This window comes from Lynx canadensis, chromosome E1 (genome assembly GCF_007474595.2).
Source record: "Lynx canadensis isolate LIC74 chromosome E1, mLynCan4.pri.v2, whole genome shotgun sequence".
Lineage (NCBI taxonomy): Eukaryota > Metazoa > Chordata > Mammalia > Carnivora > Felidae > Lynx > Lynx canadensis.
Genome location: NC_044316.2, coordinates 40,957,720 through 41,068,645, shown reverse-complemented (window position 1 = coordinate 41,068,645; position 110,926 = coordinate 40,957,720). Strand labels below are relative to the sequence as shown.

General features: G+C 50.2%; 1 protein-coding gene, 2 long non-coding RNA genes and 6 other non-coding genes across 12 annotated transcripts; 5 read left to right on the top strand and 4 right to left on the bottom strand.

The window, feature by feature from the left end:
* Nucleotides 1–49,678: 49,678 nt before the first annotated feature.
* Nucleotides 49,679–51,657, bottom strand: ARL4D (ADP ribosylation factor like GTPase 4D). Its single transcript, XM_030295887.2, has 2 exons — nt 51,556–51,657; nt 49,679–50,974 (listed from the first exon to the last, which is right to left on the bottom strand). Exon 2 carries the CDS (start codon nt 50,878–50,880, stop codon nt 50,275–50,277), a length of 606 nt encoding a protein of 201 aa, XP_030151747.1. The 5' UTR covers nt 50,881–50,974; nt 51,556–51,657; the 3' UTR covers nt 49,679–50,274.
* A 12,037-nt stretch (nt 51,658–63,694) lies between these two features.
* LOC115501924 lies at nt 63,695–63,885 on the top strand. The gene has a single exon (XR_003964974.1). It is a non-coding gene; the product is annotated as a U2 spliceosomal RNA (small nuclear RNA).
* An 8,132-nt stretch (nt 63,886–72,017) lies between these two features.
* Nucleotides 72,018–72,208, top strand: LOC115501930. Its single transcript, XR_003964980.1, has one exon. It is a non-coding gene; the product is annotated as a U2 spliceosomal RNA (small nuclear RNA).
* A 6,650-nt stretch (nt 72,209–78,858) lies between these two features.
* LOC115500610 lies at nt 78,859–92,189 on the top strand. 3 transcript variants are annotated; one of them, XR_003964579.1, is made up of 3 exons: nt 78,859–79,132; nt 87,835–87,957; nt 91,133–92,189. It is a non-coding gene; the product is annotated as an uncharacterized LOC115500610 (long non-coding RNA). The 3 variants fall into 3 exon arrangements; XR_003964580.1 differs by lacking the exon at nt 78,859–79,132 and adding an exon at nt 79,758–79,895; XR_003964581.2 differs by lacking the exon at nt 78,859–79,132 and adding an exon at nt 86,457–87,025.
* Nucleotides 86,175–86,365, top strand: LOC115501927. The gene has a single exon (XR_003964977.1). It is a non-coding gene; the product is annotated as a U2 spliceosomal RNA (small nuclear RNA).
* Nucleotides 92,003–92,193, top strand: LOC115501925. Its single transcript, XR_003964975.1, has one exon. It is a non-coding gene; the product is annotated as a U2 spliceosomal RNA (small nuclear RNA).
* Nucleotides 92,194–93,072: 879 nt separating this feature from the next.
* Nucleotides 93,073–93,263, bottom strand: LOC115501928. The gene has a single exon (XR_003964978.1). It is a non-coding gene; the product is annotated as a U2 spliceosomal RNA (small nuclear RNA).
* Nucleotides 93,107–99,108, bottom strand: LOC115500609. 2 transcript variants are annotated; one of them, XR_004342886.1, is made up of 4 exons: nt 98,225–99,108; nt 97,295–97,417; nt 95,229–95,431; nt 93,107–94,137 (listed from the first exon to the last, which is right to left on the bottom strand). It is a non-coding gene; the product is annotated as an uncharacterized LOC115500609 (long non-coding RNA). The 2 variants fall into 2 exon arrangements; XR_004342885.1 differs by lacking the exon at nt 95,229–95,431 and having other exon boundaries at nt 98,225–99,099.
* LOC115501926 lies at nt 98,885–99,075 on the bottom strand. Its single transcript, XR_003964976.1, has one exon. It is a non-coding gene; the product is annotated as a U2 spliceosomal RNA (small nuclear RNA).
* Nucleotides 99,109–110,926: the final 11,818 nt, after the last annotated feature.

The window sequence follows — 110,926 nt, the reverse complement described above, 5'->3', positions numbered from 1 at the left end:
TGTTTGTGATCATCACAACCCTAGGAGGTAAGTAGGAACCGCAAAATACAGGAAAGTGGGGAGACAGGCAGCAGGGCCATTTGGCTAGCCCTCAAATGATGGGGCCTCCAATTTTCACGGCTTTTCAGAAGCAGATCTGAGCACAGCTGGTTTAAGCCTTGAACTATATCCTCCAACTCTTTCTAAAAGCCATTTGCCCCCAGTTGCCTTGGCCTGGACTAGTCATTCACAGCTATGTGTAAATTCCAGCTGAGTTGGTGATCAAGAAACTATCCCCTTGGGGCGCCTGGGTGGCGCAGTCGGTTAAGCGTCCGACTTCAGCCAGGTCACGATCTCGCGGTCCGGGAGTTCGAGCCCCGCGTCGGGCTCTGGGCTGATGGCTCAGAGCCTGTTTCCGATTCTGTGTCTCCCTCTCTCTCTGCCCCTCCCCCGTTCATGCTCTGTCTCTCTCTGTCCCAAAAATAAATAAAAAACGTTGAAAAAAAATTAAAAAAAAAAAAAAAAAGAAACTATCCCCTTGGCCACTTAGGAGAGAGTGTTCGTGCTATTATCACTCTGGTTCACAAAGAGACCTTTCTTCCTCCAGAGCACAAGGAAATACGCTCTCTGGGTATCTTCTAACTATTTCTATGAATATAAAAGAAAGACTGGTATTCATACTCTTGTATATTGCAAATTACATATATAATAATACATGTTATTGATATATTTGTTTATTATAATTTTAAATTTCTGATTCATTAAAAAATATTTCTTATAATTTTCTATAAATTTCTTATAATGATCATTCCTGTATTCGTTTTATTTCTTTTTTAATGTTTATTAATTTTTGAGAGAGAGAGAAAGCAAGGAGGGAAGGAGCAGAAAGAAAGGGGGACAGAAGGTCTCAAGCAGGCTCCGTGCTGACAGCAGAGAGCCTGATGTGGGGCTCAAACCCACGAACCGCAGGATCATGACCTGAGCTGAAGTAGGACACTTAACCAACTGAGCCATCCAGGCGCCCCTCCCTTTATTTGTTTTTTTTTAAATTTGTTTTAAATGTTTATTTACTTTTGAGAGAGAGAAAGACACACACACACAGACACACACACACACACACACACACACACACACACACACACACAGGTACGAGTGGGGGATGGGCAGAGAGCGAGCGAGACACAGAATCCGAAGCAGGCTCCAAGCTCCAAGCTGTCAGCACAGAGCCCAACCGAGGCTTGAACTCACAGACCGCGAGATCATGACCTGAGCCAAAGTCGGGCACTTAACCAACTGGGTCACTCAGGTGCCCCCCTTTCTTTGTCTTAAACCTGGTTTACATAAAACAGAAAGATTTCACATTCAATTATGTTCGTTTATGCGTATACCAATGCTTTTTATCTCTCTGTCCATTCTGTAATAATAGACTTCATATCAGTTTGCATTTTTTTAATACTCACAGAGTCACATTTACCATTTTTAAAAATATTGTTGTTTTCTTTTTTTTAATTTTATTTATTTATTTTGGGGAGAGAGAGAGACAGAGCATGAGCAAGGGAGGGGCAGAGAGGGAGACAGAGAATCTGAAGCAGGCTCCAGGCTCTGAGCTGTCAGCACAGAAGCCAATGCAGGGCTTGAACCCACGAACCGTGAGATCATGACCTGAACAGACGTTGGATGCTTAATCAAAGCCACCCAGGGCTTTGTTTGTTGTTTAATGAGACATGGAATTATTGTTGTTTAATGAGACACGGAATTCCAAAATTTAGGTCTTGCCCAGGAAATAATTTGTTTAAAAGTAACTGCTTTGGGGCACCTGGGTGGCTCAGTCGCTTGAGAGTCTGACTCTTAATCTCAGCTCAGGTCTTGAACTCAGGGTCTTGAGTTCAAGCCCCACATTGGGCAGAAGTAAAAGTAACTACCTTGCATACTTTTGGTATGTGAAAGTAAATATTGCGTGTCACCAAGTTTCTTTGTATTAACACGTTAAAGATTTTCTGACTTGTCTCATTATTTTTCAGTCCCCAGGTCTTGCTAGGTGTCAGTACAAGACGGAAGTGTCCAAATGTGAGGGCTGTATACCTCACTATGGCTTTGGATGGTGTTATTAGTCTCATATTACAAATGAGAAACTGAGTCTCAGAGGTGAAGTGCCTGTATCAGTGGGTTCTCCGCCAGGCTCACTGTGAGTTTCCCAGATCTCTGGAAATGGTTTCGTCTCCACTGCATGACACCCTCCCTCCCCAACCTTGCCACATTTGACTGGTCTATGACCAGACACCTGACCCACACCAGGCAGTCCAACTTCTTTTCTAGGATATTTGAAAATGGAATTGAGGAAAGAGACCAAGCCTTCTCTCATGGTAAAGTTAGGATCCATGAGACACAAGAACTACCAAAAACCTTGATGCCCTCTCTGGAGAGAAAACCAAATTGAAAGAATAAAGCCAAACGCGTGAGAGAGAGAAAAAAATTCCAGGGGAGAGAGTGTCCTGGAGGCATTTAAGTCCCTGACTTCAGTTATCCCTGATTCTAGATGTTCTCGGAACCTTCCACTAAATCCGCCTTTCTGCCTAAGCTGAGTCAAGTCGCTTTTATGCAACTGGTAACTGGCAAGTAAAGAGGCCAGTCCGGGGAGCTGACTCCCGAGCCCATGCTCTGTTTGCCACAGTAGATCAACGTCACCTGGCTGCTCAGATCTTGTCCCTGGCAATGTGGGAATGAGCAGTACAAAGGCACCAAACCCAGCCCATCAACTTCACTTGATCCACACATATATTCAGCTTCAATCCCCCACAGCGTGTGGGAAGCTGATGTTCCCACTGATGTTGTACATTTAGAAATGACACGTGCACCTAAGGGCATGGGCTTGGAAGGGAATGTTACACTCCTAGCTATGTTTCTGCGTGGGACTTGAGGAACACGGTGAATAATCAGCCCTATGAAGCCACACCCAGACAGCCTTGGAAGAATGGGAAGGGAAAATAGAAGAAGTAGAAAAATCTGAATTAAAGGCAAAGATAATAGGCCTCTATGTGGTTATATGCCTTGCTGCTTTCCGAAGTTCTTTCTCATGCATTACCTTGGTTTGGATCCTATGGCAACTCAAGAGGGATAGAAAGCAGGTGCAGTATTAACCTACACTTTACGGAGAAGGAGACTAAAAAGATACCTACCGCAGTGTCAGGAGCATAGTAGGTGCTCAGTAAACTCATCCATTCATTTCCTGCACTACTGACATTCAGTAACCATCTGATGAATGAAAAATGTGGCGCGAGGACGTGATGTGACTTGTCCAATGTGACACAGCTACTCAAGGGCAGAGCGAGGCAACTGCCTCTCTCTGCCCTTGACTAAGGAGGAAGTGCGCATTTCTAACCCCTTCGTGAATTCATGTACTGCAAGTTCAGAGAGCTTAAGTCTCCACTGCACGAGAGAGGCAGTGGGCTTTACTGTGTCTCAGGCTTGCCAGCCCTGCAGAAAGTTCTTTGAATAAATGCTGCCTGGCTGCAGATATTATTATGCCTTCTAGCATTGAAAGGTCTTGCTTCTCAAGCAAGCACTCTCTGAAACCTAGGGTTCCAGCACAAAAATGCTCAAGAAAAAAAAAAAGTGATTACTGCATGGAGCTAATGAGTGATTTATGGGTCAAACGTACAGTCCCAATTCCTTTCTGCTACTCTCAATGGCATGTGAAGCTAATTCAAGGAGGCAGAAAGGACATTCCATGGCCCAAGTTCTGTAAAAGGGAGGTGAAAACCCCACCCTTCTATAGAGGCAATCCCAGTGGCAGAAAATGTGATCTCTCCTGCCGAGCACATGAAGATGATTGAGGCCTGTCATTGCTTTATTCCCTTGTCACCAGAAGAATATCGGTGCAGAAATCACGTGCAGAAATTAGATCAAAATTTAAATGGGGCTGAAGGCGTTGCTGTCACTTGGGGAATCTCCCCCTGGTGAAGTTACAGAAGCTCTTCCTGTACCCCCTGGGAGCCATCTGTCACTGACTCCCCCGCCCTCCCCGTACCTGACAGATGCTTCTGTTCCCTGGGCAGGCAGAATCAGCTGGGTGTGAATCTCCAACTCAAATCTGTCTTGGACAATGGGAGTTCCTGGCTAGATTCCAAGCAGACCCAATCCTGAGGAAATAAATAGAATAAGTCCCAGCAGAAGAGGATTTGCTCCTTAGGGCAGACTTTTTGGGGTCAGCCACAATCAACCTGGCATCCCCCCAAGCTTTGGAGATAATGAACATGCAGATTTATCCCGGGTCTCAGGGTGGCTCTGGGAATTTGGTAATTCAAGCCAGCAATGCAGCAAAGCAACTGAGCAGTGCACGATACGGGCTTTAGCAGTGCGGCTACACTTTGGTCAACCACCTCAAACCTCCAGTGGAGGAAGGAGATCGTAAGTTGCACTGGTCCACCTAGGTTGGCCAGCAGTATCCAAAGAATTTATGACTACTCACCCAAGTCACCAAGAGACTGACTTAATCAGGCCGCATCGACCGTTTACAATGAACGTGAACCTCCCCAGTGCTAGGAGTCTTCCAGTCTGAAATTATGCAGGTGCCAGGACCACATGGCACTTCCATCAGCTGGATGGTCCTAACTGAATTATTGCATGAGGATCTCTCATGTTTAGAGTCACCAGGCCCTGAGTAAGCTTCTCAAGAGGTTAGCGGTTGTCTTAAAATTTGTATGTTTCCATACTTGGCAATATCCATCTAATTTTTAACTCTTGTTTCTAGGAATGTATCCTACGGACATGTGCACAGCAGCATGTAAGACTACACGTCCAAAAGAACAAAGATGTTCATTGCCCCACTGCTTACAACAGCGAAAACCTGGGGCGCCAGGGTGGCTCATTCGGTTAAGTGTTCGTAAGTGTTCGTTCGACTCAGGCCATGATCTCATGGCAGTGAGATTGAGCCCACCTGGGGCTCTGCACGGGGCATGGAACCTGCTTAGGGCATGGAGCCTGCTTAAGATTCTCTTTCTCCCTCTCCCTCTGCCCTTCCCCCACTCTCACGCTCCCTTAAAAAAATAAAAAAAATTTTAAAAAGTGAAAAACTACAAATAACTCTAGTGCCCATCAGCAGGGAAACGGTTAAATGAATTGCAGCACGACTGTATGGTGAGCGGCTGTGAACTGGCAGAGTGGTGTGGTGCCATCATTTTTTTCTTTCTTAAAGAATAGATGGTACAGATGGATACAAACACACTTAGAATCATAGGTTTTCATACGTATCTAATCTAGAAAAAAGCACAAGAAACAAGGGAACTAAGAAAGGACAATTAATTTAACTATTTTTTTTAATTCTATTTGATCTACCTCATCTTTTATTAGAATTAAATCTACTTGATCTTTTATCAGAATGATGTCAGCCCAGCATCTGTCCTGCGTGACCATTGTCTGGACCATCAATTACTCAGTGAGCTTGCCATTGAACTTGATAGGTTTCCGTGAGTTGTGACTCCAAGGTCCCTTCCCTGCCCACAGCTGTAAAAGGAAAAGGTTCAATCATTTGACCCCATTATAGGTGAGTGATTCATGTGGTTGTACAATCATTTCTTCCTAGAAACAGTGATAAGCAGAGACCTGGGTCAGTTAAGGGGGACAAATCCACATTGTTAATGCTCCTTCCACCATCTTAAAACATACTGTCAAAAGAAAGGGTGAGGGCAGGATGGGGAGTTATTGTTTAATGGGTGGAGAGTTTCAGTTTTGCAAGATGAAAGAGTTTTGTGGACGGATGGTAGTGGTTGCACAATGAATGGACTCAATGCCACTGAACTCTACACTTGAAAATGGTTAACATGGTAAATTTTATGTGCATTTTGCCGCAGTGTACTAACTGTGGCTTCACACAGCCATTAAATCAGGGTTTACTTTTAGTTTTTTCTTTTTAAGTTTATTTATTTATTTTGAGAGAGAGAGCAGAGAGAGGGAGCAGGGGAGGGGCACAGAGAGGGAGGGAGAGAGAGAGAGAGAGAGAGAGAAAATCCCAAGCAGGCTACGCACTGTCAGCGCAGAGCCTGATGCAGGGGCCTGAATCCACAAACTGTGAGATCATGACCTGAGTCAAAACCAAGAATCGGACGCTTAACCAACTAAGCCACCCAGGCACCCCTAGGTTTTTTTTTTAACGTTTATTTATTTTTGAGAGAGATCGAAAATACAAGCAGGGGAGGGCAGAGAAAGAGAGAGGGGAACAGAAGATCCAAAGCAGGCTCCATGCTGACAGCAGAGAGCTGATGTAGGGCTCGAACTCGCGAACCTCAAGATCATGACTTGAGCTGAAGTTGGATGCTTAACCGATGACTGAGCCACCCAGGCGCCCCAGGATTTTTTAAATGTTAGCAAGAAAATAAAACAAAAGCAAATGCCCTACCCCCCCCCTTTTTTTAATGTTTATCTTTTTTGAGAGAGACAGACAGAGTGCAAGCAGGGGAGGGGGAGAGAGAGGGAGACACAGAATCCGAAGCAGGCTCCAGGCTCCGAGCTGTCAGCACCCGAGCTCGATGCAGGACTCAACCCCACTAACTGTGAGATCATGACCTGAGCCGAAGTCGGCCACTCAACCAACTACGCCACCCAGGAGCCCCTACGTCCCCCCTTTTTAATGCATTCTATCTGAAAGCAGAATCAATGACAGCCATTAGAATCTTGGCAAATTAAGCCAACTCGCTCCTCAAAACAACACAAAAAGCCCTTCATATATTATCTAGCTCTAAACAGATCTATTCTCTCTGTGGCAGGGTACTATCTGAAAAGGAAAGATTTTTGCAGGACACCAGGAAGGGGGCCATTTGTAACCTTCCTGTAAAGCACCAGGACAGATGAAAATTAATTGTGAGCCCTTGAGGGTGACAGACAAACAATGGAGCAAGGTGCGTGAAATGGAACAGTGTCCCCTCCAAAGAGAGGGGCCCAAGCAGAGACATCCCAGCAGCTCCTCCAGCAGGTAATTGTTTCCCTGCGTGCCCATCAGTCACTCATTAGCATCCAAATGCCTGGCCAAGTCACATGGGAAATGCCGGACTCTGGCCAACTCAGGAAAACCAAGGATGTGTGGCAAGTTCTGCTTATCAAAGTTTACTAACTGCAAGCTAGTAATATGTGGGGTGAGTGAAAGGAGAAGGCTGGCTCTCCATCCTTATCCTGATTTCCAGTTCTAATCCAGGCAGACTACAGATGGGGGGGGGGGGGATGTTTCTATCCTCAGAGATTCTAGAAAAATTATAAGTAGGAAACATTTGGAAAAATCTTTTGAGCCAAGAATAGGCATAGGTCTATATCCCCATTCCCACCCAGAGGCCGAGTGCTTCCTTTCCTGCTGCAAGTATTCTCTTAACTTCTTTGAGCCTCGATTTTGTCACCTGAGAAATGGGATAATTGTAGTGCCTATAGGCAACAAACAAGCAAACAGGATGATGTTAAATTAGTAAATTAGTAAACAGGATGATGTTTGATAGCAATAAAGGCTGTGGGAAATATAAAGCAGGGGGATTGATTCATTCAATGTTCATTTAAAAAAAATTTTTTTAATGTTTATTTTTGAGAGAGAGACAGAGAGAGATAGAGTGCGAGAGGGGGAGGGGCAGAGAGAGAGGGAGACACAGAATCCGAAACAGGCTCCAGGCTGTTAGAACAGCGCCTCGAACCCATGGACCGTGAGATCATGACCTGAGCCAAAGTTGGACGCTTAACTGACTGAGGCACCTAGGCACCCCATTCAATGATCATTTAAATAAGATGTAGGAGCATCTGGGATGGGCCAGGCTAAGTGCTGGAGATATGTCAGTGAGCAAAATCTGACAGAGATCCCTGCCCACTGGATCTTATTTATGTTCCAGCTCCTAGAGGCTAGAGAGTGTGGGGATAAACAGAAGCAGTGGGCAGGGGGAGCCTCTTTAAGGAAGAGACTTTTGATCTGAAAAGGAAGTCACTAGAGAACTGCACAGGAGAGCAGTAGATGCAAAGGCCCTGAGGCAGGGGGGAGGCTTCCAGGAACCGAAAGGAGGTCAGTGGGGGCTGAAAACAAAGCAGGAGGGAACTGACACTTTCTGAAAACTCCACAAGTTTCCAAACTTTGGCACTGTAGGTGGGCAGGGGAGTCCTTGGGACACTGGGCGTGGCAGTGGGTTTGGAGGATGGGAAGGTTTTCACTCCCTTCTCCCGCTTGCCCATTTTCCTCTGCCTGGAACAGAACCCAGAAAGGGACTCATCCAACTTGTTTGCTTGCTTGCTTGCTTTGGGCGGGGAGGGGGGTGTGGGTTGGGGGGTTCGTCCAGCTTTCTAATCTGAACTCCCAAGGAAGTAAGAGTTCAGGTGAGGAAATACTGCTGTGCCACCACCCACCGGGCTGGAGCCAGTCACCCTCTCCAAACTCGGGAGGTTCCCTCTGCCAGATGCATACCTCCCTTGCTGGAGGGAGTGGAGGCACCCAGGACAAGTGCCATAATGGTTATACTAGATTTTTCCAGCATCCAAGCGCCAGCCAGCCACTTCTCACTTGTCTGCTTTGTTAGAGTTCGGAGTCATTCGGCCCCCAGGTGCCGAACGTGAGATAAGCTGCACTTTGGTGTAGGGTTAGGTCTGTTTTCTCCACCCAGGAAATCCGCCCCCCACCCCACCCCCAGCAGCCTGGACAAACCCACTTTCATTCTTGTGGATTTCCCACCTCAGGTGTGAGGCTGTCAGGCCCGACAACTGCCAAAGGAAGGCGTCTCTCCAAGGACAGCCTCTCCTTGAAGCTGTGACATGATGTTGGGGTGTAATTTATACTGGAAGTAGATGTTGAAAGTCATTCTTAATTTGCAGCTCGCTGGCATTTCACACAACAACGTTACTGGTCCTCATGGTGAGGGGCTAGGTCAGTAATGCCTTTTGCATTTCTCTCTCTCTCTCTCTCTCTCTCTCTCTCACACACACACACACACTGGGATTTGCCACCTTTCCTTTCACTTCAGAGGGCAAAAAGGAGTTCAACCCAGAGCTGGCAGGCAGAGAGGGGTGGGTCAGGACTTCACGTCTTGGGATGGAAGAGTAAAGTGCCCTCCCTTGCCCCAGGGCTCAGCACTTCCTCAGCCATTTCTGGGAAGGCTCTCTATCCCAGAGCGCTGACAAATTGGCTTCGGGTTGGAACTGCAAGAGCGCCTGCCAGGAACTGAGAGGTGCCAACGTGGGAACTTGGAAGAAGCTCAATCTTAAATTAGGTTGGATGGCTGCCTCTTTGGAAATGGCAAGTTTCTAGAAGATGGCGGAGTCAATATTGTCTGTCCTGATGAACAAACTTGAGTCTTCTACATAAACAGGGAACCCAGAGGAGCAGACGCCCCAGTTTCCAGTCATGGGAGGAGACAACGGGGTCACCCCAGGGTGGCTCAGAGAGGCTTCACCCATACCCTGTTATCAGCCTGCCTTGCTCCCTGGTTTTGATGGGGAATATTGATCGATATTGACTATTTCCCAGTCTTTTCTTTTTTTTTTTTTAATGAAAAAAGTTGTTTAATGTTTATTGATTTTTGAGAGGGGGAAGGGGCAAACGGAGAGGGAGAGAAAATGAATCCCAATCAGGTGCCACACTGTCAGTCCAGAGCCCGACATGGGGCTTGAACCCATGAACCATGAGATCATGCCCTGAGTGGAAATCAAGAGTCCGATGCTCAAGCAGCTGAGCCACCCAGGCACCCCTCCCAGTCTTTTCTGAAATACAACCCCCCACTCCCACTTTCCATGTGGTTGCCCTCTAGGCCCTCTTGGATAGAAATTTCTGAAGCCACACTGGTAAAACGAAAAAAAAAAAAACCATAATAAAAATAATAATCACTCAAAACCACTCTGACCCTATGCCATCTACACTGTCAACCTCAAAATGTTGTATATTTATAGGATGTGTCACAATTTTCACTCCCCTTTCCCCGTAAATTATTGTGAATTTCACGACAAACCTTCAGGTAATAGGTAGGGGTTATTAGCCCCTTTTCACTGCAGAGGAAACGGATGCTCAGAGAGGTTTAGTAACTTGGCCAAGGTCACACAGCTAATCAGGAAGTGGTGAAATAGGGCCCAAGATCCAAGCATCTGGATTCCTAGTTCCAGAGTCTTAACACCATATGCCCTCTGCTCCATGTAACCTCGGATTCACCCAGATCTCGGTGGTTGGCAAACCGCATGTGCTTAGGGGGGGCCACGGAAGATAGGGAACGGGCTTTTTCACCAGATGTGGCCGTGCGTGCTCAGTGACAGCCTCGTTACAATGATTAAATCGTCCCGTGTTGGTGACAGATTAGAAGATTGGGAGGCAGGTGGACTATGAACCCAAGAGTGCCTCTGGGACAGCCAACCAAGGAGAGCCATCCATCACTAGGAGCTGGCAGGCCCGATGGGCACCTCCAGCGCCTCTGGGGACAAGAGAGCCCGGGGCCCCTGATGAGCCAGATGTTATCCACTGCCATTTGCATCTAAAATCCCTTATTTCTTGGCATAAATTGATGGAGGAAGCAAAAAGGGGGTGGTGTAATGAGGTTGGTACTTTCAGCTCCTTTCTGACCTCCATTTAGGGCAACCTCAAGGGGGAAGTTCTCCTAAGGTTAAATGGCTTTAGGTGTTGAGCAGGAATACAATCAGATCACTTGGCCAAGAAGTGTCAGAGGCCTGTGGAAGGCAATTTGGCAGAATCTATGAGACTTTTAAATGAATGAACTTATCCTACAAATATATTCTCTCCTGGGCCAAAGGAAGCATTCGCAAAGACGTTCATCATGGCATTTTGTATTGCCACAAATGTCTATCCATGTATTGAACATCTGTTAAGCCCTGTGGATACAGCCAGAACCAGGCCAAAGTAGCTATCCTCCAAAGCTTTGATTCTAGGAAACATTTATTCGAGGAAACATTTATTCATTACTAAATAAACCTTTACTGAGTCCCTCTGTGCCGGGCACTGTTCTAGGATAGAATTGCCAGATAAACTACAGGCTGCCCAGTTAAATTTTTTAAGTTTTTCTTTATTTATTCATTCAAGCAATCTCTACCCCCCTACCGAGATCCAGTCACGAACTCTTCCAACTGAGCCAGCCAGGTGCCCCCGCCCAGTTAAATTTGAATGTCAGATAAACACAATATTTTTGTTAGTATAATTATGTCCCAAATGTCCTACCTTCTTGGGACATAAATATGGGACATACTTATATTTTTAAAATATTCATTGTTTACCTGAAGTTCAAATTTAACTGAGAAAGCTGTGTTTTAATTTGCTAACTCTGACAACCCTTTTTCAAGGACGTTGTTGGTAGCCAAAGCTCAGACACAACCTAAGGGTCCACTGACGGGGGACTTAAGTAAATTGTGGAAATCCAAGCCATAGGAAATTATTACCAAAAAAATAATAGGGTAGATCTATATTATGATTTGGAATCATTTCCAAGATGCATAGTTAGGTGAAAAGAGGAAGGTTTGGAATAGTGGGATAATTTGCACACCTTCTGGTAAAGAAAGAGATAGAGATACATGCATATATGTTCATGGAAGGTGCTTGCTTCAGAAGAAGGAGAACAAGAAAACTGGGGAATAATTAAGGTGCCACAATGTATACCCTTCTGTACCTTTTGCATTTTGAAATCTATCCGTACATTACTTACTTTTAAACAAATTAGTTATCTGTGTGTCTGTGTTTTAAAATACTTTGGGGGCGCCTGGGTGGCTCAGTCGGTTGAGCAACCGACTTCGGCTCAGGTCATGATCTCACGGTTTGTGAGTTCGAGCCCCACGTAGGGCTCTGTGCTGACAGCTCGGGGCCTGAAGCCTACTTCTGATTCTGTGTCTCCCTCTCTCTCTGCCCCTCCCCCACTCATGCTCTGTCTCTCCCTGTCTCAGAAATAAATAAACATTAAAAAAATTAAAAAATAATAATAAAATAAAATAAAATACTTTGGCTGGTGGAGCGCCTGGGGGGCTCAGTTGTCAGTTAAGCTTACGACTTCGGCTTGGGTCATGATGTCACAGCTCGTGGGTGTGAGCCCTACATCGGGGTCTGTGCTGACAGCTTGGAGCCTGGAGTCTGCTTTAGATTCTGTGTCTCCCTCTCTCTCTACCCCTACCCCACGCATGCTCTGTCTCTCTCTCTCTGTCTCTCTCTCTCAAACATAAATAAACATTAAAAAAAAAAAATACCTTGACTGGTGAGGCTGTAAGATTCTTGGACAGGGTCTCCATAGCCTCCCTCAGTGTCTTCCACAGTCAGGATCTCAGGATGGTCCCAGAGGCAGGAGGTAAGACAGAATGACCTTAGAGGGTCACCTGAATTCAACATCAAGAACCATGGCACATAAGTAGGACCAGACACATAATTCTCAGGGCCCAGTACAAAATGTTGACTACTTATTCATAAATTGTTAAGATTTTCAAGAGGGGAGCCCAGTGGCTTCGTTGCTTGAGCGTCCGACTTCGGCTCAGGTCATGATCTCACGGTTCCTGAGTTTGAGCCCTGCGTCCCGGCTCACTGCTGTTAGCGTGGAGCCCACTTTGGATCCTCTGTCCCTCTCTCTCTGTCTCTGTCTCTTTCCCACTCACACTCTCTCTCTACAAAATAAATAAACCTTTAAAAAAAAAAAGGGGGGGGCGCCCGGATGGCTCAGTCGGTTAAGCGTCCGACTTCAGCTCAGGTCACTATCTCGCGGTCCGTGAGTTCGAGCCCCGCGTCGGGCTCTGGGCTGATGGCTCGGAGCCTGGAGCCTGTTTCCGATTCTGTGTCTCCCTCTCTCTCTGCCCCTCCCCCGTTCATGCTCTGTCTCTGTCTGTCCCAAAAATAAATTAAAAAAAAAAAAAAAAGTTGAAAAAAGAAAAAATAAATAAATAAATAAATAAACGTCAAAAAATAAAAATAAAAATAAAAAAATTTCCCAAGAGTCATAGTAGAACATTAAATCCAGCGTGGGGGCCTAGTCAACGCAGGGCTCTGCTCCTGTGCACGCGTCACCCACCCATGGGGCTGGCCCTGCACACACACAGTGGCCAGCGGGGCAGAAAGGGACAGTTTGGCCGCAAGACATCCAGCCCCACAAAGCAGGGAAAAACCCATGGCACCTGGTCGGTTTCCTCGAACAAGGACACCCGGGAACACATTTCCTTACAGAGTCATTTTCCACGCTCGCTGCTGCTGTGGTCACGAGCTTAGAAGAGAAACCAAAGCAATAAAATGGACATAAATCAAAGCCAATCATGTTAATGAAATGGATCCAAAGGGTCAGTGTGGCAGGTAGGACATTAGGATTCAGACAGCTTTAGTATCTTCCCGGAAAAATTACACACATTGCTGTCAGAGGTATCTCAAAGTTCACACAAAATATGTCTCCTGGCTCATTTAATTCCCATTTCCCCAGCAGTAAATTATTAACCGAACAAGCTTGAGCTGTGGTACAGCTGCTGTTCCAACATAAGCCTGACGTCCGCACAGAAACCTGCTCAATGATTTGTCCTGGAAGTGACCCGGCTCTGAATCCATCTGTCCTGGAGATGGCATCAGCACCTGGCTGTGGAGGAAGATGCCCCCGCACGGCGTCCAGCTTCCTTTTGGACCGGGGTGCACAGTCCCCATCAAGGGGCCTCGGGGCAGTGGTCCACAACCCGGTGATCAGCGACCTCATAAGGCCGAGGCCACCAGTGTGGGGAGAAGGAAAAGGGGGGAGGAAGGGAAAGGAAAGAGGGGAGGGGCTCGGCAGAGGAAGAGAGAAGAAATACAAGCTTTGGGACAAAGTACTTGGTTCCAAAGTGCAGCTTCTACACCTTTTCTGGAAGGAAACTTGAGTCCTTGAGGCTCAGCTCAGGAGGTATTTCCTCCAGGAAGCTTTCGCTGATTGCCACTGAACAATGTTGCTACAAAAAGAAACAAAAGCTAACATTGGTGGAGAGTTTCCCATATGCCACCTGCATCATCTTGTTTAGTCCCCCCAACCCCTCAAGGTGGGCGTTATTAGTGCCCCGATTTTGCATATGAAGAAACTGAGGTGCAGAAAGGTTTAGTAACCTACTCAAGGTCACACGGGGGGGGGGGGGGGGGACAAGTGTGCAGCTGGGACTGGTCCAACTCCAGAACCCTCACTTTGAACATTTCAGCACTGCTATTTCCTTCTCCTGCCTCACTGTGTGTCCTCAAGTGGCTCAGACATTTCTACTTGTAGTAGGGACGGTGGTGTCCCAGCTTCCTCTCCACCCCCACTCCTGAGAAAGCCCCCTTGAGCATATGACTCTGCCTTCCTTAGACTCCCCCTTTCCAGCAACCTAATACAATGTCTAGTACATAGTAGGTGCTCAGTAAGCATTAATGCCATTCCTTTCTCTCCTCAGACACATGTACACAAAGGACTGTGTCTCAGCTGCAGACAGAGAAGATATTTACAAATCACATACCCAACACAGGATTTGTATCCAGAATATATAACAAACTCTCAGGACAAATGGGAAAATAGACAACTCAATTAAAAAATGAGCAAAAGGCATGAGTGAATACTTTACCAAGGAGGATATAAGGATGGCCAATAAGCACATGAAAATGTTCTCAATATCATTAGTCATTAGGGAAATGCAGATTAAAACCATGACGAGGAGCGCCTGGGTGGCTCAGTCGGTTAAGCAAGCGTCTGACTCTTGATTTCATCTCAGGTCATGCATGGGATCGAGCCCCGGGTGGAGAAAGATTCTCTCTCTCTCTCCCTCGCTCACTGCCCCTTCCCCCATGCTCATGTTCTCTCTCTCTCTCTCTCTCTCTCTCTCTCTCTCTCTCTCTCAATATAAATAAACATTTAAAAGAAAAAGAAAAACACGATGAGACATCACTACACAACTATTCGAATGACTAAAATAAACACTACTGATAATGCCCAATTCGTCCATTGCTGGTAAGAACGCAAAATGGACCAGCCACTTTGGAAAACAGCTCAGCAGTTCCTTATGCGATTAAACACACATACATTTACCCTATGACCCAGTGTGCCCACTCCTGGGCATTTGTCCTGGAGAAATGAATATTTATGTCCACACAAAAACCTGTAAATGTATATTTATGGCATCTCTCTATATAATTGCCCCAAACTGGTAATATCCGAAATGTCTTTTTAGCGGTTGAACAGATAAAAGAAACTGTAGAACGTCCATTCGATGGAATCCTACTCGGCAATAAAAGGAACAAACTTTTGATACGAACGACTTGGATCAATGTCAAAGGCATTTATACTGAGTGAAAGAAGCAAGCATCAAAAGGTTACATGTTGTATGATACCATTCATACGCCGTTCTCACGTGATAAAACTATAGGGATGGGAAAAAGATCAGTGGCTGCCAAGCGTGAGGGGTGGGAGAGGGATGGCAATAAAGGGCTAACACAAGGGAGTTTTTTGGGGGTGATGGAACGATCCTGTACCCTGATTGTGGTGGTGGTTATAAAAACCTATATATGTGTCAAACTTATAGAACAACCCACTAGGATGGTTATAACCTAAAAGAAAGATCATTACAAGTATTGGTGAGGATATAGAGAAATTAGAACCCTGGGCGCCTAGGTGGCTCAGTTGGTTAAACGTCTGACTTTGGCTCAGGTCGTGATCTCACAGTTCGTGGGTTCAAGTCCCGCATCAGGCTCTGTGTTGACAGCTCAGAGCCTGGAACTTGCTTTGGATTCTGTGTCTCCCTCTCTCTCTGTCCCTCCTCGGCTCAAGCTCTGTCTCTCAAAAATAAATAAACCTTTAAAAAAAAAAAAGGAATGAAGTAGTGATACATGCTACAACATGGATGAATCCTGAAGACATGCTAAGTGAAATAAACCCAACACAAAGGCCACATATCGTGTAATTCCATTTATATGAAATGTCGAGAATAGACAAATCCATAGAAAGGGAAAGTGTTTAACAGAGGTTTGGGGAGAGGGATAAATGGGGAATAACTACTAATGAGTACAAAGTTTCTTTGGGGAATGATGTAAATGTCCTGGAATTAGTTGCGATGGTTGCACAACTTTGTAAATATACTAAAGCCACTGAATTGTGTACGTAAGGGTGAATTGGGGTGCCTGGCTGACTCAGTCAGCAGAGCATGCAACTCTTGATCTCAGGGTTGTGGGTTCAAGCCCCACATTGGGTGGAGAGATTACTTACAAATAAAATCTTTCAAAATAAAAAGTAGGGGGTGCCGGGATGGCTCAGTTGGTTAAGCGTCCAACTCTTGACATCTGCTCAGGTCATGATTTTGCAGTTCGTGGGTTCGAACCCTATGTCGGGCTCTACACTGACAGCTCAGAGTCTGCTTGGAATTCTCTCTCCCTCTCTCTCTTGCCCTGCCCCACTCGTGCTCACTCTCTCTCTCTCTCAAAATAAATAAACTTAAAAATTTTTTAAAGGTGAATTTTACGGTATGTGAATTATATGGACAAAAATATACATAGAACTGTACACCAACAGAAAAAAAAAGTTTCATTAAATTTAACAAAATTAACCATTGTGTCTGTTTTGTATCACCTAAGGTGTTACAAATGCTTAGGACAGTGTCCTAAATGCTTAGGACAGTGGTTCCCAAACAGCTACACTTTGGGACCACCTGAGGGTCTTTATAAACTTCTGATATCTGGCAACCACTCCCACACATTCTCATTTAATTGACCCGGGGTTCAAGCTGGAGACGGAGAGTTTTGAAAGCTTCCAGGATGATTCTAACATGCAGCAAAATTTGAGAACCACCGGCTTAGCAAATGGTTGATGAACAACCATTCCAGGCAGCCAAAAGTCAGCCCCCTCTCCCACTTCACTTTAGAGAAATCAGATCGGATTTATCCTTGGCAAAAAGAACAAATGTAATCGTTCCAGCCATACACCAAGCTGGACACAAACAAATTAGAACATTCTTTCCAAGTTCCTTAAGGGCCACCACTCTCTCTGTAGACTTGTGGTTGATGAGAACATTAACAACTCAAGGAGAAGATGTTCTGCAACGCTGTTGTGTTCCTGCTCAGGCTCTCTCACTGCCCCCATTGGTAGTTGGGGATGGGAACTTGAAGGAGGAGGGAGGGAGCCATTTAATAAACACATTCTTAGTAGATGTAGCAAGCGTTCTTCATTGCCCTTCCCAAGAACATTCACATTTTCAAAGAAGACCAAATACCAAACAAAGGCATGAATGGCTTAAGGATAGAATTTCAGATGTTAGTAGGGGTGGTTTTGGAGGAGAGTCTCTTTCCCTTGACTTTTCAGGTATGTGTCTGTACTGGTCCTGATCTTCTGGACCCTGTTTTCTTAGAACAGAGAATGATACCGTAGCTAGCAGCATTCCAATCGCTTAATGACGGTGGTTTGAATTGAAATTTCATTCAGTTATGATTAAATATTGGCTGTGGCATTTATGGACTTTATTGGGGAAGGAATCTCATGCTTAACTGAAAGTGCTTTTGTGTTATCCACTGTTGTTTGATACAGGTGATTCTTTTCTCCCTGTCTTAGTTATTAAGACTTTTGGCTGCAAATTATAAAAACCAACTCAAGCAGGTTTAAGCAACAAGGGAGTTTACAATAAGATTACAGGTGGAGCCAAGAAAAGCCTTGGGGGAGAGCAGGAATCCGGGAATATAAGGTCAAGATCAGGGAGTAGAAAACTGGGGCCCCACCCTAGTCGATGGGGAAGTTAGAGCTCAGAGAATAATAATCATCTAATATTAATTGGACATTTACCGTGTGCCAGGCACTGTTCTAAATCCTGCATGTTAATCCAATGAGGTTATTCTTATATTCTTATTCTTATTCTTATTCTTATTCTTATTATGAGGTACATTATTATTACTATCGCCATTTCACAAATGAGGAAATAAGATACATACAAAATAAGCAACATGTCCTAGGTCTTCCAACCTTTGAACCTGCCTGCATTTGAACTTAAGTGGTTTGGTTTCAGAATCCACATTTGTTTTCTTCTTTTTTATAATGTTTATTTATGTATTTTGAGAGAGAGAGAGGGCTCTCTGTCAGTGCAGAGCCCAACGCAGGGCTTGATCTCACAACTGCGAGATCACAACCTGAGCCAAAACCAAGAATCAGACACTCAATGGTCTGAACCACCCAGGTGCCCCAGAATCCATATATTTAACCACCATTGGAATGGCGCCTTCAAGATTTGTGTAGTGGGCAATCTGTATACCCGTACATAGCAGCCCTGACTATGGAGTAAGGACTAGATCAGTGTTTCTCAACAGGGGCACGGTGGGCATTGAGAGCCAGATAATTTATCGTGCAGGACTATCTCAACCCTATTTACTAAATGCCAGTAGCGATCATTCCAATCATTGTGACAATCAAAATGCTTCGAGGAGAGAGTACCAGCCCCAACAGAGAACCACTGGGATAGACAACCCCAAAAGGTGTCTACCTCTCTATTTGGTGAGCCCTTTGAGACCTAATATCCATGTGTCTTCTTTTCCTCCTCCCCTAGCGAATGGCCCAAGCGTGTGTACTCCACACGCACAAAACACACATTATGCCTAGAGCCTGAAGGTCCTACAGTCCTCACCCCCAGGATGTGGCTAAGCATCGAATGAATGGGGGTGTCTGGTCATAGCAACCTAAAATAATAGGGATGAAAATGAGTCACACATGTTAGATTCACCTTCAACGAGCTTTTCACAAACATACAACAAACAGTTTTCACAGTTTAGAGATTAGTCATTTCTATTATGAAAAAAAGTGCAATGGTAATTTTTTTTTTAATGGGGAGGAGGGGCAGAGGCAGAGAGAGAGAGAGAGACAGAGAGAGAGAGAGAGAGAGAGAGAGAGAGAGAGAGAGAGAGAGAGAGAATCCCAAGCAGGCTCCACACTCAGCATGGAGCCCAATGTGGGGCTCCATACCATGACCCCAGGATCTGAGCCAAAATCAAGTTGGACACTCAACACACTAAGCCACCCAGGCACCCTAGTAATGTTTTTTTTTTTAATTTTGGGAAAGAGAAAAGTACCTATAATCCTACTTTGTTTTATAACTATTCCGGTTTTTGTTTGTTTGTTTGTTTTTAGTTTTTATTTATTTTTGAGAGAGAGGGAGAAGAGAGCGAGCAGAGGAGGGGCAGAGAGGGAGAGAGCACGGAGGATCCCAAGTGGGCCCCGTGCTGACAGCAGAGAACCCAATGTGGGGCTTAAACTCACAAACCATGAGATCATGACCCAAGCTGAAGTCGGAGGCTTAACCGACTGAGCCACTCAGGAGCCCGGACTCTGTTTCTCGAATGTTACCTACATTCCACATCTACTACTGGCTCTCACTTTTACAGTATATACACACTGTTACAGTCAAAGAGCAACGATCTGGGCTTCTGCTATTTCCAGTTAACATTTATAAATGGTTTCCATGTTGCTACCTGGTCTTCTGCACGGGGTTTCATTACACTGATCTAGTTAAAAAAAAAAAAAAAAATTTTTTTTTTGGGGGGGGGCCCTTAGAAACATCTTTATTACAAGTGTTTTTGAAGGATCTACTTTAATTTTGAGCCAACGTCCAAGCGCTAGATGTTTAGCTAATTTCCAGGTGTGTTGTTTTTGGTGTTTTGCTTTATCAGGAACGCTGCAATACATAGTTTTAGGCATCTAGCGCTGCTTCCGTTTTAATTATTCAGATAATTCCCAGAAAAGGGATTATTGAGTCAATGGGTGGGGACTCTGGACTTTATGGCTCTGGAAACAAAGTTCCCTATCACTTTCCAAGAAATACATACCAATTTACACTGCTCCCCGGCAGTCTATGAGGGCACCCATTTAGCTACAACTTCAACATTAAGGACTCTTCATTGTAAAAAATAATTTGTCCACATACGTGAGGTGGTGGTATTTCAAAGTTGGCTTAAAGTTGCGTTTCTGTGATTTCATGTATTTTCCTGGTGCTGTTTATTATTGCATTTCTCCTTATATTAACAAATTGTACACAGGGTCTGAAATGCTCATTATTAACCTCATTTTACATGTTAAAACCCCACTAGAGAGGTTAGGTGAAGTTGCCCAAATTCATGGAGTTGGTCACATTTAGAAGGAGGGGCGCCTGGGTGGCTCAGTTAGTTCAGCTTCTAATTCTTGATTTTGACTCAGCTCATGATCTCACGGGTTCGTGAGATTGAGCCCAGCATCAGGCTCCGAGCTGACTGAGTGGAGCCAGCTTGGGGTTCTCTCCCCCCACCCCCACCCTCCCGGGCTCAAGTTTGCACTCTCGCTCTCTCTCAAAATAAAAAAATAAACACTTTTTTTTAAACTTAGAAGGAAAATTTTCTACCTGGTTAGTCCGGTGCTCTTTTCACCCCACCCCAGAGCCTCCCCTGGCTCAGATACCTTCAATGCTGAAATTAGCTCATAGGATGCTGTCCCCACCCAGGAGTAAATGAGACGCTGGTGCAGAGGGCCTCTGAGCTCTGGAGTTATCACCCACTTGGCCCAGGTCTAAAGGCAACCCCCAGAGGGGATCCTAGGGGCACCTCGGCCTCCTTCCCTGACTTTTTGCTCCACGTACTTCAGAATGAATGGAGGAGCTCCCAGTATCTCACCTCTGATGTACTCCTTAGACTTGGATTCCCAGACTTGGCTGTTTCCCCAAATCCCTTGGGAGAAACCTTCCCACTTTCCACACAGAATCCTGGCCTATGGAATCAGAATCTTCAGAGGCGCAGGCCTGAGCAGCTCCAGTTTTTCAACCCCTCCAGGTAATTCTGAGGCTCACCGAAGTTTAGAACCCACTACCTTAAGGTTCATAAGATTACCCAGGGGTGCTTATTAAAAATGCAGCTTCCCGCCTGCCTGGGGTCTGCTGTAGGCCATTGAATTTGCATTTCAACAAGCACGCTGTCCACAGACCACACAAGTGACCTTTAGGGACTGGGAAACGGCTTCCCAACCACGACTTTTGCAACTGAATCATAATGTAGATTAGCCTCAGAAACGGCTCTTCCTTCTTCCCAGAGGAACCGGCTAGACTTCCTGTAAATCCAGTTTTCTCAGCAAGATCCAAAGCATTAGCATATAAGCATTGGACAGTGGAGGAAAAGGAGAAGAGCTTTTCTGCCCAGGAGAAAACTCTCCCTCCCAAGCAGAAGGGGGGCTTCGGGGGCGGGGGTGGTGGGGAGGCAGCCAGTGTGGCAGGTGCTGTTTATCTGCAATCATGGGCTATTCACCAAACTCCCAAACCGCCTCTTAGATGCAAATTGTTCATCAGCACCATCATGTAGCCATTCATCCTGGGGCTAGATGGCAGCAATTTAAGTCGCCTTTTGTTCCCCCCTTTCCCAAATCAAAGTCTCAAAGAGTCAGCAGAGACTGGAAGCCACACAAAGACACCACTTCCTGTGTGAAAAGGACAGGACATCTACCCGGGGGTGGGTGGACAGCTCCTGGACTGAAAACACGGAGTCAGGTTTGTTTGCTTAAGCAAAATCACAAAGATGTTTTTATGTAAGTTCCAAAATATTTCCTCCCTTTACTGGAGGAGGGGAGAGAGGGTATTTCACTTCAGACTTCTAGCAATCTTCCTACCTTTACTCTTTACCAAAAATTTATCTGTGAGCAGGAATCTGGGGAATCTCAGCCCAGACCAAGTCATTTGTTTTATTAACTGTCCTCACTGCAGGTTTGCTGCGTGTCAAAAGCCAACAGCCTTGGAGACAAAGGACTGGTAAAACCAGTGTATCTCTACATCATGACCTGCAATCATTGGTTTTGAGGTGGGAAAAACCATTCAATGTAGACACAATGGAATTACAGTTGCAGTAAAAAATCTTTTAAGAAAAAAAAAACCTATCAAATTGGGCACCCGGGTGGCTCAGTCAGTTAAGCCTCCAGCTCTTGATTTCGGCTCAGGTCGTGATCTCACCACTTATGAGTTCGAGTCCTGCATCCAGCTTTGTGCTGACTGTGCGGAGCCTGCTTGAAATTCTTTCTCTCTCTGCCCTAACCACCCCCCCAATTAATTAATAAATATTTTTTAAAAATAAATAAAAATCGGGCGCCTGGGTGGCGCAGTCGGTTAAGCGCCCGACTTCAGCCAGGTCACGATCTCGCGGTCCGTGAGTTCGAGCCCCGCGTCGGGCTCTGGGCTGATGGCTCAGAGCCTGGAGCCTGTTTCCGATTCTGTGTCTCCCTCTCTCTCTGCCCCTCCCCCGTTCATGCTCTGTCTCTCTCTGTCCCAAAAATAAATAAACGTTGAAAAAAAAAATTTAATAAAAAAAAATAAATAAATAAAAATCTATGAAATTGACAAAGATTAAAAGGAATTCTAATACCGACATTAAAAGGAATTCTAATTTTTTAACATTGATTTATCATTGAGAGACAGAGACAGAGCATGAACATGGAAGGGGCAGAGAGAGGAGGAGACACAGAGCCTGACGCAGGGCTCAAACTCACAAACTGAGAGATCATGGCCTGAGCCGAAGTCGGAGGTTTAACTGACAGAGCCACCCAGGCGCACTGTTTTGTTTTGTTTTTTTTTTTAATGTTTATGTATATATTTATTTATTTTTGAGAAAGAGAAACAGCGCACAAGCAGGGGAGGGGCAGGGAGAGAGAGAGAGGAAGACACAGAATCCGAAGCAGACCCCAGGCTCTGAGCTGTCAGCAGAGAGCCCAATGAGGGGTTCAAACCCACAAACCACGAGATCATGACCTGAGCCGAGGTCGGATGCTTATCCAACTGAACTGAGCCATCCAGATGCTCCTCTAATATTCAGTGTTGACAAGAATGAAAGAAGTGGGCAGCCCTCTCGTCTGCTGTACTTCCTGGAGGACAGCTGGGCAGTTTATGTCACCAGCCCTAAAAATTGGGTAAATCCAATGCCATAGCAATCACACTTCTAGGAATTTATCCCCAAGGCAGGGCAGGGCGGGGGGGGGGGGGGCAGAAATCAAAGGTGTGCAGATATTGCTTGCAGTGATATTTGTAATATTTTTAAGTGTTCGGGGACAAGAGCGTAAAAATTGTGGAGTAGACATACAAAGGGATCTTGGTAAGCTCTTAAAAAACAATATCAGAGGACAGGAGTTAGCAAACCACACCCATGGGCCCAATAGACCTGTCTCCTGCTTTTGTAAATAAAGTTTTATTGGAACACAGCCACGCTCATTTGTCTATGTGTTCATGACGGCTTTCATGCAATAGTGCATGTAAATAGTAGTTGCAACAGACTGTATGGTCAGCAAAGCCTAAACTATTTACTACCTGGATCTTTGTAAAGAAAGTTTGCCAGGACACCTGGGTGGCTCAGTCGGTTAAGAGACTGATTTCGGCTCAGGTCGGGATCTCACAGTCGTGAGTTTGAGCCCTGCATCAGGCTCTGCACTGAGAGTACAGAGTCTGCTTGGAAGTCTCTCTCTGTCTCTGTCTCTCTCTCTCTCAAAATAAATAAACTTAAAAAAAGAAGAAAGTAAGTTTGCCAATCTCTGCTCTGGAAGACTATTTACTGACAAAAGAGAATGTTTACGATGTAATTCTAAGTGAAAATAAAAAATCAGGCCACCACATAATACCATTTTTGTTCTGCATAGAAATAAGACTGAAAAAAATTCAAATAACAATGGGTTTCTCTGGCAGGTGGGCTTATGGGTGGTGAGATGTGTCTGTATGTTTCTGACAGGCTTTTCAAGTTGTCCATACTGAACACGTACCACTTTTATGATTAGCAAGAGGGAGGAGGAAACAATAAAAGCAACTGGAAGATGTATCCTTCCTGGGTCTGGCATCAGGGCCAGTTTCCACTCTTCCATCCTGACCACCCCCCCATCGGAACCCCCAACTACAGCCTGATCCCCTTCCCAAGTACCTCCTTGTCCCAGCCCCCACCCCAGGCTTGTGTTGCTTTGCAAAATCCCTGCTCAAAGCGGGGGGTGGGGGGGAAGATAATAAAAGATATTTCCTCTTATTGCCGGGGCTACATCAGCATTTGTACCTGGGGACATGGGATGAGGGACAAGGGAGAGCGAAAGAAGTGAGTTTGTGTGTTTTTACTGGTTTTGCCTCTGGACTTAAAAAAACAAACTTTAATGACCTAGGTATTCAAGGCCTTAGCCCATTCTTCAAACCAAGAATTCCTCAGCACTGTCACAGTCTAGCATCCTGGTAAGCACCTGTGCCAAAGTCGAAAACCTAAGTACTGAGCAGCATTTCATTATTGTAAAGGGATCACCCTCATTCATGTACCCATTCAACAACTTTTTCCCAAGCACTCCCTGGTACCAAACATAGGCCTACCTCAAAAACTGCAGACAAGCTTGGAACCTTAAAATAGTAAGAACATATAGAATAGAATAGAATAGAATAGAATAGAATAGAATAGAATAGAAATAACAACCTCTTAATAAGAAACTTATACTTGCACGGCACATTACAGTTGTCAAATCTCTTGTACACATTGAAGTCATTCTATTCCTCCTTAGTCAAGGTAGAAACACTTTGGCATTATCGGGCACCTCCTCCGAATGTGACCCCCTGGGAAGTATAAAACAATATAAGCACACCAGCGCAGTGGCCCTCAGTCCAGTTGCACATCAGGATCACCTGGGGAGCTTTAAGAAGCTACAGATGTCAGAACCTGCCGGAAGTGCAGGCCAGGAATTTGATTTTTAAAGCTCCCCCAGAGAGCTCTCCCGCATGCAAGGCAATAGTCCATGTGATTTCAAGAGATGGTTCTGGAACTTGGCTGCACGATAGAGTCACCTGGAGAGTCTAAAGATCCCTGTGTCCAGTCTGGCACCCAGAACAATTAAGTCAGAATGTCCATGGGTGGCCCCAGGCATTCGTGTGTTCTAAAACTCCCTGGGTGACCCTAATGTGCAGTCAAGGTTGAGAACCACTGAACTGAAGGAATTCAGAGGTTATAAGAGGATAGACCAGAGTGGCCCAAGAATGTTTCTGCAGGAGATGGGATCCGAGCCATGGCTTCAAGAATGAGCAGAAAAGAGGAAAGGAGCTTGAGGCTGGAGAATAGCATAAGGACTCCTTTGGCTTAAGCAAAACATTTGTCATGAGAAAGAAGGCTGGGAGCATCGGGTGGGGCCAGATCTCAAGGGGCCCAGAATGCCAAGTAAGGGCTTTAACTTAAACCTAAGAGAGAGTCATAGAAGATCTTGAGCAAGGAGGTGACTGATTTAAGATTTGGGGGAAGATAAGTCTGGGAGTAGATAACAAGTTCATAGAGAAGCCAGCAGGGCCATACAGATGCCAGGGGAACCAAAGAAGAGATTATGAAAGATTGTTTTTTAAGTGATGATACGTAGTAATGGAGAGGGTACACAGAGACGCACATTCCCACATACTGCTGGGGGGTGTATAAATAAGTACAGCCTTTTTGGAAGGCAGGGCAGCCCTAGGGCCTTAGGGTGCCTTTGTGAGAATTGGAACAAGATGCCCCTACCTCCAAGTAGATACAACCCCATGCCACAGTGTGTGGCTCAGCAAACAGAGTTGAAGCTGGCTTTTCAACTCCATCTTGCTCCCCTTGACACTGACCCCCTCATGTGCAACAACCAGGCCTCACAATTCCCTGAAGCAGCCCTGCAACAGAGCAAGTGCACAAAGTCATAGGACTGCCCATAATCGGCCTCGGCTATGGGTCACTAAACATGGAACATTTAGGGACTATTACACTAGGGACAGGTTTGTCACAGAGATGCATATATCTTGGAAGTGCCCAAGAAAGCAGTGAGTGTTCTGGAAGAACTTGGACCAGGACAGAACACATCGGTGGCAAGCATCGTTGATCATCTGTCCAGCAGATACTCCCTCTTCTGCCTTGATTCAGAACCTGTGTTGGTCACACAGCCATGTCCCCCAGCACCAAGGGCGACTTGGGATTGGTCTAAGCCATTCCTGCTCGTTGCTGTTCCCTTTTTCAGCGATTGGCCCAAGCGAGCATACAAACAGTTGTAGCTCTCAACAAGAAAGGGATTTGCCTTGCCCAAAACAGAGAAATATGGGAAGCAGAAACCCTTTTCCTGCCACCAAGACCTGATGCCCGCATCGTTGTTTCCTGTTGGGAAGGCTGTTGCATGAGAATGTGATATTGGAGCTGTGGCAGCACCTTAAAACCATAAAGAATAGCAGATTCTCAGAGATCGTGAGCCCAGAGAATCTCCGAGGTTCTGACTCGGTGCCCTGACCTCGCTGAGCTGCTTAACTAATCCTGGAACCACTTACTTCCAGACTTCATGTTTTGAAATACCTTTACAATTTAAGCTACCATTCTTTAGGTATTGTATCCCTTACAGCTGAACACATCTGAACATTGGCAAATTAATGTGTTCAACAAGAACCTAAGGAGCTCCTACCTGATACTAGGGATTTAAAGATGGATGAGTTTCCAGACTTCTGGGAGCTTAAATTCCAGAGGCAAAGACAGCCAGTTAAAACCAATAAACCCATGAGATAAGTGCTCCAACAGAAGTAAGAATAAAGTATTAAGGATGACAGGAGGCAAATTGACCTGGTCTGAGAATAAAATACATAGATGGGGTTTTGTTTTAGACATTTGCTTTGAGGGATATCCAGGTGAAGACATCTGCGATGCTGTGGGCAAGAGGTCTGCATTAAACATAGGAACCTGGGAGGTATCAGGGGAAAGCTGATAGGTGAAGTCCTGGGAGATGTTGGCATCTCTCAGTATATCAGTCAGGAATGCTTTGGGCAGTTTAAAAATGATAATAGCAGGGGCGCCTGGGTGGCGCAGTCGGTTAAGCGTCCGACTTCAGCCAGGTCACGATCTCGCGGTCCGTGAGTTCGAGCCCCGCGTCAGGCTCTGGGCTGATGGCTTGGAGCCTGGAGCCTGTTTCTGATTCTGTGTCTCCCTCTCTCTCTGCCCCTCCCCCATTCATGCTCTGTCTCTCTCTGTCCCAAAAATAAATAAAAAACATTGAAAAAAATTTTAAAAAAAAATGATAATAGCAGGGCCAGGCCAGGACTCTGTGTTCATTGCCTTAAACTACACCAAAGCTCCAGGGTAGCATAGCTGTGATTGATCTTGTGGGTCTCTTCCCCAACCTCACAAGATGGATGCTGCAACTTCAGGTACTATACCCTCATATCTTGACTAAAGGCCCAAAGGGCTGCTTCTCCTTACACATTTGTCCCCTGAGATCCTTCCTATCCAAACTTCTATTCAGGGGCCATTGGTCAGAGCTATGTCACGTGTCCTCCCTTACACAAATCACGTGCAGAGACTAATTTTTTCCTGTGATTTTTTGGACCAATCATGATTCATCCCCTGGCAGAGAGGAGGGGGTCTTCCTCCCTGAACAAGAAGAAAAAGAGAACGATTGTCAAATGGGCAGCCAACAGTATCCACCACTCCCTGAAGGAACCAAGAGAGTGGACAAAGGCCAAAGACAGAGAACTGGGAACTTGTCAACATCTTAGGGGGTGCGGGTGGGGGGAGGTAGAAATGGAGAAGAAAAGATCTGAAAAGCAGGAGGAGGGAGTTCCAGGAGACAAGAAAAGAGAGTTCCCAGAAGGAGGAGGTGGCCAACAGCTTCAAACATTATAGGGAGGTCAAACAGATGAGGACAATCCTGGCGGTCATCAGTCTTGGTGAGGAGATCACTCTTGTAAGAAGAGTGTTGCTGAGAACATAAAAACATTGAAGGGGGTGAGTGGGAGGTAAAGAAGTGATGTGTGTAGGCGAAGGGAAGAAACAAAATATGCAGCCAGGGGGAGAAACCTTGGAGGCAAAAGCTATATTGAGCACAGAGTCAGCTAGAATCCTAAGCTATAGCCAGACCTGATTGGAGCTAAGCAGGAAGACTTGACCAGCTTCCTCTCCTACATATTCATCAGGGACCTTCTTGCCAGCTTGAGAGAGAAAGAGTGAGACAGTGGAGCTTCTTCCACCCCGGCTCCATGATTAATTCCCATTTCCCTTGGGGCGTGGCACAAAAGAAGGACGAAATCATGCTCTCCCACCATCTGGGCAATTATGGTCTCCCATCAGCTGGTACAAAATGAAGGGTTTGTGACACTTCGTGGCACCCCTGCCCCCATCACATCTGGGCCTTAATCTCTTGAATTAGCCAAATCAAGGGAAATTTGGGGATGTATTGTGATTCAAGTGATGGAATAAACAACCCCTTGGCCAGGCAGCACTCCAAGTCTCCCTGCCTTTGCGATGCTTAATCACAGAAGGCAAAAAAGGTGTGACTGGCTCTGCTCTCCGAAGGACGTCTTACAGGGAAACACAGGCATCTGGGCAGGAGGGTTACAGCAGGAATGTGCCCAGCGTGGGTTCCTTCTTATGGGACCTTCCTAGAGCTTCCTGGACCCATGAACTAGAGCAAAGGGCTACTTCGAGTTGGCTGGGGGAGGCCATGCTGGGTGACCCCCATCCATAACTAAGGAAGGACTGATAGGAAGATTCTGTGATCCTAGAACCCCCATGTGTCCCTCCGTCCTGGCACCAATCACACAGCATTGAAATCCTCCAGCTCTCTGTCCGTCCCATGGACGGTTTGCTGCTTGAGGACAAGGAGCAGGTCGGCCTTTTTCATACCACTCTCTACCCAGCCCAAGGGCTGTTGGCCATGTGAAGAAACAAACGAGTGAAGAAATGAGAGGGTGTGCAGAATATATTCTGACTGCAAAACACTCCTGAAAGCACATTTCTTCAGGGACCACCATGTGTCCATGGGTGGGGGAAAGGGTGGAGGGGACGACACTGTGTCACCGGGATCATGCCTTCTGACAGGAATCCCTATTGAAATAACAGGAATCCCTATTGAAATCCCTATTTTTCAGAGCTAGAACAAACAATTCTAAAATTTGTATGGAACCAGAAAAGACCCCAAATAGCCAAAGTAATGTTAAAAAGAAAACCAAAGCTGGAGGCATCACAATTCCAGACTTCAAGCTGAATTACAAAGCTGTAATCATCAAGACAGTATGGTACTGGCACAAAAACAGACACATAGACCAATGGAACAGAGTAGAGAACCCAGAAATGGAGCCACAAATGTATGGTCAACTAACCTTTGACAAAGCAGGGAATGCTTCGGTGGGAATGCAAACTGGTGCAGCCACTCTGGAAAATAGTAATGCGATTCCTCAAAAAGTTAAAAAATAGGGGCGCCTGGGTGGCGCAGTCGGTTAAGCGTCCGACTTCAGCCAGGTCACGATCTCGCGGTCCGTGAGTTCGAGCCCCGCGTCAGGCTCTGGGCTGATGGCTTGGAGCCTGGAGCCTGTTTCCGATTCTGTGTCTCCCTCTCTCTCTGCCCCTCCCCCATTCATGCTCTGTCTCTCTCTGTCCCAAAAATAAATAAAAAAGTTGAAAAAAAAATTAAAAAAAAAAAAAGTTAAAAAATAGACTACCCTACGACCCAGCAATTGCACTGTTAGTTATTTATCCAAATGATACAGGAGTGCTGGCTCGTAAAGGGCGCATGCACCCCAATGCTTACGGCAGCAGTATCTACAATAGCCGAAGAATGGAAAGAGCCCAAATGTCCATTAACTGATGAATGGATAAAGATGTTATATATAGGGGCGCCTGGGTGGCGCAGTCGGTTAAGCGTCCGACTTCAGGTCAGGTCACGATCTCCCGGTCCGTGGGTTCGAGCCCCGCGTCGGGCTCTGGGCTGATGGCTCAGAGCCGGGAGCCTGTTTCCGATTCTGTGTCTCCCTCTCTCTCTGCCCCTCCCCCGTTCATGCTCTGTCTCTCTCTGTCCCAAAAATAAATAAACGTTGAAAAAAAAAATTTAAAAAAAAAAAAAAGGCAGGGCGCCTGGCTGGCTCAGCTGGAAGAGCATGTGGCTCCATCTCAGAGTTGTGAGTTCGAGCCCAACATTGGGTACAGAGATGACTTTAAGTAAGTAAATAAAGTAAATAAATAAACTTAAGGGGTGCCTGGGTGGCTCAGTCGGTTAAGCGTCCCACTTTGGCTCAGGTCATGAGCTGATGCTTGGTAGGTTTGAGCCCCTCATCAGGCTCTGTGCTGACAGCTCGGAGCCTGGAGCCTGCTTCAGATTCTGTGTCTCCCTCTCTCTCGGCCTCTCCCCCACTCATGCTCTGTCTCTCTGTCTCTCTGTCTCTCTCTCTCTCTCTTAAAAATGAATAAACATTAAAAAAAAATAAGTGACTGTCTCAAAGTCCTACAGCTCTCTGTGTTGCAGAAAAGAAAATGGATAGGGACGCCTGGCTGGCTCAGTCAGTGGAGTGCGTGACTCTTGGTTTGAGGGTTTTGAGTTCGAGCCCCACGTTAAAATTAGATTAGTTAAAAATAAAAATTAAAATTAAATAAATAAATAGAAACTGGATTAACTAAATCAACCCAGCTTTAATGAGCATTTGCCTGCGTAGGGTGAGGGGAGAGATAAGAGAGAGGAACCAGGAGGAGGAATGGGGGGTAGTCATGTTAGAGGAGCAAAGGACCTTGATTTGGAGTCAGCAGCCCCCTGTTGAGCTACGCCCTGCCGTGTCTGGCTTTGTGACTTCTGGCAATTCACTTCAACGCTAGAAACTTCAGTCTCTACAGCCCCCAAATAGGGAAACCCTATAATAATAGCTAGTAGGGACTGAATGTTAGCGTCTCCTACGTCAGTTTCACCTGTTGAAATCGAATCCCCAATGTGAGGGTATTTGGAGGTAGGACCTTCAGGAGGTAATTAGGGGTAGATGAGGTCAGGAGGATGGGGCCTCCATGACCGGATTCAGGCCCTTCTAAAAAGGAAGACACAGGGGCGCCTGGGTGGCGCAGTCGGTTAAGCGTCCGACTTCAGCCAGGTCACGATCTCGCGGTCCGTGAGTTCGAGCCCCGCGTCAGGCTCTGGGCTGATGGCTCAGAGCCTGGAGCCTGTTTCCCATTCTGTGTCTCCCTCTCTCTCTGGCCCTCCCCCGTTCATGCTCTGTCTCTCTCTCTGTCCCAAAAATAAATAAACATTGAAAAAAAAATTTAAAAAGGAAGACACAGAGCTCTTTCTTTGCCACATGAGCGAGTACAGCAAGAAGGCGCCCCTCTGCAAAGTAGAAGAAGGATCTCACCAGGAACTAAATAAATCAGCCAGCGCATTGATCTTGGACTTGCCAGCCTTCGGCACGGTGAAGATACACTCCTGTGTGTAAGCCACCTCATCTGTGGTATTTTCGTTATAGCGGCCCGAACTGACTGCCATAGCTAACGCATAGGAGACATACTGTGAGCCTGGCTTGTTCCAAGCTGCTGCGTTCGTTCTGTAAGTATCTTTTGCAAACCTCTCTGTGTCCGGCACTGTCCTAAACACTCCAGACACTCACTCGGCAAACAAAACAAAGATCCCTTCTTTATAAAATTTGCAGTCTAATTTGGAGTGAGAGACAATAAACGAGGAAACTACTAATTGTGACAAAAACTGTGCAGAGTAAATGCTATCATGATCCGCATCTTTAATTTTTTTAAGAAATCTTTACACCCAACTCAGAGCTCCAACTCACAACCCCCAGATCCAGAGTTGCATGCTCCACCGGCTGAACCAGCCAGGCACCCCTCATGATCCCCGTTTTTATTTATTTTTCTAAGATTTTTAAAAAATTCTTTTTAACATTTATTCATTTTTGAGAGACAGAGCGTGAGCGGGGAGGAGGGGCAGAGAAAGAAGGAGACACAGAATCCAAAGCAGGCTCCAGATTCTGAACTATCAGCACAGAGCCTGATGCTGGGCTCAAACCCACAAACCGTGAGACCGTGACCTGAGCTGAAATTGGCCGCTTAGCTGACTGAGCCACCCGGGCCCTAAGTGTCCAACTCTTGATTTCAGCTCAGGTCATTATCTCGCAGTTCATGAGTTCGAGCCCTGCGGATCCTCTGTCTCCCTCTCTCTCTCTGCCCCTCCCTCGCTTTTGCAGTGCTCTGTCTCAAAAATAAATAAACACTAAAAAAAATAAAATCTTGGAGCACCTGGGTGGCTCAGTTGGTTAAGCGTCTGACCTCAGCTCAGGTCATGATCTCACGGTTCACGAGTTCGAGTCACGCATCGGGCTCTCTGCTGACAGCTCAGAATCTGGAGCCCGCTTCAGATTATGTGTTTCTCTCTCTCTGCCTCTCTCTCTCTCTCTCTCTCTCTCTCTCTCTCTCTAAGATAAAGAAAAACATTAAAAAAAAAAAAAGATTTGGGTGCTTAACTAACTGAGCCAACCAGGCACCCCCAAGACTGTTCTGTTTTTAAAGTTTTATTTATTTTGAGAGAGAGAGAGAGTGCACGCACATGTACAAGCAGGGGAGGGGCAGAGAGAGATTGAATCCCAAGCAGGTTCTGCCCCGATGCAGGGCTCCAACTCACAAACCATGAGATCCTGACCTGAACCAAAACCAAGAATCGGTCACTCAACCAAGTGAGCCACCCAGGCGCCCCAAAGATTTTATTTTTAAGTATTTTCTATATCCAACATGGAGCTCGAACTTATAACCCCAAGATCAAGAATCACATTCTCTACTAAGCCAGCCAGGTGCCCCAATGATCCCCCCCTTTTTTTTTAAACATTTATTCATTTTTGAGAGACAGAGAGAGACAGAGCATGAGCGGGGGAGGAGCAGAGAGAGAGACAGACAGACACAGAATCCAAAGCAGGCTCCAGGCTCTGAGCTGTCAGCACAGAGTCCGATGCGATGTGGGGCTCGAACTCACTGACAGTGAGATCATGACCCGAGCTGAAGTCAGACGCTTAACCAACTGAGCCACCCAGGCGCCCCGCAATGATCCCCATTTTTAAAATGAGGAATCTGAGGGGCGCCTGGGTGGCTCAGTCAGGTAAGCGTTGGACCCTTGATTTTGACTCAGATTGTGATCTCACAGTCATGAGATGAAGCCCCACATGGCATTGAGCTCCATGCTGGGTGTGGAGTCTGCTTTAAGACCCTCTGTCTCTCCCGCTGCCCCGCCCCCAAATAAATAAATAAAATATTTTTTAAAAAAGATTTTAAAAAAGAAGAAAAATAAAATGAGGAATCTGAGACATAGGAGGTTAAGGGGTTCACTCAGTCTCATAGCTGGAAAGCCGCAGACCCAGCTTCAAACGCAGCGGTTAACCCGAGACCACACACTGTACCTCTATGCTATTCTGGTCTCTCCAGTAAGAGCCTCACAGGTTCTTGTGGGAATCCAATGAGAGAAAGCGTGGGAAATCACTTTATAAACATTGGAGCTGATGGCGTGGCTGGCCAAGATCTGCTGAGACAATGACAGGCAGTGGGAAAGCGACCCGTGGTCTCCCACCCTCCATGAGGCCAGGGCCTCTTCCTCTGCCCTCCTTCAGCCCTGGGGTTCCCCTAGATGCCTCTGATGTGAGCAGCAGGGAAGCTAGGGGACAAGCAGAACAATGAATTCGGCTCCCTTCCTGGTGGCTCAGATGCCCCGCAGAGATGCAGCCTGGAATGCTACCTCACGCTCTGGCCACACTTTTATTCTGGGCCATCATCTGGTAGAAAGGGAAGTCCTGTAGGCAACGTGACTAAGGCTGGTGAGTCATGTCCCACGTCGGTCTCCCCTCTGCACCAGCATCTGTGGCTGAGGGAGAGACTGAAGAACATGCCCCTGCCTGCCTGCACCCAGGGGCGAGGGCTGGGGGCTGGGGAAGCTAGGACTTCCCCACAACAGATGGTTGTTGCTCGATGAAGGCAGGCTACAGTCGCTCACAGACCCTCACACACGAATACACACCCACGTGCACAGAACAGGCCCCTGTCTCGAGGAGGGGCTTGTCAGACCTTAGAGAGAGCGCTCAGTAGTTACTGGCTGACTGAATGCGTGAGTGGAAAAATAAATAATAGATCACATTTGCCAAGCACATTGCAGCTGACAAAGCATCGTCACTTCCATCGGTTCGTGTAATCCTCCAGAAAGAACGATGCGGTGGATGTCACAGTGTCTCAATTATATTCATGAAAAAACCGAAGCTCAGGGAATTAATGTCAATTTTTCAAGGTCTCGCAGGTAAGGGCCTTTACTGAATGAGTGAATGAATGAATGAATGAATGAATCAATGAATGAATGAATCAATGAATGAATCTGAAGGATGTTGTCCTTTCTGAATTCGGCACTGTTTCTACCATATGGGATACTACTGTCCTCAGCCAGAGTTTAACGGTCTCCTCTAAGGAGTTGAAGTTGGAGGCAGTTATGAGAACAAGACTGTGCAGAAATGTCACCACCTTGGCTGATGCCTTTCTGTGGACAGTGACCTGTCCTCCATTCCCACCAAGCCCTTGCTCTCACAGCCATCCCAGACCACACCAGGCTGTTGGGTTGTAACATATCTGCTTATGGGCCCATCCCCCCCTTAGCCTGTGAGCTCCAGGAGCACTGAGCCTTATGCATCCTGGGCCCCAGCATCTGGCATCAACCAGATAATGAGTGAATAAATGAATGAGCTCAGGGTGCCTGGGTGTCTCAGTCGGTTGTGTGTCCGACCTCGGCTCAGGTCCTGTTCTCACAGTTGGTGGATTGGAGCCCTGCATCAGGCTCTCTGCTCTCAGCATAGAGCTCGCTTTGGATCCTCTGTCCCCCTCTCTCTGCGCCTCCCCTGCTCTTGCTCTCTCAAAAATAAATAAACCTTTAAAAAATAAAATAAAATATGGGGCGCCTGGGTGGCTCAGTCGGTTGAGTGTTTGACTTCGGCTCAGGTCATGATCTCACGGTCCGTGAGTTCGAGCCCCGCGTTGGGCTCTGTGCCGACAGCTTGGAGCCTGGAGCCTGCTTCCAATTCTGTGTCTCCCTCTCTCTCTGCTCCTCCCCCACTCGCACTTTCTCTCTCTCTCTCTCTCTCTCTCTCTCTCTCAAGAATAGATAAACATCAAAAAAAATTTTTTTGTTAATAAAATAAAATAAATGAATGAGGTATGTGGCAGGCTTTCTTCCCCTATGTTCTTCAAAACAAGGAACTAGCATAGCCTGACCCCCAAGATTCTGTCCAGTGGTTTGGTAGCAAGGGAACGTGCAGGGCTGGTTCTGAAAATCCATAATCCCTGTCTTTCTCTCCCTCTCCCCTTTTTCTCTCCTTCTCTCCTCCCTCCCTTAGAAAGCCCACCAACATTCAGAAGGCTAAATATCAACAGGGCAATTTCAGCTCCCAGAGAGCAACAGGGACAAGGGCATCCCAAGTGCTCCACCCCAAGCAGCCCCAAAGAGTGAAATTTTCTTTCTCCCTCCAAAGGGCCCAATCGCCTGCTTCCACCCACGCCTTGGCTCTCCCGCACTCCCTCTTCTGCCTCCCCGCAGACAGCCGATGCTGCCACCCTCCCACCCAGCCCTCTGCTATCAGAGCTCTGAACACCCAAAAAGGAAAAGTGATTGTGCTGAGCGAAGACAGCGCCAGGGAGGAAGGGAAGGGCTGTGTGCTGCCGGCTGACGTTCCGCAGACTGAGCTGCCTGTGTCCGTGCCAAGGGTGTGGCCGCCAGCAAAATCTGAGAGCCAAGGGAGGGAAAGAAAAATGTACTGATTTCTATGGCACATCCTGAGTCCTGTCTTCAAGTCTTATCTTACACTGAACTGAATTGGCCTCCCCAAGAGAGAGGATGAGATCAAAAGCCCAAAGATGACGGAGAGCTACGGGAGGTCACACATTCATTCCGCAAACATTTACTGGACACATGACGTGCCAAGCAACACACTCAGCACAAGGAATGCAGATGTGAAAGACAGCATACCTGTTCCTGGGAAATCTCACATTGAAGTGGGAGGGACAGACGTGTAAACAGGCAACCATATTGCAGTGCAATCGTGCTGAGTCATGAAGAAGAGGAGGAATTAGATCGGTGAACACAGGAGGAGAGGCATTCTGAGGCAGCAGGAATAGCTCACAGCTCGTGCAAAGGCACGGAGGTGACAGAACCCTGCCGGCAAAAACCTAGATTTGGTGAAGCCAAGTGAAGGGTGGAGAGGAGGGATGGTCAGAGTATGGGAGCTTTGGTCACAAATGCAAAGGAGTTCAGATATAATTTTTTTAGCTTTATGTATTTATTTTGAGAGAGACAGCATGCAAAAGGGGGAGAGGGGCAGAAGGAGAGAGAGAGAGAGAGTGACAGAGAGAGAGAGAGAGAGAGAGAGAGAGAGAGAGAGAATCCCAAGCAGACTCCATGCTCAGCACTCAGCCCGACGCCGGACTCGATCTCATGAGCTGTGAGATTGCCACCTGAGCTAAAATCAAGAGTCAGACACTTAACTCAGTGAGCCACCCAGGCACCCCAAGTTTGAATGTTATTTTAAAGACAGTTGGGCTTTCCTCAAAAGGTTTTAGGAGGAGGGGACCGATCAGATTTGAATTTTGGCAAAATGAATCTGGCAAGTGGAGAATGGGTCCCCAGGACACAAGACAGGCAAGTAGGAGACCACTGAGGAAGGCAGAGTGGTAACCCAGTGGCAAATGGTGACCTAAACTTAGGGCCATTCCCATGGGAAGAAGAGGAAGATACAGATCTGTGAGGTATGTAGTAAGTAGAATTACTGGACATGGTGACCTGCCTGGAGGGGACAGAGTGAGGGACAGAGAGAAGAGGTCAATGATGCCCAGGCTCTGACTTGGGTATTGAGTGGGTCAGACGAATGGGGATGGGGAATCTGGGCAGAGGAGCACGTTTAGACAGGAAGCAGATGAGTTCAGGATGGGGTCTCTCGAGTTTCAGGCACTTGCTGACATCCAGGAGGAGACATTGGGCAGTGCAGTGGAGGTAAGGTACAGGGCTCAGGAAGGGGTCTGGACTAGAGATGAACACTTGGGAGTCAGCGTAGCTGCTGTGGTTAAAACCGTGGATGTGGATGCGATGGCCCAAGGAGAAAATGCACATCTGAGCATGTGTAGATGCCATCTTCTTGCCCACAGGCACAATGGACTGAGATAACATAGTCTGATACGTGGGTCCGAATGGATGCTCAGGAAATTGTAGTTGAATAAATACCAGGTCCAGAAAAAATCGTGGATAGTTATTTAACCTAATGTTTTGTTCCCAAACATGATCAACACCATTCCTCTTTCTTTCTTTCAAAACTTTCTATCCTATCGTCTCTTGATCTTGATAATTGGGAAGTCCTTCTAATGCCCACCCCGAATCCTTCCTTCCTATCAGCCTTCTAGCCTTTCCAGTGCTGAGTGCTGATTGTCTTGCTTGCTATATTCACCAGCTGCTCATCCTCTCTCTCTGCCTCCTACATGCTCCCTTGTCTGATATTTTTAAACTGTTTTATTTTCAGACAGTATTCGTCACTGCCATCAGCTGCCTATTTGAGGTATTTTCATCAAATATTGTATTGATGTAATTAAAACATAACTTTCTGTGGAGGAAAACAATAGCACAAGTAATCCAAAAATGATCACTTTAAATGATTGCTAATTGGGAAGCTACGTTGGTCCTTGCATCCGGATATAGGTATGTTAGATATTCCAAAAATCAAATTCAAGCAAAATGGCCATCTAAGGGGAATTGATGTAAGGGGAAGTTGCCTAGAAACTGCCCAACTGTTTCATCCCTAGGGCATCAACACAGCACTCAGCTTTCTATCCATCCGTCTTTATATCCACTAATTCATTCCATCTATCCGTCTTCCAAGTCATCCATTCATCCATCTATCTCTTGACACATCTGCCTATCTATCTGTCTACCTAAAAACATTCTTTTGAATGCCTGCTATATTCCAGACACTGTACTAGTCACTGAGGGATTTGAAATAAATAAGACATGGGATCAAGAATCTTCAAGTCCAGGGGCGCCTGGGTGGCGCAGTCGGTTAAGCGTCCGACTTCAGCCAGGTCACGATCTCGCGGTCCGTGAGTTCGAGCCCCGCGTCGGGCTCTGGGCTGATGGCTCAGAGCCTGGAGCCCGTTTCCGATTCTGTGTCTCCCTCTCTCTCTGCCCCTCCCCCGTTCATGCTCTGTCTCTCTCTGTCCCAAAAATAAATTTAAAAAAACGTTGAAAAAAAAAATTAAAAAAAAAGAATCTTCAAGTCCGAATGAGGAGAAAGACCCAAAGTAAGAAATGACTACCTTATAAGTGCTCTGAAAGAAGAATTAGAAGAGAGGACATAACTCTTCTAGAGGAATCAGGGAAGGCTTCACAAGAAAGGGTCTTGAAAGAGAAGGGAGATTGGAAGGTGGGCAGTCTTACCTCTCACAGAGACATAGGCTATACCTCCTAAGCTATAGGCTTCTCCTGGGCATGGGGAATCTACCCATGAGACTTTAAACCACATCACCTCTCTTGGCCTCATGTGTTTAATAGATCAAAGGATCGTATTAGTGGTTTTCTAACTCCGTTCCATTGAATGTAGGGCAACCAACTGCCCCAGTCTGCCCATGTTTAGGAGAGTTCTTGGGATGTGCGACTTTCTAAAGTCAGGAGGCAGGAAGGGGGGGTGGGGAGTGGGGACAGGACTTGGAAAGAAGGACAGTCCAGGGGGCTCAGAGCCCCCATTTGCACTCTAACTGAATCAGCCATGACTTGTCCTACATACTGAGCTTCTATGTTAGATTTTGTTTGAAGAAATGTTCTCGTTGCCTTTTTTTTTTTTAAGTCTGAAAAACACTGGACTAAATGATCTCTAGTGGTCATGCAGTCTTTTAAAATTAAAATTATATATCTGTGTGGAGCCGATTTTTTTTTTAACTCTCTCTCTTTTCCATGATTCTGACTTGGCTTTTTTCCTTTGTCTGGAAAGTACTTTGGCTCAAACACCTTCCTTCTTTTGAGGACTTCTAGAAGCTCTAGAATAAATGAGAAAAGACTAAACTTAAACATGGTTGAGGTTTGGTTTTTGTTTTTTTTAATGTTTATTTATTTTTGAGAGAGAGAGAGAGAGAGAGAGAGAGCACAAGAGCAGGGGAGGGGCAGAGAGAGAGAGGGAGACAGGATCCAATGCAGGAATGCAGGGCTCGAGCCCATAAACCATGAGATCATGACCTGAGCCTAAGTTGGACACTTAACCAACTGAACCACCCAGGCACCCCAAACATGGTTGAGTTTTAACATCCATAGCATCTCAGACCAACCTGCAGGAAGGCATCCCTCATTTTATGCCTTTCTCCCTCTCAACTCCCATACCAGTCATTCTGAAGTTAAATCTCTGGCAGTAAATTCAGGAGACAGTGGAGGGTGATAATATATTGGCCTAAAGAACCCCCTCTTGTTTTAGGGTGGAACAGAGAGCTGAGAGGGGACCAGGAGAAGCTGTTGGAAACAACCCAGCTCCTCCTCACCCCAGATGCTTCTGGCAGCTCTAATTGAGGCCTGCCACAGGGAGAGAAGCCAGCTGCAAATTGCATTCATCAACGAATTACGGCAATTACAGCCCCAGCCCCAGCGTAATGGGGGCAACATGTCCAGCCAGGCAGTTCCTTGCCCTGATTCAGAGATGCCAAATGCTTTGGGCTGCCAGGGTCATTTTCCCCAGTCCAGGCCCCACACTTTATCCTAGCCCCATACCCTGCCTTCAGCTGATATACCAAAGGATGGTTATATCCCATGAACTTCTCCAGGTGCTTCCCCCAACCCCTCACTGAAGTTCACCCAGCAATCTAGGTCCGGTTCCCGTTGCTGTTCTTTTTATTTTTTTTAATGTGTATTTTTTTTTGAGAGTGAGAGAGACAGAGCACAAGCAGGGGAGGGGCAGAGAGAGGGGGACAGAAGCCGAAACAGGCTCCAGGCTCTGAGCTGTCAGCACAGACAGAGCCCAACAGGGGGCTCGAACTCACAAACTGTGAGATCTTGACCTGAGCTGAAGTCAGCCGCCCAACCAAATGAGCCACCCAGGCACCCCCCCACCCCCACCCCCACCCCGTTGCTGTTCTTTAAGCTGAATTTCCTTCAGATTTGGTTCCTGGGGGAACTGATTTGCTGACATTTCAAGAGGCCTGTTAAGGATGCTCTCCTTGTTGGCATCGGACCAGCTCAGTTCATCTGTCCCTCCTGCCCACCCTGACAACACAAAGCCAAGGCTAGGGTGAGGTTCGGATGAAACCTGTGGAGGTGTAGTGGAAGTGTCACCTCCCAGAAGGAGAGGTATGCGGCCACCCACACCTGTCCACAACTGCTTCCTCACTCCCTTCCCTGGAGCCAGCAGCTCTGGTTTCAACAACATGAGGGTGTGTGTGTGTGTGTGTGTGTGTGTGTGTGTGTGCGTGCGTGTGTGTGTGGTGACATGCCACAGGAGGACGTGAAGGACATAACACTGGACCCTCTCTTTGTCATTTTGGGTGTAAAAGTGCAGCTAAATGCCCTCAAAGAATGCCCTTTTCCTCTCTCTCTTGCTTTTTGCCTCAGAATCCTGGCACCTCTACAAACCAGGCTGTGCCAGAGAAGAAGTTTCAGAAATCAGGCCATCCGTCTCCCAGTTTGGGCAGAAACAATCATCTCTTCCTCTCCGTCAGTCTCTGTGTGACTTTGGGAGGGGGTCAGAGAAAGGAGGCGTCTCTTCTGTTCTGAAGTCTCTAAGGAAGCCAGCCCTGATCCCACCCTTCCCTTCCAGGGAATGTATCCTGTGATGTTTAAGTAGGAGCCAAGCCCGGAGAATGAATTTCTCCTGAACTGTCCTTTCTGCTGGAGAGGTGAGGATGCACACACCCAGGAAAGGGAGGGGCCCAAGAGGAGGGGTGCAGTTCAAAAGTGCCCTGGCGCACCAGGGCTTTCTGCCTAGGGGAGCAGTGGGGCTCAATTGACCCGATGGAAAGGAAAGAGGTCAAAAGGATGACTCAGTAGCCCCAGCTTCCTGTAGGCTCTCGAAGAAACTCAGCATTTTATCTTGAGTTTCAGATAAATCTCCAGAAGGGAGAGGGCAGCATCAGAGGCAGGAACAAAGGGCTGGTGTCAGGATTGAGTTGGGGGGTGAGGGGGGAGAGACAAAGAACCAGACCAAGGGCAGATAAGGGCTGAGGCTGAGGCCAAGAGTAGAAAGAGAACTGGGTTGCCAAACAAGGACAGCAGTCAGGACTCAGGCTTGCCCAGGGCAGCTCGCCCTTTTCGGTCTCCGCCCTGAGTGGATGCCCTTGACGCCTCGCCCAGATTCCCTCCACTGACTCCGACTATTGGTCCCAAAGTCTCCCGGTTGCTCCTTCTCTAGAGACTTGAGCAAGCAGCAGCCAATTAGCTGACTGAAGGGGTCTAAAAGGCTAGGCTCTCTGCCTCTGGGGGGGGATCCTTTCTGAGGTGAATTTCTCCAACCAGAGCTTCCCCACAGCATCAAGCTGACATTAGACTCCAACTGTGAGAGTACATCCTTGTGTAGCCCCTCCCCTGTTCCCTCCTGCTTCCCTCCCTCCCTTTCCCCGACAAAAATTTGCCTTCAGTAAACCATGTGCCCACTGAATCCCTGTCTCAGGCTCTGCATCCAGGAAACCAGACCCAGGACACCTTCCTTGTGTACAAATCACACCTTAGCTCCCGTGCCTAGGATGGTATGGCTGTGCACAATAATGCTATTATATTGTATATGGTTGTTTGAAAGGAGTGATTGGAGCACGTGGGTGGCTCAGTCGGTTAAGTGTCTGACTCAATCTCATTTCAAGTCATGATCTCACGGTTTGAGGGATTGAGCCCCGAGTTGGGCTCTGCCCTGATAGTGCACAACCTGCTTGGGATTCTCTCTCTCTTCTTCTCTCTCTGCCTCTGCTGTCTCTCTCTCTCTCTCTCTGTCTCAAAATTAAAAAATAAACTTAAAACTAAAAACGGAGTGATTGACTGGATGAATGCTCAGGATGGGAGATAAATGGGTAGGGGTTTTATTGTAGGACTGTCCTCCCCCCACCACACACACACACACAGTGTCACACACAAGGTGTTAACCTGATCCCCTTGGCTCATCCCAGTACATCTTGTCTGCATCTAGGCCACCTGCTTATGTATGTGCAAACTCAGGGGCAGATAATCCAGTTTGTGGATTACCCAGACCCCTAGCTGGCATCTTCCCATTGCTTGCCTGAGCCCCTCTCTTTGTTCCAGGATTTTTGTGCAGGGGAGCACGTGGGAGGTGGGGGCTGGGGGGGAAGGGGGCGTGTAGGGTTGGGCAGAAGAAGGCAGAGGGAGGGCAAGATGATGAAAGCTCAGTCAACACTGCTGCTACTGTCACAGCCATCTGGTGAGAGATCAGAAACTACTAGATAAAATCACATCAGGATTTTTGTGTGGATTCCAGGTATCTGGGCTCCACACGAAATAGATATTTAAAGGGCTTTAATAGGGGCGGGGCACCTGGGTGTCTCAGTCGGTTGAGCAGTTGAGCGTCTGACTTCGGCTCAGGTCATGATCTCGTGGTTCGTGGGTTCAAGCCCCTCCTCAGGCTCTGTGCTGACAGCTCAGAGCCTGGAGCCTGCTTCGGATTCCGTGTCTCCTTCTCTCTCTCTCTGCCCCTTCCCTGCTCACATTCTCTCTCTCTCTCAAAAATAAACATTAGAAAAAAATTTTTTTTTCAACGTTTATTTATTTTTGGGACAGAGAGAGACAGAGCATGAACGGGGGAGGGGCAGAGAGAGAGGGAGACACAGAATCGGAAACAGGCTCCAGGCTCCGAGCCGTCAGCCCAGAGCCCGACGCGGGGCTCGAACTCCCGGACCGCGAGATCGTGACCTGGCTGAAGTCGGACGCTTAACCGACTGCGCCACCCAGGCGCCCCAAAAATTTTTAAATAAATAAAGAGCTTCTATGGGGCGCCTGGCTGGCTCAGTTGGTGGAACATGAGACTCTTGATCTTGGGGCTGTGAGTTTGAGCCCCATGTTGGGTGTAAAAGTTACTTAAAAAATAAATATAAATAAATAAATAAATACATACATAAATAAATAAATAGCTGTTTATAGAGTGAAAACACCCTGAAAGAAGCTAGGGAAATCACCTGCTAATAACTAGGTTGGCATCATTGAGAGTCACAGTTTGAGAAGATGTTTTAAGATAACTCAAGATATGCAAAGTCTTCACCTATCCTAAAAGCTCTTCTGATTTCAGAAGAAAAGAAGAACTGTGGATCTCCCATTCTTTTCCCCATACTGTTCCTTCCCCCAAATATTTGGACCTGCATTGTCAGTAGAAGTTGAATACGAACCATATCTGTAATTATAGAATTTCTGGTAGCCATATTTTTTAAAGGTAAACAAAAACAGGTGAAACTAATCTTAGTGAAATATTTTCTTTTTCTTTTTTCTTTTTTTTTGATGTTTATTTTTGAGAGACAGAGCATGAGCAGGGGAGGGGCAGAGAGAGAGGGGGAGACACAGATTCCGAAGCAGGCTCCAGGCTCTGAGCTATCAGCACAGAGCCCGAGGTGGGGCTTGAACCCACAAACCACGAGATCATGACCTGAGCCAAAGTTGGACACTTAACCGACTGAGCCACCTAGGCACCCTTATTTCCTTTTTTATTTTTTTTAAACAAAGTATTTTATTTAACCCAATTAACCAAAAATTATCATTTCAACATATACTCTACATAAAAAGTATTAATGAGAGGGGCGCCTGGGTGGCGCAGTCGGTTAAGCGTCCGACTTCAGCCAGGTCACGATCTCGTGGTCCGTGAGTTCGAGCCCCGCGTCAGGCTCTGGGCTGATGGCTCAGAGCCTGGAGCCTGTTTCTGATTCTGTGTCTCCCTCTCTCTCTGCCCCTCCCCCGTTCATGCTCTGTCTCTCTCTGTCCCAAAAAAAATAAATAAACGTTGAAAAAAAAAAAGTATTAATGAGATATTTTGCATTATTTTCTCTAACTCTTCAAAATCTGTTGTATTTCACACTTAGAGCATATCTCAGTTCAGTTCAGCCGCATTTCCAGTGCTTGGTCACCACGTGTGGCTGGTGGCTACCATATTGGACAATGCAGGTCTAGAGTTCCTTGGGGGGGGGGGTCCCTTTTCTGTCACCAGCCCCACACTCAGCTCCTCTGGGGTGGAAGAACGGGAGTCTAGTTTGACTATCCTGGGGTGACCTTGGGAGGAGCCGAAGTAGGAGAGTGGTAAACAGACTCTGGGGAGCGTCCTAGGTCAGGAAACTAATTACTGGGAAGGGAGGAACAAAACTATGTCCATTAAACTTCAGACTCAAGTCTTTTCTCCTGAGTTCTCTCCTAGAGCCAAGAAAGTGCTCCAAAGCCCATGGTCCTCCAAGTCCCTTGTTAATCCAAATATTTAACTTGGATTCCAAATCTGCTTCTTTTCCTCACCTCTTCCAGGAAGGCTTCCCAGATAAACTCTCCCACTTTGCTTGATAACTTTTCTCCTGGTTGCTGTCAGTATTTATAGAGTAAAATCACTTCTTCACTGAGGTGATACCCTAATCCTCCAACCCTTGAATGGACACCCCACATTCCACAGATATGAGATGAGCCCCTACAGTGTGCCCACCACTGTCCTAAGGATGCAGTAGTGAACAAAATGAATCAGGGCTGTCCTCCCAGAATGAATGGCCTGGAGATGAGGGCACACAGCCAACAAACTTAAAAAAACAAACAAACGAATAAGGTACTTTCAGAAAGTGATAAAATGAAGGCAGAAAGATCATGAAGGAGTTCCCCAGCCCACCGTGTACTGAGAATCATAGAAAGTGAACCAGAGGGGCGCCTGAGTGGCTCAGTCGCTTAAGCATCCACGTCTTGGTTTAAACTCAGGTCATGATCTCACAGTTTGTGAGTTCAAGCCCCGCATCAGGCTCTGCACTGACAGCGTGGAGCCTGTTTGGGATTTTGTCTCCCTGTCTCTCTGTCACTCCCCTGCTCTCTCTCTCCCTCTCTCTCAATCTCTAAAAAATAAGTAAATAAATGTTTAAAAAAAAAAAAAAAGAAGCAGAAGAAAAAGAAAAAGAAGAAAAGAAAAAAAGGGGCACCTGGGTGGCTCAGTCAATTGAGTGTCCAACTTCGGCTCAGGTCATGGTCTCATGGTTCACGAGTTCAAGCCCCGCGTCCTGGCTCTGTGCTGACAGCTCAGAGCCTGGGGCCTGCTTCGGATACTGTGTCTCCTTTTCTCTGCCACTCCCCTGCTTGTGCTCTGTCTCCCTCTCTCTCTCTCTCTCAAAAATAAATAAACATTTATAAAAAGAAAAAAAAAAGTGAACCAGAAAAGATCCAATACTGTCTACGCAACCCCCTCACTTTACAGATAGGTAGACTGAGGCCAACGGTGGGGTACTTTCTGAGGTGCTGTCTGGTCAGACTGGTGGCTCTGTTCCTCCCCCCTCAGCCTGGAAGAGTTCCAGAGAGTGAGTAAGCAGTTCTGCCTTCTCACTCCCTAAGGACAAGAGTCAGCATCTGGAATGGAAGGCAATGGATAATCTTGCAAAAACAAACACAGTCAAAAGCACAAAACCTTACTCTCAGCAATCTTTAAAACCCAGCTGTCATCCCTGGGCAACTCCACCAAAGTGCTCTCCAGATTTCATAGGAGGGGGTGGGAGGAGCTCAAGAGATAAGCCCTCCTGCCTTCCCCACCCCATTCTGCAGGGGCACCGACTGAAGATTAGCCCAGGCGCCTGAATGGACAGAGAAGTGGTGTCCCAAACAGCCCAGAGTGGTCAACGTATCTAATACTTGAGGCTTCTGTTCCAGGAGTCCATACTCTAAAGCAGCTGGTGGGGGTCCCCACCAGAAGAGTAAGGGTCACCCTGGGGGAGGCCCAGGGTCTCAGTGACCCTTCTGCCAACTGAAGAGCTCCTCTCCATGCTCCCTTTAGAGCATTCACTTCTTGTCTCAGCCCGACTCCCTCCCTGACTCGCCAGGATTTATTTCAGGAGATGTTTCGCCCACTCTGCCTGACGTCTGTGAGAAGCTGGGTGCTGAGGGAGTCCTCACCATCTGCCCCCCTCCGCCATCAGCCAGGCAGCCCCCTTGGGGCTCAGTTCCCAGACCAGGAAAGTCAGCCCAAGCTCACTCCCACGCCTGCAAATTCTCTGCCAGGTGGCTGGTGGTTTTATTTCTTATCTCCCCAAAAGCAAGGGCATTATAATGTCCACCCCCATACACACCCCCCTCCTCAGCTTGAAGAGTCCTTGAAATCTGGGGACGGAGGATGACGGGGCTGGATTAAAGTTCCTTACCCCCAGACCCCCTCTACATACACATTTTAGCAGTGCCTATGAAAATCTGAGCTACATAGACCCTTTGATACAACGATTACATGTCTAGGGATTTATCTTACAAGAAATAGGTGCAAGGGGGCGCCTGGGTGACTCAGCATTGGTTAAGCATCCGACTTCAGCTCATGTTATGATCTCATGGTTTGTGGGTTTGAGCCCCGTGTCAGGCTCTGCGCTGAAAGTGTACAACCTGCTTGAGATTCTCCCTCGCGCGCGCACTCTCTCTCTGCCCCTCCCTGACTTGTGCTTTCTATCTCTCTCAAAATAAATAAACTTAAAAAAAAAAATATGTGCAAGGTGGTCCATTGCTATGGACACACTATGAACGTAACAAAAGGATTTAATTAAGAAATGATGGTACATTCATACAGCGGGATCTTGTGTAGTCATTAAAAAGATGAGAAAAATCTGTATGTCCCAACATTGAATGATGCCCAAGATATAAATGAGAAAAGTGAAACTGTACTACATATGCCTTCTGTAATTCCCCGTGTGGTTGTATAGAAATACATACCTCTTTTGTATATGTAGAGAAAAAAAATATCTGCAAGATTATGTATAAAAACCTGTCCCTGACATTCAGCTGACTCTGAAATTTAGATTATGGTGTTCCTCATTTTCTTAAGTTTCTTTCACAAAAAGATCTATTATTTTTGTAATCAGGCAGAGGAGGGGAAGAACAGTAAAAAATTTTTAAAAAAAAATTTTTTTTTAAGGAAGGAAGAACAAATCCTCTCCTCTGGTTTAGCCAGGGGAGGAGGTCTCATGATTTCCACCCACAAATGCCCCAGCTGATGGCCTTGTAAGTGATGTGCGGCTACAGACTACCCACCCTTTACAGCCCAGTGCTGGCCTGGGTCTCCCTTACTGCCTTCACTCCCTCCCTTCCCACTGGCCTCCATTCAAAGCAGGCTTGTGTTCTCCTGTTGGAGAACACACTGTCCTGTGTACCCCGGATGCCTCAGTGGAATCTGTGCCTCCCAATCCTTGCTGGAGATGTCCATCTCAAGGAAGACTTAGGGTGATACACGGTCAGCATGAAAGGAGGGTGGGGACTTCTGGCCAGATTTGAGGCCAGAGTTCTGCTGGGCTTCAGAGATAAAGCTTCTAAACTCCTCAGGAAAGGGACGGGGAACGGAAAGCTGGCCCTTAAACTAATCAGGGAGGGGACCGAGGGAGGGAAGAAGGGAGGGAAGGGGAGGTCGGAGTTCTAAGTTGCTAGACTTTTGCTTATCTCCTATCTGTCTGGCCCTGGGAGGACGAAGAACCAGCCTGAGAAGAAGGATCTGGATGTGCCACCAAGTAGCTGTGTGTCCTTGGGCAAGTTGCTGCCCCCTCTGGGTCTTAGAGATTTCTTTCCTTCCTCTTTGTTTTTTCTCTTCCTGGAGCACATGCAGCATAGCAGGACTGGAGAGGGTTTGGGAAGATGAGGGACCACTGCTATCTTCGCTTGGGGATGGGCAACGCACCAGGCAAAGTGCTCAGCTGAATTTTACCATCCAGCTTGTGTGGGGAGAGGAGGTGGCTGGTGGGGGGGAGGGTAGCCCAAACTCTGGGCCCATTGGCTTCTTTCGACTCCACCCATAGCCCTCCAGCCCCCAAACACCACTCCGGGCCCCCTGAGACCCTCTACCCTCAGCATCTCCTCAACATCCATCTCAGAGCCTCAAAGAAATTCTACTTGATAAAGAAGCTAGGACAAGGAAACTACAGCCTACCCTCAACCCTGATCCCACCCCCATTCCAACCCTGTGGCCCAGATCTCAAAGCGTACAGAATCCCTGGGGCAGGATGGACCAAGACAGGAGGCTGATTCCAAAACTCCTGACCTTCCACCCAACCAGAATGGAGCTTTCTAACCAGAATCTTCCAGTGCTCCCCTCTCCCCACAATCCCTTCAAAGCAGCCGGCTTCTCCATCTCACTCTCTCTGCTAATACCTCTTCTTCCACTCCCATCGGCTGGTCAGGCCAGAGGGATGTGGGGAAGAGGGGGGGACATCCGCAGGTCTGCTGTGGACCATGGCCCTTGCCTGGGGCTGGAGCTTGGGTGAGCAGACGACAGTTCTCATCAGATAGGGAGGTCAGGTGGTTGGCGGAGCCAGAACCAGGGGTTGGCCCCATGGAGGCCCCTCTGCTGGGGGAGGGGGGGAGGCATGTGTAGGTTCTTCCAGATCTGGAGACCTCAGTCCCTTAGGTGACCAGAAATGGAGAAAAGATATCCTTTTGAGACAAAAGACCATTATTGGGGTGGATTGGGGAGAGAAGATCTCCTACCAAGACAGGCCCCTCTAACCAGGTCCTCTCTAGTCTGTTCCTGGGCTGCAAGAGAGGACTCTGCCCTGAGGACTGAGTGAGATGAGTCACAAGCGTGTGCAGAGAGGGGCCAGGTAGCACGTGTGCCCGGCAGAACCAGCCCAGCAGCTCTGTCGAGCAGGCCCCACACTGACGCACACTTGGGCACCCTTCCGGATCGATGCATACCCACCCGCATCCTGCCAGCCGTGAAGGGGAGACAAATCTGAACTGGCCCAGATTCCACAGCAAAACTCAGCTTCTGCTGGCCCTCGCTAGGAAAAAGCAAGTTCCTTTGGAAGTCTTCCCACAGGACAGGATTGCCAGCACCTTCTCGTCCTCCCTAGGTTGTTTATGTGATTCTGGAGTGGGGACTCAAACCCGCTCTGGGGATCCCATGTTTGCACAAAGGGTAAGGCTGAGGAACTGAGGGGCTGAGGACTGGAAAGAATTGTGCTTGGTATTTATTCACTACTCCCACCCCGGCTTAAGAGGGTCTGATTGTTCATCATCTCAGATTCAGCTGGCCCTGGGTTTGGTGGAGGGGACGGATTTGAAAGTCTGGGCAGAGGCCCTCGGCCTCTAAAACATTAGCATTTTATTCTTATCACTGCTGTTGGTGGCCTACACCTTCCCCCTCCTCCCCGGGGGGTGGGGGGTGGGAGTCTAGCAGTCCACATTCCCACCAGGCACAAACACCCACTGCTACTACAGCCCCTCTGGTGGGAACAGCTACCATTCCCAGAGCTGGGCAACTCACGGCTTAGTCACCAGGGCCAGGCTGGCTCAATCCAGCCCAGGCCTCCCCAGCACCAGCCGCTGCCACTGCCGCCACTGGTGAGTTGCAGTCAGCAGGACTGAGCACACAGAGATGGCTTAAAGCCAGGAAGGAATTACTTTCCATTCTCACAGGATCCCCAAGGTGGAAAAAAAAATCAGATCAGCCTGATCTGGGAATGGGGGAGAGGGGGGGGAGGAGGGGAGGGATTTGCTGGGGAGTGGGGGAGGATGAGAACAGAATGGCTCCTTGAGGATTTACCTATATAGACCTAGAAGTGTCCCCAAGGACCAGCTGGTATGAGGGGCAAGTAAGAGCCAGAGGAGGAGGGGAGGGGAGGAAAGCAGGAGAAAGAAGGGGTACCCCCAAAACTGCAGAAATCAGGTAATAGCTTGGGAGGTGGGAGGGCGTTTCAACTCCATCTACAATTTCCACCAGCCATCCCATAAACACACAATCTAATTTTTAGAGGAGTGTTTCCTTTGCAAGTTCAGCTTCAAGATAAGCTCCCCTCCCCATTCCTCCCACCCACATAGAAATCCAGGACTACTCCTGGGGCTAGGGAAGGAGAGAGGAAAATGCCAGACCAAGGTCAGAGCTACAGCATCATCAGTCTTTAATAACTTATATGCAAATGCTAAAAAATAGTTAATAATAATACAGAGGACACACACAGCTTATAAAAACAGTTGTGGATCTACAAATGTGGAGGGGTTCTTGGCACATTCACACAGACACAAAAATAAAGACTATTGTGACTAGCATCCCTAGAAAAGCAGCCTGCAGAGACACCCCAGTTTGGGGGGGGGGGGTGGTCAGGGGAGGGATAACCCTCTTTCATCCCAGATGCATTCTCCAAACAACCTTCTTTTGCCCCAAAACATATCTAATCGAAAAGCCAGAGAAGAAAAAGAAGAAATGGGGTCGAGGTAGAGTCACAGTTTACATTTAAGCCTCCCCAGTCCTGCAGCCCCCATTTCTCCGGAGGTGAGGATGCGGGAAGGACATGAGACCTCCCCTCTCCCATCCCCTCCCCAGTGCTGCACCAAAACAGGACCCCCAATGTGCTCCTTGGTCCTTCACTGAGGTGGACAGGTCCCGCACCCCAGAGCTGAGTGACGGGCCACAGGCTCCGCCTGGCTGTCCAAGTGTGGAGACCCCTACTGCTGAGGAGGGGACAGCCTCGGGTCACCGTCTCTTCTTGCCTACCCGGGCTGCCTTCTTCCTCTTGAGGATCATCTCATACAGGCGTTCAAGGCCCGGCTGCAAGCCCAGCCCATCCACAGCGCTGCAGCCTTGCACGTGGGTGAGCGTGGCTGCCGCAAGCTCTCGCACTGCAAGCCTCTTCTCAACCTCTGCTGCGCTCAGTGCCCCAGGCTGATCCTGCTTGTTGGCCAGCACCAGCACAGGCACACCCTGGTTGTCCGAAGCCCGGCTGATTCGGTGCAGCTCCACCTTGGCCTCCTCCAGGCGCTCAGCCTCGGTGGCATCCACCACAAACACCAGCCCATCTGTCCGACGTGTGTAGGAGCGCCACAGGGGCCGCAGCTTCTCTTGCCCCCCAACATCCCACACTTGGAAGGTGATGCTGCGGGACCCTCCCAGGGGCACCCGGATCTTCTCTGTGTTGAAGCCTTTGGTGGGGACGCTCTGGACAAACTCCTTGAACTTGAGGCGGTAAAGGAGCGAGGTCTTTCCAGCAGAGTCCAACCCAATGACCACGACATGCAGGGCCTGGAAGTGGGGCAAGAAAGAGGAGGCAGTGGGCGCCATCTCTGTCAAGTGGTTCCCCATGGTGAGCTGCAGCTAAGGTGCAGGTCTTGGGGCACACGGTAGAAGCAAGGACGTGGCTTCGATCTGCAGGCTCTGGAGACCACAGCTGGGTGATCTGAACAAGGAAAGGTCATGGGAGAAAAAGGGGGACATTTAACAATAAACACGAAATTTGCAACTTCTAGATCCTTTCCTAAATCTGCCGCCCGTCCTTCCTTTTTAAAATTCCATGTTTTGTTTTGTTCTGTTTTGTTTTTTAAGCATAAGCAGCTACAAGTGTAACAGAGGTGCTCCCCTCTCTCAGGGGCGATGAGACCTAGAGAAACCCCCGGGTCCTGGACACGGTGGGGGGGGGGGGGGGTGAGACCTCGACGGTTGGCTTCCCAAGCCTCTTCCCCGAGCTCTCGTGGCGCGGTAGCAGGCGCAGAGACCCTTATTCCCCAGGCGAGAATCTTCGCAGGAATGGGCAGGTCGGGCAGAGCTCCCAAATTAAGAGTTAGGGTACGGGCGCTGAGAACAGAGAGTAAGGCCCGTTCCCACCAGCCCTCCACGTCCCCAGGCAGTTGACACGCCTCTCCTTACACCACGACCCCCTGCCCACCGTCCCGTAACACTTCGCCTGGCTCGGATCGCCGACTCCAGCTCCCCAGGTCCCGCACCAGGGCCACCTCAGCACCGCCAGAACAGCCCCTTTACCTTCCGTCAGCCGCACTCTCCCCGCGTCTCTCCGGACTAGCCACCCGACTCCAAGCGAACCACCCCGGCGGCCGCCGCCTGCGCGCCGCCACCGCCGCCACTGCGGAGCGGTCCTGGGACTCGTCCTTAAAAACCCCTTTGACGTCACGCAGCCTGGGCCAATCAGCAGTCCCGCGGCAGCGGGGAAGGGCGGGGAGGGGCGGGGCAGGGAGATACGTGCACTGCAACCCAGACGACACATGGATGGACGTCTGGTCAATTGGTGACCGTTTTATTTGATCTCTTCTACCATATTCTAATATTTGGAGGTAAGCTCGGGATGGAAAATGGGAGAGACAACTGTGGCAGCGTTTAACTAGGAAAGAGAGTCAAAGAGCTTAGTACTCTATACCACGGCATACTCCTCCCCCAGAGAGAGAGAGAGAGAGAGCCACTCCACATGTACACTCCCGCCGCCAGGGTCTACTGGAGACGCTGACGAATCTTACTTCTTTATCTTTCCTAAGTCAGTGTTCAAACCTGTGTAAACCTGGAACCTCATAAGACAGCTTAAGCCTAAACCCATTACCACTATTTATCCTCACAGCAGCCCGTGAGGTGGGGACTGGTGCTGTCTGCATTCTACGGGGAAAGAAAATTGCGAAGGGTTCAGTGACTTGTCTTAGGTTGCCTAGTCAGGAAGTGGCTAACCTAGGAACTGAGTCTGGTCTGAGCCCCTGATGGCATAGCTATCCGTTCTCTCTCATTAAGGAGGCTATAGGTTAGGCATCCTCAGCTTAAATCCTTCAGGTGCTGGTTAGAGTGCTGACCGGAAGCAGATACCCCAAGGGCCCCCGTGTTCAAATAGTTAAAGAGAGAATTCTTCACTCCATAGGACTTTATTGACCTCATTCATACTGTGTGCTCTGCCAGAGAGACTGTGGGAATATAGTCTGGCCTCATAGGGCTCACACTCTAGTGAAAAAAAAAACAAACAAAACAAAATAAGACTGGCCACTGCAAGGAACGCTGGACCTTTGTAAATCTGAGATATGTCCTTGTAGGACTTCAGAGGAGGGACAAACAGTGTGAACTGGAAGCTTTTGGAAAGGTTTCTGTAAGTTAATGAGTCCTGTGTGGGATTGGTGAGGAAGGGACAGGATTGAGTGGCATCCCCCCAGCCATTTCAGCCTGATACACTCCGGGCAGCCCTTAAAAGGAGATGTCACCAGGGGACAGTGTGACCAAAAGGATATCAGTGATGACCCTCAGGGAGGTAGGTTAAACTGAAGGAGGGGAGGAAGATCAAGGGAGAATAAGATTGTGACTTGAATATTTCCATTTTTGCCAGGAGGCTGGATTCTTACATTTATTATGTGATTCAATATTAAGCTATTTTAAAGGTTATATTTTAGGGGGATCAGAAAAAGAATGGCGGAGGGAGTACCTGGGTGGCTCAGTCAGTTAAGCGTCTGACTTCAGCCCTGGTCATGATCTCACGGTTTGCGGATTCGAGCCCTGAGTTGGGCTTTATACTGACAGTGAGAAGCCTGCTTGGGATTCTGTGTCCCTCTCTCTAGGCCCCTTCCCCTTGCGTGCACTCTCTCAGGCTCGCGCACTCTCTCCCTCAAAATAAATAAACATTTAAAAATGTTTAAAAAGGAAGGAAGGAAGGAAGGAAGGAAGGAAGGAAGGAAGGAAGGAAGGAAGAAAGTAGGGGAAGTCACAGCTAGACAGGAGGACCTAGCCCTTTCCTGCCTGCTAACCTCCCATCTGTTTAGCACCAGACTGCCTTGTGACCTCCTTCTTCCCCTCCCTCCTACAGACCCGGCCACCTGATATCCCGGCAATGCAGGGAGCCTCCCTGAATCCCTGAAAACATCAAGACCTTAGGAAATTAGCGTCACATTCCATGTTAGTGCGTGGCAGATTGCCACTGGAGCTAAAACACAGAGGTGGCCTCTGTTAGGAAAGGGGAAGACAAAGCAGTCCACGAAGTTGGAAACCAGTACCGTGTTGAGTGGCCACTGCATGCCAGGCTCTGGTCTGAGAATTCTGCGTACTTTTCCTTTTCAATTTTCTTAAAGTTTTCATTTTATTTTTTTTTAAGTAGGCTCTACACCCAACCTGGGGCCTGAACTCACGACCCTGAGATCAAGAGCCCCATGTTCCGCCAACTGAGCCAGCCCCATACTTTTCCTTTTTTAATACACAACTCAACCCAAGAAGTAAGTATGGTTACTCCAAAAAGAAGAAACAGAAACACTGAAAGGTTAGGTAATTTGTCCAAGGTCACCCTGCTAGAAATTGGCCAAACTTGGCTCTGAGCAAATGTTGCAATGGCTGTGAAACTGAAAACATACAGAAGCAAAAAACACACAGATCACCTTATGTTTCTTCTGCAACCTTTGAAACTTGTTGAACATTTCTCCTGTATCTCCTGGGCCTCACAGCCACCATGGAAATTGTCACCTGATTATCTCATAAAAGCAATGAAGCTGGCAATCCCAGCCCACCTTCATCTTTCTTGTTTGCCAGAGGTGTTGATGAACAAATGGGAAGGAGGAGGTGGGGCAGGGAGAGGTGAAGGAAGGGGCCCAGCTTGTCAGGGCAGCACTGAGCCATTGGCCTACCCCAATTTGTCCCCTTTAAATAGGAGCTCCAGTTCCCTCCCCCCACCCCCCTCCACCCTGGAAGCCTTCTTCCATTAATGACCATCTTCCTTCCTGGCAGTCTCACCTCTGCAGCCCTTTCTCTCCACAAGATCACAGCCCAAGACCTACTGTATTGGGGTATTCACTACAGAGAACATTTGAACATTCGTCCATTGAACAATCATATATGGAGGGCCTGTTAGATTCAGAGCATACAGCCCAGGATAAGGACCTGCCTGCATGGAATGTACATTATAGTGGGGAGTGAGGAGAGACAGGCAACGAATAAGCATATAATTGCAGGGGTGCCTGGGTGGCTGTCAGCTAAGCGTCCCACTTCAGCTCAGGTCATGATCTCATAATTCACGAGTTCAAGCCCCATGTCGGGCTCTGTGCTGACAGCTCAGAACCTGGAGCCTGCTTCAGATTATGTCTACCTCTCTCTGCCCCTCCCCTGCTCCCCTTCCTGGATGAAATTCCAGCGGCTATGTCATTGTTCTTCCTCAGAGCTGTCACACCAGACTAAGCCTTGAGCCCAGGAGCTGGTTCTTGTCATCTATAGCTCTCAGGTGCCCAGCACTGTGCCTGGCACACAAGAGGCATTCAGGAAACCTTGTGGGAATTCATGAATGCATGACAGAATGATTGATGTACTGAGGGGTGTCCCTGAGTATGGGAACCGAGCATCCACCCTTAGCCTGGGAGTTTCCTGGTCTGGGGTTCCTGAGCCCTTGGGGGTTCTGTTGATAGTGGGTTAGCCAGGAATGCCCATAAAACCCTGCATTTCTGGGCAAAGTCTGGGTAGTGTCGAACTCTCAGGTCTTTTTTTTTTTTTTTTAACGTTTATTTATTTTTGAGACAGAGAGAGACAGAGCATGAACGGGGGAGGGTCAGAGAGAGAGGGAGACACAGAATCCGAAACAGGCTCCAGGCTCTGAGCAGTCAGCACAGAGCCCGACACGGGGCTTGAACTCACGGACCGCGAGATCACAACCTGAGCCGAAGTCGGATGCTTAACTGACTGAGCCACCCAGGCGCCCCAGAACTCTCAGGTCTTAATTGAGGATGAGGGTCTTCTGAGAGGAGGAAAAACAGAGGCCAGGGGTGCAGATGACACTGGAGAGAGAAGACCCCCTCAGCCTGGCATGCTGAAACCCTGGGCTGAGAGTCATGGGGAGTCCTGTCCCTCAGCAGTAGACTGGCTTAGAAAAGTCTTACCCCCCATCAGGAGCCTAGGTTTCCTCAGCATGTAACAAGGGGGTATGGTGATTCCAGGTCCCTACCCCACCGATAACCCATACTCAGGAATAGCAGATGATAGGGAATGAAGGAGCTCCTTGAGGAAATGGCTGAAGACATCCTTTTCCCCACAGCACCCTAACCTGTCTCAGGGCACAAATGAAGGGAGGAGAGGAGTCTGCAGGAGTGAAGAAGACGGAAGCCCAAGAAGCAGCTGGCAGCTTGGGAATCACAAAGACGCATGCTTCATTGTTTGTTTCTTTTTCTTTAAATCAACTCTACTCCCAGCGTGGTACTGGAATTCCCAACCCTGAGATCAAGAGTGGCGTGCTCTACCCACTGAGCCAGCCAGTCACCCCACAAAGACCCATTTTTCAAATCCCAGCTTTGTTTCCTCAAGAACAAAAGGGAGAAAACACACCCTACCTCTTAGAATGAATGTGGGGGGGGGGGGGAATGTGTGTTTAAGGGCCCCATAGGCACCCTTCTCCCCTACAGGCTGCGCTTTCAGATTCAAGACTCCCCAAACCCAGTCCCAGTCCCAGGGCCCAGACTCAGGGTTAGAAAGCAGTAGATGCTGCCCCCTGGTGGATATGCTTGTCACTGCCTGATCCCTGAAGAAAAGTGGAGGAGTGGGGGGGTTAAACACACAGGTTCCTCTACCTCCTTCTGAAGTCTTCCTTCGAGATAGGGCCTTTCTTACAGTTCGAGGTTGGGAATGAAAAACCCACCCTCTTCAAGTTTTTCTGTGGAGGTGGACCAGATGTAAATGAACATTACTTGAGCAGGAAATCTAATTTCAATTACATTTGCCATACTGTGACTGAGGCCCTAATGACAGGTGCAGAGAAGGCTGAGGCAGGAGGAAGGCTGGGGAACTTATGAAGTTGTAGCCATTTTTCAGTGTCTGTGGGGACAGATCCACGTGGGGTGGATGTGCAGTGTCCATTTGCACAGGAGTCTGGCACTCAGGGGAGGCCTTGGCTGGGGGAGGGGCTTTGGGTGGTCAGCAAGAAACAGGAGCGGGAGCCCCAGGAGAGTGATAATGTCCTGGAAACAAGGAACAACCAAACTTAGAAAGGCAGAGAAGAGGAGCAAAGGGAGAAAGCCGGGTCCATGCTCCAGAGGGAACAGGGTGACAGCTCAGTTATCCAAGCCAGGTGGGCTGCTTGGAGCATTCACAACAGGGGCCAATCCCCAGTGACCTCATATGTTTGATTCGGTCTTTCTCATCTGATGGGAGGTTTCTCTGCCAAGCCCTCCATGTTGTCTTGCATACACTGAGAGGGAGTGTGGCTTCAAAAAGTGGTTCTCAAGTTTAAGAGTATATCAGAATCATCTAGAGGATTTAATAAAACACAGATTGCTAAGTCCCACCTCCAGAATTTCTGATTCGGTCGGTGTCAGGCTCACAGGCCCCAAAATGTACATTTAGGAGCACCTGGCTGGCTCAGTCAATAGAGCATCCGACTCTTAATCCCGGGGTTGTGAGTTCAAGTCTCGTGTTGGGCATGGAGACAATTTTTTTTTTTTTTTAACAACGTGCATTTAGGGGCACCTGGGTGGCTCATTCAGTTAAGCAGTCGACTCGACTTCGGTTCGGGTCATGATCTCATGGTTCATGAGTTCGAGCCCCAAGTCCGCCTCTGTGCTCCCAGCATGGAGCCTGCTTCAGATCCTCTGTCTCCCTCTCTCTGCCCCTCCCCCACTCGCCCTTGCATGCTCTCTCTCTCAAATAAAATAAATGTTAAAAAAATGTTTTAAAACATGCATTTTAAAAAATGTTCATTTATAGCAAGTTCTCAGGTACTATTGATGGTACTGGTCTGGGGGCCACACTATGAGGACCACTGGCTTGGAAGATGAGTTCCAACCCTGACTTTAACATTTTCCGGTGAGTCCTTGGGCAAATTATTTATCTTTCCAACCTTAACCTCTTCATCTGCCAAATGAGCTAATACTTAACTCACATGGTTGTTATGAGAAGTAAATAAGGTTAAATGTGTGAACATTCACCAAAGCACTCATACAAAGACCTCAATACTTGGCAGCTAGTATGAAAATGATATTAAATTAGTTTATCTCAACCAATAACAACAAAGAAATTGACCCAGGAAGCCAGTTGGATACGAAATATCTTCCTCAGATAACACACAAAGTGACACGTACAAATTGGTCATTGACTGCCATTTCTTTTCCAAAGTATGTGACTTAGAGCATCACTTTTCAGTATTTCATGTACATATGAATCTCCAGTTCATGCAGATTCTGTTTCAGTAGGTGCTATAGACTGAATTGTGCCCCGCTCTGTTTATATATTGAAGCCCTACCTCCCAATGTGATGGTATTTTGAACTGAGGCCTTTGGGGGTGGTAATTAGGTTAGATACGGTCATGAGAACGGGGCCTTTGTGATGGGATTAGTTCCCTTATAAGAGGCACCAGAGCATGTTGTGTGTTTGCCATGTAGAGAAGGTGGCCATCTCTGAGGCAAGAGGGCCCTAACCAGAGCCCTACCAGGCTGGATGCTGAACTGGGACTTCTAGCCTCCTCAACTGTGAGAAAAGACACTTCTGTTATTTAAGCACCTGATCTATGGAACTTTGTCATGGCAGCCATAGCAAACTAAGACAGTAAGTAGGTCTGATGTGGTACCCAACATTCTGATTTCTAACCAGCTCCCAGGTGGTGCAGATACTGTTGCTCACAGACCACACTTTGAGTAGCACGGGTCTGAGAGAGTTACTGTAAAGGCTGTATATTTTCCCTGATGAGGAGTGTTTTAAATGTTCTGCAAAACTACAACAGAGATCTGCTATAATCCCAAGCCTCTAATGGGCCCAGCACATCATAGGCACTCAGCAAATTATTGTTAGATAAAGGAATGAATGAGCTAAGGGTTTTGTCTGACAGCTGGCTGCCTGGCCTAGTGGGAAGAACTTTGGACTTGGAAGACCTTTGGAAGTATCCAGGGTAAGTCAGGTAGCTTCTGTGAGCTGGATTTCTTCTCTGAGACATGGGAATGATAACACTGCCCAAGAGTATGGTAAAGATTAAATGAGGGGTTCCTGGTTGGCCCACTCTGTAGAGCACGTGACTCTTGATCTCAGAGTTGTGAGTTCAAGCCCTATCTTGGGGGTAAAGTTTACCTTTTAAAAAAATTTTTGTTTAATGTTTATTTATTTTTGAGACAGACAAGAGACAGAGCATGAACAGGGGAGGGTCAGAGAGAGGGAGACACAGAATCTGAAACAGGCTCCAGGCTCTGAGCTGTCAGCACAGTGCCCGATGCGGGGCTTGAACTCACGGACCGCGAGATCATGACCTGAGCCGAAGTCGGCCGCCCAACCGACTGAGCCACCCAGGCGCCCCAAGTTTACCTTTTTTAAAAAATGTGGTTTTTTGGGGCGCCTGGGTGGCGCAGTCGGTTAATTGTCCGACTTCAGCCAGGTCACGATCTCGCGGTCCGGGAGTTCGAGCCCCGCGTCGGGCTCTGGGCTGATGGCTCAGAGCCTGGAGCCTGTTTCCGACTCTGTGTCTCCCTCTCTCTCTGCCCCTCCCCCGTTCATGCTGTCTCTCTCTGTCCCAAAAATAAATAAACGTTGAAAAAAAAATGTTTTTTAAGATTAAGTAAGATTGTAACCAGGAATGTGTCATAACCAGCACCTGACTCACACACAGGGACACTAAAAAAAAAAAAAAAAGTCACAGGGTAAGCTGAGCCCCATGAACAAGTTTCTTGGCTTCTGAATTGGAACTCCTTGATCCAAGGCTCATATTGGCCTCCTGCACCTGGAGGTTGGCCAGACTTTCCTGGTCAGGGTAGCCAGTAGGGTTTGCAGCAAGCCCAGCTGGGAGGATAAGGGAATGGCAGGACAGGAAGGGCAAGGGATGGAAAAAAATATATCTTGCTGTAGTTTTTATTTAATTTTTTATGTCAGCTTAAGAACCACTTTTTGGAGGTATCTGGGTGGCTCAGTTGAGTAAGTGTCCAACTCTTGATTTTGGCTCAGGTCATGATCTCACAGTTTCTGAGTTAGACCCCCACATCAGGCTCCACACTGACAGTACGGAGCCTGCTTAGGATTCTCTTCTTCTCCTTTTCTTTCTGCCCCCCCCCCAACTTGTACACAAGTGCTCTGTCTCTCTCTCTCAAAATAAATAAACTAAACAGAAAAAAAGAAAAAAAACCCACTTTTTGTTTTCTGTGAATTGTCTGTGCCTGGCCTTTGCCCATTTTTTTTTTCACTATATGGTTTGTCTGTTATAATTATTTGCAGGAGCTCTTTATATTTTAGAAAAAAAGTACTTTTTCTATGGTCTGGGTTGCATATATTTATTTTATTTTATTTTTAATTAAATTAATTTTAATTTCATTTCATTTAATTATTCATTGTTTAACTTACATCCAAGTTAGTAGCATGTACTGCAAAATGATTTCACGAGTAGATTCCTTAATGCCCCTTACACATTTAGCCCATCCTCCCCCCACAACCCCTCCGGTAACCCTCTGTTTGTTCTCCATATTTATGAGTCTCTTATGCTTTGTCCCCCACCCTGTTTTTATATTATTTTTGCTTCCCTTCCCTTATGCTCATGTGGTTTGTATCTTAAAGTCCTCATATGAGTGAAGTCATACGATATTTGTCTTTCCTTGACAGACTAATTTTGCTTAGCATAATACCCTCTAGTTCTATCCACATACTTGCAAATGACAAGATTTCATTCTTTTTAATTGCCGAGTAATACTCTATTGTATATATATATATATATATGTATATATACATATATATGTATATATGTACATATACATATACATATATATATATCATATATATGTGTCATATATATGTCATATATATGTCATATATATACCACATCTTCTTTATCCATCATCCATTGATGGACATCTGGGCTCTTTCCATACTTTGGCTGTTGTCGATCGCGTTGCTATAAACATTGGGGTGCACGTGCCCCTTCGAAACAACACACCTGCATCCCTTGGGTAAATACCTAGTAGTGCAACTGTTGGGTCATAGGGTCATAGGGTATTTCTATCGTTAATATTTTTGAGGAAACTCCATTCTGTTTTCCAGAGTGGCTGCACCAGTTTGCGTTCCCAGTAGCAGTGAGAAAGAGATACTCTTTCTCCACATCCTCGCCGACATCTATCATCGTCTGAGTTATTAACGTTAGCCATTCTGACAGGTGTGAGGTGGTAACTCACGGTGGTTTTGATTTGTATTTCCCTGACGATGAATGTTGTTGAGCATTTTTTCACGTGTCGATTGGCCATCTGGATGTCTTCTTTGGAGAAGTGTCTATTCATGTCTTTTGCCCGTATCTTCACTGGATTATTTGTTTTTGGGTGTGGAGTTTGATAAGTTCTTTATAGATTTTGGAGACGAACCCTTTATCTGATATGTCATTTGGACATATCTTCTCCCATTCAATCAGTTGCTTTCAGTTTTGCTGATTGTTTCCTTTGCAGTACAGAAGGTCCCAGTAGTTCATTTTGCTTTTGTTTCCCTTGCCTCCGGGGACCTGTTGAGTAAGAAGTGCTACAGCCGAAGTCAAAGAGGTTTTTGCCTTTTTCTCCTCTAAGATTCTGATGGTTTTCTATCTGACATTAAGGTGTTTCATCCATTTCGAGTTTATTTTTGTGTGTGGTATAAGAAAGTGGTCCAAGTCCATTTTTTCTGCATGTTGCTGTCCAGTCTTCCCAGCACTGTCTGCTGAAGAGACTGTCTTTTTTTTTTTTTTTTAATTTTTTTTTTTCAACGTTTATTTATTTTTGGGACAGAGAGAGACAGAGCATGAACGGGGGAGGGGCAGAGAGAGAGGGAGACACAGAATCGGAAACAGGCTCCAGGCTCTGAGCCGTCAGCCCAGAGCCCGACGCGGGGCTCGAACTCACGGACCGCGAGATCGTGACCTGGCTGAAGTCGGACGCTTAACCGACTGCGCCACCCAGGCGCCCCTGAAGAGACTGTCTTTATTCCATTGGATACTCTTTCCTGCTTTGTCAAAGATTAGTTGGCCATATGTTTGCGGATCCATTTCTGGGTTCTCTATCCCGTGCCATTGATCTCAGTGTCTGTTTTTGCAAGAGTACCATACTGTCCAGATGATTACAGCTTTGCAATACATCTTTTTTAATTTTTTTTTAACGTTTATTTATTTATTTTTGAGACAGAGAGAGACAGCTCATGAACGGGGGAGGGTCAGCGAGAGGGAGACACAGAATCTGAAACAGGCTCCGGGCTCTGAGCTGTCAGCACAGGGGCCCGATGCGGGGCTCGAACTCACGGACCGCGAGATTGTGACCTGAGCCGAAGTCGGCGCTCAACCGACTGAGCCACCCAGGCGCCCCAGCTTTGCAATACATCTTGAAGTCTGGGAGTGTGATGCCTCAGCTTCAGTTGTCTTTTTCAAGATTGCATTGGCTATTTGGGGTCTTTTCTGGTTCCATACAAACTTTGGGACTGTCTCTTCTAGCTCTATTGAAGAATGCTGGCGTTATTTTGACAGGGATTGCACCAATATTCATTAAGTGATTTGTCCTTAATCTCCTGTAACGTGATGTGACACACCTGGGCAGGTGCTGGAAGCAGAGACCGGACAGACCCCGCTCCTGCCCTGGGGGGGTGCATCCAGCTGCAGACGGGGACTGAGACCCTTGCCCGGATGGCCAGAATACCAGGCAGAACAGGAAAGCCAAAGAGAGATGAACAATTGCTTGGGGCGTTCAGATGTTGGCAACCCCCCTCTCAGCAAAACCCAATGAGCGAGTATAAGATGGTCTGTCTGATACAGGGGCCCCCGGATGGCTCAGTCGCTTGAGTGTCCAACTTGGGCTCAGGTCCTGAACTCGCGGTTCCCGGGTTCAAGCCCCGCCTCGGGCTCTGTGCTGACTCTCACAGTCAGGAGCCTGCTTCAGATTCTGTGTCTCCGTCTCCCCGTCTCCCTCTGCCCGTCCCCTGTTCATTCTCTGTCTCTCAAAAATAAATAAACGTTAAAAAAAATTAAAAAAAAAAAAAAAGGATGGTCTGATACACGCATATCTGAACACAGATCCGGGAGTAGGAGGCGCAAAGAGTCCTATGTCGTCAGGTCAGGTGCAAGCGAAGCCCATTATGTATCGTTTCATGTGCACTTCATTCATTCATTCACCAAATTTCTTTTTTTTCTTAGTTTCTATTTAAGTTTATTTATTTATTTTGAGAAAGAGGGGGGGGGAGAGAGAGAGAGAGACAGAGAGAGAGAGAATCCCAAGCAGGCTCTGTGCTGTCAGCGAAGAACCCGATGCAGGGCTCCATCTCACAAATCGTGAGGTCACGACCTGAGCCAAAGTCAAGAGTCGGACCCTTAACCCACCGAGCCACCCAGGCGCCCGAAATTTCTTTTTTTCAACAAATATTTCTCTGGTGCCACATGTGTGCTGAGCACTGTCCAGTAGCTAGGGGCTAAAAAAGCTATTGATAGGATTCATTCACAGAAAGAAGCAGGAATAGACGCAAGGGCTGGAGCTGGGAGGGATGGGGGGGGGGGGGGGGGGGAATCCCTCCAGCGGCCCAGCCCCGCCTCCCGAGATGTGGCAGGCCTCCTCCCTGCCCTACACTTTCTACCACCTGCCTTCCGCCTTGCAGGGAGGCTACCACCGGCTCCGGGAAGCCCGTCCCGCAGACCTGCCGCTCCCCTGACTCAGAAGGAGCTGCTCGACCGACAGATACCAAGGTCGTCTTTGCGCCGGCGTGCGACCAATTTAATACGGTACGGTAAGGTCTCGGAGTTTCTAGGGAAAGGGTCTTGCGACTTTGCCTTTCCTCAAGAAGACCCTCCGCCAAGAGGTCCCTTCCACAGGCCCCTCTTGACGGCACCCCCGATCCTCTCTGGTCCCGTCTCTAGTCTCCGTTATGTACAAAAGCGGAGACCGACCGCCCGGCGCGGCTTCGACTCTCGGCGCGCGGAAGCGATCCCGGGGTCCAGTGGGCCCGCTTTAGCCACGCCTCCGCGGGCGGGAAAAGGCGGGGAATTCAAATTAGGAACGGCGTTGGGTGAGAGCGACGAAGCGTCGACAGGAACACAGTTTCTCTTTTAAAAGGTAGAGGATTTAAAAATCTGCACAGGAGCCTACTGCCTAGTGTGGCTCCCATACCAAAGTCCGAGAAGCGAGGGAAGGGAGACCTCGAAGGAGGGTGACCTGGCTCACCGTGAGTGCAATGTGGATGGCGGCAGGGCGGTGGCGGGGAGGCGGACGTGGCCGGCATCGCTTCTCGGCCTTTTGGCTAAGATCAAGTGTAGTATCTGTTCTTATCAGTTTAATATCTGATACGTCCTCTATCCGAGGACAATATATTAAATGGATTTTTGGAGCTGGGAGATGGAATAGGAGCTTGCTCCGTCCACTCCACGCATCGACCTGGTATTGCAGTACTTCCAGGAACGGTGCACCCCCGCTCGGGGGACAACGTCTATGGTACCTAAAGTCAGGTTCTGTGTCTTTCTCATGTTTATCCCTGTAAGTACTTGCTTGCGTTGTGTCTTTTTCTGGAAGGCTTTCTGCCTGTAGGCTGCGATGATTGGTGTTTCACCTTCTGCGGAAACTTTTCTGCTACCCATGGTAAGTAGCTTGGGAGAAGACGCGCGTGTATTTTTAGTGGTTGCTTCTTGGTTCCACGCAGTACGGGGGAGGGGTGCTCACTCCCGTGACAAGATCCACACGTCTATCTCTGCTACTCTGTTTTTCGTGCTTCTGTGTAGGGCGTGTGGAAACTTAACAGCTGACGTCTTTAAAGGTAGTTCTTTCTTCGATGGAAGGCTGCTACGAGGTCCATCGCGGGAAGCCCATACCCCCCACGTGGCGTATCTCCTGAACCGCGCTTCTTTTTACCTTCTGCCCCGGTAAGACGTTTTCGTAACCTCCTCATCGTTCGTGGTACGAGACGGACGTCGCCACGTAGTGAAAAGCCTAGGCTTCACGGCCCCGGAAGGTCTGTGACATCTCTTTCTTTTACAACCCCTTAAAAGTGTCCGTTGTTGACGCACACCTTCCAAGAGTGGACCGGGCCAAATGTGGGTGCGGGCTGTAGTCTGCCAACCCCTGATATAAAACACCTTTGTGTCTTGTCACGGAGATGCCTCCCTTCAGGCTTCTTGACAGTCCGCTGCCACAACTAGAGACAGGCCTATACATTTACAAGTGGCTGTGGCTCGTGACCAAAGTGGAAACGGAGAGTTCCTGCTCACTTGTGTCTCCCGGGTTTTCCATCCATGTTAATTAAGTACGTTTGTTGAGCACGCACACTGTACACTCTTCCTTAAATACCTTTGTGTTGGCGGACGTTTCCAGGGTTTCTTCCTTAAACGCGTGGTTCCTGCAGTTTCCCTCCACCTGTCATCACCAGGACTTTTTATGTTTTAGGGCAGATCAGGATTAAAATCTCTGCCAGCGCTCAAGAGGACTCATGATTAGAACAACTGAATGAATCTAGGGGCGCCTGGGTGGCTCAGTCAGTTAAGCATCCAACTCCTGGTCTCGGCTAGGTCATGAACCCTCGGTTGGTGAGTTTGAGCCCCACCTCGGGCTTTGGGCTGACAGCGCGGAGCCTGCCTGGGTTTCTCATTCTCCTCTTTCTCTGCCCCTCCCCGACTCACGTTCTCTCTCTCTCTCTCTCTCTCTCTCTCTCTCTCTCTCTCTTTCTCTCTCAAAATAAACAAATAAGTAAATATTTTAAAAATTAGAAGAGAAAAGAAAGAAGAATGCTGAAAACTTTCCGAATTCTGGAGGGATCATGTAGGGAGAAAAAGTAAATGTTTCATCTTTGTTTACAAAGGTATAATTTGCCAAATTGTCGATAGATAGCTTAAGAGAAAAGATAAAAAAAGGTTTCAAAAAAAATCTGGAAACACAAAACATTAAAGAACAAGCAATGAGGGGCGCCTGGGTGGCGCAGTCGGTTAAGCGTCCGACTTCAGCCAGGTCACGATCTCACGGTCTGGGAGTTCGAGCCCCACGTCAGGCTCTGGGCTGATGGCCCGGAGCCTGGATCCTGTTTCCGATTCTGTGTCTCCCTCTCTCTCTGCCCCTCCCCCGTTCATGCTCTGTCTCTCTCTGTTCCAAAAATAAATAAAAACGTTGAAAAAAAATTTAAAAAAAAAAAAAAAAAAAAAAAGAACAAGCAATGAAGTCATAAAAATGATCCTCCTCCTCAACTCATTCAGTCTCATGTAATTAATATTTATTCTACTTGAGTCCAGTTTTTCCATTAGTTGTGGAAATTTTTACCCAGTTCTGTTTTGTGATCTTAGACTTATCAAAACCTTGGACCTGCCGGGGCGCCTGGGTGGTTCAGTTGTTTAGGTGCCGGGCTCTTGAGTGCAGCTCAGGTCAGCATCTCACGGTTTGTGGGATCGAGCCCTGGCGTGGGGCTCTGTGCTGACAGCACGGAGTCTGCTTGGGATTCTCTTCCCCCCCCCCCGCTCCCCCCCCCGGCCCTCCCACACTTTCTCTCTCTCCCTCCCTCCCTCCCTCCCTCTCGAAATAAATAAACTTAAGGGAAAGAAAGAAAGAAAGAAAGAAAGAAAGAAAGAAAGAAAGAAAGAAATTGTGCTTGTCAAAATACAAGGGATGGATGAAATCGGTCCCCAGCATGGAGTGTTACCCTCTGAGGGGGTCTCAACAGGAAGCCTGGGCTTACACACCCTCTTGTGTCTGACACCTGGATGACCTTGAGCCTTCCGGTCTCAGGACCTTGGTTTTCTTGTCACCAAAGTTAAGCACAGGATGGATGACTCCCAAGGTGCTGGGAGGTCCTGACGCACAGGGGCCGGCGGGGTGTGGGTGTGTGTGTGGGGGGGGGGGGGTCCGTCCCTTAGCTGCTCCCTGCTTCCCCCTGCTGCCCCCAAAGAGACAAAGAAAATCGGTTCATCGGCTGAGATGATGACTCAGCCCTAGAGGCGGTGCAGTGCAGGTAAAGGAGCCGGCTGCCTGGCAACCCACTTTGGATCTTAAACACCTGGCCAGGCACCCAACGTTCTGCCCTCAGCAGCCAGGTGTCCGGCTCCTTGAATCCGCCCCCCGCACATCTGAGTCTGTCTCCCAAGTCCGGTTAGCTTGAAATCTCTTTCTGAAAGTGTGCTTTTCTCATCTGTTAAGTGGGGGTCGTGAACGCTGATTGATCCACTTTCCTCAGAAAGTGGATGGGAACGAGAGGACCCGTCAATCGCAAAGACGCAAAACCAACCAGCCAAGAGGAAGGGTCCCCTTAATTCTGTGGGAGGAAGCAGAGCAAGACAGCTGAGGATGTTGGGAGGTGGGGCCTGGGCAGCCTGGATCTCTTTGGATGTAAAATACGATAAGTAACACCTTCTCTTTGGGATTGTTGGAAGACCAAAAGGACAATGTGGGGATTTGCCGACCCGGCCCACGGTGGGTGCCCAAGGTGGGTGCCCAAGGATGGCAGGCAAGTTTTGAAGCCCGGTTCTTGGGGGAGTCTAACTAGTTTTATGGATCCAGTCTAGCTGGGCATGAAACTTGCTGTCCAGCACACAAACCCTGATATTCTTTCTAGCCCCGGGATCCCGAACGCAGTCGGGGCGGGAGGTTGGGGGGGGGGGGGGGGAGGTACTCTGCTGGCCCTTGCAACTGCCTTGATCACGTGTAACTATCCAGGGTTTTCAGGCTGGCTTGGGGTAACACCGCCCGGCCCCGTCAAAGAAATGCAGCGTGAACAATCCCACACCTCTTGGCTCCTGTCTCTCAAGGAACATGAAAGTGAATCTAATTAATGACCTTCAGTATCTTCTGTGCTTTTTTATTATCCCATCCACAGTTCCTGGAGCCTTCCGGTCACTTACAATTCAAACAAAAGAAACACCAAAAAGTTAGCTCGTGTGTCATGGGCTCCTTTTCTCTGTCTCGGCACCAGAAGGTTCTAGAAACCGTTTGCAGACTCTCCTCAGGGACTCAGAAGGTCAGGGTGAGAGAAAGGGTGGAGAGAAATTGGTTTGCGTATATCGGTAGTGAGAGTGGAGATCCTGAGGAATATACCTGCTGCTTCTGCCGGTCTCTCTCCCTCAGTCATCAAGTGCCGTCGCTGAGCACTTCTCATACGGTCCCGTACGCGCGCGCGCGCGCACACACACACACGCACACACACGCGCGCGCGCACACACACGCCAGGAGAGTCTTGTTAAGAAGCCCGTGGTCCAGGGAGGCGCCTGGGTGGCGCAGTCGGTTAAGCGTCCGACTTCAGCCAGGTCACGATCTCACAGTCCGGGAGTTCGAGCCCCCCGTCGGGCTCTGGGCTGATGGCTCAGAGCCTGGAGCCCGTTTCCGATTCTGTGTCTCCCTCTCTCTCTGCCCCTCCCCCGTTCATGCTCTGTCTCTCTCTGTCCCAAAAATAAATAAACGTTGAAAAAAAAATTAAAAAAAAAAAAGAAGCCCGTGGTCCTGCGTTTCCAGCATGCTCACGGGACCCTAATGCTGCTGATCTGGAGACCTCGCTTTGAGCAGCGAGACTGCGGCAAAATGTCCCACCTCGGGTCTTTTGTATTTTTTTTTTTAAGTTTATTTACTTATTTGTGTGTGTGTGTGTGTGTGTGTGTGTGTGTGTGCGCGCGCGCGTGAGAGAGAGAGAGAGAGAGAATGGGGGGGGAGGGGCAGAGAAAGAAGAGAGAAAGAAGTCCGAGCAGGCTGTGCGCTGTCAGCGCAAAGACCGCCATGGGGTTCAAACCCATGAACCGTGAGATCACGATCTGAAGCTGAAATCAGGAGTCGGACGCTCAGCTGACCGAGCCACCCAGACGCCCCCGGAGTCATTTTTAAAACAGGGTATATGTGACCCTAACGTGGCCAGCCGTTGCTAGAAAAAACAATCTCCCTTGCCCACTGCCAAGTCAGACAGACGGACCGGGTTCTGATGGGAGTCACAGAAGCAAAAGCTTTTGTGTGTAACTGGAGAAAAAGGAGAGGGGAGAAGAATTGAGAGCGGAGGGGAGGGGAGGGGAAGTCAGACAAAACAAAATGGCATGTCTCTCCGACCGGGTCTCTTCAAGTAGTTGTGAAAGCTGAGCTGAGGGGACAAAAAAGAACCCGCTGGAGGGGCGCCTGCGTGGCTCAGTCGGTTGAGTGTCCGATTTCGGCTCAGGAGCAAGAGGACAGGGTAGACGTGGAGATGAAGGCAGGGCTGCCGCAGGGCCAGGTAAAAAAAAACACAGACGCGGTGGGGATTGGCCTTGAGGACGCTGTCCTCCTGGGCTGGCAGGGACCCAACAGCCCTGCCAAGCCTGAGGGGGGAACGCTCAGGAGCGCCTGGAGCTGGAGTTGGTGTCCTTGGCAGCGGGCGGGAGGGGGGCAGGCACCCTCCTGCTGTGCGTGGGCATCCCCAAGGCTCTGTGGCGGTGTGATGGTGGCTGAATGGCAGCAGAAGAGGACTGGAAGAGCTTGGCAGATGCCCCTTGCCGACCCAGGGCCCACAGGTGCCAGTCACGGAGTAGGTGTGATACTGGAGAATCAGTTGAATCAAAAATTTTAAGTTTGCTTATTTATGCATATGTTTGTGTTTTGAGTCAGAGAGACAGAGAGAGAGAGAGAGAGAGAGAGAGAGAGAGAGAGAGAATCCCAAGTAGTCTCCGCACTGCCCATTGAGGGGCTCGAACTCACAAACTGTGAGATGGTGACCTGAGCCGAAATCAGGAGCCGATGGTTGCTGAACCAGCTGAGCCGTCCAGGCGCGCCTGCATCAAAAATGGTAAAAACAGGTTATCAGAAGAATTTTTAATAGAAAAATCCAGGGGTGCCTGGTGGGCCAGTGGGTAGAGCATGTGATTCCTGATCTTGGAGTTGTTGTGAGTTCGAGCCCCACGTTGGGTGTAGAGATTACTTAAAACTAAAATCTTTTTAAAACGAGAGAGAGAGAGAGAAGAAAAATCCGGAAATATGTCTAAATACGTATGAGGACTTTTTTTTTTTTTTTACATGATCAGGGTGGCGTCTGAACCCGACGGTCCGTGGGCTATTATTCCGTATAGGATGCCGGGACGGCTGGGTAGCCATCCAGAAAAAGTAACGTCAGACTTATACTCCCAATTCCTATACTAGGACGGATAGGAAGAAGTGTGCTCTGTGCTCCAGGTGGAAATGCAAAATGATGAACAATTTAAAGGACAACGGGCAAAGAATAGAGACACTCAGTAACTTGACCAAACTCACAAGAAGCCGGTGCGTGAACCGGAATGAGAAACCATTAATTTGCAATGGGAAATACTCCTTTGCGATGACAGAACACGCATGTCTGTCTGCCATCCCAGGCACCTCACTGCACAGATCAAGATGCCCGTGACGTTCCGTGAGGGAGCCCGGTGGGGCGCCTGGCTGGCTCCGTCAGAAGAGCATGGGACTCTCGATGATCTCAGGGTCGTGAGTCAGACCCCATGTTGGGCATGGAGCCTACTTTAAATAAATAAATAAATAAATAAATAAATAAATAGATAAATAAATAAATAAATAAATAAATAAATAAATAAGCAAGCGAGCACGCACGCACAAGATGACCAGATAAACGTGGAAGCGAGCAGAAAGTTGGGAGACCGCAGTGAGGGTCATAATTACCACAAGCCAGGAGGTCTGCCGGTCACCTTCCATATGTAGAGATCACATTATATAATATTCATTCATTCATTTATTCGACCAAATATACGAAGTGTCCAGCGTATGCCAGGTACTGTCCTAAGCACAGGAAATATAACTGTGGACTATGGAATAAAGAACAAAAACAAACAACAAACAAACAAACAAAAAACAGGTAAGGGAGAACAGGGGCCCTGAGTGGAGGAGGGAAGATTAAGATTATATGCCTGCTGTTAGTACTCTCGCTTTCCAGATGAGGAGCTACAGAGAAGTGAATGGCCTGAGGTGTTTCCCTGTGCTTGGTTCTCACGGATATGCTACGTACCAAACATGTCTTGTTATTCCCTCTTTTTAAAAAAATGTTTGTTTCTTTGTTTGTTTATTGAGAGAGAGAGAGAGGGCGAGCGCGCGCATGAGCGCACGATCGAGGGAGGGGCGGAGAGAGAGGGAGACCGAGGATCCGAAGCAGGTTCCGTGCTGTCGGCGCAGAGCCGGATGAGGGGCTCCATCCAACTCACCGACCTTGAAGATCAGGACCAAAGCCAAAGTGGGGCGCTTAACCGACTGAGCCACCCAGGCACCCCACGTGTCGTTATTCCTAATAATTCTGTCTAATGATTTCTCATCTCATCATCTCTTAGTTTACAGGACAATGGGCAAATGGTTTATTGAAGGCGAGGGTGAAGCGAGGAGGACAAGGTCCACGCTAGGTCACACTAGGCAAACTGGGTTTAGACGGCTTCCGTCCTGTCCGCCCCCGCACACCTACCTGTGTGTCAGGCTCAGCAACGCTTAGTCTCCTCCTGGGCTGGGCACACAAGAATAAGTTTTCTCTTTCTTTTCTTTTCTTTCTTTCTTTCTTTCTTTCTTTCTTTCTTTTTCTTGCTTTTTTTTTTTTTTTTTTTTTTCCCCGTGCTCTTTCCAGGCCCTGGGCTCTTGGCTTCCTAGACTTTACCCAGCCTCTTCCACCAACTAAGCTGTGTGGTCTTGGACAAATTGCTTAACCTCTCTGTCTCAACTGTTCCATCTGTAGGTAAACTTTGCAAGTTTGACCCGAAAAGAAAGCACTGGGCACAAGTCGGACCCAAACAACCAGTGTGTCCTATTGTATTGTGTACTGCCGCTCCGTTGTTTCAGTGTCACAATCGATGGCCCCTTCGCTGGTACCTCGTGGGACCCAGGACCCATATTCTAGACGGCTTAAACTGAGGTCACCTCATTAGCTACGTTTCGTGCTCCCTCGACCCCATTTAGGAAGGCACGAAGGTTTCCCCCTCTCGACCCGGGACACTGAGGCTCGACCGGGGTCGGGTCAAGTAGTTTGCCCAAGAGCCCTGCTGACCAAGGCAGGGTAGCAGCCCTGTTAGGGCCCAGTCTCGGGTCCCAACTTCTCTCTGGAGCCCTTTCCAGGAGACCTCAGCCGGGCGCTTCTCGGTTCCCAGCACCCTGAAGACAGCAAGCCCCGTAGGGTCCTACAGTGATGACGGGACGGGACGACGTTCTTCAAACTCGGACCACTCTGCTCCAGCCCCCTTCCACACACTCCCCAGTTCCCAGACCCCCATCCCCACCTCCCCCTTGGTCCTGCCTTTACGCAGGCAAAAGCTTTAAACCAACTGAGAGCTTGGCCTCAACCTAGGTTCTGCTCCAGCCCACAAAGCCCTTCAAGAGAACTGGGAAATGGTGGGCGCGGTTACACCTCGCCGCGCGGAAGGGGCGGGGCATTCAAATGAGAAATGGCCTCTGGGTGAGCGCGACGAAGCAACGACAGAGAACACAATTTCTCTTTTAAAAGGCAGAGATTTAAAAATCTGCACAAGAGCCTGCTGCCTAGTGTGGCTCCCATACCAAAGTCCGAGAAGCGAGGGAAGGGAGACCTCGAAGGAGGGTGACCTGGCTCACCGTGAGTGCAATGTGGATGACGGCAGGGCGGTGGCGGGGAGGCGGCCTACAGGTGGTATCGCTTCTCGGCCTTTTGGCTAAGATCAAGTGTAGTATCTGTTCTTATCAGTTTAATATCTGATACGTTCTCTACCCGAGGACCGTGTATTAAATGGGTTTTTGGAACCGGGAGAGGGAATAGGAGCTTGCTCCGTCCACTCCACGCATTGACCTGGTATCGCAGTACTTCCAGGGACGGTGCCCTCCTCCCTGTGGGGGGAGGTAGTACTTGTGGTGCTCAAGATCAGGTGCGGTTATAAACGTGTTTCGGGTCTTGCTCGTGTGGGTGTTGGGGGGTACGCCTGGCGTTGCCAGTTCGTTTTCTACTCCTAGGGGCTGGCGGGCACGACGACGGGCGCCTGTAAGATAACGCGGAGCCTTGCTTTTTCCGAAGCTGTTGTTCTCAGCTGCGTCTTCTGGGCAGTAGCAACTAGGAGCTAGTTCGCAACGACACCTGCTGTGAGGGCGTAAGTTTCCAAACCCTTGCTCCCAGATTGGACGGGTACTACTTCCGTCTCCTGGTCGTGCTCCTGAGTGGGGTCTATGGCATGTAAGTGAATACTGTAAGCAGGTGGTTTGTTTGTTTTGTCTTAATTTTAGTGTTTACTTGTTTTTCAAAGAGACAGAGTGTGAGCGGAAGAGGGGCAGAGAGAGAGAGAGACCCCCCCGCCCTGACACGGGCCGGCACCCACGAACTGCGAGATCATGATCTGAGAGCCGAAGTCGGAGGCCCAACCAGACTGAGCCACCCAGGCGCCCCAAGTCGGTGGTCATTTTTTAAGCGGAAGGTTATCATCGTAGGAGGTCCATACCTACAAAGTGACATACCTTCTCAACCGTGCTCCCTTTTGCCTTCTGCACAAAGGTGAAATGTTTTCTTAACCTCACCGTTGGTGGTAGGAGAGGGGAGAGGGGAGAGGGGAGAGGGGAGAGGGGAGAGGGGGGCGGGGGCATGCTTTCTCTCTAAAGGGCCAGCCACATCGTAGAAAGTTGAGGCTCCACGGGCCCCCAAAGGTCTCTGTGACATATTCTTTCTTTTACAACCCTTTAAAAATGTACGATCCGTTGTTAACGTGCACCTTACAAGAGCGGACCGGGCCAAATAGGGGGTACCGGCTGTAGTCGGCCAACGCCTGGTATAAAGTACCCACTTTCTGTCTTGTCAGGGAGATGCTTCCCCTTCAGGCTTCTTGACAGTCCGCTGCCACAACTAGAGAAAGGCCTTACATTTACAAGTGGCTGTGGCTCGTGCCCACAGTGGAAACGGAGAGTTCCTGCTCACTCACGTGTCTCTCCCAGGTTTTCCATTCACGGGAAATACATTTGTGGAGCACCCACGATGTACACACCTTTTTTTTTTTTTTTTTTTAAGGTTTTTAAATTGTGTTTGTTTGGAGAGAGGCAGAGAGCACAAGCAGGGGAGGGGCAGAGAGAGAAGAGGGGAACAGAAGATCCAAAACAGGCTCTGTGCTCACAGCGGAAAGCCTGATGCGGGGCCGGAACTCAGGAACCATGAGATAGATGATCATGACCTGAGTGAGCCCTAGTCAGGCACTTCACCGACTGAGCCGCCCAGGCGCCCCCACAACGTACACTCTTGATTAAAAAAATACCTTTGTGTTGGCGGACATTTCCAGGGTTTCCCTGCAGTTTCTGTCCACCTGTAATCATCGGGTCTTTTTTATACTCCTATATTGTTTTAGGGCAGATCTGGATTAAAATCTCTGCTAGCGCTGAGGGGGACCCATGATGATAAAAAAAAAAAAAAAGGAATCTAGGGGTGCCTGGATGGCTCCGTCGGTTAGGCGTCCGACGTTTGGTTTCGGCTCAGGTCATGATCTCACCACGTTGGTGAGTTTGAGCCCCACGTGAGGCCCTGCTCTGACAGGGCGGATCTTGCTTGGGATTCTCTCGCTCTCCCCCTCCCCTGCTCGGTCGCGCTCTCTCGAAATAAATAAACGTAAAATGTTTTAAAGTGAATAATAACAATAAACAAAAATGAATCTAGCTAACAACAGTATCCCTCCACCCAATCCATACACCTCCTTCTACAAAACTGTGTCCTACGTGAGGAAAAATATGTGACACTCTCTACTTAAAAAGAGACTTCTTTTCCTCTCATAGGCTGACACAGAAAGAAGGAAAGAAAGAAGAGACACCCAAATCTAGAACACCGACCACGTAATTTCTTCTCGTGTTCCTAGTCTGTTGCCCTGTGTCGTTATGTGCCCTTTTATGGGTCCCCTCGGGTCCCGACAGAAATAGCAAGATGTCATCTCTCCATGCCTCCTTAGCCTCATGAGACTCCGGACCTCCCCTTTCCCACTCATTTCTTTTCCTTCTCCCCAAGTGCTAGCAAGTTTGAGCACGTTTGGGACTGGATGGTTGGAGTATTAAGTTAGGCTCCTGGGGTGCTGACAGAAGGCAGGGGGAACCAACGGGCGAGTGTTACCAATTGGGGTTTATGCGTTCAGGCAACATGTCTTGAATGACTGCTATGTGCTAAGACCGAGAGACAGATGCCTAGGTATGAAAGAGGCAGACGGGCCTCCCTGCCCCGAGAAACCTTACAGTCCCCGACAGAGAAAGCGGAGCAAGCAATCATGGTGGGATCCGGGATCGTCTCCTGAACTGAAATTTCTAAAACCCCGGCAGAGGATTTCTTCTCATGGGTTGGGCACACCCCGTTGCCAGCAAAGCACACCCTGGGCTAACTGATGCCAGGCGTCCGTTTCTGAGTTCCTGGGAATGGATACCCTACAGTTGAACAGGCAACAGAAAACGGGCAAAGGATAGACAGTCGGCCGGCGGGTTGCGGGGGTGGGGGGTGGGGAGAAAAGCACAGTTACTCAGTTATAGGCTGACATCTGCCCCCCCACCCTGGGGCAACGTCACCCCTTCTGTGCCCCCGAGTCTCCGAGGGGCCGAGGGGCCTGGGCCACCCGCTCATCCCAGAGACCCCAGTATCGGATCTATCCCCTCTGTGGCATCACACCGACGGGACAGGATGAGCTGGGCGGCTGGCGCACCAGAGGCCATCAAGAGATACAGGCACTCCGGTGCCCCGCAGTCAGAGAGGGAGGGAACCCCTACAGTGAAAGACACAGGGCAGCACAGCGTTTAAGGACTCCCATTGTGGGACATCCCCTCCAAAGTCCCGAAAAACTGCTTCCTCTTTATACACCCGCCGCCGCCGCCTACTGAAAGAGAAGGAAACCCAGGGCCCGGTGGGCCTCTGCGGGTTCTGGAAGCAACCCATTCCACACGTAGACACCCTGCTTGGGCTCACGCATCGCGGGACGTCGGAGACCCTCACCTTGGGAGGCGGGTGCGGAGCAGAGAGAGAAGGGCTCTGAAGGCCTGCGAGGTGCAGAGGGGCAGCCCTGCTGTTGGGGCCACAGCATCCGGCGGACCCCACCGTGTTGGCGGCCGCGGGCGGGTCTGTGAAGGAAGTTTATGGCAAAACCACCACGGGGGCGAAGGGTCACATGGTGGGGGCCGGGGGAAGGGGGGGGGGTGGCTCCCCTCCCTTCGGGTTCTGGAGCCAGGCCTCCTCCAGGCAGGCCCCGAACGCCAGAGACCTCTCCGCCTTCTGAAAAGCAGCTCCTGGCATGCTGCTGGACCTTTGTAGAGACGGATGCTTACCATGGGACCGTCAGAGACCAGGGCCCCGGACTGTCCATCAGTCCTAAGATGAACGTAGGGTGTCAGGGTCGAGCCCGAGCAGGAATAAGAGCCACTGGACAGCCAACAGAGGAAATGGCCCCGCCGGCCCTTTCTTGGCCACCCCGGACCCGGCACGACGGCATGTGAACAGCGGGGGCTACAGTGGTGGCCGCGGAGGTCGCACACGGGGTCGGCACTGCTTCTCTCGGGGGCCCTCAGTGGGGGAGGGGGGGGGGGTACAGGGCTCCATGGGGTACTGGGGCCCGACCATATCTACTGGCCATTTCTACTGGGTTTTCACATGCGGGGCTCCTCTAGCCGGCTATCTTTGTTTCCAGAGGCCTCCCGTTGACTGGCCAAGCCTTTGTCAGGTTGCTCAGAGCTCTGAGGCCCTCCTTGCCCACACCGGCCTCCTCCCTCTATCTTACTAACCCTCCACCCCCCCCCCCCGCACCCCCAATCAACCTCCTGCACGCCTCACTCAGTCCCAGCAGCTTCTTTCCAGAGGACCCAGTGCCGCCTAGGACTCAGACTCCGGTAGTCCAACTTTTACAAAACATTGGTCAATGTGAATATGTAACGTTCATGTCTGTACAGTTTAAAAAAAATGTTTTAATGTTTATTTATTTTTGAGAGAGACAGAGAGTGAGCGGGGGAGGGGCAGAGAGAGGGGGAGACACAGAATCCTTTTTTTTTTTTTTAATTTTTTAATGTTTATTTTGAGAGAGAGAGAGAGAGAGAGAGCGAGCGAGCGGGGGAACGGCTGAGAGAGAGAGAGAGAGAGAGGGAGACACAGAAACCGAAGCAGGCTCCAGGCTCTGAGCTCTGAGCTGTCAGCACAGAGCCTGATGCGGGGCTGGCACTCACAAGGTGTGAGATCATGACCTGAGCCGAAGTCGGAGGCTTAACCGACTGAGCCACCCAGGCGCCCCGGGGAGACACAGAATCTGAAGCAGGTTCCAGGCTCCGAGATGTCAGCGCAGAGCCTCAGGCGGGGTTCCAACTCAGGGACCTTGAGATCATGGGTTCATGACCAGAGCAGAAGTCGGATGGTTAACCGACTGAGCCACCCAGGCACCCCTCATGTCTGTACAATGTTTTTAAAAGGGGGCGCCTGGCGGGCTCGGTGTGTAGAGCATGCCGCTCGCAATCTCAGGGCCTCACGTTCAAGCCCCACGTGGGGCATGGAGTCTACTTTAAAAAAAACAAAACAACAACAATCCAGAAACAAAACAACAACAACAAAAACGGAAAGGGGAATAAATATTTGCCAGTCAAAACCACAGGCAGGGTTTTTTCTCCAAATTATATAGGAGATGCCAGAATGGGATCAGAAAAAAAACAAAAAAACAAAAAAAACAAAAAAGAGGGGCACCTGGGCACCTGGGTGGTTCAGTGGGTTAAGCACTAACTTCAGCTCAGGTCATGATCTCGAGGCTTGTTCCGAGTTCGCGTCCCGCACTGTGCTGACAGCTCGGCGCCTGGAGCCTGCTTCCAATGCCCTGTCTCCCTCTCTCTCCGCCCCTCCCCCGCTCGTGCTGTCTCTCTGTCTCTGTCTGGTCGGTCTCTCTCCAAAATTAAAATAATAATAATAATCATCAACATTAAAGACAAAAAGGAGGGGCGCCTGGGTGGCGCAGTCGATTGAGCATCCGACTTCGGCCAGGTCACGGTCTCGCGGTCCGTGAGTTCGAGCCCCGCGTCGGGCTCTGGGCTGATGGCTCAGAGCCTGGAGCCCGTTTCCGATTCTGTGTCTCCCTCTCTCTCTCTGCCCCTCCCCCGTTCATGCTCTGTCTCTCTCTGTCCCAAAAATAAATAAACGTTGAAAAAAAAAATTTTTTTTTAAAAAAAGACAAAAAGGAAAAAGAAAAAACGACTTGATGAAACGTGGGCAAAGTCACGCACTTCGGGGGAAAGATGACAAACGTGGGTTTTCACATACAGAGGTGCAAAGATGAACAAAGAGGTACCGTAAAGAGAGAAATGCGCATCTAGAACGGTACTGAGAGAGAGTTTACAACCTGAGCGCTTGGTAAAAATCCGAGAGTCTGACGAGCTACTGGGTTTGCCAGGCTGCAGACACAGACGCTGCTTGAGAACTCTCAGGGTGCTCTTAGAGTCCCCATCCCCGTCCCTGACCCGTGGCTGGAGAGGCTTTCGGGGCGACGGCGCCAGGGACCAGGAGGGTGCAACAGCTGGGTGGAGGTACGTGGCTCTTGGGTGAGGCTGGTGCCAGCCGTAGCTTTTCAGGCGCCACCGCCCGTGTGTGTCGGTTTGTGCGGGCCACGGGGGGCACGGCGGGGCAGGGGTACTGACTCCAGCTACCCGGCAGTCAGTTAACTCCCAAGAGGCTGATCAGTGCCCTCGGTTCCTCGGGAGACGGTCCTTTGCCAGGAATGGGAGTGTCTTGAGGGTCAAAACAGCTGGGAAACCATAAAGTGGCTAGTAACTGAAGAAGAACGTGGAACCAAGCAGAGAGGTCTTGTGTTGGAGAGGCCCCAAGAGCCATCAGGATGACCGTTGGGCCACTGGCTGGGTGAGCTTGCTTGGTCGATAGATCACCTCGTTGAATCCATATCCATTCGCTCATCCATTCAACAAATATTTAGGTGCTGGGCACGGGGCTAAGTGCACGGGCCGCCAGAGAGGTGGAAAGAGGGGTCCAGGTGGGATCTTCCCAGTCGTCCGGAGCTGGGGTATCGAGGGGGCGGGGCAGGGTGTGGGAAGGGAGGCAGGGTACAGACCAGGACATACTCCCGTACCGTACCGGACGGTATCATAGTGGGGCTGATGGGAGTGGGGAGGGAAAAGTGCTCAAAACAGGCCCCGGCGTTAGGTTAGGTTCTATCAGGACGTGGTCTTCAGCGAGGAGACGAAGCTTCCAGAGAAGTGACTGGCAAAAACGCTGTTTGCTACTCAAGCAGCGGACTCCTGCCGGGCATTTCCACACAGGGCCTCAGAGGCTAACCAGTCACGAAGGTAACTTGCTTAGGGTCCCGCGCAACCCCGCGCTTCCGGGAGAACGCGTGACGGAGAGATCATCCCCGCCCCCACCCCCACGGGACAGAGGGTAAACTCAGGGCGGGAGACAGTCACAGAGCCAAGAGCTAAGGCGGGGTCGGGCAGGGCCGTGACCGCAGATCAGATGTCACCATCGTGTTACCGGCCTCTCTCGTGCCGGTCCGTGTGTGTGTGTGTGTGTGTGTGTGTGTGTGTGTGTGTACGCGCGCGCGCGCGCGCGTGCCCAGCAGTCCTTCCCTGCTCCAAGGTCCACGTCCAGAGGCAGGCGGTGTCTTGGGTCAGGGTGAGGCCCACAGGTCGGCTGCCTACAGTCTGCGTCCCACTGGACAAGTTTCTCAACCTCTCTGATGTCGGTTATCACAGCCGTGAAGTGACGGTGGTAACCACTTCAACTCGCTCCAGGGTCCTGAGGATCCAAACGGATGGGAAAGACCGCACGCAGGGCAGTGAGTCTGGCGCGCGGCAGTGCTGCGATCGATCGGGATGGTTTCCCCGCAGGGATGACGGAACCGAGGACTCAATCAGATCGAGGGGCGATCGTGCTGGTCTCACGGTCCTTACAGCTAGCTAACCGCAGACTTCGAGAAGAACTAACCCAGGAAAGAAACCGACGCCCGCCGGGGCGAGGGCGGGGACGGGGACGGGGACGGGGACGGGGGACGGGGGGCGGGGGACAGGGGGCGAGGCGGGATGTCTCCGTCACCGGAGGCTGGCGAGGAGGTGAGTAGGACGGAGGCCGCTCACAGTCACGCTCGCAGGTTCCTGCCCCGGCCGCAGTTCGCTGCCCGCCCAAGGTCGGGGCCCCGCCTGGGGCCCCCGGGCGGCCGCTCCCCTCCCCGACGCACAGCGTTCTACCCCGCGGCTTTGTCGGGAGCACGCGGACCGCTCCGGTCCCACGGCTCCCTCCCGCAGCCCGTCTCCCCTGCCCTGGGCCCGCGGCGGGAAGGGTTCCGGGGACCCGGCGGGCCGGGCCAGGGGCGGAGCGGGACCGTTGTGGCACGCCCCCCCCCCACCCCCCGACCCCCGCCCGGGGCAGGGTGGGGCGGGACACGCAAATTAGCGAGTCCTCCGCTAGGGAAGGACGGGAGGGAGCGGAAAGGGACGCGAAAATTCACCAGGAATGCGGGGGGCAACCGCAACTGCACCGCGTGTGGCGCGTACCACGGGATAGTGAGCCAAGAATGTGGACTGAGCGTGACCTGGCTCACCGTGAGTGCAATATGGATGGCCGCAGGGCGGTAGCGGGGAGGAGGCAGCGACCCGTAACGCTTCTCGGTCTTTTCGCCAAGATCAAGCGTAGGAGCAGTCCTTTTTGTGCGCGGTATCTGATACGTTCTCTAGTCGAGAACGGCATCCCAAACGGGTTTGCCGGGGCTGGGTAAGTGGGGTCAGGGGTTCGCTCCGTCTGTCTTGTTCACTCGCCGGCCTGGCGTTGCAGTATTTCTAGAAACTGTGCGCGCTTCCCACCGCTCTCCGGGCGCAGGGAGGACTGTGGAGTTGCGACCTACAGGTGGAGTCTTAGTGCTTGTTCTTCGTCGGCTCGTGCGTTGCGCTGCTCTCTTTCTTTCTTTCTTTCTTTTCCCCCCCCCCCCCCCCCCCCCCTGTGCTGTTTCTTCTTCCCCGCCCCGCGTTTTGGTTCCTGAAGTTGTAGCCTTGCAGTTTCCCCGCTTGTGGGAACGGTCGGAGACCGTATGGTCTTATTATTCCTAGCCGGGGGGAAGAAGCCCGGAGGCTGGGCTCTAGTGCCCCTGGCACAGGCGCGTGCCGCCGCTCGGCGTCCGCCGCCTGGGGCCAGCCCCCCTCCACGCCTCCGGTCATCGGGCTCTGCGGCCGAGTCGCGTTCCCCTTTCGTGCCTCTGGCTTCTTCTCTGGGTCACACGCGCCGACCCCCTTTCTCCACCTCTTCGCCGCCCCCGGTCTCCTGAAACTTTCTTACTTCTCTGCTCAAGACCGTGCCTGTTTGCTGCCTCTGAAGTGCTTTTTTTCTTCGTATGCCCCGTCCCTGGGCGTGAGCCCAGGCCCACGGCCTGGTGACCCACACTTTTGGGGAGAAATACTTCACGCCCACGCCCATGTGGCTCGACTTCCAATGTAGGGGACTGAAACCCGGGGCCTTCAAGAAGCTCTCAACTCGCTCTGCCGGACCCCTTAGCTGTCCCAGAACAAATTACAGGCAAATGCGACCATACGTACAAATAAATGTCTTCCCTGGTACGGAAGGAAAATTCCTGCTTCCAGATCGATCTATGGGGAGCCGCTTATCCACCCTGGTTGGCACGTCAGAATCTCCTGGGGTTTTCCTTTAAATCATACTCCTGTCCCACCACTGCCATACGGCAATCGGCAATCGAATTGGAGTCCCTGGGGCGGTGGCCCGAAGTTGGTGGTACCTCCACTAGCCCGCCAGGCGTTTCCGTTGCACCGTGTGCCTCCAGAAGCACTCCTTCGAGCATCTGGGAGGATGCCCCCGGTCAGCTTACTCTGAAACGGTGAATTCCCCAGGACAATGGAAGCGTTCCATGCACCCCTGCAAATCCAGGCACCAGTCGCTTTACGACAGTCCCAGACTGGCTTCGCCTTCAGCACACCATAGGCACTCAGTAAACAGTGTACCCAACGGGGAAATAACGGATCCCCTGGTCTTGGCACAGACAGACAGGAGGCCATCCAGTCTGGTGGGGAGGCCTTTGGACCCACATTGGAATATGTTGAGAGCAAGTGCCGGTCGGACGACGTCGTAGCTTCTTCGTTGTGCCTGCCACTCTGCGGAACCAGATGGACCGTCTCTTCACCGCCCCCCCCCCCCCCCTTTCCTTTTAGATGTGGAGACTGATGACACTACCCACGAGGGTATGAAGAGGTTTACAGCTCACATAATGAAGCTTTCCAGGGAGAGCAGGGTGGCTCCCGGGCAGATTCAAAAATGGCTTGAGAGCAAAGGAAGGAGCCTGGGTTGGTGTGTTTGATTATGGTGGTGAATGGAGGGTCTGGGGTAAGGCTTTTTGTCAGATCGACCGGAGGGAGGGCAGGAAGAGAGGAGGGAGTGGTGAGACTTAAAAGCTGTCTGCAGTCAAAGATCCAAAGGAAGTCAGACTCTCTATTACCTGCTGCAAGCTGTTTTCCCCTCTGTGAAATGGGGGTGGGCAGCCGCCTTCTGCGGGCACGGTGCCCATGAAACGGTGCCTTCCACGGTGGATACTCAACAAACATCCCTTGGATCAGAGTCTGATGGCCGTCTTGATCTGATGTGATAAGGAGGGTTCCAGCCTGAGCAAGGGCAGGGGCGGGGGGTGGGAGGTGAGGGGTGGGGGGTGGGGGGGGTGGAGTGGGGGCAGGGCCAGGCCGGCCGGTGGGGACAAGGTGGAGGAAGAAAGGGAAGGGGAAGGGGTACGGGCAGGTTCCTGTGAGAAGCTGAACCTGCTGGCTGACTTTGAGATATGAATGAGTCTGTGAAGGATGGGGACATGGGGGTGGGGGCATGATGATAGGGAGGAGCCCACCAGAAGCAAGGGTCCCCAGTTTTGGGGCCCAGATCATAACTTCAAGGTGGCTGGGCAGGTCAGTGGGATACAAACCGGTCCCCTCATTCCCCAGTCGCTCCCCTGCCCCCGCTCTTGGTCAGACTGCAATGCCCGGGTTCCCTCCTCATGTGCCCTGAAATTCTGACTTGCATGGGCATTCTGACTTGTTCTTTAGGCCCCCCCCACCCCCCCCCCACCCCCCCCCGCCAAGACGTCAGGCAGGCCTTCCTGATTGAGCTGGCTTTGTGTTCCATCCCACCTTCTCCTTTATTGAATATGTATCGCGTGCTTCCCATAGGGACGCAGAGCCAAACGGGAGAGGCCTCGGGCCTCAAGGGAGTCACACAGCCAGGTGGGGGCCACAACCATGTGTTCATCTCTGACAGTCCCCTCCGCATCGAACCTGGTGTTGTGGCCATTTGGGCAGGTGTCTTATCCTGGTCCTGGCCCGGATGCTCCCTGGTTGGGGCAGCGAGGAGGCAGGAACGGTGTCTGGTTTCTCTCTACTTCCCAGGACCAAGCACCGCCCCGGTGGGTCGTGGAGTTGAAGGTGATTAATGACTATTCCTTAAGTTGGAACCGCTGGTGATGGCAGGAGGCCCAGAGTGCTGGTGGTTTTGTCCTCCTGGGCAGATCCATTTCCCCAGGGTAAAAAGACAAGAGCTTTATCACTGGGCCTCCTGCTCTGTCCGAGGGTCCGTCCACTCTGTAGTGCCTGTCGCTTTCCGGACGGGGCATCCATTTTCTTGAGGAGGATTCTCCATACAAGTGACCACGCACCCCCTCACCCCCACCATGAATGCCTAGGGGGCAGGAATAGGATCACAGTCACGTCCCGGAGTTGGGCTCTGTCTGATGGGCGCCCAACCATCATCCACATGGAAAGGATGGGTCAATCCCGTGGACGCAAAGAATCAAACGTGGTTAGGTCAATGTGTTCCGCTACTTTATTTTTTAAGTAAGTTCTATGTCCCCTGCAGGGCTTGAACTCATGGCCTTGAGATCAAGAGTCTCATGCTCTACCGACTGAGCTGTCCAGGCACCCCTGTTCTGCTACTTTTTAAAGAAAAATCTCGAAGGCGGGGTGGGGTGGGGCGGTGGTGCGGCCTGGCTGGCTCAGTCGGTAGAGCATGGAAGAGATTACTCAACGATAACGTCTTTAAAAAGGGGGGAGGGGGCACATGGGTGGCCCAGTTGGTTGAGAGGGGGACTTCGCAGCTCAGGTCATGATCTCATGGTTGGTGAGTTGGAGCCCCGCATCGGGCTCGCTGCTGTCAGCACAGAGCCTGCTTCGGGGCCTCTGCCCCCCCCCCCCCCCCCCACCTGCCCTTCCCCCGCTGGCGCTCTCTCAAAAATAAACATTTAGAAAAAGAAGAAGGAAAGAGAGAGAGAGAGAGGAAGAAAGATCCAGGAGTGTTACAAAAATGTACACGCGGTACAGTTTAGGATCCAAGGTGGCATCTCAAAGTTGTGAAGGAAAAATACATTCCTTTGCACTGTACTGCAGAGTAGATACCAAATGGCTCAAAGATTTAGCTGTGGAGAAAGAAGAAAAAGACCTAAGGGAAGATTTAGGAAATTATTTTGTAACCTCATCTGAAAACCATCTGAAAGCTATTTTTTTCATGATGAATAGGATGATAGAAAAAATAACTTTTTAAAGGTTGTTTGTTAATGTAATGGGTTTTTATTTTTTATTTTATTTTATTTATTAAAAAAAATTTTTTTTTCAACGTTTATTTATTTTTTTTTGGGACAGAGAGAGAGACAGAGCATGAACGGGGGAGGGGCAGAGAGAGAGGGAGACACAGAATCGGAAACAGGCTCCAGGCTCTGAGCCATCAGCCCAGAGCCTGACACGGGGCTCGGACTCACGGACCGCGAGATCGTGACCTGGCTGAAGTCGGACGCTTAACCGACTGCGCCACCCAGGCGCCCCTGTAATGGGTTTTTAAATTAAGAAATCGTTTGTGGGGGCGCCTGGGTGGCTCAGTCCATTAGGCGGCCGACTTCGGCTCAGGTCATGATCTCGCGGTCCGTGAGTTCGAGCCCCGCGTCGGGCTCTGTGCTGACCGCTCAGAGCCTGGAGCCTGTTTCCGATTCTGTGTCTCCCTCTCTCTGACCCTCCCCCGTTCCATGCTCTGTCTCTCTCTGTCTAAAAATAAATAAACGTTAAAAAAAATAAAAAAAAATAGTTTGTGATATATATATATATATATATATATATTTTTTTTTTTTTTTTTTTTTTTTTTTTTTTTCTGAGAGCGAGAGAGACAGAGCGCGAGCAGTGGAGGGGGCAGATAGAGAGGGAGACACAGAATCCAAAGCAGACTCCAGGCTCTGCGCTGTCAGCACAGCGCCGGACGTGGGGCTGAAACCCACAAACCCTGACCTGAGATCCTGACCTGAGCCGAAGTCAGAGGCTCGAGGCTCAACTGACTGAGCCACCCAGGCGCCCCTATGTTTTAGATAATGTCTACGCCTAAACGTGGGGCTGGGACTCACGACCCCTCCAGGTCAAGAGTGGCAAGCCAGGCGCCTCTAAAATATAACTTTCAGTGGAACCTTAAGGAGATGAAATCCTCAAAAGACAGATAGCCAACAGAAGAAAATACTCACTGCTTGTATTACATACAAAGGGCCTTAAACTGTAAATTGCCGATACAAGCCCTTATGATAAAGCCCGACCAGTTAACCTAGCAAGTAAAAGGGCCGAAGTCCCTGAACAGAGAGAGTTCAGGGCTCTCAAACACAGGAGAGAACACTCAGCCTTATCTTCTTACCCATGATTAGAGAAGTACAAGTCAAAACCATGCTGAGGTACCATTTTCACCTGTAAGATCGGCCCCTCCCCCCGCCCCCCCCCCCCCCCCCCCCCCCCCCCCCCCCCCCCCCCCCCCCCCTCCCCTGCCCCACCCCACTCCCCCAAGCAATCCCCACTTTGATGCCACGCGGAGTTGCTGGCGGGACTGGAGCAGCAGGCGCTGCCTGAGAACGTCCGCCGTGCTCCTGCAGTCACTGTCCCTGCTCCCCCGAAATTCAAGGCCCCCTTGCGGCAAGAGTGGCAGGACCGTGACCACACCGCACTCACGGCGAGGACACAAGGGCATACGGACTGGCGTCCACCGAGCGCACTTTGCAGGCACTTGGGTCCGTGCGTGTGTATCTGAGCAAACTCCGCGGGAGTGAATCACGCCGAGGAGACGGAAACGCCGAGTTATTGATTCGCGACGGGAACTGTTCCATCCCAATGAAAGTAATCCAGGAGGACATCCCCTTCTCGCGAGCGAACCAGCCTGGGGCTGGGACTCTGGGGCGGAAGGCGGCCCGAAGGACGCGGACGCGAGCCGGGGGTGGGGGTGGAGGGTGGGCGTGCTGCTGAAGAGCCGTCAGCATCGCGACGCGCGGGGCACTGGCTGGGAGTGTAGGAGGCAGGATGTCATTCACTGAACGGTGGTTGAGTGTGCGGGGCGGGGCGGGCAGAGCAGCGGCCAAAAGCAAGGTCTTGCCTTCACGGGCTCCCGGAAAAGCCCCGGGATCTGCAGCCGTGTTGGCTGTCCCTTCGCAGTCCCCGCCAGCCGCCCCTCCTCCCGGGTCTTTGCGCGAGGTGTGTGCACGCCGGGAGGTGGGCCCCCAGTTGGGTTTGGGCTCGCGGCGCGCAGAGGCGGTCGGGAGGGTGGAGTCGGGCCGCGGCGGCCGCGCCTCCTCAGGGAACAAAAGGCGGGGCATCATGCAGATTAGAAATGGCTGTGCGGCGGCGCGGTAAGGACGGGCCAACCAGGGATACGGGATTTCCCCTTCAGAATGTGGAGAACGAAAAAAATGTGCCCCAAAGTATTCTAGTGATTATCGATGGTCCTGTCGATGTCGCAAAGGATATCAGAAAAGGAGTGAGCGTTAGGGTTCTCACCATGAGTTGAATATGGATGATGGGAGAACGGTACTGGAGAGGGAGGGGCAGGCGGGTATCGCTTCTCGGCCTTTTGGCTAAGATCAAGTGTAGTATCTGTTCTTATCAGTTTAATATCTGATACGTCCTCTATCCGAGGACAATATATTAAATGGATTTTTGGAGCCGGGAGATGGAATAGGAGCTTGCTCCGTCCACTCCGCGCATCGACCCGGTATTGCAGTACTTCCGGGAACGGTGCACCTCCCTTCCTTTAAGTGGGTTTCTAAAAGCAGATATGGTGTTTGGTTTGCGGAGCTGTGTTTCTTTTTATCTTTGTCTTCCCCGGGCGGATACGGATGTGTTCTGCTCGCCCGTCGCGCCTTTTTTTTCTTTCTTTTTCTTGTTCTCCTAGTCGCGGTCTTGTTTTGGCGGCAGGCTTGGTGAGCTGGGGCCGGAATGCCTGTGAGGGTCATTGTTTCCGCCTGGCTAAGTTCAGCGCGCTAAGCTTTTCCTGCTCTCCCTTTTTCATGTTCCCCCTCTCAGGCGCTTCCCCCCCGCCCCCCGCTGGTCTTTTTTCGGTCCATTCCCCCCCGCTTCCCTTTTCCGGTTTCGCCCCCGGGTGCAGCCTTTTTTTCTTCAACCGCTTTCCGCTGCCGTTTTCCGATTTCTTCTACCTTTCTCCGGAAGTTTGCACTCGTGCGTAGTCTGGTTCCCGGTGGTGGCCAGCTCTTCTAAACCTTTACCTCTCAAAGAGCTTTGTCCTCCTCCCCGCGCCCGGCCGTTTACGTTGTACACGCCCGCCCCCCCCTCCCCCCCCCCGCCGCCTTGCCAGTCCTTGTGCTTTCTGTCCAGCTAGCTGCAGCTCATTTCGCTTTTGAAGGTTTAGCTCCTGGCTGTCTCTCTCTGAGACACTTCTGTCATTCCTGGTGAGTTTCAACAGTCACACGGGCGATTCCTTCCGAACACCCCTCCTGGCCTCTCAGTTTCTCCACCGCGGCTAAATCTATCCCCCCTCGTCGGCCCGCTAGATTTTGTCATTCCCAACTGCTCTAACCGTGTCCCCATCCAGCATCACGTTCTCCCATCGCCTTCTACCCTTCCTCTGCCCTTTGACACCTGACACTTCTCTGTTCCTTCACACCTACACCCCACCCCTACCCGGATCCCTCAATGTCCTTGCCTCCCTATTGACCTGGATTCATTTCCTTGCACATACCCTCAGGTCCTTGACACGTTCTTGGTGCCACCTGTGCCACTGACTGTAGCCGGCGAAAACCATAGCACCGGGCCGATCTGGCTCACCTAAACTCTCAGTGTGCCGGGGAGAAAACTAGATAGACCTCAACACGTTTGTTACCCAGGCTCCAAGAGGCCCTTTCAGGAGAAGGAAAAATAAAAGCATTGGGGGAGGGGGCACCTGGGTGGCTCAGTCGGTTAAGCGTCTGACTTCGGCTCAGGTCATGATCTCCTGGTTTGTGAGTTCGAGCCCCGCGTCGGGCTCTGTGCTGACAGCTCAGAGCTGGAGCCCGCTTCAGATTCTCTGTCTCTTTCTCTCTCTCTCTCTCTCTCTCTCTCTCTCTCTCTGCCCTTCCCCCCACTTGTGCCCTGTCTCTATCAGAAGTAAATAAATGTAAAAATTTTTTAAAAAGCACTGTGGGAAACTGCTTTATTTAAAATTGACACGAGTTTAATTAAACACAACAAAACTCACATTCTTATACTTCATACTTTCCAGGTTTTGAAGGTCTAAATATCCGAATCCGGCGACATCCTCCAAATGCAACGGACTGCTCATTGGCTGTCCTACCCGGCCTGTGAAATAATTGCTTCTCCAGTATTTCCAATACATCTCCAACAGGTTCGGCCTTATCACTACTTCTGGTTCTTCTTGTGTTATGCCCAGAATTCGTGATCCCCAAAGACCGCCAGGGAGCCGAGTCCGATGTAAAAGCAAAAGAGCCTTTATTCGAGCTAGCTCGAGCTCAATCCCCTACCTGCACCGACGCAGCGGTGAGATACCAGGGAGAGAGAGCGAGTTTCAAAAGGACAAAGGTTTTATTGGGGCCTAGGGGCAGTTGGTGAGGTAATGGCTATGGCCTCAGCCGATTGGCTGGGGAAGGGTCCGAGTCCTGTTAGGCAGGTGAGGGGGGGGGTTACTCAAGGGGAGGAGGTGTGGTCAAGGTGAAGGACACAGAACAAGATGGAGTTGGCCGGCGTAGGCCCGCCCTTTCACTTGCACCGTCAAAACACAACAGTCGAAGGTTTTTTTCATTTTTATTTTTTATGTTTTTAACCCTCGGTGGCTTGCAATTCTGTTGACCTGCAAAGTCTGGTGTTTGAGACAATTCATCTAAGATATTGTCATTTGAAGACGTGCGGTCGGAGATTTCACTCATGTTGATCCCTTTCACCCTCCTCATTAGAGACCAGTCCTTTGCTTTCATCTTCTGGTTCGTCTAGTCAGAGTCTAATCATTCATCTAATCGTGTCAGAGTTCTCTTCTTTGCCCATATTATGGGTGGAAAGGTGAAAATTTCCAAATTCTCGATGACATTCAACAAAAGCAAAATTCAGACTGCCAGGATAGTGTCTCCCATCTGCTTGTGTACCCTCTGGAAAGATGATTCGTTACTTTGTTTTTAATTGCAACAAGGCAGGGAGAAAACCGAGGGATGGTGGGTGCCACTGTGGTGAGGTGTTTCACTGCCGCCTCACCGCTCTGAGGGATTCCATTTCCTTAGCCTTGTAGATTTCTCCGTCCTAGTTGGGGATCGAGGAATAACTTCAGGCAAAAATACCCCCAGGATGATGAAATAGCACATTGTTTCGTTGTTTTGAGATTACAGGGAGAATAAGATTGCTAAGACCCCGCGATGTGTCTTCGGTTTGGAGACAGAGAGAAAAGCAGCCGCAGAAGCTGGCCTGACACTCACAGCTAGGCTGTGGGGGTCTCCCGTGGAACGTAAACAGTTTCACACAACAGTGGCGGCAATCTGAAAAATAAAACAGCCGTTATGTTACCAGCAAAAAAACCTATTTTACTAGCTATTCGGGAATAGCAGAGGAATTGCGATTACGGACCTGCAGGCTATGGTGAACTGCAGACAAGTCCGAAGAGGCAAAAGGAAGGTCAGCCTTTGTTTACGTTTTAGGAGGAAGCTGGGGAGGCTTGTTTTGAGCAACAGTTCCCTGGAGAAGAACAGGAGTTTGAGGTCCTGGCGGCTTCTCATTAGCTGCAAGCGGGGGTTAGTGCCTTGTTGGCTGGGGTGCAACAAGGGCTCTTCCTTCTTTTTCTTAAAGGCAGGAGATAAGCTTCCTATGTGAAAAGGGTCTCCCTTGTCAGAATAAATTTTTGTCTTCCTTCTTCCCGCTAAGGTTAGGCAGGCTGCAAGGAGTGGTACATGCTTGAGAGCTCCCCTTTCCAGTGCTTCCCGACTCCATTTTAACTGAGCTCTCCTGTATTTATTTTCTTTCTGTCTTTTTTTTTTTTTTAACGTTTATTTATTTATTTTTGAGATAGAGACAGACCATGAATGGGGGAGGGTCAGAAAGAGAGGGAGACACACAATCTGAAACAGGCCCCAGGCTCTGAGCTGTCAGCACAGAGCCTGACGCGGGGCTGGAACTCACAGAACGTGAGATCATGACCTGAGCCGAAGTCGGACGCCCAACCGACTGAGCCACCCAGGCGCCCCTCCTTTATTTATTTTCAACATCAACAGATTAAGGTCACTCTGTGACCCGTGATGAATCAAGACAGAAACAAGGCCACTCCGTAGTCGCCTCCGAACTGAGACAAGAAAAAAGAAGAATATCGTCCAAACAACAAAACTGACCAAACACCCCCTATCCTAGCTAATATGAGTAACTGCTGCTACTTTCCCAGTCGCAGTTTTGGCCTCGCTCTATTCTTCCTTTCTTCTAGGTAAGATGTATTCAGCTACCCAATCACTGAGTTACCCCCACTGCCTGAGGTCATCTGTAGGAGAGTGTGTGCGTGCGTGTGTGTGTGTGTGTGTGTGTGTGTGTGTGTGTTGTCTGGAGGGGGCGAATCTTTGTCCTTCTCCCCTTCAAGGTTCTTGGGGGTGGTGGGAAGGGGAGGATGGCTGGGGCTTGGTAGCAAAAGACGCATTAAAAAGAGAAAAAGAAACAGTGTATTAGTGTACGTATCTCATATATACACAGGAGAAAGTCAGGGATGAATAACCCAATGGGGTGGCTGGAACTTGGGCTTACATAGCCGCTTAAAACAAAACAAACAGGGGCGCCTGCGCGACTCAGTCGGTTAAGTGTCTGACCCATGATTTCTGCTCAGGTCATGGCCTCATGGTTCATGAGATCGAGCCTGGAGTCGGGCTCTGCACTGGCCGACAGCACAGAGCCTCCTGGGGATTCTCTCTCTCTCTCTCTCTCTCTCTCTCCCCCTCCTTCGCCCCGCCTCCTGCGTGTGTGTGCTCTCTCTCTCCGTCTCTCTCTCTCTCTCTCTGAAAATAAAATATACAAATAAAGAATCTTTGAAAACAAAACAAACAGAAACAAAAAAATAAATTTTCAGAAAAGTGACAAAAAGTAAAAGGGCTTTGAGTTTCTAGGCTGGCCAACTGTGGGATGGTAACTATATGGGGAAATAGTGGAAGATAAGGGCTGGGCAGTAAAATTTGTTAGGTAGAGTCTCTGGTGCCAGTCTCTGGGCTGATAAGGATCCAGGGTTGTCCGTAATTAACTCCTGTATACCTTTATGTCCTGATTTTAGGCAAATCCGGGGAGGGAAGAGTTTTTTTCCTCCTGTTTGAGCTCAAAATAATCCTTACGCCAAAGTGGCATATTGGCGGGCGGCGGGGGAGGGGGGCAATTCCGCCACCCTTCGCATCCCATTCAAAGGAAGGCCTCGCTCACTTAAACCTTCCCCAAGCCCCCTAATGCAAGCCTACATCCTGTATATAATGAGCCATTCCTGACACCCTCTCACTGAGGCGCCCCGCGGGTTCCTTCTCACTTTGCAGCAAGCGGTAACCCAACCCTTTTCATTACAGGTGTGTTCCTGGTGGTCTTTGGCTGGATGGCGTTGACAAGTTATTAAGAGGGTCCACCGATGGACCCATATGGGAACTGCGACATGGAATGCGTTTTATTCTAACAAGCAAAGTCCCCCCCCCCCCCGTTGGAAGACCTGTAAACGAGAATACAAGTCATGAAATACCACTATTTACAAATAGAACTGCTCAAAAGAGAAACTAGAAAAAAAAGAGAAAAGGTTGTTGATCTCATAACTCCCAGAGCAAGACAGCTTAGTAAAAGGGTAGAGGGATGGATATATATGTATCTGCATCTGTGTCGGTGTATGTACAGTACGCAACAGATCCATGATGTTATGTGGTGGGTGCTCACGGTAGAAATCTTTCAACGTTGCTGTACGTGCGAAAAGAAATTTAAGAAGAAAAAAATGCTGCCAAGAAAAACCTCACAGAGCTATTTGTCTCGTTCTGGGCTTTCTCCAAGGAAATGAGACTTGAGGCAGCTTTCCCGCTACAGGCGCGTTTCCCTTTCAAGGCGAGAGAGAGAGAGAGAGAGAGAGAGAGAGAGAGAGAGAGCGCGAGCGCGCGCGAGCGAGCGCGAGCCGGCGCTGACGGCAGGAAACCAGGAAACGGCGCGTGTGTGGGCGGGACATGCAAATTAAAGTGGCTGTTTCTCTGGCGAGCTATGGGAGCAAAACAATAAAAAGCGTGAAAGCCCCGAACAAGTTAAGCGATCTGATAAACTGAGTATGTCTTAGGAGTTGTGACGATGACAGACTGTCCAGTCTAAGGAAAGAGGGTGAGCCTTCGTTTGAGGGTGACTTTTCTCACCGTGATCCAAAGGAGGAGTGAGAGGGAGGGTGTCGATGCGCTGGGGAGGACGTGGTTATCGCTTCTCGGCCTTTTGGCTAAGATCAAGTGTAGTATCTGTTCTTATCAGTTTAATATCTGATACGTCCTCTATCCGAGGACAATATATTAAATGGATTTTTGGAGCCGGGAGATGGAATAGGAGCTTGCTCCGTCCACTCCGCGCATCGACCTGGTATTGCAGTACTTCCAGGAACGGTGCACCTCCCCTTGGGAGGAAACACTCGAGTGTCTCAAAAGTCAGTTTCTGCGGTCTTATCACTGCTCTGGGTGTAGCTACCTGCTTCCACCCGCTGCTTTCTTTTACTTTTCGTCGCAGTAGTTTCTTTTATCTTGAGGTGTAGCGTGTCGAGTTTCTTTCTTAAGAGTGGTTTTGTTGAGGGGAGAGTAGAGATGTCCTAATAGGACCTCTTTTTTTCTTCAACCGCTTTTTCTTTATATCACGGAGTTTGTTTCTGACCTTTTATGCCACTTTGAGGACTTGTTAAAAGCTGACCTTCCAACTTTTGTGGTGTTTTGATTCAAGTGAACTTCTCTGAGCATTCATAAAGTGGAGGAATTTTACGGGAATTGTAATGAATCTCTACAAGTTGCTCTAAAGATTGAAATTTCCTCCTTCTCTCTCATGTCTATCTTCTAAGGGTGGGTGCGCTCACAATTCGTTGAGGCGTGGGTGGAGAGGGGAAGGATTGACTCCCAAGCCGAATTCCCCGAGCCAAAAGTTAGATGCACTTTAACCGAGGGGTCCCTCTACATTGTCAAATTCCCCTCAAAGCCCCTCCCGGTATGCCAAAGGAAATTTGAAAGTTCCACCCGAGAGAGACCATAAGGAAACCTCAGCAAGAATGCAAGGTCAAGAAACTCCGAAAGAGCAGAACCTCTTGGGAGGAAGCGTTCCTCTGAAAGAATACTTAAGAACAGGAAAGTGACAGAAGGTATATATGGTATGTGAGTCAGAAATGATAACAACAAGGCCTACTGCGACAAAGAGTGAAAGAAAGCAGCGGGTGGAAGCAGGTAGCTACACCCAGAGCAGTGAAAAGACCGCAGAAACTGACTTTTGAGACACTCGAGTGTTTCCTCCCAAGGGGAGGTACACCGTTCCTGGAAGTACTGCAATACCAGGTCGATGCGCGGAGTGGACGGAGCAAGCTCCTATTCCATCTCCCGGCTCCAAAAATCCATTTAATATATTGTCCTCGGATAGAGGACGTATCAGATATTAAACTGATAAGAACAGATACTACACTTGATCTTAGCCAAAAGGCCGAGAAGCGATAACCACGTCCTCCCCAGCGCATCGACACCCTCCCTCTCACTCCTCCTTTGGATCACGGTGAGAAAAGTCACCCTCAAACGAAGGCTCACCCTCTTTCCTTAGACTGGACAGTCTGTCATCGTCACAACTCCTAAGACATACTCAGTTTATCAGATCGCTTAACTTGTTCGGGGCTTTCACGCTTTTTATTGTTTTGCTCCCATAGCTCGCCAGAGAAACAGCCACTTTAATTTGCATGTCCCGCCCACACACGCGCCGTTTCCTGGTTTCCTGCCGTCAGCGCCGGCTCGCGCTCGCTCGCGCGCGCTCGCGCTCTCTCTCTCTCTCTCTCTCTCTCTCTCTCTCTCTCTCTCTCGCCTTGAAAGGGAAACGCGCCTGTAGCGGGAAAGCTGCCTCAAGTCTCATTTCCTTGGAGAAAGCCCAGAACGAGACAAATAGCTCTGTGAGGTTTTTCTTGGCAGCATTTTTTTCTTCTTAAATTTCTTTTCGCACGTACAGCAACGTTGAAAGATTTCTACCGTGAGCACCCACCACATAACATCATGGATCTGTTGCGTACTGTACATACACCGACACAGATGCAGATACATATATATCCATCCCTCTACCCTTTTACTAAGCTGTCTTGCTCTGGGAGTTATGAGATCAACAACCTTTTCTCTTTTTTTTCTAGTTTCTCTTTTGAGCAGTTCTATTTGTAAATAGTGGTATTTCATGACTTGTATTCTCGTTTACAGGTCTTCCAACGGGGGGGGGGGGGGCTTTGCTTGTTAGAATAAAACGCATTCCATGTCGCAGTTCCCATATGGGTCCATCGGTGGACCCTCTTAATAACTTGTCAACGCCATCCAGCCAAAGACCACCAGGAACACACCTGTAATGAAAAGGGTTGGGTTACCGCTTGCTGCAAAGTGAGAAGGAACCCGCGGGGCGCCTCAGTGAGAGGGTGTCAGGAATGGCTCATTATATACAGGATGTAGGCTTGCATTAGGGGGCTTGGGGAAGGTTTAAGTGAGCGAGGCCTTCCTTTGAATGGGATGCGAAGGGTGGCGGAATTGCCCCCCTCCCCCGCCGCCCGCCAATATGCCACTTTGGCGTAAGGATTATTTTGAGCTCAAACAGGAGGAAAAAACTCTTCCCTCCCCGGATTTGCCTAAAATCAGGACATAAAGGTATACAGGAGTTAATTACGGACAACCCTGGATCCTTATCAGCCCAGAGACTGGCACCAGAGACTCTACCTAACAAATTTTACTGCCCAGCCCTTATCTTCCACTATTTCCCCATATAGTTACCATCCCACAGTTGGCCAGCCTAGAAACTCAAAGCCCTTTTACTTTTTGTCACTTTTCTGAAAATTTATTTTTTTGTTTCTGTTTGTTTTGTTTTCAAAGATTCTTTATTTGTATATTTTATTTTCAGAGAGAGAGAGAGAGAGACGGAGAGAGAGAGCACACACACGCAGGAGGCGGGGCGAAGGAGGGGGAGAGAGAGAGAGAGAGAGAGAGAGAATCCCCAGGAGGCTCTGTGCTGTCGGCCAGTGCAGAGCCCGACTCCAGGCTCGATCTCATGAACCATGAGGCCATGACCTGAGCAGAAATCATGGGTCAGACACTTAACCGACTGAGTCGCGCAGGCGCCCCTGTTTGTTTTGTTTTAAGCGGCTATGTAAGCCCAAGTTCCAGCCACCCCATTGGGTTATTCATCCCTGACTTTCTCCTGTGTATATATGAGATACGTACACTAATACACTGTTTCTTTTTCTCTTTTTAATGCGTCTTTTGCTACCAAGCCCCAGCCATCCTCCCCTTCCCACCACCCCCAAGAACCTTGAAGGGGAGAAGGACAAAGATTCGCCCCCTCCAGACAACACACACACACACACACACGCACGCACACACTCTCCTACAGATGACCTCAGGCAGTGGGGGTAACTCAGTGATTGGGTAGCTGAATACATCTTACCTAGAAGAAAGGAAGAATAGAGCGAGGCCAAAACTGCGACTGGGAAAGTAGCAGCAGTTACTCATATTAGCTAGGATAGGGGGTGTTTGGTCAGTTTTGTTGTTTGGACGATATTCTTCTTTTTTCTTGTCTCAGTTCGGAGGCGACTACGGAGTGGCCTTGTTTCTGTCTTGATTCATCACGGGTCACAGAGTGACCTTAATCTGTTGATGTTGAAAATAAATAAAGGAGGGGCGCCTGGGTGGCTCAGTCGGTTGGGCGTCCGACTTCGGCTCAGGTCATGATCTCACGTTCTGTGAGTTCCAGCCCCGCGTCAGGCTCTGTGCTGACAGCTCAGAGCCTGGGGCCTGTTTCAGATTGTGTGTCTCCCTCTCTTTCTGACCCTCCCCCATTCATGGTCTGTCTCTATCTCAAAAATAAATAAATAAACGTTAAAAAAAAAAAAAAGACAGAAAGAAAATAAATACAGGAGAGCTCAGTTAAAATGGAGTCGGGAAGCACTGGAAAGGGGAGCTCTCAAGCATGTACCACTCCTTGCAGCCTGCCTAACCTTAGCGGGAAGAAGGAAGACAAAAATTTATTCTGACAAGGGAGACCCTTTTCACATAGGAAGCTTATCTCCTGCCTTAAGAAAAAGAAGGAAGAGCCCTTGTTGCACCCCAGCCAACAAGGCACTAACCCCCGCTTGCAGCTAATGAGAAGCCGCCAGGACCTCAAACTCCTGTTCTTCTCCAGGGAACTGTTGCTCAAAACAAGCCTCCCCAGCTTCCTCCTAAAACGTAAACAAAGGCTGACCTTCCTTTTGCCTCTTCGGACTTGTCTGCAGTTCACCATAGCCTGCAGGTCCGTAATCGCAATTCCTCTGCTATTCCCGAATAGCTAGTAAAATAGGTTTTTTTGCTGGTAACATAACGGCTGTTTTATTTTTCAGATTGCCGCCACTGTTGTGTGAAACTGTTTACGTTCCACGGGAGACCCCCACAGCCTAGCTGTGAGTGTCAGGCCAGCTTCTGCGGCTGCTTTTCTCTCTGTCTCCAAACCGAAGACACATCGCGGGGTCTTAGCAATCTTATTCTCCCTGTAATCTCAAAACAACGAAACAATGTGCTATTTCATCATCCTGGGGGTATTTTTGCCTGAAGTTATTCCTCGATCCCCAACTAGGACGGAGAAATCTACAAGGCTAAGGAAATGGAATCCCTCAGAGCGGTGAGGCGGCAGTGAAACACCTCACCACAGTGGCACCCACCATCCCTCGGTTTTCTCCCTGCCTTGTTGCAATTAAAAACAAAGTAACGAATCATCTTTCCAGAGGGTACACAAGCAGATGGGAGACACTATCCTGGCAGTCTGAATTTTGCTTTTGTTGAATGTCATCGAGAATTTGGAAATTTTCACCTTTCCACCCATAATATGGGCAAAGAAGAGAACTCTGACACGATTAGATGAATGATTAGACTCTGACTAGACGAACCAGAAGATGAAAGCAAAGGACTGGTCTCTAATGAGGAGGGTGAAAGGGATCAACATGAGTGAAATCTCCGACCGCACGTCTTCAAATGACAATATCTTAGATGAATTGTCTCAAACACCAGACTTTGCAGGTCAACAGAATTGCAAGCCACCGAGGGTTAAAAACATAAAAAATAAAAATGAAAAAAACCTTCGACTGTTGTGTTTTGACGGTGCAAGTGAAAGGGCGGGCCTACGCCGGCCAACTCCATCTTGTTCTGTGTCCTTCACCTTGACCACACCTCCTCCCCTTGAGTAACCCCCCCCCTCACCTGCCTAACAGGACTCGGACCCTTCCCCAGCCAATCGGCTGAGGCCATAGCCATTACCTCACCAACTGCCCCTAGGCCCCAATAAAACCTTTGTCCTTTTGAAACTCGCTCTCTCTCCCTGGTATCTCACCGCTGCGTCGGTGCAGGTAGGGGATTGAGCTCGAGCTAGCTCGAATAAAGGCTCTTTTGCTTTTACATCGGACTCGGCTCCCTGGCGGTCTTTGGGGATCACGAATTCTGGGCATAACACAAGAAGAACCAGAAGTAGTGATAAGGCCGAACCTGTTGGAGATGTATTGGAAATACTGGAGAAGCAATTATTTCACAGGCCGGGTAGGACAGCCAATGAGCAGTCCGTTGCATTTGGAGGATGTCGCCGGATTCGGATATTTAGACCTTCAAAACCTGGAAAGTATGAAGTATAAGAATGTGAGTTTTGTTGTGTTTAATTAAACTCGTGTCAATTTTAAATAAAGCAGTTTCCCACAGTGCTTTTTAAAAAATTTTTACATTTATTTACTTCTGATAGAGACAGGGCACAAGTGGGGGGAAGGGCAGAGAGAGAGAGAGAGAGAGAGAGAGAGAGAGAGAGAGACAGAGAATCTGAAGCGGGCTCCAGCTCTGAGCTGTCAGCACAGAGCCCGACGCGGGGCTCGAACTCACAAACCAGGAGATCATGACCTGAGCCGAAGTCAGACGCTTAACCGACTGAGCCACCCAGGTGCCCCCTCCCCCAATGCTTTTATTTTTCCTTCTCCTGAAAGGGCCTCTTGGAGCCTGGGTAACAAACGTGTTGAGGTCTATCTAGTTTTCTCCCCGGCACACTGAGAGTTTAGGTGAGCCAGATCGGCCCGGTGCTATGGTTTTCGCCGGCTACAGTCAGTGGCACAGGTGGCACCAAGAACGTGTCAAGGACCTGAGGGTATGTGCAAGGAAATGAATCCAGGTCAATAGGGAGGCAAGGACATTGAGGGATCCGGGTAGGGGTGGGGTGTAGGTGTGAAGGAACAGAGAAGTGTCAGGTGTCAAAGGGCAGAGGAAGGGTAGAAGGCGATGGGAGAACGTGATGCTGGATGGGGACACGGTTAGAGCAGTTGGGAATGACAAAATCTAGCGGGCCGACGAGGGGGGATAGATTTAGCCGCGGTGGAGAAACTGAGAGGCCAGGAGGGGTGTTCGGAAGGAATCGCCCGTGTGACTGTTGAAACTCACCAGGAATGACAGAAGTGTCTCAGAGAGAGACAGCCAGGAGCTAAACCTTCAAAAGCGAAATGAGCTGCAGCTAGCTGGACAGAAAGCACAAGGACTGGCAAGGCGGCGGGGGGGGGGGGGGGGGGGCGGGCGTGTACAACGTAAACGGCCGGGCGCGGGGAGGAGGACAAAGCTCTTTGAGAGGTAAAGGTTTAGAAGAGCTGGCCACCACCGGGAACCAGACTACGCACGAGTGCAAACTTCCGGAGAAAGGTAGAAGAAATCGGAAAACGGCAGCGGAAAGCGGTTGAAGAAAAAAAGGCTGCACCCGGGGGCGAAACCGGAAAAGGGAAGCGGGGGGGAATGGACCGAAAAAAGACCAGCGGGGGGCGGGGGGGAAGCGCCTGAGAGGGGGAACATGAAAAAGGGAGAGCAGGAAAAGCTTAGCGCGCTGAACTTAGCCAGGCGGAAACAATGACCCTCACAGGCATTCCGGCCCCAGCTCACCAAGCCTGCCGCCAAAACAAGACCGCGACTAGGAGAACAAGAAAAAGAAAGAAAAAAAAGGCGCGACGGGCGAGCAGAACACATCCGTATCCGCCCGGGGAAGACAAAGATAAAAAGAAACACAGCTCCGCAAACCAAACACCATATCTGCTTTTAGAAACCCACTTAAAGGAAGGGAGGTGCACCGTTCCCGGAAGTACTGCAATACCGGGTCGATGCGCGGAGTGGACGGAGCAAGCTCCTATTCCATCTCCCGGCTCCAAAAATCCATTTAATATATTGTCCTCGGATAGAGGACGTATCAGATATTAAACTGATAAGAACAGATACTACACTTGATCTTAGCCAAAAGGCCGAGAAGCGATACCCGCCTGCCCCTCCCTCTCCAGTACCGTTCTCCCATCATCCATATTCAACTCATGGTGAGAACCCTAAACGCTCACTCCTTTTCTGATATCCTTTGCGACATCGACAGGACCATCGATAATCACTAGAATACTTTGGGGCACATTTTTTTCGTTCTCCACATTCTGAAGGGGAAATCCCGTATCCCTGGTTGGCCCGTCCTTACCGCGCCGCCGCACAGCCATTTCTAATCTGCATGATGCCCCGCCTTTTGTTCCCTGAGGAGGCGCGGCCGCCGCGGCCCGACTCCACCCTCCCGACCGCCTCTGCGCGCCGCGAGCCCAAACCCAACTGGGGGCCCACCTCCCGGCGTGCACACACCTCGCGCAAAGACCCGGGAGGAGGGGCGGCTGGCGGGGACTGCGAAGGGACAGCCAACACGGCTGCAGATCCCGGGGCTTTTCCGGGAGCCCGTGAAGGCAAGACCTTGCTTTTGGCCGCTGCTCTGCCCGCCCCGCCCCGCACACTCAACCACCGTTCAGTGAATGACATCCTGCCTCCTACACTCCCAGCCAGTGCCCCGCGCGTCGCGATGCTGACGGCTCTTCAGCAGCACGCCCCCCCCCCCCCCCCCCCCCCGGCCCGCGTCCGCGTCCCTTCGGGCCGCCTTCCGCCCCAGAGTCCCAGCCCCAGGCTGGTTCGCTCGCGAGAAGGGGATGTCCTCCTGGATTACTTTCATTGGGATGGAACAGTTCCCGTCGCGAATCAATAACTCGGCGTTTCCGTCTCCTCGGCGTGATTCACTCCCGCGGAGTTTGCTCAGATACACACGCACGGACCCAAGTGCCTGCAAAGTGCGCTCGGTGGACGCCAGTCCGTATGCCCTTGTGTCCTCGCCGTGAGTGCGGTGTGGTCACGGTCCTGCCACTCTTGCCGCAAGGGGGCCTTGAATTTCGGGGGAGCAGGGACAGTGACTGCAGGAGCACGGCGGACGTTCTCAGGCAGCGCCTGCTGCTCCAGTCCCGCCAGCAACTCCGCGTGGCATCAAAGTGGGGATTGCTTGGGGGAGTGGGGTGGGGCAGGGGAGCGGGGGGGGGGGTGGAGCGGGGGGGGGCGGGGGGCGGGGGAGCAGGGGGAGGGGCCGATCTTACAGGTGAAAATGGTACCTCAGCATGGTTTTGACTTGTACTTCTCTAATCATGGGTAAGAAGATAAGGCTGAGTGTTCTCTCCTGTGTTTGAGAGCCCTGAACTCTCTCTGTTCAGGGACTTCGGCCCTTTTACTTGCTAGGTTAACTGGTCGGGCTTTATCATAAGGGCTTGTATCGGCAATTTACAGTTTAAGGCCCTTTGTATGTAATACAAGCAGTGAGTATTTTCTTCTGTTGGCTATCTGTCTTTTGAGGATTTCATCTCCTTAAGGTTCCACTGAAAGTTATATTTTAGAGGCGCCTGGCTTGCCACTCTTGACCTGGAGGGGTCGTGAGTCCCAGCCCCACGTTTAGGCGTAGACATTATCTAAAACATAGGGGCGCCTGGGTGGCTCAGTCAGTTGAGCCTCGAGCCTCTGACTTCGGCTCAGGTCAGGATCTCAGGTCAGGGTTTGTGGGTTTCAGCCCCACGTCCGGCGCTGTGCTGACAGCGCAGAGCCTGGAGTCTGCTTTGGATTCTGTGTCTCCCTCTCTATCTGCCCCCTCCACTGCTCGCGCTCTGTCTCTCTCGCTCTCAGAAAAAAAAAAAAAAAAAAAAAAAAAAAAAAAAAATATATATATATATATATATATATATATCACAAACTATTTTTTTTTATTTTTTTTAACGTTTATTTATTTTTAGACAGAGAGAGACAGAGCATGGAACGGGGGAGGGTCAGAGAGAGGGAGACACAGAATCGGAAACAGGCTCCAGGCTCTGAGCGGTCAGCACAGAGCCCGACGCGGGGCTCGAACTCACGGACCGCGAGATCATGACCTGAGCCGAAGTCGGCCGCCTAATGGACTGAGCCACCCAGGCGCCCCCACAAACGATTTCTTAATTTAAAAACCCATTACAGGGGCGCCTGGGTGGCGCAGTCGGTTAAGCGTCCGACTTCAGCCAGGTCACGATCTCGCGGTCCGTGAGTCCGAGCCCCGTGTCAGGCTCTGGGCTGATGGCTCAGAGCCTGGAGCCTGTTTCCGATTCTGTGTCTCCCTCTCTCTCTGCCCCTCCCCCGTTCATGCTCTGTCTCTCTCTCTGTCCCAAAAAAAAATAAATAAACGTTGAAAAAAAATTTTTTTTTAATAAATAAAATAAAATAAAAAATAAAAACCCATTACATTAACAAACAACCTTTAAAAAGTTATTTTTTCTATCATCCTATTCATCATGAAAAAAATAGCTTTCAGATGGTTTTCAGATGAGGTTACAAAATAATTTCCTAAATCTTCCCTTAGGTCTTTTTCTTCTTTCTCCACAGCTAAATCTTTGAGCCATTTGGTATCTACTCTGCAGTACAGTGCAAAGGAATGTATTTTTCCTTCACAACTTTGAGATGCCACCTTGGATCCTAAACTGTACCGCGTGTACATTTTTGTAACACTCCTGGATCTTTCTTCCTCTCTCTCTCTCTCTTTCCTTCTTCTTTTTCTAAATGTTTATTTTTGAGAGAGCGCCAGCGGGGGAAGGGCAGGTGGGGGGGGGGGGGCGGGCAGAGGCTCCGAAGCAGGCTCTGTGCTGACAGCAGCGAGCCCGATGCGGGGCTCCAACTCACCAACCATGAGATCATGACCTGAGCTGCGAAGTCCCCCTCTCAACCAACTGGGCCACCCATGTGCCCCCTCCCCCCTTTTTAAAGACGTTATCGTTGAGTAATCTCTTCCATGCTCTACCGACTGAGCCAGCCAGGCCGCACCACCGCCCCACCCCACCCCGCCTTCGAGATTTTTCTTTAAAAAGTAGCAGAACAGGGGTGCCTGGACAGCTCAGTCGGTAGAGCATGAGACTCTTGATCTCAAGGCCATGAGTTCAAGCCCTGCAGGGGACATAGAACTTACTTAAAAAATAAAGTAGCGGAACACATTGACCTAACCACGTTTGATTCTTTGCGTCCACGGGATTGACCCATCCTTTCCATGTGGATGATGGTTGGGCGCCCATCAGACAGAGCCCAACTCCGGGACGTGACTGTGATCCTATTCCTGCCCCCTAGGCATTCATGGTGGGGGTGAGGGGGTGCGTGGTCACTTGTATGGAGAATCCTCCTCAAGAAAATGGATGCCCCGTCCGGAAAGCGACAGGCACTACAGAGTGGACGGACCCTCGGACAGAGCAGGAGGCCCAGTGATAAAGCTCTTGTCTTTTTACCCTGGGGAAATGGATCTGCCCAGGAGGACAAAACCACCAGCACTCTGGGCCTCCTGCCATCACCAGCGGTTCCAACTTAAGGAATAGTCATTAATCACCTTCAACTCCACGACCCACCGGGGCGGTGCTTGGTCCTGGGAAGTAGAGAGAAACCAGACACCGTTCCTGCCTCCTCGCTGCCCCAACCAGGGAGCATCCGGGCCAGGACCAGGATAAGACACCTGCCCAAATGGCCACAACACCAGGTTCGATGCGGAGGGGACTGTCAGAGATGAACACATGGTTGTGGCCCCCACCTGGCTGTGTGACTCCCTTGAGGCCCGAGGCCTCTCCCGTTTGGCTCTGCGTCCCTATGGGAAGCACGCGATACATATTCAATAAAGGAGAAGGTGGGATGGAACACAAAGCCAGCTCAATCAGGAAGGCCTGCCTGACGTCTTGGCGGGGGGGGGTGGGGGGGGGGGGGGGGGGCCTAAAGAACAAGTCAGAATGCCCATGCAAGTCAGAATTTCAGGGCACATGAGGAGGGAACCCGGGCATTGCAGTCTGACCAAGAGCGGGGGCAGGGGAGCGACTGGGGAATGAGGGGACCGGTTTGTATCCCACTGACCTGCCCAGCCACCTTGAAGTTATGATCTGGGCCCCAAAACTGGGGACCCTTGCTTCTGGTGGGCTCCTCCCTATCATCATGCCCCCACCCCCATGTCCCCATCCTTCACAGACTCATTCATATCTCAAAGTCAGCCAGCAGGTTCAGCTTCTCACAGGAACCTGCCCGTACCCCTTCCCCTTCCCTTTCTTCCTCCACCTTGTCCCCACCGGCCGGCCTGGCCCTGCCCCACTCCACCCCCCCCACCCCCCACCCCTCACCTCCCACCCCCCGCCCCTGCCCTTGCTCAGGCTGGAACCCTCCTTATCACATCAGATCAAGACGGCCATCAGACTCTGATCCAAGGGATGTTTGTTGAGTATCCACCGTGGAAGGCACCGTTTCATGGGCACCGTGCCCGCAGAAGGCGGCTGCCCACCCCCATTTCACAGAGGGGAAAACAGCTTGCAGCAGGTAATAGAGAGTCTGACTTCCTTTGGATCTTTGACTGCAGACAGCTTTTAAGTCTCACCACTCCCTCCTCTCTTCCTGCCCTCCCTCCGGTCGATCTGACAAAAAAGCCTTACCCCAGACCCTCCATTCACCACCATAATCAAACACACCAACCCAGGCTCCTTCCTTTGCTCTCAAGCCATTTTTGAATCTGCCCGGGAGCCACCCTGCTCTCCCTGGAAAGCTTCATTATGTGAGCTGTAAACCTCTTCATACCCTCGTGGGTAGTGTCATCAGTCTCCACATCTAAAAGGAAATGCGGGGGGGGGGGGCGGGGAAGAGACGGTCCATCTGGTTCCGCAGAGTGGCAGGCACAACGAAGAAGCTACGACGTCGTCCGACCGGCACTTGCTCTCAACATATTCCAATGTGGGTCCAAAGGCCTCCCCACCAGACTGGATGGCCTCCTGTCTGTCTGTGCCAAGACCAGGGGATCCGTTATTTCCCCGTTGGGTACACTGTTTACTGAGTGCCTATGGTGTGCTGAAGGCGAAGCCAGTCTGGGACTGTCGTAAAGCGACTGGTGCCTGGATTTGCAGGGGTGCATGGAACGCTTCCATTGTCCTGGGGAATTCACCGTTTCAGAGTAAGCTGACCGGGGGCATCCTCCCAGATGCTCGAAGGAGTGCTTCTGGAGGCACACGGTGCAACGGAAACGCCTGGCGGGCTAGTGGAGGTACCACCAACTTCGGGCCACCGCCCCAGGGACTCCAATTCGATTGCCGATTGCCGTATGGCAGTGGTGGGACAGGAGTATGATTTAAAGGAAAACCCCAGGAGATTCTGACGTGCCAACCAGGGTGGATAAGCGGCTCCCCATAGATCGATCTGGAAGCAGGAATTTTCCTTCCGTACCAGGGAAGACATTTATTTGTACGTATGGTCGCATTTGCCTGTAATTTGTTCTGGGACAGCTAAGGGGTCCGGCAGAGCGAGTTGAGAGCTTCTTGAAGGCCCCGGGTTTCAGTCCCCTACATTGGAAGTCGAGCCACATGGGCGTGGGCGTGAAGTATTTCTCCCCAAAAGTGTGGGTCACCAGGCCGTGGGCCTGGGCTCACGCCCAGGGACGGGGCATACGAAGAAAAAAAGCACTTCAGAGGCAGCAAACAGGCACGGTCTTGAGCAGAGAAGTAAGAAAGTTCAGGAGACCGGGGGCGGCGAAGAGGTGGAGAAAGGGGGTCGGCGCGTGTGACCCAGAGAAGAAGCCAGAGGCACGAAAGGGGAACGCGACTCGGCCGCAGAGCCCGATGACCGGAGGCGTGGAGGGGGGCTGGCCCCAGGCGGCGGACGCCGAGCGGCGGCACGCGCCTGTGCCAGGGGCACTAGAGCCCAGCCTCCGGGCTTCTTCCCCCCGGCTAGGAATAATAAGACCATACGGTCTCCGACCGTTCCCACAAGCGGGGAAACTGCAAGGCTACAACTTCAGGAACCAAAACGCGGGGCGGGGAAGAAGAAACAGCACAGGGGGGGGGGGGGGGGGGGGAAAAGAAAGAAAGAAAGAAAGAGAGCAGCGCAACGCACGAGCCGACGAAGAACAAGCACTAAGACTCCACCTGTAGATCGCAACTCCACAGTCCTCCCTGCGCCCGGAGAGCGGTGGGAAGCGCGCACAGTTTCTAGAAATACTGCAACGCCAGGCCGGCGAGTGAACAAGACAGACGGAGCGAACCCCTGACCCCACTTACCCAGCCCCGGCAAACCCGTTTGGGATGCCGTTCTCGACTAGAGAACGTATCAGATACCGCGCACAAAAAGGACTGCTCCTACGCTTGATCTTGGCGAAAAGACCGAGAAGCGTTACGGGTCGCTGCCTCCTCCCCGCTACCGCCCTGCGGCCATCCATATTGCACTCACGGTGAGCCAGGTCACGCTCAGTCCACATTCTTGGCTCACTATCCCGTGGTACGCGCCACACGCGGTGCAGTTGCGGTTGCCCCCCGCATTCCTGGTGAATTTTCGCGTCCCTTTCCGCTCCCTCCCGTCCCTTCCCTAGCGGAGGACTCGCTAATTTGCGTGTCCCGCCCCACCCTGCCCCGGGCGGGGGTCGGGGGGTGGGGGGGGGGCGTGCCACAACGGTCCCGCTCCGCCCCTGGCCCGGCCCGCCGGGTCCCCGGAACCCTTCCCGCCGCGGGCCCAGGGCAGGGAGACGGGCTGCGGGAGGGAGCCGTGGGACCGGAGCGGTCCGCGTGCTCCCGACAAAGCCGCGGGGTAGAACGCTGTGCGTCGGGGAGGGGAGCGGCCGCCCGGGGGCCCCAGGCGGGGCCCCGACCTTGGGCGGGCAGCGAACTGCGGCCGGGGCAGGAACCTGCGAGCGTGACTGTGAGCGGCCTCCGTCCTACTCACCTCCTCGCCAGCCTCCGGTGACGGAGACATCCCGCCTCGCCCCCTGTCCCCCCCCCCCCGTCCCCCGTCCCCGTCCCCGTCCCCGTCCCCGCCCTCGCCCCGGCGGGCGTCGGTTTCTTTCCTGGGTTAGTTCTTCTCGAAGTCTGCGGTTAGCTAGCTGTAAGGACCGTGAGACCAGCACGATCGCCCCTCGATCTGATTGAGTCCTCGGTTCCGTCATCCCTGCGGGAAACCATCCCGATCGATCGCAGCACTGCCGCGCGCCAGACTCACTGCCCTGCGTGCGGTCTTTCCCATCCGTTTGGATCCTCAGGACCCTGGAGCGAGTTGAAGTGGTTACCACCGTCACTTCACGGCTGTGATAACCGACATCAGAGAGGTTGAGAAACTTGTCCAGTGGGACGCAGACTGTAGGCAGCCGACCTGTGGGCCTCACCCTGACCCAAGACACCGCCTGCCTCTGGACGTGGACCTTGGAGCAGGGAAGGACTGCTGGGCACGCGCGCGCGCGCGCGCGTACACACACACACACACACACACACACACACACACACACGGACCGGCACGAGAGAGGCCGGTAACACGATGGTGACATCTGATCTGCGGTCACGGCCCTGCCCGACCCCGCCTTAGCTCTTGGCTCTGTGACTGTCTCCCGCCCTGAGTTTACCCTCTGTCCCGTGGGGGTGGGGGCGGGGATGATCTCTCCGTCACGCGTTCTCCCGGAAGCGCGGGGTTGCGCGGGACCCTAAGCAAGTTACCTTCGTGACTGGTTAGCCTCTGAGGCCCTGTGTGGAAATGCCCGGCAGGAGTCCGCTGCTTGAGTAGCAAACAGCGTTTTTGCCAGTCACTTCTCTGGAAGCTTCGTCTCCTCGCTGAAGACCACGTCCTGATAGAACCTAACCTAACGCCGGGGCCTGTTTTGAGCACTTTTCCCTCCCCACTCCCATCAGCCCCACTATGATACCGTCCGGTACGGTACGGGAGTATGTCCTGGTCTGTACCCTGCCTCCCTTCCCACACCCTGCCCCGCCCCCTCGATACCCCAGCTCCGGACGACTGGGAAGATCCCACCTGGACCCCTCTTTCCACCTCTCTGGCGGCCCGTGCACTTAGCCCCGTGCCCAGCACCTAAATATTTGTTGAATGGATGAGCGAATGGATATGGATTCAACGAGGTGATCTATCGACCAAGCAAGCTCACCCAGCCAGTGGCCCAACGGTCATCCTGATGGCTCTTGGGGCCTCTCCAACACAAGACCTCTCTGCTTGGTTCCACGTTCTTCTTCAGTTACTAGCCACTTTATGGTTTCCCAGCTGTTTTGACCCTCAAGACACTCCCATTCCTGGCAAAGGACCGTCTCCCGAGGAACCGAGGGCACTGATCAGCCTCTTGGGAGTTAACTGACTGCCGGGTAGCTGGAGTCAGTACCCCTGCCCCGCCGTGCCCCCCGTGGCCCGCACAAACCGACACACACGGGCGGTGGCGCCTGAAAAGCTACGGCTGGCACCAGCCTCACCCAAGAGCCACGTACCTCCACCCAGCTGTTGCACCCTCCTGGTCCCTGGCGCCGTCGCCCCGAAAGCCTCTCCAGCCACGGGTCAGGGACGGGGATGGGGACTCTAAGAGCACCCTGAGAGTTCTCAAGCAGCGTCTGTGTCTGCAGCCTGGCAAACCCAGTAGCTCGTCAGACTCTCGGATTTTTACCAAGCGCTCAGGTTGTAAACTCTCTCTCAGTACCGTTCTAGATGCGCATTTCTCTCTTTACGGTACCTCTTTGTTCATCTTTGCACCTCTGTATGTGAAAACCCACGTTTGTCATCTTTCCCCCGAAGTGCGTGACTTTGCCCACGTTTCATCAAGGCGTTTTTTTGTTTTTCCTTTTTGTCTTTTTTTAAAAAAAAATTTTTTTTTTTCAACGTTTATTTATTTTTGGGACAGAGAGAGACAGAGCATGAACGGGGGAGGGGCAGAGAGAGAGAGGGAGACACAGAATCGGAAACGGGCTCCAGGCTCTGAGCCATCAGCCCAGAGCCCGACGCGGGGCTCGAACTCACGGACCGCGAGACCGTGACCTGGCCGAAGTCGGATGCTCAATCGACTGCGCCACCCAGGCGCCCCTCCTTTTTGTCTTTAATGTTGATGATTATTATTATTATTTTAATTTTGGAGAGAGACCGACCAGACAGAGACAGAGAGACAGCACGAGCGGGGGAGGGGCGGAGAGAGGAGGGAGACAGGGCATTGGAAGCAGGCTCCAGGCGCCGAGCTGTCAGCACAGTGCGGGACGCGAACTCGGAACAAGCCTCGAGATCATGACCTGAGCTGAAGTTAGTGCTTAACCCACTGAACCACCCAGGTGCCCAGGTGCCCCTCTTTTTTGTTTTTTTTGTTTTTTTGTTTTTTTCTGATCCCATTCTGGCATCTCCTATATAATTTGGAGAAAAAAACCCTGCCTGTGGTTTTGACTGGCAAATATTTATTCCCCTTTCCGTTTTTGTTGTTGTTGTTTTGTTTCTGGATTGTTGTTGTTTTGTTTTTTTAAAGTAGACTCCATGCCCCACGTGGGGCTTGAACGTGAGGCCCTGAGATTGCGAGCGGCATGCTCTACACACCGAGCCCGCCAGGCGCCCCCTTTTAAAAACATTGTACAGACATGAGGGGTGCCTGGGTGGCTCAGTCGGTTAACCATCCGACTTCTGCTCTGGTCATGAACCCATGATCTCAAGGTCCCTGAGTTGGAACCCCGCCTGAGGCTCTGCGCTGACATCTCGGAGCCTGGAACCTGCTTCAGATTCTGTGTCTCCCCGGGGCGCCTGGGTGGCTCAGTCGGTTAAGCCTCCGACTTCGGCTCAGGTCATGATCTCACACCTTGTGAGTGCCAGCCCCGCATCAGGCTCTGTGCTGACAGCTCAGAGCTCAGAGCCTGGAGCCTGCTTCGGTTTCTGTGTCTCCCTCTCTCTCTCTCTCTCTCTCAGCCGTTCCCCCGCTCGCTCGCTCTCTCTCTCTCTCTCTCTCTCAAAATAAACATTAAAAAATTAAAAAAAAAAAAAAAGGATTCTGTGTCTCCCCCTCTCTCTGCCCCTCCCCCGCTCACTCTCTGTCTCTCTCAAAAATAAATAAACATTAAAACATTTTTTTTAAACTGTACAGACATGAACGTTACATATTCACATTGACCAATGTTTTGTAAAAGTTGGACTACCGGAGTCTGAGTCCTAGGCGGCACTGGGTCCTCTGGAAAGAAGCTGCTGGGACTGAGTGAGGCGTGCAGGAGGTTGATTGGGGGTGCGGGGGGGGGGGTGGAGGGTTAGTAAGATAGAGGGAGGAGGCCGGTGTGGGCAAGGAGGGCCTCAGAGCTCTGAGCAACCTGACAAAGGCTTGGCCAGTCAACGGGAGGCCTCTGGAAACAAAGATAGCCGGCTAGAGGAGCCCCGCATGTGAAAACCCAGTAGAAATGGCCAGTAGATATGGTCGGGCCCCAGTACCCCATGGAGCCCTGTACCACCCCCCCCTCCCCCACTGAGGGCCCCCGAGAGAAGCAGTGCCGACCCCGTGTGCGACCTCCGCGGCCACCACTGTAGCCCCCGCTGTTCACATGCCGTCGTGCCGGGTCCGGGGTGGCCAAGAAAGGGCCGGCGGGGCCATTTCCTCTGTTGGCTGTCCAGTGGCTCTTATTCCTGCTCGGGCTCGACCCTGACACCCTACGTTCATCTTAGGACTGATGGACAGTCCGGGGCCCTGGTCTCTGACGGTCCCATGGTAAGCATCCGTCTCTACAAAGGTCCAGCAGCATGCCAGGAGCTGCTTTTCAGAAGGCGGAGAGGTCTCTGGCGTTCGGGGCCTGCCTGGAGGAGGCCTGGCTCCAGAACCCGAAGGGAGGGGAGCCACCCCCCCCCCCTCCCCCGGCCCCCACCATGTGACCCTTCGCCCCCGTGGTGGTTTTGCCATAAACTTCCTTCACAGACCCGCCCGCGGCCGCCAACACGGTGGGGTCCGCCGGATGCTGTGGCCCCAACAGCAGGGCTGCCCCTCTGCACCTCGCAGGCCTTCAGAGCCCTTCTCTCTCTGCTCCGCACCCGCCTCCCAAGGTGAGGGTCTCCGACGTCCCGCGATGCGTGAGCCCAAGCAGGGTGTCTACGTGTGGAATGGGTTGCTTCCAGAACCCGCAGAGGCCCACCGGGCCCTGGGTTTCCTTCTCTTTCAGTAGGCGGCGGCGGCGGGTGTATAAAGAGGAAGCAGTTTTTCGGGACTTTGGAGGGGATGTCCCACAATGGGAGTCCTTAAACGCTGTGCTGCCCTGTGTCTTTCACTGTAGGGGTTCCCTCCCTCTCTGACTGCGGGGCACCGGAGTGCCTGTATCTCTTGATGGCCTCTGGTGCGCCAGCCGCCCAGCTCATCCTGTCCCGTCGGTGTGATGCCACAGAGGGGATAGATCCGATACTGGGGTCTCTGGGATGAGCGGGTGGCCCAGGCCCCTCGGCCCCTCGGAGACTCGGGGGCACAGAAGGGGTGACGTTGCCCCAGGGTGGGGGGGCAGATGTCAGCCTATAACTGAGTAACTGTGCTTTTCTCCCCACCCCCCACCCCCGCAACCCGCCGGCCGACTGTCTATCCTTTGCCCGTTTTCTGTTGCCTGTTCAACTGTAGGGTATCCATTCCCAGGAACTCAGAAACGGACGCCTGGCATCAGTTAGCCCAGGGTGTGCTTTGCTGGCAACGGGGTGTGCCCAACCCATGAGAAGAAATCCTCTGCGGGGGTTTTAGAAATTTCAGTTCAGGAGACGATCCCGGATCCCACCATGATTGGTTGCTCCGCTTTCTCTGTCGGGGACTGTAAGGTTTCTCGGGGCAGGGAGGCCCGTCTGCCTCTTTCATACCTAGGCATCTGTCTCTCGGTCTTAGCACATAGCAGTCATTCAAGACATGTTGCCTGAACGCATAAACCCCAATTGGTAACACTTGCCCGTTGGTTCCCCCTGCCTTCTGTCAGCACCCCAGGAGCCTAACTTAATACTCCAACCATCCAGTCCCAAACGTGCTCAAACTTGCTAGCACTTGGGGAGAAGGAAAAGAAATGAGTG

Coding starts and splice junctions, on each gene's coding strand:
- ARL4D (XM_030295887.2), bottom strand. CDS start 50,880: ATGGGGAACCACTTGACAGAGATGGCGCCCACTGCCTCCTCTTTCTTG.